The sequence below is a fragment of the Antechinus flavipes genome, chromosome 2 (assembly GCF_016432865.1).
Source record: "Antechinus flavipes isolate AdamAnt ecotype Samford, QLD, Australia chromosome 2, AdamAnt_v2, whole genome shotgun sequence".
NCBI lineage: Eukaryota > Metazoa > Chordata > Mammalia > Dasyuromorphia > Dasyuridae > Antechinus > Antechinus flavipes.
Window position 1 is genome coordinate 368,123,480 of NC_067399.1, and position 144,179 is coordinate 368,267,658.

Here is a 144,179-nt window from a genome sequence, read left to right on the forward strand (position 1 = left end):
TTGATGTCTAAGGAAATTGATTTAGAGCTGGAGGGAAAGTTTGAAAAAACTGAGACCTGGAAGGGTTAAATGACTCTCTCATGCTGGTGATGAGCAACAAAGCCAGGATTCAAACAAAGATGCTCTGATTCTAAACTCAGTGTTCTTAATTTGTTTTCCTTTACCCTTTAAAAAAAAATACCTATAGATACTTATTGGGTATGTTAGGGCTGCAAGGGTCCTTAGAGATCATTGAGTCCAGTTCCCTCATTTTGTAGAGGAGAAAACTGAAGTTCAGAAAGGAATTGACTCCCAGGGTCTCACACTTAGCTAACATTAGAACTGAGAGCTAGAATTGCACAAAATAGTGTCATTTTCCATTGTTTTTGTTTTTTCTTTTTTCCCCCTTAAAATGTGCCTTTGTATGCTTGTTGAAAGAAGGGACTGTCTCAGTTTGTCTTATATCCTTAGTACTTTACACAGTGTTTTTTCATAGTGGGTACTTAGTAAATGTTTGTTGATTTTTTGGCTTGTTCTGTTTTTATTGCATGAGAAAGCAAACTATCTATCTTTATGATTCAGAAAAGGTCGTGTGGAAAATCTCAGAGAAGTATGTTCTACAGAAGAGTTAGAATGACAATCGAGTATGGTTTTTTGGTGCTGAGACTAGATTAAAATTACATTGAACCTTTGTATTTAATGATTTTGTTCACTGGCAATTATTGTACATATAGAAATATATGTATATTTCTTTCTCAACATATATATGATTATTACTAAGAATAATAATTTATATTTTTATTGTGCTTTAAGGTTTCAAAGCACTTTCTTGCAACAATTTCGTGAGACAGATAAGAGGTGCATACTTTAACTGCAAGGAAATTGAGGCACCAGTAGAGGAAATCATTTGCCCATGGTCATACAGTTAATTAGGAAGAACCCAGATCTTTTAATTGCATTTTGCCTGCTTTTTTGAGATTCTGGGAGGCCCATGGTCACACACACACAAGGTCCTTTGACTTGCAGGTCTTGCCTCATTCCATTGGATACGTTTGTTCCTTCTCATCCTAAGTTGCAAAAGTCTAAATTTTTGTGTTTATATAATTTTGGCTTCCAAACAACTTTTAAATTACCATGGAATTTGATACCTGAAGGCTTAAATAAATATTATAAAAATACAGAAAATATTTTTTTTTATTTTTTCCATAATCTTTTCAATTTAGTCTTATCAGTAACAGAATAGCTACTATGGTCTTGGGGGAACAGAAGACTATTGTCTATAATTGTGCTTCTCAGGACTGAAGTTCCTTCTCTGTTCAAAACAGCTGAATCATAGACTCTCTTGATTTTCCAACACCAACCCACTTAACTGAAAAACACAAAATAACAAATAGTTATTGGAGCAAACAAAAGACACAAAAAATTTATTTCAAACATGCTATAATTTTTACATTTCACTAAAAAACAACACAAATGGGAGAAAAATTGAGAACAAGTAATATTTTAATACCACTAAGGAAGGACAGGGAATGGAAATGGGGAAAGAGTTAGAAAGGGAGTATAAAGGGGAATCTGTGGGAAAAGTTTGTGACACCAAAGGAAACTGCCAACTTCATAATTTGTCTATCTTTCTCTCGTTATCAAATTAACTGGATTCTTTTTTTTATTTAATTTTTTATTAAAGCTTTTTATGGATTCCTTTTTTAGTCTGACAAGTTTGAGGCATAAGGGCAGTAATAATAGTGAACTCTTATGTAGTACATTAAGGTTTTTTCAGATTTATTCCACAGTCTTTAAACTGATTGAGATGATGTTCTCCTGATTAAGGTATCAGAGGCTGGCATATTATTACTTTCTTAGGTGAGGTGAGACAACTGATTCTTTTAAGGTCACTGCTACTATTTCTGGACCTCATCCTGGGAGTTCTGTAAGTTTTCAGTGCTTCCAAAGTGGTATGATTCAAGGAAAAATGTGGTCATTGTTCTGATCCGTGCTCTGGTCTTTTCCAAGGAAGAATCCCTGCTTCCCCTGCTCCCCTGCAGCTGCAAGTGTTAATGTTCCTCTTGGCCCTGGAACATTAACAGATCCTTTGCATCCCTGCAGCTCAAAGTGTGACTGCTCCACTTAGCCCTGGAAGTGCAACCCAGAATCTCATATGTATAATACAACAGGGTCCTGCACCCATTACTGACAAAGGATCCCCTCTAATCTCTTTCTGACCAGAAGTTCTGAAGCTGCTGCTGCTGCCTCCATTGTAACCACTTCTTAAAGTCCTACTCCTGGTTTTGTGATGTAGTGTTGCCCATGTTGTGCTCTGGGCCAATCATGGCAACCTCCTAAGTTGTCTTGGGCTAGAAATTGTCTGGACCTTTTGTTGGCTCTGCCATGTCAGCATTTGATTTTTACAGTTGTTTGGAGGGGCATTTAAAAAACATTTATTTTTCACGATATCTCCCACCTCCATGACCATGAGTTGCTGCTTATGCTCCCTGGTCTTGGTTCTATAGTCAAATAATCCTGAAAGGAATTGCTTGGATTGAAGGGGATGGGGCTGGAATGGAAGGAAGAAGAGAGGGGAGTGGAGGAAGAAAATGTCCGATATTTAGCTTAAGTCTCCTCCCCATATTCCCTCATTCTTGATCTGAGAATTTGTATTTTTCATTGACATCCTAACAGCATCCCCGATAGAAAAGCAGCTGGCAGTAGTGTACATCAAGAGACAAGAAGAGACTGGATACAATGAGCAAATGAAGGTTCAGGGCTCTACAAGGAATCCTCTGACTCCAAATTCAGCATTCCTTCCCAAGCACTTTCTTGCTTCCCAAAGTCCTTTCCAATTGAGATTCAATGAAATATCAAGTCATTGCTTATTCTGGGTCCTGGATCTGATACTTAATAGCTTTATGACTTGGGCAAGCTACTTCCTCTTTCTCAGCCTCTGCAAATTGGGGACTATGACACTTGAAGCCCTCCCTTTCTCACTGGGCTGTGAAGAAAGTAATTGGTAACCTACAGTATTCCTTAACTGTGACCTGTCTTAACCACTGGAACAGTATCATCTATGAAGTTATTTATCCAGTTACATAGATACTAAATGTGGCTGCCAGGGTTCAAACGTGGGCATTCTGCTTGCAAAATCACTGTCTTTTCACTGTTGCTTTTAAAATATAAATTAATTGCTCCTTTCTACATTCCACTATAGTTAATGATGTGACCTGAGTTCAAATCCAGCCTTAGACATTTTGTTGTGTGATCCTAAGCAAATCATTTAATCATGTTTGCCTCAGTATTCTGATCTGTAAAATGAGCTGGAGAAGGAAATGACAAATTACTCTCATATCTTGCCAAGAAAACCCCAAAATGGGGTCAGCAAGAGTTGGGAATGAAACCCACCTGCTACACCGATGTGATTCTCCACAAATCTGATGTAATTCTGAGCCTTGGGAGGAAGGTCTTCCCATTTTCTGGCCCCAGTTGTATCTGTCTTCCATCCAGGCATTGTTTCATACTCCACTTCCACCTTCTGAAGTATTTCCTGATTAGCTAGGGGAAAACACACGGATTCATAGCATCTTATTAGTCCAACTTCCCATCCAATGAAGGAATCCCTTCTACATCCTCTTTCAGAATGGAGTTATTCAGTCTTTCCTTTTACAACTTCAGAGACATGCAAGAAGTATTCTTCCAACCCTGACAAAAGTCACAGTCTAGTAAGGAATAGGACATCGATGTTGATTCTTCCATGTAATGAGAAGCACCATGATTTAGTGATTGGCGATCCTGCTTTGGAGTAGGGAAGTTCTGGGTTCAAGTACTGCTTCTGACATGTATTGGTTGTATGACCTTGGATAAGTCTTTTATTTCTATTTTTAAAATTTAATTTCTTTTTTTTGTCAAGGCAATTGGAGTTAAGTGTCAATACAATGAAATCAGAGGTCTAGTACATGTGATGAGCACACACACAATTGGTAAGTAGAGAGGTGCAAACAAAGCACTATATGAGGTCTGAGGGTGAAAGTCCTAGATGATGGGGGATGTGGGATGGTTATGAAAAGAAGAAAGGGAAGATTTCAAAGAGAAATTAGCATTTGAGCTATGCATTAGAAGGAATGCATATGCAGTGGAAGGCAAAGATGGGATAAAAGACACATTGGTGGAATGTCAAAGTTAAGTTCTGCTGTCAGTGAATGATGGCCATAAATTCTCTGGAGAAGAAAATGAAAGATAAGGCTGGAAGTCAGCACGGTCTAAGACTGTGGAGGGTTTGAATGCCCTGCAAATAAGCTTTAACATTAAAGTGAGCAATAGAGAACCATGGACAGTGGAAATCTATCTTTCTGGGGATAGACAAAGCTCTATGTCTGAATCTGCTGAGATGTTATTGTTATGATGACCAGATATATGAATAAGAAAGATTATTTTGGCTCTAAAAATTTTTGATCCTATCCCCCCCGTCTCCTTTTGGAGAGCTCAAAGGCTGTCCTATTAGATTTCCAGAAACAATATTCAGACAACCTTTAGGATCAATTCTCATCACTCATCACGCGATCCTTTATTTGGGTGTTGTGTTCCAGGGTTACCTGGTTGCAAACTTGTCCTGTTTGATTTCTCTCTGTATGAAGGAGTCAAAGGATCCTAAGCCCTGCCACTCTGGGGTTCAGTTTCCTCATCTATCAAATGATAGGTGTGTTATCTGCCTTACAGGAATGTTGTAAGGAAAGCACTATATCAAATTTTAAGTGCTCTCTAGGAAAATGTGAATTACTTTTATTACTATGTGACCATGAACAATTCATCTGATTTCTCTGGTCTCAATTTATTAATTTATTAAATATGGATAGTAATAGCTGTATAGCTTGCTGTTACCCAGGGCTGTTATGAGGAAAGTGTTTGTGTGAACTATAAAATGCTTTAGAAATGTAAGATATTATTATGATACCATTTTTTTAATGCAGTGTAGCCAAGTAAAAGGAGCACTGGGTGTGCAAGAAGGCAAACTTAATTTAAACCTCACCTTTGATAATAGTTGGATTAGTGGCTATTGGCGTAGGGAACTACCCACTCATAGACCAGTTGTGATCAGCATTCACATATTCTGGGACCATCTTTGATCACCCTCTTTTACTGCTTCCTCATTCCTCCAAGAGGCAATGGGGGTTAAAGATAATAATCAGCTTGTCCTTTGTTTCCAAGAAAGCCCAAGGAGCATCCATCCACTCAAAAGCCCAAGGCAACTCAGGTTACAGAGCCAGTGGGCTCAGACAATGAACAAAAATACAGATGAGGCTAAAGGTGGGGTTGGGGGCAGGGAACAGTATAGGGTCTCTCTCTCTAAATACAGTCTGCTCTGAGCACAGCAGCAAAGGATGCTCAGCTGGCGGAAGAAAGCTAGACAAAAGATATAGCATATAAGGGAGACAAGCAAAAATAGAATAATGAGAAACAAGTAGTTACATGGTAAAATTTAGATATGGGATTTTAGAGATTTAGTCCAACCTCTTCATTGTACAGAGAGGGAAATTGTGGCCGAGGGAGAGGAAGTGACTTGTCCAAGATGAAGAATGGGACTCTCATCTCTCAGGTCAGAGAGCTTTCCACATCCTGCTTTTTTGGTCTATAAATCAAGGACAACTGTATGCCTTAAAAAAATAATGGAACCCTCCATTTTGGTAAAATCAAAAGATTTTAAGTTATCCACTGAAGAAGCTCCTTAATATATTATTTATAATAGTGCTTTCCTTTCCAAAGGATATTCACATTTCTTTTAGTACTTTTTGCAATTTCAACATGTACTTAACAAATCTTGAATGAATGACTGATGAATGAATGAGGTAGGAAGGAACAAAGGCATGGTTACCCCGTTATGGGCCAGAACTCTGAACTTGAAACAAAGGATGCTTACAAGGTACTAAGTGGAATTGAGGAGACAGTGGTTAAATCTAGTTTAGCATTGATTTACTCCTACAATAAATAATGGTTTCTTAGTGATATAATGATTGGTTTGTACTCAGTGTGGAGCATATAAGCTAGAAGCCTCAGCCAGGGAAATTCAGAGACATTCAGAGAGAAGGCAAATGACTAGCGGCAGGAGCTTAAGCTCTCAGAACCAAGGGTAGAAATTCCATTTGATCTTTGATCTTCCTGGTGGCTGGCCTGGACTCCTGCACTTCCCCATTAAGATCAAGGCCAGACTGAAAGGCTCTCCAAAAAACTGCCCAGCCCCAGGAAGGAGATAATAAACGATCTGGACTATACAAAAGCTAACCAGGCCCCAGGAAAGAAGATGACTTGAAAAGAGACAATAAAGGATTTGGACTTTAATTCCTGGCTGCACTTGTGATTACTGAACTGAAAGAAATGCTGCTCCCAGAGACCCCAAGGAAACCAAAACAGAGAACATTACATTTTAGAGAGAACATTACAACCCCCTACATCAAATGTTTCGAAAGGAACTATCCAGTGCCACACAGCTAGAAAGCAGAAAGAGTTAGAAATAGAAAGTGGTATCTTGCCATTCAGTCCCAGACGTCTGTCATACTATTTCTAGTTGAAAATAATCACAGAAAGAAACAATATGGAGTAATGGGTAGAAAGTTTTTTCAGGAATAGGAAAAACTGGGTTCATATTGGCATATAACCTCCCAGTGACATAAGCATTGGTAAAAGGAATTCCTATAAATTATAGGTTCAATTAAAAAAATCATAGCATCTCAGAGTTGGACAAGCCATCCAGGATGATCTTGTAAAATCTTTACCTAAACAAAAATCCCCTTGGCAAAACCCTGGTAAATGGTTCTGCTTCCCCAGAAAGATTTTAAGTTGACTTAGAATCCAGCAATTCCCTAGCAATCCATTCTGCTTTTAGACAGCTTTAATTGCTATGCCCTCCTTCACATTGAGCCTAAATCTGCCTTGCTGCAGATGTCTTACAAGTTCTGCCCTGTGGGGCCAAGCAAAACAAGTTTAATCATTCTTCTCCACAACAACCTTTCAAATCCTCAGAATAGCAATCATCTCCATGTTGAGTCTTCTCTCTTCCAGACTAAAGAGTTCTAGTTCCTTCAAATGACCTTTGGAAAGCATGTTCTGTGGTCCCCTCCTTCTCCTCTCTGATTCATCATTGTCCCTCCTAAAATTGACCCCGTGGATTACCAATCATTTTATATATACCTCATTATTTAATCTTCCTACCAAGCAAATATTATGATTTCCAGAGGAAAAAACAGTCTCATGGAAATTTCAAGAGAACACAGTGAGGAAATTGCATAGCAAGACTTTGAACTCTGAACTCTGATTTCTGGGTCAGTGTACTTTCCATTATATTCTGTTACCTAAATTACTGTACTGTGGATGTAGGCAGAACTATTTCATCATGGTCCTATTCGTGATTTTGCATGGCAATGTGTCACTGCCCTGGTGTGTCTCAGTGGCGCATTATCAGATTATAATATTCAAAATTCTTGAATCAAAATTTAGAGGAAAGAATGGAAAAGATGCAGCTCTAAAGAACCTTTAATGAAGACCTGCCCCAGAGCCATCAGAGAAGGTGGTATGCATCATTTAGGAAGGAGAGCTGATTAGAAAGGCAATATAGTGTATTCTAACTTACCTGGAAAGTATGGAATTCTTTTTCCATTCAATTTGTATGAAACACCAATTTTAATTTCATCTAGGGCATCGAGGATATCCAGTTTTGTTAATGCCAGCCTATTCAAAACCAAAATATTTCAGAAAATGATATAAAATTAAAATTACAATTATAATAGATCACATAATACTTTGAAGTTGACAAAGCAATTTCTCCATGATAACCCTAAGGTAGATCTTTAAAGTAAATGGATCCTAATTTTACAAATTAAGAAAATAAGGCCCAGAAAGATACACCTCTGTTGTCATATTTTCCAATTTCTTTTTTCATACATGTAAAGATTGTTTTCCCAGCTGGGTTATGACCATCACCTGGGGGTCAGGGATAATGTCTTCTCCTTCAGTCATCTCCTCCATTGTGCCTAGCACTGTGCTGTACTCAGAGCAATGCTAGTAAAATCTAAACTCAATTGGCCACTAAAAATTGGGAGGTTTAAATCTATATATTCTGGTTAAAAGGGGAATTTAGAGAAATTATGGTGGAAAATGTGGGAAATTAGGCTAAATGTTAAAAAACTTCTACTTTATGTATTTTTCATACATGTAGTATTATACTAACAATATAAATATTTCCTTCACATAAGAATATTATATACACATATGATATAACTAGCATTTAACATTTTAGAGAGGAATATAGAGCTAATGTTGAAAATGTTAATTTTTTTGCCCAGCCCTATTTATTCTATTATTCTATTAGAATAAACATTAATATTTATTAATATTATTTTATATCAATCAATTATATTATTATTAATAAATATTTTAATAGAATATTATTCTATTATATCTATTATTCTATAGAGCACTTTTTGAAAATGCTGTTGGAGATAGTTTAGCAAATTAAAGAAGTGAACCCCATCCTAGTGCTTATCTTTCTATCCAGAGAATATCATCTTCAGAAAATAATTCTGTGAGAGAGCACAATGTATGGAAAAAGCACTGCCCTACAGAGTCAGAACACTCCCTCACCTCTATTACTTATGAAATATACAACCTTGGACAAATTATTTTTCTCTCAGGCTCAATTTCATCATATGTAAAATGGGAATAATCATAATAATACATGAACTAGCTACCTTACAGGTGTATTGTGAAGAAATTACCTTATAAACTTTAATGTGTTAATAGACATATGAGATTATTATTATTAAATTTTTCCAGAGGTAGTAATTATTTGCTCCAATGCATGTGAGTGGGGACACAAATAGAACAGTGAACAATTTCAAAAAGAGAACAATTATATTTGATTTTGTAATAAATTGCATGCTTGTTTTTTTTTTTTGCCTCAGATTAATCTTTCTAATTATGTTTGACTTAACCTAAGAATTACTTTGTATTAGTTAAAATTTGAGTATTGTAGGTGGCAGGGGCAAAGACAGGCTTTGAATTTAAAACGAATCTTAAATAATCTACATTTGAGGGAAGGAAAGAGAATTAAGCTCTTAAAATATACTAAACACTTTACCATTTAATGGTAAGTGAGTTAATACTCATTTGATCCTCACAACCCTGGGAAGTAGATGCTTTTATTATCCCTATTTTTACAGTTGAGGAAACTGAGGCAGACATGATTAAGTGGCTTACTCAGAATTACACAGTTAGGAAGTGTTTGAGGCTAGATTTGAACTCAAATCTTCCTGACTATAGCTCCAGTGCTATAGCCTCTGTACCTCCTAGTTCCATAACTGAGTGCTCACTATTTTTGCAAAATGGAATAAACCTAAATTCCAATCTCACTTATATTGTTTTGACTTCTTCACTGTTTCATGGTTGAGTATTGCTTTTTTCTCCTGCATGCCTATGACCTCCAGAATCAAATAGAAAATTTTTACAACCTGCCTCTTCTTATCTTTCTAGTTAATATTCTTATACTTAAATTACTCCCATACACGTAATTCAGCTATAGTGGCCTACTTGCTTGTTCTTTGCACAAGATATTCCATCTCCTGACTGAGCCTTTTTCCTGGCTCATGTTTGCCAATTTCCTTTCTATCCTCCAATTTCCTGGCTATCCTCCCCATTTAGAATAATCTTTCTCCTTGCTTTCTTCAAAGTTTATCAGGGATGCTACCTGCTGAGAGGGGCTTCCAGGGTCCCCCTAGCTGCTAATGTCTTCCCTCTGAAATTAACTTCTATTTTCATTTATTTATATATCTATGCATATATACATGTATGTATGTATACACATGCATAGGCATATGTCCTGTATTTACAATTTTTTAATATGCTGACTTTCTCATTAAAGTGTGAGCTCCTTTTTTTTTGTATCCCTAGCCCTTAGCAGAGTGCCAAACGCATACTAAGTGCAGTCACTGACTGACTGACTGACTGACTGATTTCCCTGTATCTCAGATTATGAAATTTTCCAGGGACAGAGTCTAGGGTTGTTCTTGCTCAGTCTTCTGCCCAATGTGACCAATTACCATATTGAACAAAGACTAGATGCTTATCAGAGGAACGATTGCTTACGCAGTAAATCCATTGATCATGTGTGCGTATCTCAAAATCATAAGGTCTAACCAGCCACAGCGCCGCTTTCTGCCCGTGGTCACTCCCCACTCATGGCCTCGGTTCTGTAAGAGGTCTCCAATTTCCTGCATAAAAAAAACCCAGAGGTGTAAAACCATGCTGATTTATGCCTTTGCTCTTTCCTCCCTGCCTAGAATCCTTCAAAACTCAGCTTAATTCTCACCTTTTCCGTGAAGACACTTGATTATTCCAACACAACTTTCTCTCTTTATTTTCCAGCTTTCCAGTAGGACCTCCGTAACATGAACACTTAATTCACAAAACCCTTGAAAACCAGTTCTGGAAAGAATTTTCAAGGTGGTTTATTCCAATGCCCAAGCAGAGGGGAACTACTACACTCAATACCCACGGTCAATTAAGTTCAGTTTTAGGAATTACGTATATGCAGCTCAAAGAAGAAAAGACTTAGGAAGAAACAATATCAATCTTAAAATAATACACCGAAAAGGAATTTCATTTGTTCTGTTTGCCAGAAGTCCATTTCAGCTTTATATGAAAGAAAAACTTTGAACAATTGGAACTGTCCAAGTGAATTGGAGTGGGTGCTTTGTGAGATTCTAAGTTTGGCAACAGTGAAATTTCATTCACTTGAATGTGGAAGCTGGAGGTCCACTTGTGTGGGACGTCATGCAAGGGATTTTTGCTGAAATAGGGGTTGGACCCCTACTTGTTCTGAGATTCTATAATTCTAAAAGCCAAGACCAAGTTCCTAGGAGAGCTGGGGATTCCCTTCAAAGCCCCAAGTTCTTCCCACAACACTATAATTATACCCTTTTTTATAGTATTAACTCTTTTACATTTACATTTATAATTAAAATTATGAGATCCCTGAGGGCAGGGATGACATGTTGTCCCCTAGGTTCCCCAGTGATTGCCTGTATAAAATACCTGCTGCCCATGTTCCCTCTCCCAGATGTGGAACTGGTTAGAGTCCCAAGGAGTCTAACAGGCTTGGAATCCATTCTAATAACAATAGCTGACATTTCTGCAGCTCTTTATAATTTCCTTCCCTATTGCCCTGGGAAACAAGTGGTACACCTATTAGTACCTTCATTTTATAGAGGAAGAAACAGATTAAAAGGATATGACTCATCTGTAAGTCTTGCACTTTTGGTAAGTGACAGACCCCAGATCCTTTCTACTGCTTTATAATGCTTCCCCTTGACTATTTTACAATATCCTACACCAGAGAGAAGGCAGTTAATGATATAGTAAAAATAGTGCTAGACCTAGAACTGGGAAGATTCATCTTTCTGAGTTCAAATCAGACACTTAGTAGCTATATGAGTTACTTAACCCTGCTTGCCTCAGTTTCCTTATTTGTAAAATGAGCTTAAGCAGGAAATGGCAAGCTGTTCTATTATCTGTGTCATAAAAACCTCCAAAGCGGTCACAAAGGATCAGATGAGACTGCATAACAAATTATGTGTGATGGAGTGTGCTAATTGCTTTATAGCTATTTGGAATTCAGAACAACCTTTGGAACTAGGTGCTATTATTATCCCCATTTTACAAATGAGGAAACTGAGGCAAACAGTGGTTATATGACTTGCCCAAAGTCACACTAGGCTCATTAGTGCTTGAGGCTGGATTTGAACTCGGGTCTGTCTTGATTCCAGACTCAGTATTCTTTCCATGGCTCATGACTCTTGGAAATTCTAACTCAGCCAAAGACTTGTCCACCATCAAGCAGGGGTTTCTGGGTTTTGTCCCAGTTCAGCCCCATGGATTTAAAATCAAAGAATGTTTGGTCTGGAAGGGACCTTGATGATCATCTAGCCTGACTCTCTCATTTTCCCATTGAAGAGAAGGAGATGCTGAGAGGTTGAGGAAGTCTTTCCCAAGAGTACTCGGATAAGTAGCAGAGGTTGGCCTTGGGTCTCCTGACCCTAAATCTTGGGCTTTTTGTATTCTGTTTCTCTTTTTTTCTGGTTTTGATATTCTTTGGAACATGAAAGTCAAGTCAGATCCTGGGAGGACTGGGACTGTTTCTGAGATTTCTTATGAGTAACAAAAATGTGAATAACCTAAAAAGTCCCTCCTTTTCTCTTGGGTTCTTAAAACAGCCTGTGAAAGAGGCAAAATTCCACTTTGTAGATGAAAAAACTGAGGCCTACTAAGAAAAAGTGCTATCTAAGGAATACTGGCTTTATTATGTGCTACTTGTCTGATTTAAGGAAATTTCTTTGAATCTCAGTGTTTTTCATCTATAGCAAAACTTCTTCAACTGTGGGTCATGACTCCATATGGGGTTATATAACTGAATGTGGGGGCTGTGAAAAATTTGGCAACAGTAAAAAGTATCAAATATTCTGCCAAGATTTAATTCTTTATGTAAAAAAAACAAGCACATCTATCTCATTAGTATATAATTTGTTTTTATCTTTAATAAATGGTAAAAGTATATGTATACCAGAGTTATTTTAAAATATATTTCTTTATGTCTTATTATCAGTAAATATTTGATTTGTATATCTATTTTATGTACCTATCTATCTGGGGCTGCCTAAAAATTTCTCAGATAAAAAATGATTCCGTGTGGAAAATTAAGGACCCTGATCTATAGAATGCCATTGTTGTTGTTGAATTGTGTCTGACTCTTTGTGATTCTCAATTTGGGGTTTTCTTTAGAAAGATACTGGAGTGGTTAACCATTTCCTTTTCTAGCTCATTTACAGATGAAGAAACTGAAATAAACAGGTTAAGTGACTTACCCAGAGTAAATGTCTGAGGCCACATTTGAACTCAGGGCCCAGAATTCTATCCATCTCACCACCTAGCTGTCACAGCACTAAAGGATATCTAAGAAGGTTCCTTCTATCCAGCTCCACATAGTATGATGTCATGGTATTCTATAATCAGATGGTTTAAAAGGCAGACTTACGTTGATTTGTTCAGTAGGAAAGGCACCAATTCCCACGCGGGTGGTATAAGCCTTAACCACACCAAACACCTCTCCCACATTCTGTGGCGGGATCCCCAAACCTGTACACACTCCCCCCACAGTGCAGTTAGATGAGGTCACAAAGGGGTAGGTACCTGGAAGAAATAAGAGATTTCAACCAATGACATTTGCTGTGATTCTATTATTCTCATCTGATTAAAAGATGCTTACTCCTTGGATGGAAAGCTATCCAATGCAGACAGCATATTAAGAAGCAGAGACATCACTTTGCTGACCAAGATCCACATGGTCAAAGCTATGATTTTTCCAGTAAAAATGACAAGGCAGGCTGAGCTTGGCTGAATCATTGCTTTCAAAGCTTGGTTTCCGAGTTTCTTAGACAGCAAGGAAATCAAGTCAGTCAATAAAAGAAATTAATTCAGACTATTCACTTGGAGGTCAAATACAAAAGCTGAAGCTTAAATACTTTAGCCATATAATAAGGCAAGGACTCATTAGAAAAGACCATGATGTTGGGAAAGGTTGAAGGCAAAAGGAGAAGGAGATGGCAGAGGCTGAGATGGATAGATAGTCATGGCAACAACAAACATGAGCTTGGACAGTCTTTAAGAAATAATGGAGGATAGAAAGGTACTGTGGGGTCACAAAAAGCAAGACACAACTGAACAATAAAACAAGTTAGTACAAGACAACTTAGAGAGAACCATCATGCATAGCAATATATTAAAAGTACATTAGATAATTATAAAACTTATTGCAATGTGAGGTCTGAGGGTTATATGTGAGGCCTTAACCACGCCAAACACCTCTCCCACATTCTGTGGCGGGATCCCCAAACCAAGGGTGATTAAGAAAAGTTTTGTGGAGAAAATGCCATTTTGATGTAACTTTTAAAGTATGGGAAAAGGTGAGAAAGGATGCTCCATGCATTAAAACACAATATTTAACTAATTGCATTAAAGAGGTATAAAGAAAATGCTCAGTAATGATGGGAAGGGGGGCAGGTGATTTATTGACAATTTAGAGAATTAAAAGTGCCAATCAAATCAAAGTATTATTCAACCCAATCCTCTTATTCTGTTACTATAGTAACATCACAATCAGTGAACATTCCAGCATTTGCTTGGCTACCTCTGTCCTGAGATCCTCCATCCTTAAGAAAACTTCACAGAGCATTCCTCAGCTCTAGAGCTACCCTATCATCAACTCTGAATTGCACATCAAAGAAACAGGTCCACTTTATCCTACCTGTCCAAAGCCTTATCAAATCAGCATCTACCTATCCATGCCTGAATGTGATCTCGGCCGTTTATCTAGTCTAGAATTCTTTAAATCATGTCAGATGATTATAACTTACTGTTCACTAGATACCAGCCATTATTTTGGGCCTGAGCCGTGTCTACTGGACTCCTAACTTACCAAAGTCAATATCAAGGAGGGCTGCATTGGCGCCTTCCACAAGAATTTTCTTCGGGGGCCCATGAAGAGCTTCATATATAAAATATACTCCATCTCGTACCATGGGTCTGATTCTTTCAGCAAAGACCTGCAAGCATCAGTAGAAATGAAGATGATGAGAAGCTGGAAGGAAAGGCTCTCTCCCGTCCCTCACTCCTCCACCTTACCATACAGTGATGGCCTTCAAAACCCAGAACCACTTTCTTCCAAGACAAATGTAGAAAAACCCTAACTCTAGAGCTTACTGGGAGGGATCCATGTGTTACCACGTTCACTTTTCGAGTATAGAATTGGAGTTAGAAGGGACTTGGAGAGACCACCTAATTCAAACTCATTTTTAGAGCAGAGAATAGAAGTCAATGGGTAAGAAATATTCAAGATTATATGAGAAATGTTGAGTCAGTATCTTGATCAGGTTTTCTGATATTAAATCCAGTGTATTTGCTCTTAAACAATTACTGTGTACAGTGTTCTCCTAGTTCTGCTCATTTCACTCTTCATTATTTTGTACAAGTCTTTCCATATTTTTATAATTTTATTGGGCTTATCATTTCTTATAGCACATTATGTGACTGTGGTTAAGTCACTTCTGCTTTCTGGGATTTAAAATGATGAGATTAGATTAAATCAGGAGTTCTAAATTTTTTTTGTGTGTTTGTGTTATGGACTTCTTTGGCAGCCTGGTGATACCTATTGATATTTTTTTTTCCAGAATGTTATTCTAAATGCATAAAATAAAATACATAAGATTACAAAGGAAACTAATTTTATTGGGATATAGTTATCAAAAGATTTTTATTTGTATGGAAAATTTTATTTATTTATTTTTAGTAAAGCTTTTTATTTTCAAAATATATATGGATAATTTTTGACATTTACCCCTACAAAATCCTGTGTTCTAATTTTTTTCCCTTTCCCCACTTACTCTCCCAGTTGGCAAGTGATCTAATATGTATTAAACATGTGCAATTCCTCTATATATATTTTCATAATTATCATGCTGCACAAGAAAAATCAGATCAAGAAAGGAAAAAAATTGAGAAAAAATAAAATGGAAGCAAACAACAACAAAAAGAAGTGAAAATGCTATATTGTGATCCACACTCAGTTCCCATAGTTCTCTCTCTGGGTGCAGATGGCTTTCTTTATCACAAGACCATTGGAACTGATCTGAATCATCTCATTGTTAATGAGATCCATGTCCATCAGAATTTATCATTATATAATCTTGCTGTTGCTGTGTATAATGATCTCCTGATTCTGCTCATTTCACTTAGCATCATTTCATGTAAGTCTCTCCAGGCCTTTCTGAAGTCATCCTGTTGGTTCTTTCTTATAGGACAATAATATTCCATAGCATTCATATAGCAAAACTTATCAAAATATTATAAAAAACAAGTTCATAGAGATCAGCTTTGGAAAACACTTTGCCTTTGGAAACAGGCCCAAAGGATTATAAAACTGTGCGTGCTCTTTGATCCAGCATGTCACTATTGGATCTGTATCTCAAAGAGATCATAAAAGAGGGGGAAGGATTCACAAGTGCAAAAATATTTCTAACAGCTCTTTTTGTAGTGGGAAGGAACTGGAAATCGAGTGGATGCCCATCAGTTGGAGAATGGCTGAATAAGTTATGGTATATGAATGTAATGAAACAATATATTATTTTTCTACAAGAAATGATGAGGAGGCTGATTTCAGAAAAACATGGAAAGACTTATATGTACTGGTGATTAAAGTGAAGTGAGCAGAATCAGGAGAACATTGTACATAGTAACAGCACTGTGTGATGATTCAGCTATGATAGACTTAACTCTTCTCAGCAATGCAGTGATCTAGGACAATTCCAATAAACTTGGGATGGAAAATACTATCCATATTCAAAGGGAGAATATGGAGATTAAATATAGAGTGAAGCATATTATTTCCACCTTTTTTGTGTTTGCTTTTTCTTTGTCTTGGTTGTTCCTTTTTGTTCTGATTTTTCTTTCACAGCATGACTAATGTGGAAATATGTTTAAAATGATTATATATATGTAATACATCAGTTTTGGATAGGGGTGAGTTAAGGAAGTTAAGGAAGGAGAAAAAAACTGGAATTCAAAATTTTGTAAAAATGAATTTTGAAACTATCTTTACATGTAATTGGAAAAATAAAATACTATGGGGGAGGGAAGGGAAAAAACCCAATAACATGTAGGTCCCAGGCCAAGAACCACTGATTAGGTAGCTTTGACTTTTATATCCTACATTGTTATCTCTAAACAGTCCAAACACAGCATGTGTACCTTGAGTTTTTTGAGCTGTCCTTCTGTATCCACTTCCAAAGTAGGAAACATTGATTGGTACTGATAGGCCAGGTTTTTGAACCTATAAAACAGCAGACAAATTGGTCTTTTCTCAGGTAGAATTCCAGATATATCCAGATGTTTTGAGAGGCAACCTTTGAACCCTCATAGCCTGACTGTTAGAGGAGCTAACAAGGGGACGATAGCTGCTAATAAGTGTATACATTCTTTCTCCAGTTTCTTAGTTTTGGGGTATGCTTAGGGGCAAACACCATTCTCATTTTCCATCTCTCTTAGAAGCAAATGAAAGATTAAAGCTCTTGCCCATACCTTGCAGAAAACTCATCAAAGTCTGAAAGAAGATCACAGATGCGGAGTCCAGTCCTGGCAGCTTTGGAAGAATACGTTGGTCCAATTCCTTTCTTTGTGGTACCAATACTGAAACAAAGAGGGGTCTAGTTAAGATCTGGCAGAGTCCAAAACTGTTTGAGTGACTATAAACTGGAATATTGCTCCCTCTCTCCTACCAAGTGAGTCTCTTTTCCTGTATCTTTCTCAAACCTTTGGTCCCCAATTAATCAACCCATCCTTACCTCCTGGCATGCTATTCAATATAAAAGGTACATTTTTAAATGTTATATGTTTTTGAACAAGTTAAAAGGAGGTTGGCCTAAATGAACTCTAAGGGTTCTTCTAACTTATAAGATGCTAGATTTCTGTGAAATACATTTCAGAAAAATCCACTTAATGGAACAATTGGATAAATTAAAAATTTGTATCCTATCTTATTTTAGGATTTAGTTATCTGAAGCTGATTATCCAGTTGGTGATTTATCCAATATAACCTATCAATGAATAAACAAATAAAACAGGGTGTCCAACCCGGGGCTCAGTTGCCCCTACCTTGTGATTTGAGGAGAAATGGAAAAGAAATGGATCTGAATTGGCAAATTTATGGGCTTGTTAGGGTATGAGGAGAATACATGAATATTATTTAAATTACATAAAATGATTTAAATAACCACATAAAATAGCATATACTAACTTCCAAATAACTAACAATTGTAGGAACTGAAGGGAGAGGGGATGTTTCTGGATGGGGGTGGTCAGGGAGGACCTTCTGAAGGAGACAGGATTTAAGATTGAGCTTGAAAAATGACTTATAATTGTAATCCATAGGGATATAATTTATCCCCCTTATTTTACAGATGAGGAAATTGAGGCTGGGAAATGAAGTGATTCAACTAATCCTAGTTGGGATTAGAATGGGAACTTGAAGTTCCTGTGTCCAACTCTTTCCAGAACCTCATAGCAGAAAGAAACTATGTGAGTAAAGTGTCAGTGGTCTATCTGGAGTAGGGATCCCTTCTTGTTCTTTAGGTGGGCCTTGGCTTGTCTTGAGGCTGTAGCAGAATCACCAGACCAGAGACTTTTTTCAGGAAAAAATGGCTGGGTTGGGAGAGGAGATGAGCCCCATCTTGCCCCATCAAGGTAAAAGATCAAGGAGCTGTACAAGGACAGACCCAGATAAAAGGGAGTATTTGGAACATGGGCAGGAGTCATGTCAAAATTGGTCAGAATGCAACCATGGAAGAAAGGGGGAAATTCATCAAGGAAGGGGACAAGATTAGGGTAGCTTTGGTGAGATTTGGAAGTGATTTGTGAATCAGAGCCAATGAATATCTTTGAATTGATTGGGAAAAACATTATGTGAAGAAAAGTCCTTTTTTAGGGATAGCAACTGAACCTGTAATTTCATTACTATAAGAGTATTTTAGTGAGCCCCCATCCATTGCTAGTGAAAATCCCGTCTTATACTACTGCCAAAATTTGGGCAGAGTGAGTGAGTTAACATATTGCTAAGTAACAGGTCATCAGAGGGCATTTTGACTATTTAGTGAACTGAGTATTGTGGAATGGACCAATGAACTAGGTGCAGAGAACCCAGATGGGAAAATCCTAGTAGGAGTATGTATGCTGGAAGTGAATGACATTCTCATTTTTATGTAGGCTGCTAGATTTGGCTGCCTGGGGAATCGCAATAAGCTTAATAAAGGCCTGGGCAACTTCAATTAAGGGTTATATGTGAGAAGATGTAACTTGCAGGGGTCCTCAAACTATGGCCCGCGGGCTAGATGCAGCAGCTGAGGACAATTATCCCCCTCACTCAGGACTATGAAGTTTCTTTATTTAAAGGCCCACAAAACAAAGTTTTTGTTTTTACTATAGTCCGGCCCTCCAACAATCTGAAGGACAGTGAACTGGCCCCCTATTTAAAAAGTTTGAGACCCCTGAATTGTAAGGGATAGTAAACTGACAAAGTAAATAGAAGGCTAGACCTGGAGGCAGGAAAATTTGAGTTCAAATTCAGCCTCAGATACCTATTAGTTGTGTGATCCTGGGCAAGTCACTTAAATCTGTTTGTCTTAGTTTCCTCATCTGTGAAATGAACTAGAGAAGGAAATGGCAAATCATTCCAGTACCTTTGCCAAGAAAACTCCAAAAGTGATCACAAAGAGTCACATAACTGAATAATAAAGGATTTAAAAGTTATTCAGCCTGAGACTAGGGAGCTTTTTAGTTTCTGTGGGCTATTATTTCTGAATTTAAATATTCTCTATTTCCTGATTAAATCCTGGAAAGTACTCTTGTAGATTCTGAAATATGCAGAGATAAAGGGGAGAAGGAAAATAAGTGAGGCCAGAACATTGGAGAGAGTGACAGTGACAGGAAGAGAAGAAAAGGTAATTAGGATCTAGATATGATATAGACCATTTTTTTTTACTTGATAGGTGATTTAATTGACTAATCAATTAATATAAGAAACTTCTGGAGAGGAAATTCCAATCTATCAATGCAAATCAGCAACTTCTCTATAATTTATAATCTTAAAAATGACTTGGAGGATTAAGAGATGAATTCATTAGCAGGTGGTCCCATAGCCAGTAAGTGTCAGAGATAGGATGTGAAGCCAGGGCTTCCTGACTCTGAGGCCAATGAATACCACTCGGCCTCTCATATGTATCACAGCTTCATATATTTAGAGCTTCAAGAGACCTTAGTATTTAGTGTACCTAGCTCTCATAAAACAAGAATTGAGGGAATGGAGACCAAGAGAGTTTAAATAACTTATCTAAGACAACTGGAATTCAAGCTCAAGGTCTCAGATCTCAAATCGAGTGTTCTTGATCTCTGAGCCAATGAGGCTGAGGAGTCAAGAAGGTGGGAGAATCTGGGTCTCGAGTTAATATTCAAAAATTAGGGCAGATTAACAGAAGTAGCTTGGAATAGTGGGAAACAGTAGACTTGCTATCAAAAGATCTGAGTTCCTATCCCTAACTTTGTTACCCTATGAACCTTAAATCAAAGAGGTATCAATTTTCTGGTTTTTAAAATGAGGAGATTGGATCGGGTGATATCTAATGTTTTTCTGCCTAAATTATGTGAAACGATCTTCAGTGACTTGATGAAGAGACCTATTATGGACTAAGGAAGGTGCAAAAGGAGAAAACACTTTGTCAGAAGGTGAGACTCATCTCTTGACCTGGGACTAAGAAAAGGAACTGGAACTTCAAGAAGGCTCAGGGCCATATACTTCACAGAACATCACTTATTTTCCCTTTTCCTAACCCTACAGGATCATAAGGCTTACAAATTGAGGTTGAATTTGAACTCAGTTCCTCTTGACTCCAGGTTTCTTGCCTTTACATTTGGTACTCTATCTACAACACCACTTAGCTGCATGAAATTCTTCTCTTATTTCTTCATTCTTCTCAATCTAGTTTCCTCTTTTTATATACAAATTCTTCCTCCCATGGTTCACTTGAATTCAAATCTAGTCTCATATACTTTTTTAAGCTGTGTGAACTTGGGCAAGTCATTTAAGTCTGTCTAGCTCAGTTTCCTCAACTGTAAAATGGGAGCAATAATAGCAACCTACCTGGAAGGGTTGTTGTGAGGATCAGATGAGGAAATATTTGTAAAATGTTTAGCACAGTGTCTGGCATATAGTTGGTGCCTAATAAATGCTTCTTCCCTTCCCCCCTTCCCTTTTCTCTCCCCTCTTACAAGATGGGGGAGGGGCACAGTTTTCAGCAGGAACAATATTGGTTAGGGGAGTCCTTGCTAGGCAATGATTGGCTGGTGATCAGAACAGTGACAATTCAGGATCTTGCTCAAAGTTCATTATTTTTTTCCCCTAGAACAAAAACAAAAGGAAACTTAACTATGTAATTATAGTGACCAAGCTTGGCCCTGGAGAAGAGTAGAGAAAATTTAAATTTTCTCCCTTCTGCAGAAATGGAAGATAATGGAAGTATAATACTGCATATATTGTCAGATATGGTTTATGTGTTGGTTAGTTTTGCTGAACCACCTTTTCTTTTTACATCTTTGTTACAAGATGGCTTTCTGAGTATTTTTAGAAATGAAGGGAATATTCAAAAATGAAAGATGTCAGTAAAAATAGTGTTAAAACAAACTCTTTGTGATTCCTGAGAGAAGTTCTAGACCAGTGGTTCTCAAACTTTTGTTTTCAGTATCTTTATCCTATTAAAAATTATTGAGGATCTCTCCAAAGAGTTTTTGTTTATCTGGATTATATTTATAGACATTTACCATATTGGAAATAAAAACTATTTTTGAATTTGTAGACCCTCTAAAAGGGTTTCAGAGATCCCCAAGATTCTCTAGGCTATACTTTGAGAACCACTGTTCTAGACCATCCTGATCAGTGTTTCCCAAACTTATTTGGATATGGTTCACTTTGGCGCTTAAAATATAAGTTGACTCATGATCCTCAGATGAAGAGACTAGATTGTTGAAAGATCCCAGAAGATAAGGGAAGGGAATCTTTGGAGCAAAATAGAGGTAGGTGTAACAGCTAACTCAAAGGATATTTACATAAGACTCTCCTCTTTGGTTGAGAATCAGTTAATGTTCCATATCTTTGTGAGGGATGGAGTTATAAGAGCTTAAAAGAGAAAAGATCCTGATTTCTAAGAGAGAGAGAGAGAGAGAGAGAGAGAGAGAGAGAGAGAGAGAGAGAGAGAGAGAGAAACAGAGAGAGAGAGACAGAGAGACAGACAGAGACAAAGAGAAGACATGTGATTCTAGATTCTCTTTAGCTCCCTGAAAACAGAAAAAGACTCTGGGAAGAAGCTGTATGTAAAAGGATCTGGTGACCTCAATCATGTCCTTACCCCCAGCTTACCACCCTGGGAATTTTGGCTGCAAGGGAGGCAGGAATAGCTATCTCTAGAGTCTCCTCTCTTCCTTCTCCAAAGAAGACTGATTCCTGCCAGGAGGAGAAGCAGGAGGTTGGGGTCAGATGATCCCATTTTGCTCTCTTCAAAGAGAGGAGTGACTGGGCTATAATTTTATCTATCTGCTCTCTTAAATATAGCTAGAGTAAGAGAAATAATTTTAAAGTTCAAACTGTGCTGCTGATGGCTATCCCTTAATGGGAAAGAGTGCCCCAAGCTATATGTTCAAGGCTTGACTCCTTTCACAATGAACACATGTAGTAAATAGCAAACAGACCCATTTATCCCATTCAACAGCAAAACAGAAATCAGAGAAAGTATACATAGGAAAATATGTATTAGATAGCACACAGAGCAAATGATGCCTTCTATTGGGAATAAGATAACTCAGCTCGACCAAGAGAAAGTCTTAGATCTCCTTCCTGGTGTCTCTAATACAGCAAGCTAAGAAAATAGATATGATTGAGGTCATCAGCTCCTTTACATATTGACTTCTTGCCAAAAATCTTTCTCTTCTTTCAGAGACCCAAAGAGAATTCATAATAAAGTCTCTACTCCTTTGAAGCTGGCAGCCTGATGATCCTGATCTCTACCTCATCCCCAAACTTTCCCCAACTCTGCCCCGTCCTAAAAGCATAGAGCATTGAGTGATAAATCTCCACCAATGAGAAAATTTTACTCAAGTCACTTTTGAGGCAGCCATTAGAGAAAATGAAGCCTGTTTTTCATGTGGATTGTTAGGCATAATCATTTTTCAAACATACACATATATACACATAATTTGATATTTAATATTAAGAGGGGGAAAATTGCTAATAGCAGAATTTCCTCACAGAATATGTTAGCATAATTAGGGAAGAAGGAAAAGGAAAAGAATATGCATTTGTAAAGTGCCTATTATGTGCCAATCACTGTGCTAAGTGCTTTTTAAAAAATTAAGTAATTTGCTTATGATCACATAACTAGTAAAATCTGATCCTTACAATAATCCTTTGTTATTATTATTCTCATTTTACAGTTGAGGAAACTGAGGCAAAAAGAAATTAAATAATTTGCTTATGATCACACAGCTAGTAAAATTTGATCCTTACGATAATCCTTTGCTATTATTGCTCCTATATTATAATTGAGGAAATTGAGGCAAACAGAAATTAAGTAATTTGCCTATGATCACATAGCTAGTAATAATAGTCTGAAGATTAGATTTGAACTCCAGACTCAGCACTCTATGCACTATGGCACCTCTTAGATGCCCTGGACTATTGTACAAAGCCTCCTAATTGTTTTCTCTATCTTAGCCTCTCCATCCTGAATGTACAACCTGAGTAATCTTCCTAATGTGTCTCTTCTACTCTAAAGTCATTCCTAGCTTCCCAGCACCTACCAGAGTACATAAACTCCCTAACCCTACATCTGAGGCTCTCTCCAATCTGGTTATTCCTCCATTAACAAATACTTGATTGGCTGTAGTCCACCCTGGCACCTCCTTCCCATTCCAAGTAAAAAAGAATGATTATAGAACTTTCCAAGACCTCTCTTTTGTACTTATCTCACTCTTTTTTATATCATAGATTTTAGTATTGTTTCTCTATTTGAAATATGGGGAAAAATTTCCCCTTTACAATGTAAATGTTTTGAAAGTAGGTCCTGAGTTGTAGAATAATAATAATAGCTTTTATAGAGTGCTAAGGTTTACAAAGTGTTTTAAAGATATAATTTGATTTTATCCTTAGGAAAAACCCTAGGAGGTAAAAACAAACAAACAAAAATTATTAAGCACCTACTATCTGCCAGGTACTACTCTAAATGCTTTACAAATATTTTATTTTATTCCTAGGACAACTCTCTGAGGTGAGTATTTATTATTCTCAATTTACCAACTAAAGCAGGCAGAGGTTAAATAATTTCTTCAAAATCACAAAGATACTAAGCATCTGAGGCTAAATTTAAATTCAGTTTTGTCCTGATTCTATCCACCATCTAGCTAAGTCTTATCTCTCTTTGTACCTCTCATAATAAATAGTGCCAAGTAGTAACTTATCAAGCAAAACATAAGGATTCCATAGGATATTAAATGAAAAATACTAGAGAATTAAAGGGAAAATCCTGCCTAGGAATGAGTGAGCTAGAGAATGCAATTAGAGCAGGCCTTATGATGATTCATACTTCAAATGGAATGGAATTCCTCAAATTATTGAAGATTTTGGGTCACATCATCCAGCCATATATCCCAACCATGTCCACAGTCAAAATTAGAGATGAACAGTTGGAAGAGATAGAGTCCATGAGACTGTGAGTTCCTTGAGAGTAAAGTCTTTTTTCTGCCTTTTTTGGTTTTGCTAGTATTGAGAATAATGCTTAGCAAATTGTAAGTGCTTAATAATTGTTTGCCAATTGACTGAATGCCTGAATGAAGGGACCTTATAGGTCACTAAATGGTCTCCTCTCCCCCATTTTACAGATGAGGAAACTGGAGCCTTGAAATTTTAAATGACCCACCCAGAATCTCACGGGTTACCTTTCCCCACATGCACCAACTTGCCAGACTGAAGAATCATAACAGAAGAAGTGTTGAGATATAATTACTTTTTCCCCTCTTGAGCCTGACGTTGCATTTCCTGAAGTCCATCAACTGCTTGGTGAAAATCGAATACTGTTAAGGGAAAAGGAGATTGGAGAAGAAGAGAAGCTGTTAGAAGGGGGACACCAGCAGGATCACTGTCAACATTAGAAAAGAAATGGGAGAAGTTTGGAAGTGGGAGGCCTTTTGATGAAGCAAAAAGAACATTTCTGGGGGAGAAGGGAGTGTCAGGGGTCTGAGTTTTCATTCTAGCTCCACTGCTCCCCTACGATATTACCTAAAGCAAACAACTTGACGTCTCTGGGTTTCAGTTTCTTCCCCTGTAAAGTGGAGAATAACAATCCTTCCCTGGCTGATTTTATGGGGCCAATGGGGAATCCTATGAAATAATGCATGGTAAAGAGAGTTGGAAACAATAAAAGCTCTATATACAACATGAAAAAATGGGCATTGCTGAACTCTGCCCAGCACAGAAAAGGATGGTGACAAAAGTCATTGCCTTTTGGAGTAGAACGAGCTAATTATGGAACTGACAGATCAGGAATTTTTTCCCTTTGACTAATAAATTGAGGAGAAAGGTTATACTATGGGACTGGGAAAGGAAGTGCTTACTCTTCTCATTTATTTGATTTTCAGGGCAGTGTAGTCCACTGGAAAAAGCACTAGTACTAGTAGTCTTGGTTCTTCTACATGTTAGTTAACGTGACTTTGAGCAAATCAGTTCCCTGAGTCTCAGAGCTACTCACTATAAAACAGAAATAAAACTTGTACAATTTACATTCTAGAAATATTATGAGAAAAGTATCATATAAACCTTAAAGCTCAGTAGAGATGGGAAGGAACTATTTCTATTTGTCTTTGGAAAGGGGGTACTCACCAATGTGGGCTCTGTCTGAAATGATGAGTCTTTTTTCCCAGTCTTTCAGACCTGCCAAAGACAGAACCCATAGCTGAGACTTTGTGATATCTTAATTATGGTGAAAGGATAGAAGAAAATGGCTTTCTTTTTTGTTAGATCTCTCTGATCTTTCTACCTCTCCTGGTAACATATGTGCCTTTGTGTAGCATGATCTAAAACATCACTGATAAATTATTTTCGTGCTGGCATATACTGTAATTCTGGGGTTTTTTCCCTTTTTTTTGGCTGAGGCAATTGGGGTTAAGTGACTTGCCAGGGTCACACAGGCTAGGAAGGGTTAAGTGTCTGAGGTCACATTTGAACTCAGGTTCTCCTGAGTTTAGGGCTGGTGCTCTATCCACTGCGCCACCCAGCTGCACCATATACTGTAATTCTGTCATGAATTCATTATGGCCTCAACGTATCTTGACTATATCAATGCTTCTCAAACTTTTGGGATTCAGGACCTCATGACACTTTTTTAAATTTTGAGGATCCCAAAGAGCTTTGGTTTACATGGAATATATCTATCAATGTTTGGTAAAACTGGTAAATTTTAAAAGTATTTATTAATTCATTTAAAAATAACAATATATAGTGTAAGATTATAATAACATTATATTGCTCTATTCCTGGAAATACAATGATCAAAGACAAAATTCCAAAGAACTCATCATGAAAAATTCTATCTTCACAGAAAGAACTGATAAGAGTCTAATGCAGAAGAAAGCATACTGTTTTTTCACTTTGGTTTTTTTTTTCATTTTTTGTTTTCAACATGACTGACAGAAATGTTTTATATGATTTCATATTTATAACCTATATCAAATCATTACATCTCAGGGAGAGAATTTGAAACTAAAATTTTAAAAAAATGAATGTTAAATATATAGGACTGCTTGCCATCTAGGGGAGGGGGTGGACGGAGGGAGGGGAAAAATCAGAAGAGAAACGAGTGCAAGGGATAATGTTGAATTATCCAGGCATGGATTCTGTCAATATAAAGTTATTATTAAATAAAATAAAATAAAATATTAATAAAAAATGAATGTTAAAAATTGTTTTTATGTATAATTGGGAAAAATAAAATATATTTTAAAAATAACAACAATAAACTCATTACAAATGAACACAAATGGTGTATTTTAACAAAACTTTCCAAAACAAAGAAATTTAATGAGAAGAATGATATCATTTTGCATATTTTTGCACTTCTTTTTAATGTGTAGCTTAATAGATGACAGCTGGATTTTCATATTTGCTCTGCATCCAATCTGTTGGGATATGTTGTTTTGATTGACATATATGAAAAAAGTACTATATTACAGATATGTAGTTGGAAAAGGGAATAGTATTTTAGGAGGCAAACTACATCTTAATATTATTTAAAAAATAATTTTAACTTTGCAAAACCTCAGTAAGGACCTCAGAACTTCTAGAGATCGGCAGATGACACTTTGAGAACTGTTGGTCTATACTTTCTGTCCTCAAATATGGATTTTGCTTACACTGTGAGGATGTCATAGAGTAAGAATCCTTTAAAGACAGGAAGCGATGAGGTTGAGAAGGACTTTATATTTGATTCTGGAAGTAATAGGGAGCCCCTAGTGTTTATTGAGTAGGAGGAGGAGAAGTGACATCAAACTTAAGAAAATTGGCAGCTGAGTGGAGGATGGATTGGAGTACAGAGAGATTTGAGGCAAGGAGATCAATTAGAAGGCTGCTATAATAGACCAGGTGAAGAAAAGTGATGAGAGTCTGCACCAGGATAGTGGTAAAGTGAAAAGAAAGAAGGGAATATGAGTGAGAAATGATGTGAACCTAGAAATCAAAAGATTTGACAACAGAGTAGATACATGGAGTGAATGAGAATGAGGAGTTGAGGATGCTATTTTGGATTGTGAAGCAAGGGGATTTGGTAGATGGTAGTGCCTTTGGCAGTAATAGTAAATTTGGGAAGAAGGGAGGATTTGGAGGAAAAGATAAGAAGCTCCTTTTTGAATATGTAGAGTTTGTGATGACTTTGAAGCATCCAATTTGAGATATCCAAAAATCACTTGGTTATATGGCGCTGAAACTCAGGAAAAAACTAAGGAGATATATATTTTTTGTATGGATCTATAGAGATGGTAAATAAATCCTCACAGGCTAATGAAATCACCAGGTCAAATAGTATAGAGGGAGAAAAGAAGAGATACCTGAACAAAGCTTTATGGGATACCCACATTTAGTGGGTATAACATAGATTAAGTTCTGGAATAGGAGAGATCAGATAGGTGGCAGGAGAATAAAAAAAGAATAATATAATAAAAACAGGGTTGAGGTTTGGCAAGGTATGATCAAAGACAGACAAGGAATTACTGAGCAAAGAATAGTATAGAGTTGAATTGGTTCACCAAGGAGTTAAGCTGGGGAAAGAAGGAAAGCATTGCTAGTGAAAGAGTAATAATCTGGAGGAAAACTGAGGGATGAAGGGATTAGGGATCATAAGTATGAAGAACAGGTTTAGAAGTTATAAGGCATGGAAAAGATGGAATGACAAGCTATTATAATCTGATGAAGGGATTTGGATCCTCTCAACAATTCTAAAATGTGATACCCTAAACTGCACTCAGTACCCCATGAGTGATTTGAACAGGGCAAAGGACAATAAGACCATCAGTTCTCTCATTTAAACATAATCCTTTTGGCAAGGTCAATTCAGATCCTTTTAGCTTCTCGGGGCTGCCATATCACTTTTGAATTACATTAAGCATTGCAAAAGAGGCTTTTAAAAATAAAAAGCCTATGTCTTTTTTCAAAATCTATTGTCTAAAGATATCTTCTACAATTACTTGGACAATGATTTTTTTAGAAATTCAAGCAGAAGATCTTGTTAGATTTGGTCCGGTGTTCTAGCCTCTCAAGATCTTTCTGGGTAGCAACTCTGCCAACAATTCTGTGGTCATATGTCTTCACTTGGTTTTTAAATCAAAATACTCTTAACTTATCTAATAGGTTCAGTGTATAAGTGAAAGATAAAGGGGATAATTGGTAACAATTAGATAACTGTAGATTGTGGAGATATTTAGTACTAGTGTCCATTTGAATGGTTTTAGGAAGATTCTAAAGATCACCAAAGTAGGATAAAAAACCAGACACTGGTATTCTCAAACTAAACTGCCAACCATTCAAACTCCACTGCAGAGAGTGCAACTCCATTGGTCTGGCTACTTTTTTTGAATGCCAAACATATGCTTGCCAAAAAGATTATTTTATGGAGGGCAAATGCTCACATAGTGGTCAGAAAAAGTGATACAAAGACATTCTCAGAGTCTCTTTTAAGAACTTTGAAACTGATTCTGTGACATGGGAGACACAGGACTCCCCAGAATGGTAAGCCCTTATCAGAAAAGGTGCTACGCTCTAGGAACAAAGCAGAACTGAAGTAGTTCAAAATAAATGCAAGAAGCTAAAATTTAGAGATTCCACCCCTAATGTTCACAAGGACTCTTTGCATCTGATGTGTGATAGAGATTTTGAGCTCATATTGGCCTGATCAGCCTCAGTCAGACTTTAATATAGTGATATTATTTTGGTTCTCTTCAAGAACAAAGGACAACCACCATTGATCTGAGCCATGTATCCATATAAGTTTTATACTTGGATCTTACTCTATAAGACTTAAGTAAATCAGATAATCAATGTGATCAGCTGGGCAACCCAAATGAAAACACTCCTATACTTTTGCCGGAATAATCTGGTGACTTGAGCTATTGAAGTGGTCCCAAATTCTCAAATATTTGAAGAGAACTAACTTAGAGAGGAGTTAGTCCATGAAATACTTTCTCAGGACCTAAGGCCATGGGAAGAGTGGATGTGATTTTCAGAGTAAAGGAAGCAAAGATATGCTAGACTTACCTTTCTTTTCATTTTTTTCTGCTTCTTCAAATAGGCCAGGTAAATGGATGACCACACCATTGCCTGAGAGACACACATGAAAGAGAGGTTTATTGCTTAAATATAGGAACTGAAAAAAGTTTGCCTCCTTATGGGGGATTTTCTCCATTTAAAAAAAATATTCCTGAAGTATTTTTGATCATCTCAGAAAATGCTTCTCCCTGGGGCATCCCAATATGATTTTAAGTAAAAGAACTATTTGTGTGTGCCCTTGGTCTCTGAATGACCCATTGTAGAGTCATGACCAGGACAAATACTTTATTCTCCTTCCTGCCAGTCTTTCCAATTTTCCCTCCTTGTTGTTCTTTACACACTCTCTATCCTCTATCTTTATATTCTTCTCTATGCCTGTAGTCCTTTTTTTCCTTCAAGACTCCACAGAAGTACCATTTTCCATACCACGCTTTTTCAGATTTCTCGCATTACTAATCAGTTTCTCTTTCTCTCTCTCTCTCTCTCTCTCTCTCTCTCTCTCTCTCTCTCTCTCTCTCTCTCTCTCTCTCACACACACACACACACACACACACACACACATCCTATTAAATCTCATTTTAAATGACTTCATATTCTAGCAGTAGGAATGAAAGTTGACTCTCTGGGTTCCAGTTCTAGCTCTGTCATTTTTTCACTAAATAAACTTGTTCATGTAAATTGATGAAGTCATGGTTGAGAACTGGAAGGAATCTTAGAGGTGACCTAGACCAAGAGGTTTATTTTACTTCATTTATTTTGGTTTCATTTATTTTATTCTGTATCAGTTAGTATTCATGGCTCATTAGAAGATAATAATATTCCATTACATTCATATACCAGTGGTTCCCCAGGTGACAGATATTCTTTTTATTGGACTTAGTTTTGATTTCTGAATTTTTGAGGGATATGACTGGTAATGGGATTGTTAGGTCGAAGGTTATGAACAATTCAATCACTTTCCTTGTATAATTTCATTCACAATTCTACCAACAGTGAGTGGTATTGGAATGTCTATATTCTCACCTTTGCCACTAAGGGCAAAATATTGTAAGTGATTTAATTATATTTTCAAATATCATTTAATTTGCCATTCTTTTTTAGAAAACTTCATTTCTTTGACCAGTTATCTATTGGAGAATGGGTCCCAGTGTTATTTATATATATATATTATATGTGTATTAGTTCTCTATATATCTTGAATATCAACTTTTTCCTAGTTGACAGATTCTGTTTTTTAAATTAAAATTTTTCCTTTTCTTCTTTCCACCTTCTTTCCTTATTGAGAAAAAAGAAAAAACTCTATCAAAATTTGTAGTCAAGCAAAACAAATTTCCACATTAGTTATATTCAAAAATTATTTCTCAGGCTTTCATCTCTCTATCAGATGGTTAAATAACACATTTCCTTATGTCTCATCTGGAATCATGATTAGTTGTTGCTTTGATCAGATTTCATTTTTAAAGTATTTTTTATTAAAACTTTTGATTTTCAAAACATATGCATGGATAATTTTTCAACATTAACCATTGCAAAACCTTATATTCCAAATTTTTCTCTCCTTTCTCCCCACCCCGCCCCCAGGATGGCAACTAATCCAATATATATGTTAAACATGTTAAAAATATATGTTAAATCCAATATATGTATACATATTTATACAATTATCATGCTGCACAAGAAAAATCAGATTTGATCAGACTTCTTAAACTTTCAAAATTGTTTATCCTTAAAATATTGTTATTATGCAAATTGTTCCATTGGTTCTTTTCACTTCACTCCATATGAGTCCTGAAACTCTACTCTTTATCAATTGTTATAGGTACAATATTCTATTACATTCATACACTTGGTTTATTTAGCCATCTTCCAATTGATAGATACTTCCTCAATTTTCAATTCTTTACTACCTTAAAAGGAACTGAAATGAATTTTAAAAATATATTTGGTTCCTTTTCCTCTTTCTTTGGTCTCTTGAGGATAAAAGTAAATATAATGGCTGGATCAAAGCATATACATATTTTAATAGCTTTTGAGGCATAAGACCAAATTGCATTTCAGAATGGCTAGAACTGCACCAAGTGCAGTACTACCAACAAATGCAATAAATGCAAATTTGTAATTTCCCCTTTTATTGTGAACTTTGCCAATCTGATTGGTGTGAGAAAGAATGCTAGAGTTCTTTTAATATTAATTTCTCTAATTATTAGTGATCTAAAGAATTTTTCCATATGGTTATTAATTGAATTTCTTTCTCTGAAAAGTATCTGTTCATCTTTTTGGACCATTTATTGACTGGGAAATGGCTCTTACTCTTATAAATTTGACTCAGTTCTCTATATATCTCAGAAATGAGAACTTCATCATAGAAACTTTCTTCAAAGTTTTTTTCTTCTTATTTACTTCTCTTCTAATCTCAGCTCCATTGGTTTTGCTTATGCAAAACTTTAAAATTTTGTGTTAAAATTTCCATTTTACTTTCTGTCATCCTTTATGTCTAAGTCATATGCCCATTTATAGCTTATTTTAGTATGTGGTGTAAGATGTTGGTGTAGGTCTAGTTAATGCCAAATTGCTTTCCATTATTCTCAAAAGTTTTTTTTCAAATGATGATTTATTATTCCAAAAACTGAGACCTTGGGGTTTATTAAATACTAGGCTTCTATGCTCATTTTCCTTTGTATATTGTGTATATAATCTGTTCCATTGGTCAACCTTTCTATTTCTTACTCAGTTCCAAATGTTTTGATCATTACTGTTTTGTTTCTTTCTTATTTTTTCATCATTTTCCTATAGATTCTTGAAATTTGTTCCTCCAGAAAATTTTAATTTTTCTAACTTTATAAATTAATTTTATTGGTACTGATATGGTACTAGAAAGTAAATTAATTTAGGTAGATAGTATTGACAGAGTCTCTTCTAATCATTCACATTTAGACTTTTGAATTTTATTTAATCAAATTGTCAGTGTTGTCTTTTATGATCTCTATCCCTTGTTTGTTTAAGAATGTAACCTGAGAAAATCTTGAGTTGTCCTTAACTCCCCTCACTTGAGGGGTATCTCAGGGTATATGTGTGTATGTGGGGAAGGGAGAACAGGGGGATAAGAATCTTATTATTCACTTGTTTTATTAAAAAATTAACAAATGAAGTAGGTAGGTGGCACAGTGGATAGAGCACAAGCTTGAAGTCACAAGGACATGAGTTCAAATTTGACCTCAGACACTTAAGACTTCCTAGCTGTGTGACCCTGGGCAAGTCACTTAACCCCAATTGCCTCAGCAAAATAAAAATAAAAAAAAAAATTATAAATAAATTCCATAAAGGTTGGATACTATGTACTAAAGATATGGAACAGTTCAAGAAGACCTAGGTGGGATAATAGATGCTTTCTGCTTCTCCTTAGTTTTAGAAAGAAAGATTTATCTTTCTGAACAGAGCTTCCAAGCCCTCTTCCCCAGTGAGACAATTTCTGTTGTTCCTGAGAAGAGGTGGTTTGGGATTTCAGAAATGCCTGGAAATACTTACATGAAGAGATGCAAAGTGAAGTGAGCAGGACCAGGAGAACATTCTATACAGTAACAGCAACATTGTGTGGTGATCAGCTATGAACAATTAGCTCTTTTCAGCATACAATAATCCAAGACCATTCTAAAGGACTCCTGATGCAAAATACTATGCACATCCAGAGAAAGAACGATGGAGTCTGAATGCAGACTGAAGCATGGTCTTGTTGCTTTCTTTATTTTTTTTTAGTAGTTCTTTTCTTTTGGCCTGTTCTTCTTTCATAACATGATTCATATGAAATGTGTTTTTACATGATGGCACATTCGTGGCCTATATTAAATTGTTTACCATTATAGGGAGGGGAATTGAAGGAGATAATTTGGAAAATTCAAAAAAAATATTAAAAATTTTTACATGTAATTGGAAAAAATGTCATTTAAAAAAAGAAAAAAAAAGAGGTAGTCTGATGGAAGAAACTGGGGACCAGGAATCCTGATAAGTTCAAGTCTTTGTTATGTCATTAATTCCCTGAACAACTCCCAGCAAGTCATTTTCCCTCTTTTTTTCTCCTCTGTAAAATGGGACTGGAGGTAGAATGAGATAACCTCTTAAATTTTTTTCTAGCACTAATATTCTGTGATTCTACCAGAATTTCACAAGTCTCTGTTTCAAAACTTCATTGGTCAGGTCAGGGCTGCACCTACTGAGACACTAAGCCATGAATATTCTAAGGGTACTGATGACCCTAGGAAAGTATCAACATTTTCTCCCTTAGGATGGTGGTAGCGCTTAAACTGAGTGATGTTAATGAGGAGAGAGATGGCACAGTGAATAGAGTACTGAGCCAGAAATTAGAAAGACTTGGGTTCAAAACTAACCTCAGACACTTATTAGCTATGAGACTCTGGGCAAGTCACTCAGTTTCCTCAACTGTAAAGAGGGGATAATAATAGCAACTACTCCTAGGGTTGTTGTGGAGTGTCAGAAAAGATATTTATTAAGAGCTTAGCAAAAAACTTGACACAGAGAAGGCTATTAATAAATCCTTGTTTCTTTGCCTCTAAAGTAGTGATTAGGAACAAATAACAGTGGAAACTTTCTTTAGAAGAAAAGTTGTAGTGAAAGTTATGATTAGAAAGGGAACAGAAAGCCTGTTGTGGTCAAAACAGAGTTCATCGGTTAACCAAATCCCAAGGGCTAGAGTAGACAGAAAAATGCAACTGGTAAACAGCCTAGCAAGTCAGTATAGAGAACAGACACAAAATGAGGGACTGTAGGGTCCCTTTTGGCAGCTGGATGGTGCGGTGGATAGGATGCTGGGTCAGGAGGACCATAGATCAAAGCTGATCTCAGATACTTACTAGTTATGTATACGTGAGCAAGTCACTTAACCCTGTTTGCCTCAGTTTTCTCATCCGTAAAATGAGCTGGAGAAGGAAATGGCAAACCACTCCAATATCTTTGCCAAGAAAACCCTAAAAGGACTCATCAAGAGTCGGACATAACTAAATCAACAATTTCTCCCAAATCTTACTTATTTGGTATGCATCAGCCCTCCCTACTGTCTCCTTCCATTAGACTATGATGCTGGTTTTTCAACTTGTATCTTTCCTAGTGCTGAGCTGTGAGATCCTGGATAAGTAATTTAACCCCTGCCTGCCTCAGTTTCCTCAATATTAAATTTTATATCCTGCACATGACCAGAATGTAATAAAAGTGGAAGGGATGAGGGAAGTGATCTGTTTGTTTAACTTATCCTCTGGGTCAAATTTCACTTTACCCCACTGCCTCTCTGATGACCTATTGCCACCCACTCCTTCCCTTAGAATTTGTGGTTGGTTGTTGTTTGGTATCAAAGAACACCATGATGTCAGGGAGGTGATGTCATGACATGCAAGAGAATTGGACTGAAGTGACAGAGACTTGTGCAAAGGCATCAGCTTCACTTTCCCCTCCAGAGCCAACTGGGTCCAGTGGTCAGATCAGGACGACTGGAGATGCCCTGGATGCAGGGACAGACCAGACACAGAGAAGGCAAATGCCTTTCTGACATGTGTTCTCAAACACAGGAGATTTGTCTCCAGTGGGATTAGACAGAGATGAGTGACTCTGTCATGCAGAGGAGCAACAGGGTATAAGTTACATTATGGGAGTGACTCAAAGCCTTTGGACACGGCTCAGGAACCAAAGGTCATTCAAATGCCAATGGACTCTGTAAGTAATAATTGAAATAAATGGCATAAATGGAAATAGTGGGTCCTAGGACCCAGGTTTAAGTCCTGAATTTGCTATTTGTGAAGTGTGTGACTGTAGACAAGTCATTTTCCACTTCCAGATCTCATTTTTCTTCTTTGTAAATTGAAAGGGTGAGAACAGATGATTCCCAGAGGCTCTTTTCAGCTCCTATTCCCATATGAATATCTAAAGACCGCCTCCTGGCATGTTTCCTAGGATGAGAGGCAACAGCTGCTGCTGGGTCAGGACATTCTGCCTCTTGGTGGGAGAGCACTGAGAACCCTGTGTCCTCCTTGAGTCCAGGGCCGGTGGACTCTCTGCAGGAATTACCTGGCCACTTCCTCAGTATCAGCTACAGATCCAGTAGGCTTTGTTCTAGCTCACCTGAAAAAGTGACACATTCATAGAATCATCTCTTTAGAGTTAGAAAAGACCCTAGTCAATTATTCTCATTTTATAGATGAGCAAACTGAAGCTGAGAGACATTCAACGACTTGCTCAAAGTCACAGTTAAGATTTGGACCTACATGCTAATTCCAAATCCATTCCACTTTTCACTATCTGTCAAGTTTACCTTTGGCTGCAGAGTTTCATGATGACTCTTTGCTAGTAATATCTGGAAGATGCTCAACTGGGAGGGAGGCTTAGAACAGGAGAAAAAGATCTATGACCATGGGTTCTAGATTTAAGGTTCTAGATGTGTTTACTGATCTAGAGCCTAAAGTTGAATTTTTAGACTAGGAAGAGACCCTGAAAGTCAGTCACTACATCCCTCTTCTTCACAAATGGGCAAACTAAGGCACAGGAAGGGAAATAAAGGACTTGTTCAAAGAAGGGAAAAATAAAAGAGCTAGAATTGGAATCCAGGTTCTCTGCCTCCAACTCCAGAGCTATTTCCATTTCATCATCCTGTCTTTGCAAGAACTATAGCATCTCAATAATGTGGTGATTCAAGGCAATTCCAATGGACAGGATGGAAAATGCCATCCACATCCAGAGAGAGAACTATGGAGACTGAATGTGCATCAAAGCATAGTATTTTCATTTTTTTAGTTGTTATTTGTTTAATTGTTTTTCCCTCGTTTTTTTTCTTTCATGTTTTGATCTGATTTTTTGTGTGCAGCGTCATGAACATGAAAATATGTTTTGAGGATTGCAAAAAACAAAAACAAAATTAAAACTAAAGAATCTAAAAACTAAAAAACTAAAAACTAAAGACCTGCTTGTTGCAACTTAGGATAATAAAATTTGAGCCAAAGATCATTTAGTCTAGGTTGTCAAAAAAAAAAAAACTACAATAAAAAACCAATCAACATCCCTAAACAAGAGCAAAATTGAATAGTTTCTGACATTCCTTCCAGTCAAATGTGCATTAGGGCCAACTCATTCAGGCTAGAAAGAGCCAATTGTTAAATTTTCAGTGTGAGCATTTTACTGAGAACACAAAAACTGGCAAATACTACAAATTTGGACTTGATATTTATTGTTTTGTTGATTTTCTAGACTTAAGAATGTGATGGAGGAAAAATGTTAGCAATGTGTGTTAAACTTTTTTTTTACTCTTTTAGATTTATTTAAGTACTTGCTAGAATTACAGTGGTAACTTTGCCCCCAAAATTTTAAATTACAATTTATACAATGTAATTATAAAATTTTGTTCTATTAATGAAAATTGTGACTATTTCATATCTTTATAGAGTTTTAATTTTATAATGGGATATTTTATAAGAATTAAAAGGAATAATCCAGCAAGATCTTGTATGCTTTATATTACCTGGAAGATATAATTTTAAATTTTTTCATTTTATAAAATTTTAAAATTAAAATAACATTTTATTTTATTTTTTTCAGTTAAATATATGTAATACTTTTAAATATATTTCCATATTTGTCATGCTGTGCAAGAAAGATCAGATTATAAGGGGAAAAAACCACAAGAAAGAAAAAAAATTGCATCTTAAACTTAAAAGTTTGTTGTGCATATAGTTTCCCCCCAAGAGAACTGATTGCTAAATATTTATCAGCACACCTCTGCTCCCAACTCTAAATCTATGAACTTATCAACCTGACACTCAGAGATGAGAAGTGATTTTTTTAAGGTCATATAGTTAGTGAATAGTCATTGCTCCAAAACAAAAATAATTCACTTCCATAGTGCAGCCTTGAAATACTTGGAGACAAGAATCATATTTTCTCCATGTCTTTTCTTTTTTGGTAAGCACAGATTATATAGGTTCCTAAGTATTTGTTACCCTCCTCTGGAAACCCTCTAGCTTGTTAAAAATGTTTTTCCTAAAACATATTGACCCAAACAACACAACAATCCAGATATGTTCGGGGCCATGGTAGAACACAGGAGAACTAACCTTTTGCTCTTTCTGGACACTGACAGCTTGAATGTTGAATAAGATCATTTTAATTAACAAGCACTCATTAAATACCTACTATTTACCAGGCATTGTGCAGAGTACAGTTAAGGGGACCTATGGGAAAAATCATCCTAGTTTGTCTTCTGTGTCATTCTTTTGACTCATTCTGAGTTTTCCAGCCAAGTCACCCACCTCCCTTTCTCCCTGCTTTGATATAAATTGTTGTTTATTCATGCCTTTCCCTCCTGTATTTATAAAGTTAATTCCTAGGAGTCAAGGATGACTAAACTTGTCTACATTAAATTCTGTAATATTAGATTTGATCCACCTTTCCAACCTAAGAAGCAGAATATGAATGTTACGGGGATTTGGAATATGTCCACCCATGAAGATAGCAGGGATATTCCACTTGTGCCAGGAAGACCAGTACAAGTGGGGACATTCTGTATGGGTCTATTATGTGTTTGGGGACAGCTTCTTTCCAGCTGGAACTGTCTGGGTCTTTAAATTGACCTAACAAGCGCAATTACTCCAATGATGACAGACTCATTTACTCCTGGCAGATGTCACCAGGAACTAGGGAAAGACCTGTGGTCCACTTGCCCTACCCTTAGGCTATATGGCCCCAGAAATCAGTTTAGGTTTTTTGGTGGGTTTTTTTTTTTTTGGAGGGGAGGGAGCTCTTTGGACTTAAATTTTGGCAAGGTTAATGCTATACAAGGACTGAGTGAAGCTGTGAACCTAATTTCCCCTTACCTCCTGAGACTGAAGTGGTAATGGGTGAGAGAATCTGCACCCTCAGATGTTGGGGGAAATGTTCCTATATATGCTTTTGTTATAGCTTTTAAAAAAGTTTCTTGGTAAAAGCCAATCATACTGACAAATGGCTAAATGGAAGTGTAGGACCTGAACTTCTAATATTGAGAGGACATAATTAATGAAGGTTCTAGCCAATGGTAAAGGAGAGAGACAATTTCCTCAATTTTCTAAAAGTACTGAAGAAGTATGGGGAAGGAATGAAATATAACAGACTTCTCCCAGGTGGGAGAAGGGCAGACTGCACACTAGAAAAAAAGAGCTGGATTTGGAATAAGAGGCTCTGAGTTTGAATTGTGACTGTACCACTTGCTAATTCTCTTGACTTCTTTCAGTAAACTATTAAATAAAATAGTTGGATGTGTTTAGTTTCTAGTTCTAAAACCCATGATCCAAATGAGATCATTTTGGATCTAGTCTGTTATCCAACATGTCACCTATTCCAATTTCATTTCATCTACCAATTTGAAAACTCTGTCTTCTTTGCAAGTTAAGAAATAAAAATGTTGAGAAACCACAAGTTGAAGTGAATGGATTCAGGGTCTACTCCTCTACAGATTTTCCTTCAATTGGTATTACATCACAAATAACCTTTCGATCTGATTATTCAACCTGTTCCAAATCCACCAAATCATACTATTATTTACTTGAGCCTCTCCTATTCACAAGGATAATGAAGTGTCAAGCCCAGGAGTTTGAATAATTTGCTGAATTCCAAGTGTCTTGTTTTATCTGTGGTGTTCCTTTGATTTGTCATTTTGGTTATACTGTCTAGAAAGGAAATGAAGTTAGCCCAGCATGACCTCTTTTTGATGAAATGTTAATTGAAGGAAGCCAGGAGAAAGAGATGAAGAGGGAGAGTATTTCAGGAATGGGGGGACAGCCAGGGAAAATGCTCTGAGAGATAGAATGTTATTAGGCTGGTGTCACTGGATCACAAAACATATGGTGGGAAAGGAGTGAAAGGTATAAGGAAACTGGAAAGTTTTTGCTTTTTTTTGGGGGGGGGGTTAGTACTGAAGGATTTTAAATGTCAAACAGGATTTTATTTTATTAGCTACTGCAATTGGGGTTAAGTGTTAAGTGTTTGAGGACAGATTTGAATTCAGGTTCTCCTGACTTCAGGGCTGGTGGTCTATCCACTGGGCTATCTAGCTACCTGGGTTTTATATTTTAATCCTAGAAGTGATAGGGAGACACTGAGTTATTGGGTGTGTGTATGTGGTACTTTAGGAAGATATCTGTGACAACTAAGGATGATCTGAAGTGGAAAAAGACATGAGGCAGAGAGAAGATTATTGCAATAATTTAGGTATGAAACTGATAGACTCCAGCTTCTGGGATAAGAACTCACTACTTGACAAAAATTACTGGGAAAACTGGAAAATAACATAGCAGAAATTAGGCATAGACCAACATCTCACACCCTATACCAAGATAAGGTATTTAGATTCATAATTTAGACATACAGGGTGATACTCTAAGCAAATTAGTAGAGCAGGGGGTAGTTTACCTGTCAGATCTTTACAGGTGGGAGGAATTTGTGGCCAAAGAAGAACCAGAGAACATTATGAAATGAAAATTGGATAATTTTGACCACATTAAATTAAACTGGTTTTGCACAAACAAAATCAATGCAATCAAGATTCTAAGGGAAGCAGAAAGCTGAGAAACAATTTTGACAGGCAGTGCTTCTAATAAAGGCCTCATTTCTAGAATATGTAGAGAATTGAGTCAAATTTTTAAGAATAAAAGTCATTCTCCAGTTGATAAATGGTCAAAGGATATGAACAAACAATTTTCAGATAAAGAAATTAAAGCTACCTATAGTCATACAGTAATGCTCTAAATCACTATTGATTAGAGAAATGCAAATTGAAACAGCTCTGAAGTATCATCTCACATTTATCAGATTGGAGAATAATTTGGAACTATACCCAAAGGGCTATAAAACTGCATACCCTTTAATCTAGCGGTCACTACTGGCTCTCAAAGAGATTATAAAAAAGGGAAAAGGACCCACATATACAAAAATGTTTCTAGCAGTTCTTTTTATGGTGACAAGGAGCTGGAAATTGAATAGATTGGAGAATGGCTGAATAAGTTACAGTATATGAATATAATGGAATATTATTGTTCTATAAGAACATATAAGAAATGACAAGCAGGCTGACTTGTAATGGGCCAGGATTCTGGAAAAATGTACTTGAAACAAGGATTCTTACAACAAGGTATTAACTCAGTGGAATTGATGAAATCTAGTTAAGTATAGTGATGAATAGTTCTAGTTCAGTATGATTGATTTAATCTTACAACAAATAATGGTTTCCTAGTGATATAATGATTGGTTTATACTCAGTGTAGTGTAATGATGTAATTGTAATAGAGTATATAAACTGGGGACAAACTCAGCCAGAGACAGAGAAGACTTGGCCAACCTCTTGGTGGCTCTCCTGCCCTTTACACTGACTGAAGAAAAATCTGGAAATATTTACATGAACTGATGTTGAGTGATGTTGCTCCCTTCAGGGAGCAGAATCCGGAGACCCTTATACACAGTAGCAGCAAGGTTATGTGATAATCAGCTATGATAGACTAATATGGTGATCCAAGACAATTCCAATAGACTTCCAAGTGAACCTATGGAACTAGAGGACAGCATTAATTATTTGGAGGTTTCTCTGGACATCAAGACAAAATTTGGCTCTTTGCAACTTCCAACTATTGTTCCTACTTCTGACATTCTGACTAACCTACTTCTATATGGAAGTCTTACAGATACCTAATGATCATTATCAGATCTCCCCTTGAGTCTTCTTTTGTTAGCATCCCCAGTTTCTTCAGTCAATCCTTATGCAGCATGGATTTAAGGCAATTTTGATTGCCACCCTCTCTGCACATTGTTCATTTTATCACTATTCTTTCTAAAATGTGGTATATTGAATTCACTTCTCCAAATGTGATCTGATAGAGCAGAGGAAAACAAGACTATGACAGCCATATTACTAGAAGCCAGGCCTCCCTGAATGCAGCTCAAGTTTTTTTTTATTCTTTCTCTGAATGTTTTGAAATTTCATTTTCTCAAAATCCAGAGTGCACATAACACTACTTAGATATCTTTGGATATTGTTTACTGTGAATTAATGGTTCTCTGTGCTGATATTCTTCCTAGAGCCTATCTACTTTAGTGTATATCTATATTTATATGTATATATTTTTAAATGAATGTTAATATTTTTTATATATCATTGGAGGAAATGAAACTTTAAAGTTTTAAAAAGAAAATAAGGATGTAGAAAGAGCAGGAGGGTTTTTGAAGTATATTGAAACAGTTATTTTGATAATCAACAACCATGAAAAATTTAAGTGTTCTATTTTGTCTACAACTGGGTGCACATGTATTATTGAAATGTGAGTCCTAAAATGAGAAGCAATTTGTAAAAATGGACTGAAACGAGTGCTACTGAAAAATAAAAGTATAGATAAATGAAATCTTCCACTTTTCATATAAAAGAAAACTATAAACGCTTATTTTCTGTCTAAATAAATGGTCCATCATTTTAAAGATACTTTTAAAAGGCATTTTTTCTAATATTTAATCTTTCTAAGGCATGAATTTGTATAACACAAACTTCCTTCATTCACTATAGCTAGTTTGACTTCCAAATGTCATGTATAATAAATGCTCCTACCATAGGGTTCATTCACTGCAATCTTGCAGGTTTGTGTATTTGGAATGTTTTAAAAAGGTCAAGGCAGGAAATGTGAATGATATCAGGAAGAGAAATAGGGAAAAGGAAAGAATGTGGCTGAAACAGAAAGAGGGGACTTGGCTAAAAGTGTAATTGATTTAAACTCAAGCATCATTTGAATTTATTTCATAGAAATATCTGGTAGAATCTCATGATAAGGCATTCAACAACTTTTAACTCTACCATGACTATACCTAAAATATAGCTGTTTAGTTAGGACAGGCTGATAGTTCCGTGTGTGGGCTTGGAAATTTATTGTATGTCCCTCATTTGAAAACCAGACTAGTTAATTTAAGATAGACCTCTCATCACCAGACTAGCTGTAAAATAATGAATTTTTTCCAGTTTCAATAGCACTAGAAGACTGAAATCCAAGGACTTGTGATTGTCACAAGGGAGAGAAGAAATAAGCATTTATGATTATATGCCAAGTATAATATATGTTATATACATATATTCATGTGTATATGTATGTATGTGTATGCACACACACACACATATATATATAGATACTTTTTTTTAGTGAGGCAATTGAGGTAAGTGACTTGCCTAAGAACACATACTATTAAGTATCTGAAGCCATATTGTACCATGTATATTCTTTACAAACATTATTTCTTTGATCTTCATAACTCTGTGAGATATATGCTATTGCTATCTCCTTACAGATAAGGAAGCTGAGGCAAACAGAGATTAAATAACTTGCCCAGAATTACATAGCTAGTATATGGCTGAGGCAGAATTTGGTCCTATCTGCTATACAACTTATTGGTGGAGAAATACTTGCTCTGGCAGAATTGTAGATCCTTAAAATAATCATCATAGAGGATCTATAAACAAATTTGTAATTGGTGTAAGAGTTTTTTGGGGGAAAGGAGAAAAACACTATTTAGCAATAATAATTTTAACAATTGACATTTATATAGAAATTTAATTATAAGGCACTTTATTCATTCTCTTATTTAAACTTCACAAAAATCCTGTGAGAAAGATAGTAGTAGGAGTAACGATGACAACGATGATGATGGTGATGTTAGTACTATAAGTATTATTATTCCAGTTTTACACATCAGAAAACTGAGGCTGTGAGGTTTGGTGATTTGTCTACAGTCCCTCAAAGAGCAGGTATCAAAGGTAGAATCTGACCCCCTGTTTTTTCTGACTCGGAATCTGGTAGAGCACTATATTACTTCTCCAGGGAACCTTATTCAAATCACTCAGAATACCTGCTTCTTATTTCTTATGTAAATCTTGTCCCAGTCCTATAAATCTTCCTTAAGTGGAAGCACTATAGTGGATATCAGTGCTTGTGTTCAAATCCTGATTCTGCCACTTAAATCTTGGGCAAGTCAGTTCAGCTACTGCAGTCTCAGATTCCCCATCTATAAAACAAGATGACTGGACTAGGTCATCTCTGCAATTCCTTTCAGTTCTAATTGCTATTTAGAGGCTCCAAAGTCTCTTCCCATTTCTGATCTTTATGTTGTCCATCAATAAAATTAAGAAGAGAAACTAGATCACAAAATGATAGATTTAGAGCTGTATGAGTCTTTGGAAGTCACCTAACCTAATCCCCTCATTTTAAAGATGAGAAAATTGATGCTGACAAGGTTAATTTACTTGCTTAAATTTACATGGGTAGTAAGAATTGGACCTAGGCCCTCTCACTCCAAATCTAGCTCTCTTTCCACAGCACCACGTAGTCTCCTCTGTGTCCATTATGTTAAGTTCTGATGGTTTGTGTTTTTTTCCAACTCTGACATTTTATGGTTCTGTAATTCTAATTTATTTATTTATAATTTATTCTAATTTATCTTTCTTGAAAGTATTTTCTTGTATTAGCTAGTGAGAAAAAGGGAGTTGGAGTTACCATGAACTCTCTGATATCTGAAATATGAATAGGGTGAAATCACCCATAAAATGTAAGAACATAGCAGAATGGATTAGAAAGTAGAACTTTACAGTATGTTATTTACTAGAAGCACATTTGAAACATAAAAATTCTCATGAGTTAAAATAAGAAACTGGAATAAAATCTGTTATATTTCATTTAGCTGAAGTAAAGGCTTAAAAGCTCTGATCATTATTGACTAACCATACAGAGACCTAAACATAAAACATACTATCCACTTCCCAACAGAGAGGTAATGGATTCAGAATAAAACATACATTTTTGGACACTGCCAAAATTTTTCTAGTTAACAGAGGGCAAAAGTGTCCATAAAAAAAAAAAAAAACTTGAAAAAAAAAAGTGATCACTTCACCCTAGTATTTGTGAAAATGAAAGTTGGGCCTGGTTTAACATGTACCCTATATTTTGGGAAAGCAGATTTTAAAGGTTCAAAGAAAGGATAAGGAAGTCAGATTGTCCTAATATCCCCCAGAGAAGTCAATTCCCAAGCTGTCAGAAGCCCCCACCCAGGGATGAAATTATGAAGGTATAAAGAGAAATTAGGAGAAGGAATAATAATAATGTAAAGCATCAGTTTATTCATGGGTAAAACTGGGATAATGATACTGGTAGTAGTATTAGTTATTATTATTATTACTACTACTATTTGACTCTCAAGGTTATTGTAAGTTCAAACAAGATGATGAATGGAAAATGTTTTGTAAACCTTAAATTGTCACATATGTGGTCTCCTAACTTTTTTAATCACATATTTCTATCAATTAAAAAAAAAAAAACTTAGAGTACTTGACATATACATATATATTTGCTTTTTTATAAATTATATACATGTACTATTGCACTGATAATTATGTACATTAAAATCCACAAAAATAAACATTATAAATGATGAGAATACAATGTAATAATATCTTCAAAATAATACTTATTTATTAATGGTTTGGGGTTTTCTTGGCAAAGATATTGGAGTAGTTTGTCATTTGCTTCTCCAGCTCATTTTACAACTAAGGAAACTAAGGGCAAATGGGGTTGTGACTTGCCCAGGATCTCACAGTTAGTAAATATCTAAAGCTAGATTTGAATTCAGGAAGATGAGTCTTCTTGACTTCAGGCCTGGCTCTATCCACTGAGTCAATTAGCTGCCAACTATTAATGGTACAAAACTTTTTTTGCTCTAAGATATTACTAATAATGACATTTTAAATGAGAATGAGATAGAATATGATGCATTATTTTTTAAATTTCTTTTTTTATTAAAGCTTTTTATTTTTTAAAACATATGCATGGATAATTCTTCAACATTAACTGTTGTAAAACCTTATGTTCCAATTCCCCCCCCCTTTCCTTATCCCCTCCCCTACATGGCAAGTAGTCCAATATATGTTAAATATGGTAGAAATGTAAATTAAATCCAATATATGATGCATTATTTATTTAATTGTTTTTCTGAGGCAATTGGGATTAAGTGACTTGCCCAGGTTCACACAGCTAGGAAGTGTTAAGTGTCTGAGGTAGGATTTGAGCTCAAGTTCTCCTGACTTCAGGGCTGGTGCTCTAGCCACTTCACCATCTAGCTGCCCTGATGTATTATTTTTAAATAATTTTCTATAACAGTAAATTTAAGGGCTAGTTTTTACTTTATTTTCATTTTATTTCAATTTATGAGCTCTAACTAAAAAGATACTTCACAAGGATATACTGACTCCATGAAAGAAATACATCATTGTGTAGTTTGCTAAGTTGTTATTTTCACTTTTTGATAGCATCTACCAATTATTCACAGATTTTTAAAAATTAAATTTAACTGGTAAATTTCCATCTTCTTTAAAAATCAATCAATTGTTCTTGCAAATTAATTGGAAAATGCTGTATTATGAATGTGTGTGTATATGTGTTCAAAACCCAAAGGAATAAATGCAATCAATAGTCATTATCTTAGAGCACAATGTCTTGGGGATCTGTACTTGGACCTTTTCTGTTTGACATTTTTATCTGTGACTTAGATACTGATCAAATTTGCACATGACAGAAAGCTGATAGGGATAGCTAAAATGTTTGGATTTTTAAAAATCTGTATTAGATCTCAATAAACTAGAATATTTGTCCTTATCTACTCACAGAAGATTTAGTATGGATAAAAAAATTATCTTCCCAAGTACAGGGTGTGAGAAGTTTGTTTAAATAGGAATTCATGTCAAAGATATCTGTGCTTTTAATGAATGGCTGAAAACTTACAGGATCAACAATGCTACACTAATCTCAACAAAGGCTAATTTAGTTTTGGCTATATTAAAAGAGTGATGGAGATGATTGTCCCATTATGGTCTGTGCTGATTATATTATGCCTGGAGCATTGTGTTCAGTTTGGGGCATCATATTTAAGGAAGGGCATTGATAAGTTAGAAAGTGTTCAGAAGAGAGTGAGCTGGATAGTAAAAGGTCCTGAAGACTGAAATATATGAGTATCAGTCAAAGGAAACTGGAGCTGTTTGTCTAGAAAAGGGATGAGATATATGATCGTTATCATTAGGTGTAACAGACTGTCTCAGAAGCTGTCTACCTTCTTTCTTTTTCTGCTTTCCTTTTTATTTGCACAGACATAGGAGAGGGAGACAGAATATGGCAATGGTTGGAAAAGACTGCATTTTTCATAAGTCCCCAGTTTCAAGAGCATGGTACTGATTGGAGGAGGGCAAGGATTAATTTTCTAAGAAGCCAGGCAACCTGGAGGTTAGCACTAGCTGGTGGGGAGAAAAAAAGGAGATTTCTGAACCTGAGCAGGATCCAAAGTAGATGGAGGAGAAAACAATGATGGTATCCAAGAACACAAGAGGGATGTTGTAACTTTATCTTCCAGGCCACCTATAGAGAGTTAATGAGATAGGTAGAGCAGAGAGAGAAGACATTCTGGGTTTTATAAACCACAGAGCTCAGCAGGACCAGAGAGGAGGAATAGAGAGATATCCAGAAAATATATTCAATGAAGTCTGCAGCTTTTTATTTCAGTTGTAGAAATCATGGACGTTGTCTAGACTATATGCTTTTGGAAAGCATTAAGAGCCTGGAATAGGGAAAGAATCAAGAGGGGGAAAATAAGGCTTGAGTCCTAAGGAGGATGGGGAGTGACTACTTTCTATCCTGAGTAAATGGTACATATTTCCAAACTTAGCAGTGGTCTTTCCAGCAAGCATGGACCTAATAGCTTAGAGACAAGTTACTGTGCCAGAAATTCCCAGAGGCATTTGGGTAAAAGGGTTATTAGTTAATGAGAAGCCTCCAAGATAGAACCTTGGGTGTCTGTAGTTCAGAGTGAACTTAGGCCCTAGGCTTCACAGATGCTTGATGTATAGGGATTTAAATTGTTTTATTTGGTCCCAGAGGGCCAAACTGAGGAGGCAGATTTAACTTGGATAACAGGGAAAAGCTTCCTAACAATGAGAGTTGATCTAAAGCAGAATGGTTTGCCTCTAGAGGAAGGAATGCATTTCCCATCCCTGAAAGTCCTTAATTGAATAACAACAATAATAATAGTAGCTAACAGCCATATTTAAATGGCAATTTAAAGTTTGCAAAATACATATGTTAACTTGTTTGACTCAAGAACACACCACTACCTTTTCGTAATAGGGTAGGGAAGAATTCTTGAATAGGTACAGGTTGAAAAAGATCCTTTCAACTGTCAGATTCTGGGATTCTGTGAAGGTGAGAGGGTAAAAGTGATCTGACCAAGGTTGGTCAGCCAGTAAACTAAGGGGTAGCAAATATTTATGAAGACAAAAACCTTTGAAAGACTTAAGAACTCTGATTATTTCAATGACCAATGATGATTCCAGAGGACTTATGATCTCTGTCTGCATGTGTGTGTGTCTGTATGTCTGTTTCTGCTCTTTCTTGCTCTCATTGTCTTTCTTGCTGTATCTCTCTCTGTCTCTCTCTGTGTCTCTCTCTCTGTCTCTCTCTCTCCTCTTCTCTCTCTCTCTCTCTCTGTCTCTCACTCTCGCTGTCTTTTTCTCTCTGTGTCTCGCTCTGTCTCTATCTCTCTCTGTTTCTCTGTCTCTCGGTCCCTGTCTCTGTCTCTCTCTCTCTGTGCCTCGTTCTGTCTCTATCTCTATTTCTCTGTCTCTCTGTCTCTATCTCTGTCTCTCTTTATCTCTCTCTGTCTCTCTCTCTGTGTCTCTGTCTCTCTGTATCTGTCTCTGTCTCTCTCTCTGTATCTCTGTCTCTGTCTCTCTCTCTCTGTATCTCTGTCTCTGTTTTTCTCTCTCTCTGTCTCTCTTTGTGTCTCTCTCTGTATCTCTGTTTCTCTGTCTCTCTGTCTCTGTCTCTGTCTCTGTCTCTCTCTGTCTCTCTTTGTGTCTTGCTCTGTCTCTGTCTCTCTGTTTCTCTGTCTGTCTCTCTTTGTCTCTCTCTGTCTCTGTCTGTCTCTGTCTCTCTCTGTCTCTGTCTTTTTCTCTCTGTGTCTCTCTCTGTCTCTGTCTCTCTGTTTCTCTGTCTCTCGGTCTCTGTCTCTCTCTGTCTTGTTCTGTCTCTATTTCTCTGTTTCTCTGTCTCTCGGTCTTTGTCTCTGTCTCTCTTTATCTCTCTTTGTCTCTCTGTGTCTCTGTCTCTATCTTTCTCTCTCTCTCTGTCTGTCTGTCTGTCTCTCTATCTCTCTTTGTGTCTCACTCTGTATCTCTCTGTTTCTCTGTCTCTCGGTCTCTCTCTCTCTCTCTCTCTGTCTCTCTATCTCTCTTTGTGTCTCGCTCTATCTCTATCTCTCTGTTTCTCTGTCTCTGTCTCTATCTCTCTGTCTCTCTTTGTCTCTCTCTGTCTCTGCCTGTGTCTCTGTCTGTCTCTGTCTGTCTCTGTCTCTCTCTCTCTCTCTCTCTCTCTGTCTCTCTATCTCTCTTTGTGTCTCGCTCTCTCTCTATCTCTCTGTTTCTCTGTCTCTCGGTCTCTGTCTCTCTCTCTCTGTCTCGTTCTGTCTCTCTGTTTCCCTGTCTCTGTCTCTGTCTTTGTCTCTCTCTGTCTCTGTGTCTCTGTCTGTTTCTGTCTCTCTGTTTCTCTGTCTCTCGGTCTCTGTCTCTGTCTTGTTCTGTCTCTATTTCTCTGTTTCTCTGTCTCTCGGTCTTTGTCTCTGTCTCTCTTTATCTCTCTCTGTCTCTCTGGGTCTCTGTCTCTGTCTCTCTCTGTGTCTCTGTCTCTATCTTTCTCTCTCTCTCTGTCTGTCTGTCTGTCTCTCTATCTCTCTTTGTGTCTCACTCTGTATCTCTCTGTTTCTCTGTCTCTCGGTCTCTCTCTCTCTCTCTCTCTCTCTCTCTCTCTCTCTGTCTCTCTTTGTGTCTCGCTCTATCTCTATCTCTCTGTTTCTCTGTCTCTGTCTCTATCTCTCTGTCTCTCTTTGTCTCTCTCTGTCTCTGTCTGTGTCTCTGTCTGTCTCTGTCTCTCTGTCTCTCTGTCTCTCTCTGTCTCTCTCTCTGTCTCTCTATCTCTCTTTGTGTCTCGCTCTCTCTCTATCTCTCTGTTTCTCTGTCTCTCGGTCTCTGTCTCTCTCTCTCTGTCTCGTTCTGTCTCTCTGTTTCCCTGTCTCTGTCTCTGTCTTTGTCTCTCTCTGTCTCTGTGTCTCTGTCTTTCTCTGTCTCTCTCTCCCCCTTTGACATGGACAATAGAGAATTTTAAATTTGATTATGCATCTTTGTTTCCCTTCCCTGTGGAAGAAGGGGAAAAAGTGGCAAGGAAAAAAACTGATTTTGGTTAAGTGAAAAAAGTAAATCTTTTGAAAGCATAAGAGATGAAGATAGCATAAGGTGGTCTGCTTACCAATGAAGGATACAGCCTTGGTGTTGATGATACCACTGGGCAGTAGGTGGAAATCAAACTCTTTACCATCAACCACCACAGTGTGTCCAGCATTATTTCCTCCCTAGAAAAGGAAAAAAAAATTCATCAGAGGATAAAGGGGCTAGGACAGATTTGGCTAACCCCCTAATCCCAGGGTTAAACCCACATGCTCTCATTCCTCAGTCTCATCTGATCTTGGCCTGGCTGAAAAGGCATAGTAAAAATGGCATTTTGGGGGCCACTGAACTCAGTACTTAGGGAGTCAGTTACTACAGGGCTAGTTAGCTGTGCAAAGACTCCTAGCCTCAGGTTAAACCTTAACCCTGGCTCCAGAGAATGACAACCCTAGTCCCATCCTGAATCCTGACCCTGTCCTCAGAATGAACCTTGACCCTAGCTCTGGTCAGCCCAGTCCTGGAAACAACAAATGGCAGCCCACTTTGTCTTATCCTATTGTGTCCTACAGACAGCTTCCTAAGAACATGTGACTATTTAGTTATTGGGATTTTTTTTTGGGGGGGGGTCAGAGAGGGGTATTGATAGAGCACATAAATAATCACGATCCCTCATATCCATTTTCATTTTGTGTGCCTTCCTGAGTCTTTCTGGCAATCTATATAATATCATTCTTCAAAGAATAAAGGGAAAAAAACACAACCCTCACAGTCCAACTTCTCAGGTGCAGGATATGATTAAATCTGGCCACAATTTAGTTGGTTTTTATCTTTTTTTTTCCCCTCTGGCTAAAGCCATTTATAGAAGAAAAACTCTTGAACCAGAGGTCAGAACAGCTGGGTTATAGTGCAAACCCTGTCACTAACTGTGATTTTAGGCAAATCACTTGCCCTTTTTGATCCTTAATATCCTAATCTGCATAAATCCTTGCCCTGCCAGTTTCTCAGGGCTGCTGAGAGGCCCAAAAGAGACAACAGATGGGTGCTTTGTATGCTCTAAATTGGTCTATGAATGTGAGGGAGTATTATTTAGAATAGATTGTCAGAACTAGAAAGAACCTTAGATCAGAGGACAAAAAAGATCCGAATTAGGGGGGAGGGGGAAGATAAGTTAGCTCAACCCTTTCATATTTCAGATGAAAAAAACAAGCCAAGACTGAGGAAAGGAGAAAGAAGGCATTAAAAGGTCACAGTAAAGACAAAATTAGTACTAGAATCCAGTTTCTCTGGATCTATTCTTTCTACTGCACAAAAGTATTTGCTTCCTGAGGGCTCAATTTCAGTGAGCAGCAGGGAAAGTGAGGATGGGGAAATTGAAAGGATATTTTATAATATACTACAGATAAAGTACAAAATGGTCAATTGAATTATTGACTACAATTATTGGCAAAATCTATTGGAAGGACATTGGGATAGGATTAATAGGCTTGAGCTTGAGTTCCTTCTCTGTATTTCATTTGCTATTTAACCTTGAAGAAGTATATTCAATTCTCCAGGTCTCAATTTCTCTAGCTGTCAAGTTTTTGTGGGTTAATAGTTTCAATCTTATCTGACTCTTTGTGATCTCATTTGAGCAAATATATTGGAACAGTTTGCCATTTCCTTCTATCACTCAGTTTTGAGTTGAGGAACTGAGACAAACAGGGTTAAATGAGTTGCACAGCTAATAAGTCTGAGACTGTTTTTGAATTTGTCTTACTGACTCTGGGCTCAGCACTCCATTAGCTTCTTTTAATAAGTTGTAATAACTTCTTCCCAGCTTCCTTCAAAAAAAGTTGTTGTGAAGTTCAAATAAGATAGTACATATAAAAATATTTGAAAAGTTAGAATGCTATATTTATGTTGGGAATTATTACCAAAACCTTCTTGTTTGCTTAATGGAGATGTCCTGTTACACAGGTCTTGAGAATTGGACCTTCCATGGCTGTGCTGACTTAGACCTACCAGATTCAACCATAAAAGCTTAGGCAAGGACACAGCTAGATAGATACACAAGTAATGTAAAATATTCCTGTGCTCATTTTTGGCAATTAACACTGAAGTCCTCACAGATGTGTGGCATATGGCCAGCCACATCACCCACAATCTGCTTGCCCCTCAGGAGCCAGGTGCAAAAAGGCCATTTTTGGAAGGAAAAATATTCCAAGGCTCCCTAATCCATCTGTTGGTCCTTGAAGCTGGACAGCATTATACACAAATTGAGTGTCTGGAAACTCGAGGGATTCTGGATTCAGTCATTGAAAAGGTCTCCAAAGTGAAGACAATAGCAACATGATGTGTATTTGGAATCAATCCTGGCTCTGTTCTCTGATGGTGAGACTTAATGAAAGTCCCTTTTCTTTCAGATGCAGTTTTTCCCATGGTGACAAGGGAGATAATAACCCCTGTCCTCAGGGTGAGGATCAAATAAAATAATGAAGGGAAGGAAATAAGCATTTATATAGAATCTACCATGTGCCAGACACTGTGCTAAGAATTTTACAACTATTATCTCATTTGATCCACACAATAACCCTGCCACATAGGTACCATTGTTATCCTCATTTTAACACTTAAGGAAACCAAGGCAAACGGAATATAAGTGACTTGCCCAGAGTCACAAAGCTAATAAGTGTTGAAAGCTACATTTTAACTCAAGTTTACCCTGACTTCAGGCCTGGTGCTCTATGTACTATGACTTCAGTTGCTTCAAAATAAGTATTTTAAAAAATACAAAAAATGATAGATATAAGATGCTTTTCTAATTCCCTAATGTGTCTATATTATGTCCTTATGATATTTTTATCATTAGACAATGCAGTATAGTGGTTAAGTACTGGATCTGGAGTCACTTAACATTGGGCAAGTCATCTCACCTCTATCATGCATAAAATAAAAATATTAATTACTAATATTATTATAGCTCATCCCTACAACCTCAGGGAAATCTAGCTTTTTTTCCACACCTCCCTCCTGGACTCTGCTCATAGCTTAAGCATTCTCTCTGGCCTCCTTATTTTAAAAATAGCTTTTTTATTTTCAAAATACATGCAAAAATAGTTTTCAACAATCATTCTTGTAAAACCTTGTGTTCCAAATTTTTCTCCCTCCCTTCCTTCCACTCCCTCATCTAGACAGCAAATAATCAATATATGTTAAACATGTGCAATTCTTCTATACATATTTCCAGTTATTGTGCTGCACAAGAAAAATCAGATCAAAAAGGAAAAATAAATGAGAAAGAAGACAAAAAGAAAGGAAACAACAAAAAAAGGTGAAAATATTATGTTGTGATCCATATTCAGTTCCTACAGTTCTTTTTCTGGATGCAAATGGCTCTCTCTATCATAAGTCTATTGGAATTTGGCCTCCTTGTTTTTTTGAGACAATTGGAATTAAGCAGCTTGCTTAGAGTCACACAGCTACTAAGTATCTGAGGTTAGATTCGATTCTAGAGCTCCCCTGCACCACCTAGCTGCCCCCACCTACACACAACACCTCCCTGGCTTTCATCCTTCACAACCCTTTTATCTGTGTGCAGGAGAGTCAGATTTCCTGTATGGCTTAGAGCTCATTGAGAGTAGGATGTGACTCAATATAAGGAAACATTTCTCAATCGCAGCTGTTCCAGACTGAATTGTCATGATCGGTAGTGAGTTTCCACTTCTAGCAGAAACACCTGTTAAAGCCATTGTAGCAGGGATTCCTGTCCAGACGCTGGCTGAGATGACATCTGAGGTTCCTTCCTTCTGAGACTGAAATTTTGTGATTCTGGAGTCAGCAGGGCTTTCTGCAGGCTGTCTTCAGGACCTCCTTGAATCAAGATTACTGAGACTTGGAATGATTTCCTTGGACGGAGATCCCCCTAAGCATCCTAATGATCCTAAAGCTCAGTTCCCTATCAATACCAATTTTCTGTATATGTATATGTGTGTGTGTGTATATATATACATATATATTACATATACATATGTGTTATATATATATATTCATTCATTAGGTTCATATGTGTGTATGTGAATACACACACACACACTCACAGTTAGATAGCTCAATGGATAGAGTACTTGACCTAGAGTCAAGAAGACCTGAATTCAAAGCCAGCTTCAGACACTTACTAGCTGTGTGACACTGGACAAGTCATTTACTCTCTGTTTCCCTTAATCCATTGGAGAAGTGTTGGAATCTTTACAAACTGCTAACTCATTAGAGTTGATGTTTTGGGCCAGAACCTGAAACAAGGTACTAAGTAGAACTAATTGATACAATGCTTGTGTTTACACCTTTACTCATTGGAATTCACAAGTATGAGAGATTCGCAAAGTTACCTGTGTAACTTTGTGAATTCACACCTCCCTTGAAGCTCTTAGGGCCAGAGAGCACTCTGGGAGGAAACCCATAATCCCGCTCTCTGATATATAAGAAGAAAGCAGAGGCCCAATTAGAGAGAGATTCATTCCATTTTCCACTTGGCTGGCTGGTGGCAGAAGAGAGTTCAGCTGAATTTAGATTGAGAGGGGAGCATCAAGTGAGTTCAGCCAGAAGCCCTTTCTAAGTGAGGAGTTTTACTTCGGAACATTGACTGGGGTCGGAGAGGAGCACTCTGGGAGATTGAGAGCTAGAAGCCCTCTCTCAGAGGCAAGACAGGTTCAACTTGGTGCTGGCTCTGGAGCTGGAGAAAGCAGAGGCAGAAGCAAAGGACAAAGTTGCAAGAGCTCTTAGAACCAAGGCAAGAGAGAGGCCTCTAAGAAAAGCTAACCGGGCTATATTGGAGATTGAGAGCCAGAAGTCCTCTCTCCGAGGCAAGAGAGATCCATTCCATTTTCCACTTGGCTGACTGGAGGCTGAAGGACTAACCTTTGGATTTGGCGACATTCAGAGGGAGCTCTTGGAACCAAGCAGAGAGATAGACCTCTAAGCTAACCGGGCTATATTGGAGACAATAAAAGATCTGAACTTTTATCACCTGGCTACATTTGGGGTAATTATTGATATGAACTGATACTAAGGTGGCAAATCACTCCCGTATCTTTACCAAGAAAACTCCAAGGATGGTATTGATATGTTATTTGTTTGGTTTTTTTGTTTGTTTGTTTTTTTTTTTTTGGTCCATAGTATCACGGAGAGCGGATATAACTGAATGATTGAACAACAATATATAAATATACAAATATAGGCAAATGTCTTAGTTTTAGGTTTTTAAAGTTGGAAGGTACATTAAAAACTGTCTAGCTCTACTGTCTCATCATATAGAGGTGGGAGCCAAGATCCAGAGCTAGAAGAAGGTACTTGTCCATGGTCATGCAGCTAGCAAGGAGACAGCTATTGAAACCTAAGTTTAATGACTCATAGAACACAGAATGGCAGAACTGGAATTGGACTTTAGAAATTATCTAATGCAATCTTATCATTTTACAAAGGAAGAAATCAAGGCACAGAAAAGAGAAGTGATTTTCCAAGATCACACAACAATTTAGTGGAAATGCAAGGACTAAAATCAGAGAATAATACAGCATGTATTTAAGTACATACTTCCATGCTAGGGGCTAATTTAATGAATGGGAGCTTTTGTGCTCTCATTGTAGATTCCCTATGCAACTTTTCTCTCTCTTCATTATATTTCTGATTGAATGGGTTTCCTATGTGAATTAAGTGAGTTTTCAAGGGAACTGAAAACTGTGAGGAGTGACTTCAACTTTGGACTATGATAGTGGAAAATAAGAGGAAGGATTCCTAAAGTACCTAGAGGTTGTAATTGTGAAAAAACTTCAAGGATTCTTTAATGATATGCACTAGTAAAATGGAAAATTCATCATCATATCTGCAAAGACTTTTAATACTAAACTGGTCTGAAGATCTGGAGCAGAGTTCTTTATCTGATATCTGTGAACTTGGTTTTAATTCATACATACATACATATCATCTATATCTATATCCATAAACACAGATATATGTGTATATATTCATACATGCACATATATATGTGTGTGTATAAATATATAGATATGAATAACTATAGATATCTGTATATAGATACAGATAAAAAGAGATAGATTAGGTATTGATAGATTAGATAGAGATAGAGATAGATGTACAAAGATATAGATAGATACAGGTATAGATAGATACAGAGAAATATATAATTATAGATAGAGATATGGAAAGCTATAGATAGAGATATATAGATATACATAGGTATAGATAGATATAGGTTATACATATAGATAGAGATATACATAAGTATAGATATGGATAAATATAGAGGTAGAAATATCCATAGACATAGATAGACATATAGGTGCAAATATAGATCGGTATAGATAGATGTAGTTATGCATAGATATAGACAGAGATATATAGATAGGGATATGCCTAGGTATAAATAGACATATAGATAGTTATACATATATAGATTCAGATAAATATAGCTAGATAAATATAGCTAGACAGATATAAATAGATATGGCTAGATAGAGATAGAGATATACATAAGTACAGATATAGATGTTGTATGTCTATATATAATAAAATATGATTATATATTTTATACATACATATGCATACATGTGTAAAATATAGAATTAAATTCCAAATAATTAAATATATAATTAAATTTCAATTTTGTAATTTTCTTTTGTTTCTTTTGTAATTCCATATGCTTTTTTCCATATATACCGTCACTCTAAGTCTTAGTTTCTTTATCTACAAGATGGGATTAATAATATACCCTTCCTCATGCTCTCTGCTCCAGTGACATTGTCCTCCCTGCTTTTCCTCATACTCTGTCTCCTGACTCCGCCTCATCCCTGGAATGTTCCCCTTCCTCATCTTCACCTTTTATCTTTCCTGATTCAAGTCTCAGCTAAGAACCCACCTTCTTCAAAAAGCCTTTGCTGATCCCCCTCAGAACCTTTCCTCTGGGGATTATCTTTCATTTATCCTGTCTGTTCATGATTTTTTATGTATCGTCTCTTCCCTCAGAATGTGAGCTCCTTGAGATCAGGAACTGGTTTTTGCCTTTCTTTGCATCCCTGCTGCTTAGCACAGTGTCTGGTACATGCTGTTCAACTGTTGAGACATATCTGATTCTTCACAACCCTGTGGTCATATCAATGCTATCCATGAGATTTTCCTGGCAAAGACACTGGAGTAGTTTGTCATTCTCTTTTCCAATAGATTAAGGGAAGCAGAGGTTGGGTGACTTGTTCAGGGTCATACAGTTAATAAATGTTTGAGGTCAGATTCTTTTAAATTATTACAATTTTTCAGATCTTCCCAGCTCTAGGCCCGGTGCTCTAATCACTAAGCCATCTAGTTGTCTTTTAAATACTTATTGACTAACTGAAATTTAAAAAATATTATTCAGAGAAAATATTATTCTGGGCTTCACCAGACAGCCATAAAGATCCAAGACATGCACAAAAAGTTAAGAATCTCTGGACTAAAACTCTGCCAGTTTCTGAAGGAAGCTTCAAAGGAGATAGGAGATTTCTGTTCAAAATCTATGATTTTGGTGAAGATCTATGTTGTGTATAAGTAGGAGTATTGGGATTCTATAAGGAGCTAGACAAAGCCTGGATCTTAGAGGTCAGGGCCCCCTCTCCCTATGAGCCAATCAATCAGTTATTCTGAATCTCAGTTTCTTCTTCTGTGAGATTAACATAGCTGTAGTGACTACATCATGGGAGATCAAATGAGAAAAAAACCTAAAAGTACTATTAAATTGTCTGCTATTATCATTCTCTTATGTTGTACAACTAGATTGTGAGTTTCCTAAGGGGGGTCCTGTGTCTTTTACTTTGCTTCCCCTTTTCTCACAAATATATGCACATCCTTACTCTCTACCTGCCTCTGCAGCCTAGGTTAGAGCCGTGTACATTGTGGCTACTAACAAACATAATTTGTTCTTCTGTATTTTCAATGGTTTAAGTCTCAGGTGGTGATTGAACCTTTCCAAGACTGCCCCTACAAACTTAATTATATACTAGTAGTAGTCCCATTCTAGCACATTTGTACCATCTAGCACAGCAGAGGAAGAAGGAAAAGATGGCATATGGGAAAGATGAAGTTAGAGAGAAACAATGCAGATCATTCTCTCAGGTCTCCCTGGAACTTTCTTCAGGATACATAGAGAAGGTAAAGATTTAAGATCTCTGCTCCTGGATCTCCATGCACTGTCCTGCTGGGTGCTTGTGTCTATAGGAGCATTGGGATTCCATAGCCACAAGGAGTCAGACAAGATCAGAGGTCAGAGGACCCTTTCCTCTACTAGTCAATCAATCAGTGAGCCCTCCATGATCTATTCAAATAGGGAAGAAAATCTGAGCTCTTCTCTTGGAGAGCTCAAAGTCTGGGGAGGAAAAAAAGGAGGAATACCTGCCCTCAGTGAGCTCATAGTTTTTGAGGAAAAGAAAGCAGAATAGATACAGCTAATTCTTTATCCTTAAATAGCTCCCAATTTGGTAACTATGGGACTCACATGCATAAAAGAGTCAGAACAAGATTAGATAGAGGTCTAATGTTCTGCTCAGAATTTAAGCTTTGCTTTGCTTTGGATTCGATGAGGAAATCTGCAAGGGGGAACACAAAGGAGAGAATTTCATGTAGGGGACACCATATGAGTAAGGACAAATTAATAAGGTATTGATTCAATAATAAGAAGATTGTTCTAGTTGGAACAGAAAGGGAATTTTTAAAGATTCCCTAGTTCAGACCAAAGATGATGAGAACCTTAAACCTTAAACTAGATTCAGGCCTTGATTATGAAGAAGTGAAACTGGGATACATTTTTAAAAAGAAGAAAAACAAGATTCAGTAAATAGACTTGACATTGGGAAGAAAGGAGAAGAAAGAGTTAAGAGTGACAAAGGTTTCTTGCTCGTAAATACTTTATCACAGACTCTTGTATCTTCCTTTATTCTCTCTTGGTGGTTTTGCCTGCTTTAAAAAGTCTCCCCACTTCAGCTCATGCTTCATTCAGCCATTAAAATGATTTTTCTAAAGTGCCAATCTAACCATGTCCCCTGCTCTATAAACTCCAGCAGCTCCCCACTGCCTCCAGATCAGATACAAAATCTTCTGTTTGGTATTCAAAACCCATTATACCTAGTCTCTCCCTATCTTTTCAATTTTCTCATACCTTATTCCCTGTCACACTCTTCAAAGGTCTCTAGGCAATGAGACTTGCCCAGGATCACATATCTAGTATCTGAAACTAAGATTTGAACTCAGGTCCTCCTGGCTCTAGGGCCTGTGCTCTCTCCATTGTACCACCCACCTGTGCCTAACAGAAAAACACTGGAAATAAAGTAAGCTCACTGACTGGAAAAATGACTAAATAAATCATGGAATGTGAATATTATCAACACTACTCTGCTCTAAGAAAAGATCAATATGAAAAATCCAAAATAACATGGGAAGTCTTATATGAACTAATGCAGAACAAAGTGAAACCAGTAAGGCAAGAATGCCTTTGTAGACATGAATAACAACAAAACTAAATGCTATGTATTTATAATGATTTAGTTTGGACCCAGGAATGAGTGTTTTTCTCTCTCTTCAATGCAGAGTTCAAGATCGGTGGGGAGAAGCAGAGAACTAGGGGAGAAAGAGTATTGCTCATTGTCCCCACATAATTGATAATCTGCTTTTCTCGTTTGTTTTGATGAACTGTTTTTTTCTCTTCTTTCTTTTAAATTCTTTGTTGCTGGGGAAGACCCCATAGGTAAGGGGGTGAGAAGGGATATATTCAGGAATGGATATAATAGAAAAAAAGAAAAAAAATATCACTTTAAAAGGGTAGCTAGTGGGGCAATGGATAGAATGCTGGCTCTGGAATCAGGAAGACCTGAATTCAAATCTAGCCTCAGATACTTATTAGTGTATGACTCTGGACAAGTAACTTAATGTTTATCTCATTTTCTTCATTTAGAAAATGAGCTGGAGAAGGAAATGGCAAACCACTGTGGTATCTGTCATGAACAATCCAAATGAGGTCATGAAGAGTTGGACATAACTCAGTAACATTACTTAACAAATCACATAGACACAGAGTAAAATCTTAAGAAGGCATTCCTCTATAAGAAAGAAAAAAGAAAAAGATTTGAGAATGATCATTGTCTTCAAGTATCTGAAGGATTGTCATGTAGAAGAGTGACTGAACCCACTGAGACAGAACTACAAGGAAAAGGTTGGAAGTAGCAAAGAAGCAAAATTTATCCCAAATATTAGAAATTATTTCCTAACATTAAGAGTTGTCCCTAAATGCAATGAATCCCTCTTGTGGTAAAGGATGGACCAATGAGTCCACAATCCTTAGAGTGGGGGTTCTTAACCTTTTTTTGGGGGGATGGATACTTTGACAGACTGCTATAATCTATAGATCCCTTTCCAGAAAAAAATATTTTTAGTTGCATAAAATAAGGTTACACAGGAAACTGATTATTCTGAAATGTAGTTATCAAAATATGTCTATTTTAAAAAATACACTCCTAAATTCCAGGTTAAGAACCCCTGGTCTAGAAGGACAAGTGATATTCTTAAATAAAAACAGGAATAGCTGAGGACCCCAGGTTAAGAATTGTTTCTTTTGAACAGCATGGATTCAGACCACATAGTAGCCTGGATGGAGAGATAAGACAATCTGGGTCAGTACCTATTTTCCCCTCTTTCCATCTCTGAGGGATAGAATAGTTCTTGTCTAACTCACTACTAACCAGGGAAGGTTCTTTGGTTCATTTGAGCCTTTGGTATACGCAATTACAAATTATACAATTACAAAGCTTTCCCATCACCATTCAATAAGCTGACAGAAAACAGTCAAAGGATGCCCAGACATGTCATGAATCACAGGCTGAGTCCCTCCTTTACACACCATCACCCATTTGCAGAAGTAGGTTCAAAAAACATTTTCATGGGATAATGCCAAGTAGAACACATTACTCACACTCTAAGGACTGTGCCCTCATTGGCTAGTTCTCCCTCCTCCCCATCCTCCTATCCCCACTGCTCCTTACACTCCGACAGGTAGTGAACTCTCTTATCACTGGGGTACAGTCAGGGAAGATGACTTGTCAGGGATTTTGTGGAGAAGATTTCTACGATGAGGGGAAATTGTACTAGGGAGCTCTCCTATCACTCTCAGGGTTATCTAATGCTGACAACACAGAGATTAAACTCGGTCCTGAAACACACAGCACAGCAAAACATACACTGACTGCCTTTGTTTTGGGGAAACACAGAATCCAAGGTTGCCATGGTAGGGACAGAGTCAGTAGGCATCAGGTGACTGAAAGGTCAGTGCTGGCCTTTAGTGGTCTGTTTACTTATGTTTTGGGTACTCTGTCGACAGTCTCCCTTGGCACGTAGGCACAGAGCCCAGGAATTAGGCTTGGGGCCAGGCCAGCTCTTGGCTCCCTGTCTAGGGAGACTGATGATGTCTCCCCATTAAAGTGGAGCTGTCCTCCCAGCTCAGAGAATGAAGGAAGCTCCTGTGAGAAACAAGATAAGTCTGAGTGCTTCCCTATATGCTCACTAAATTGTGATCCTGGGCATTTGCAAACCTTAAAACATTGCAGAAAGGGAAATTATTAAATTCATAATGAATTTTGTGAAGTTACAAAGAAAAAATATGGCTCCTAAGAAGAGAGATGAGAACTGCCGCCAAAACCCTTAAAGAGAAGAGTGTGTATGTGTGTGTGTGTGTGTGTGCGCGCGCATGTATGTCAGAACATCCAAGAGTGGAGAATATTTTACCTATTAGTTGTTTTTGGATATATTGATTAATTTTGTGGATATTTTTTTTCATTTAAAAAAATTCTTTGTGTTATGGAAGGGAGAAAAGAGGAGGGATATGAAAGAAAATTTGTTGTTGCTGTTGCTGAGTTGTTTAGTCATGTTTGACTCTGTGACCCCATAAATCACAGCACACCCAGCCCTTCTGTCCTCCACTATCTTCTAATGTCTGTCCAAATATATATTTTCTGTTTCCATAGAAGTATTTATCCATCTCATTCATTATCTGCCATCCAATTTTCCTGTTGCCTTCAATCTTTCCCCAAATCAGGGTCTTTTCTAATGAATGCTGTCTTCTCATTATGTAGTCACATTATTTTAGTTTCAGCTACAGTAGTTTTCCTTCCAATGTAGTCTGAACTAATTTCTTTAAATATTGATTGATTTAATATTCTTGATGTCCAAGGGATTCTTAAAAGTCTTTGAAAGCATGGATTCAGCATTCCTTATAAAATTTCACAGCTATATATCACTACTGGAAAAAATCATCGTTTTGACCCTGTGGACATTTGTTGACAAGGTAATGTCTCTCTTTTTCAGGATACTCTTCAGAGTTGCCATGGCTTTCCTTCCAAAGAGAAAGTGTCTTAATTTCCTGGCTACAATCATCATATACAATAATCTTTTAATTCAAGACGATATAATCTGATATTGCTTCCATTTCTTCTTCCTCTGTTTGCTAGGAACTGATGAGACCAATTGCTATAATTTGTTTTTTTTTTTTTATGTTAAGCTTCAAGCTAGCTTTTATATTCTCCTTTTTCATCCTCATCAAGAGGCTTCTTAATTTTCCCTTTTCTACCACAAGAGTGATAGCATTGTTGCTGTTTTTCCTGATAACTTTAATCCAGCTTTTGACTCATCTAGCTTGGCATTTCATATTATATATTTTGTTTATAAGTTTAATAAATAAGTTAACAGTAACAGCTTTGTCATATTCTTTTTACAATCTTAAACCAATTAGTTGTTCCATGTTTGATTTTAACTGTTGCTTTTTGACCCACATACAGGTTCCTCAGGAGACCAGTTAGAAGATCTGGTACTCCCATCTCTTTGAGGATTTGCCACATTTTGTTGTTACTCTGCCTCTTCTAAAACCGGTCTGCTCTTCTTCAGTTCTTCATAATCTTCAGTTCACATATTGCTGAAACCTAACTTGCAGAACCTTAAGTAGAACCTTGATGGAATGTTGGATAACAGATGATTAATTATTTGGCCACAAAAACTCATGAAATTTTAAAAAAACTGGGAAAATCAAATTATCTCTCAGTCTGGTATGGACTCCTTCCACTTGGAGTACTATTTGTGTCCAAGTAGCAATAAAGAGATACAAAGGTACAAAGAATCATATTTTTTAAATCTAGAAACATTAAATTAATTGTTGGTACTTTTAATGTAATATCATTTTCTTTGAGTTGATAAGCTATTAAAGAAACTGAACCAAATCAATATTGGCATTTTTTTCTATTAATAAAATTAGAAGATAAAAGGAACTTGAAGCTAAATAAGAGAAAGGAAAAAAATCAGACTTTACTAAATACTGTGCACCTTTTGACCTAGCTGAGTCACTGCTAGAACTAGGCACAAAAGAAATCTTCTTTGACTTCTTTAATTTAGTTCTTTATGTACAAAAATATTTGTAGCATAATATTTGTGTGGTGGCAAAAAACCCCGGAAACCAAGAGGATGTCCAACAACTGAGTAATGTTTGCACAAATTGTGGCATATAACATGATGAAGTACTATTGTGCTCTAAGAGATGAGCAAATAGATGATTTAAGAAAGACATGGAAAGACTTACATGATTAAAAGAGCGAAGAAAGCTTCTGTGAGAAATAAGATAGGTCTGAGTATGCTCACTAAATTAAAGTAAGCGCCAGGAGAATAAATTATACCATAAAGTTATTATTTTTTAAAAATGAACAATTTTGAGAACTTCTATAAACTAATGAAGAATGAAATGAGAAGACCCAGGAGAACAATTTTTATAGTGACAACTTTGAAAGCTGTAAGCACTAGAATTGGGATACTGATGACCCATGCTTTCAGAGGACCAGTAATGACACATGTTATCCATCTCCTGAGAGGAAGTTGATAGATTTAAGGTGGGAAATGAGACATATATATTTTTTTGCATGCAGCCACTGGGGGGTTTTGTTTTGTTTGCGTATATTTGTTATAAGAAATATGCTTTTTTTCTTTGTTTTTCTTCAGTAGGAGAGGGAGTAGGAAGAAGGTGATATAATGGACTGAGCACTGGGCTTGGAGTCAAGAATAATTGAGCCTAAATTTGACCTCAAACTAAAAAAAAAAAAATACTAAGTTACTCAACCTTTATTTATCTTGGCTTCTTCATCAATAGCATCCCAGGATTGTTGTGAAGATGGAATGAAATAATAATTTTAAGCACTTGGCACATTGCCTGGCACACATCAAAAGAACTATATAAATGTTAGTTATTATTATTGTTAATTTTAAAAATTAGAGAAGTTGAGGAGAAGCTTTAGCATTACTTAATTGTTTAACTTTGTTACAAGAAATTTCTCATAGAGTGAGAATAATCTGTAAATGTAATGTAAAAACAACAAGATGAAAGAGTAAAAATTTTTTAAAAATTAAAATAAGGTTGATTCCCTTTTGCTATGACAAATAAGGGAATTGGTGGAGTTGTTTGTAGCATGCTTCCAAAGGCATTTCATGGGAAAGATCTTCTGACCTTTGCAATATTTAGGATGAGCATAAGCAATGAGACCATTCTGAGGATAACTGGAGCTTATATATTAATATTAATATTTGTTACAAAGGATGAAAAAGAGAAATTTTATGAAGAATTGGCAAAGATTTTTGAAACAATGTGCAAAAATACTTGTTGATTTCAATGTGAAAGCAGATATACTAGAGAAAGATGAAAAAAGTCTTGATTTCACATTAAGAGTTTAAAAAAAAAGGTGAAAGGCTTTATTTAGGCTATATAGGTTCTCACATCTATATGTCATTAATATTTCCTTCTATAAGAAAGTTGGAAAATTCTGGCCAAGGGTGACAGTAAACATCACACACACACATCCACACACACACATCCACACCGAAAGAGAGAGAGAGAGAAAGAGAGAGAGAGAGAAAGAGAGGAGAAAGAGAGAAAGAGAACCTGTCTACATTTTAACAAATAGGAAATGATTGATTACCAGTGTGAGAGTCGTTTCTAAATCAGCAGTTTGTGAACAGCAAGGCTATTAAATAGTTAGAGCAAAAGTAAATATCAACACCATAGTAGAAGAAAAAATATATGAGAACATACTATGGACAATTACAATACCTGGACTTCGTGACACAAACTGTTTTAAAAATGGGAAATGAATAAAGTACAAGACATTGATTCTGATTATAATTATTTTCTCCAGAAGTTTATCTGAGATATAAAATAATTAAAAGCAAAGTCTATAGTGAGAGTCCAAAATAGTCCAGAAATAGCCTTGGTCAACAAATACTTAATCTTCTTGGACAATGCTCCCAGACTTCATCATGCTCATTAGAAACTCATTATCCTGAAATATCATATCAACTTTGAATTTCATACTTCCAGTGTCTCCTGCCCCTCAGGCCCTTCCCTCCCTCTGACTGGAGGGGGTAGAGATTGACAGCTTCTCCTAGATTCTCTATATAAGTAGGGAAACCATTCTATCATTTCTCACCCAGACTTTATCATGTGCCTGCATCTGGTTCTTCCTACCCTTTCCACCCTTTCCTTCAGCTTCTTTTTATTTATAATTCCCTCCCCCCAATAGAATGTGAGCTCCTTGAGGGTAGGGATTATCTTTTGTCTTTGTTTTCCCAGTAATTGCCACAGTGTGACTGGTACATTAATTAACTGATGCTCAATAAGGTTTATTGATTGACTGGCTGATTGACTCCTTCCAAGCAGAAAGATACAACTGTTAAAGACAAAACCAGTTTGATATATAAACATTTCCAAGGAAGATTTAGGATGGAAAAGAAGGATGGAAGATTATAAGCAGTCATGCTTCACAAAGTAGCAAAGTATGCTGGAGAGGAAATGAATCTGATGAATGCTTGATTTAACACCTGACTAAGCCAGATCATCCCAAAAAAGCATTTCTAGATGAACCTGTAAGGAAAATAAAGAGACAAAAAATGAAACAGATCTGTGAAGGTTTATTAAAAATAATATATTTTCTTCCTCATTGTCAAAAGAGCTTTACAACGGATATTTAGACTCAACATTTCAGATCCCTTGTGCTAGGTATAGAGAAGTAGAAATGGAACTTTAAAGTTGGAAAGAATATCTGGTCCATAAGGAGTAGAATATACACAGAATCAATCTATTTTCAAGGTAGCACTATTTTCAAAGCATTGAGTGTTGATTCTCAAGATATCTGAAAGAGAATAAGATACCAAATGATGGTAAGAACCTCCAGATGTTACTCTCTGTAGATTATATAGCATTGATTGTAACAATTTTCTCCCCCCTCCCTGAATAATATAGAATTGCCTCAGTAAGATGCATAATAATTCAATGGCCATGTTAGCTATTGTTAAATAAGTAAATCAATATTTATTACATTAAATTGAACTGAAATGAATGAACTAAGCTAATTGTTAAAACACTTTTTTCTGAGTAAAATGATTCAATTACTTTTGGTTAAAAACATCACTACATTAGATGTTAAAGTGCTTTGTAAATTTTAAAATTCTAAATAAATATTACTATCATTGTTAATGATTTATTATTTAAGAGAAGATATAATTGGAGGCTACATATTACAAAGTGATTGTTGTGTCAAAACAAAATATATCAATAAAAAAGAGATTAGATAAATAATCTACACTGGAAAAACTGAAGAGATATCCATTATTCAGACTATGACATGCCAATTGGGATTAAGTGAATCTTTCAATACATATCTCTTGGAAGTCATTATGGATAAATAATAAATCTTCCATGAAATGACTGCTGATTCCCCTATTATTTAGGGCTCTGTCCTTCTCCAAACTTTCCTAAAGCAAGCACATTGTCAGATCTGTCCTTCATCCTCCTAATTCCCTAACCTTTCATCATGCAGGCACATTTTATTCCCCTAGTAAAATATAAGTTCCTTGGAACTTGTTATTTTTGTTTTTCAGGTTCTTGATAAATATTTATTACATTGAATTGAATTTGAAATGAAATGAACTAAACTCAAAATTGATCAGGAAAGAGAAAGGACAAAATCCTGTTTGGGAAACTGCCTAATACTCTCAGGAAGCCTAAGCTGTTTTTGGTTGCAAAAACCTAATTTTTTTTAACTTTAAATTTCTTCTGGTGATGCTACCTGGCTATAAATCCTAGAGCACCACAATCTTTGAAAAGTAAAAACACCAGGGATAAAGGAGAACTGTTTGGACAGCAAACATCAGTAGATGGCAGCATATGACACACACTCAAGAAGTGGTGTAGAGCTCAGGAAAAAAAGATTGCAAAAGGAGTTTAATTATATGTGAAAATGAGGGACTATCACTTCGGTGTTGTGCTTATTGCTATGTAATGTTAAAAACGGTAATCTTTAATGTGTTGGATTGATGCTCTTTGGCTATGTTTTGCAAAGTATGGTTTAGTCAATCAAGGTGCAACTATTTTCATAATACTATTAAGAGGTTTCAATTTTGAATATAGAAAATTTTGGTAGATACACCCACATAAAAAAGATCTTAAGTTCTTAATAACTTCCAATTATAATTCCTCCCTCTTCGGCTTACAGAACTCCCAAACTTTCAATTTGGGAAGCTTCAAGATAGACATCATCACTTAATTGTCAAGAGGAAAGTACACATTAGAATTTCTTTATATGAAACTCATAAAGGAGCATTCCAGTGCTTAAACCATGGGTTCATTTTTCTGTGGAAGAATTATGGCGTTTTTTGGTTTGTTTTTCAGACTGATCCTGGCTCCAAACTGAGTCTGACCCTGACTATAGATTTTTCCCTGACTCAAATCTCTAAAACATTAAAATCCACTGATATGAGGGGAGATAAAGAGGAGACATCTTCTCAGGAAAGAGGAGAACTGAGGACAACTGACTGACAGCTCCATAAGGGAGATAGGGAAGGGATTAGTATAGGTTACCACAGAATTCCACAGATGGCTCTAACTAAAGACATCAGAAGAACTACAAGTTATTTCTAAGAGAAGCAGAGGAGAGGTACTGCATGCAGAGATTTGGACTTGGGTCCCTAAAGAAGAAGCCTGGGCAAAACTGAAGTTCTTCCAATGGACTCATGGGAAAGCATATGGCTCTGGGGAGAACAGGGAGCCACTTAACATTAGATATGGCAGTGTCCAAAGACGGCAGTAGAACTACATGGTGTTCCTGGGCCAGGCCAAGCTGGGAGCTGCTGGAACATGAACTGACAGAAGAGTAGTGTCAGTGACAGATTGATGGAAGAATTCTGAGACCAAGAAGGAGCTGAAGCCAAGGAGCAGCAAGAGGCAGTCATGATATGGAGGAGCCAACATCAATTTCGTTTTTCACTGGTACTAGTTATGTGAACGGTACATGCAGGAGACAAGGTTGATTCCTCAGCAATCCCAAGTACTTTCTGCTTTGAAGAGTTGACTCAAGCAGGGTAGTACTCTAAGGTTGAAACACTGTATCAGAGAAGATGAAATTTATCAAAAGAAAGGGCTATTTGATACTGTAGCAAACCTTGAGTACTTTATATCTCATTAAAGTGGGAAATGGGGATGGGAAGGACCAGGGCTCGGCAAGGTAGTAGCAGAACTTTGGAGGTGACTATATAGGAGGCAGTGCTCACTAGAAAGAAGGGCCAACTTTTATGGACGATAGTGATTTTGCTCTGTGAAAGAGAGGGAGAACTTTCTATCCTGGGATAGTCATAGAGACCAGAGGCTCACCATGGGGGAAGGAAGGTTTTATTTCTAGGCTTGGGGTGTGTGTGTGTGTTTTCTGTATGTTGTTAACCGGAATGCTTTCATAGAGGCTGAGCTTTTTACCTTTTCTGTACAGACTTACCTACAAATGGAATGAATTCTGATGCTGATGCTCCCTAAAGAAACAATGAGTGGGCACTCCAGTGAAAAAGAATTATCTTCTCCCCTTTCCACAACTTGAATATAAACCAGCAGCTGTGGTTCTGGGCTACTGATTATATTAGTATCAACATAGTGTCTTGACCTGTTTTTTTCCCAGCCATGTCAATCAGCTCTAGCCTGGATCTATAAAGCATAGTCTGTTTTCCAGGCTGGGTAGGATAAGAGATAGATTTGTTCAGAGAGAGGATCAAGAAAATCAGGCCTGAGATTTGCACCTGAGTAGGACAGCAGTAGCTCTGGTAACCTGACCCCTGACCTTCTCCTTCTGTATTTATAATCCTGGGTGACCTCACACTCTGTCCACCAAGAGAGAACTGGCTCTCAAAATAGCTGTGTCACAATGTCTCCCCTCAATCACCCGGACAGGTCAAGTCCCAACCTTAGCTGAGGGAAAAGCCAGGTGGGTTGGGAACTGAAACCTATAAGAAGATGGCTCAGCAACTTCAAAATGACAGAAATGAGGCACCCTGCTGAGGTTTGGAGGCAAAGAATACACAGACTCTTCCAGGAAGCTCTCTCAAAATCAGGGTGAAAGTCAGAACTATCTGAATACCCTGCCACAAAGAGAATGACTTCTATTAGTTCAGTCTGGCCAAAAAATATAACCCAACCATCTCGAAAGAAAGGAAAGGAGGAAGGGAGAGGATGTAATCATTATCTTGGAGTACTTGAATGTTTACCCTATTAAAGATTTTGTTGGATTAATAAATTATTTTTGTTCTGCTTGATTTTAAAAGAAGAAGATTTAGGAGCAACAGTAAGAAACTGCCAAGACAAATTTTGACTCAATTCAAAGAAATATTAACTACTAGTAATATAACTAACAAACATAACCATTATATCTTATTATATAATTATATGTAATGAATACTGATACTATATAATATGTTATCACATTATAATAAATATTAACTAATAATAAGAACTGTGCCAAAAGCAAATAATCTATTTTGCAAAGCTGTTATATCTTCTCATTGAGAAAGAATCTCTTCATTCTTCTCTTTACATGGAACCTGTTTAACTAAAGTCAGACAATCTAAGAGTGGAAAGGTATGGCCTTAGGGGCAGCTAGATGGTGCAGTGGACAGAGGAGGACCTGAGTTCAAAGCCGGTCTCAGACACTTAATACTTCCTAGCTGTGTAACCCTGGGCAAGTCACAAACCCCAATTGCCTTGGCATATTTAAAAAAAAAAAAAAGTATGGGCTTGTTTTATTTACCTGAATTTAGTATGACTATGATCAAGAATTGCTTCTATAACACTGTTCATCAATGGTCATATATATATGTTTTTATTCATTCATTTATTTATTTATTTTACCATGCTTTGTTCCCAGGAGCAAGGAAAGGCTGGAAGAAAACAAAGTAAAATACAATGCCCAAGTCCCTTCAGTTTGGGTTTGGATGGTCAGGCATACATCTTTCTATGCCATCTATACCGTCTTGGTACCACCTTGCTCAGGTACTGGCGAGGAGAAGGTCATGGTCGCTCAGAAAATTGAAAACAGATTTTATGCTGTAGGTATGTGGGGAGATGGAGGGAAACGAGACAGAAAGATAATAGAAATCAAAGGGAGAGAAAATGAAGATAAAAGGGAAGAAAGGAGAGAAAATAGAGAAAATGAACAAAAAGGAAAAAGACTAGAGAAAGAAAGTAAAGAGGAAAGAAAATAGAGGAGAAAAGGAGTGGGTATAGAGAGGATGAAGAAAAAAGAAAAAGGGAAAAGATGGAGAAAGAAGGGACTAAAGACTATTACAGTAATTATATAATTAAGAAGAAGCATAGTAGTAGCTGTAGAAAAGAACAGGAAACAGAATAGAATGCCCATTAGTTTTTCAATCAAGGAACAAGGTTTCAAGTCATATAATGTTTATTGCCTGTGTTTCAGTAGGCAACTCATTTAAACTGTCTAGGCCTCAGCTGCTGCTGCTTCTTGTTCTTGTTCTTCTTTTTCTTTTTCCTCCTCCTCCTCCTCCTCTTCCTCCTCTTCCTCCTCCTCCTCTTCTTTTTTCTCCTCCTCCTCCTCCTCCTCCTTCTCCTCCTCCTTCTTCTCTTCCTCGTCCTCCTCCTCCTACTCTTCCTTCTTCTTCTTCTTCTTCTTCTCTTCTTCTTCTTCTTCTTCTTCTTCTTCTTCTTCTTCTTCTTCTTCTTCTTCCTCTTTCTCCTCCTCCTCCTTTTCTCCTTCTTCTTTCTTTTTCTCCTCCTCCTCCTTTCTTCTTGTTCTTCTTCTCCTCCTCCTCCTCCTTCTCCTTCTCCTCTACTTCCTCCTCCTCTTTCTTTTTCTTCTTTTTATAAAATAGAAGATTGAACTTGATGGTCTCTGGGGTACTTTCCATCTCTAGATTTCTTATAATAATAATATTTCCCTCTTCTAATGGTGCTTTAAGATTTACAAAATACTTTCCTCACAATAATTATATTGCTATTACTATTATAATTATACAATAAATAATGTTCTCATTAAAATTGATGTTAATTATTATTAGGCTATTATAATCCCTATTTTATAGATGAAGAAACAGATGCAAAATAGTAAAATTATTTGCTCAAAGTTACATAGCAAGTTGACCCAGGCTTCCTGATTCCTGTTCTATCACCCAGAATGATATAATGGAAAAAACTTTGCCTAGAAAGTGGGAGACTGGTTTCAGTTTGAGCCATGGCACTTAGTAGCTATATAATTGATTTCTCAGATCCCGAAAGTCTAAGTTCTATGTTAAAAGGTCTAGTAAAGCTTTGTCATTCTATGTACAAAGGTCCTACCTTTAATAATTCTGTGTCATTGCAGAACTTAAAAACTGGAAGAAATTTCAGAGATCAACTAAATTTATGCATAGATGAAGTACAGATTCCCCCCTAAAATAGCCCCAATGAGTGGACCTTGGACTCTTTTAGAGACCTTTATTGTTAGGAAACTCATATCTTACTGTAGACTTTTTACATTCCACTTTTTAAATAGTAATTTTTCCCACATTTTATCCATTGCTCCTAATTCTGTCCCCTAAAACCAAGCAAAACATATATAATCCTTCTTTCACATGACAGTCTTATTAATGCTTGAAGAGACACAGAACTTTCCTCCACCCCACACCCAAACTCTCTTTTATTCATTAAATATTTCTAGTTCTTTCCCTTTCCTTTAAGGGGCTCAATTCTTTCTCCTAGATCAAGAACTTTGTCAGTGTCACTTCAAAATTATGGTACCTCAAAAAGAATACTATTCTAGATGTAATCTGACTATGGAACAATATAGAAAGACTATCACTTCTTTTCCTCTGAACATATTATATCTCTATTAATTCAACTTAAGATTAATACTTTTGACTGTCATGTTATGCTGTTGACTCATGCTAAGTTTGTAGTCCCTCCACTAAAATCCCCACTTGCTAGGTCTTTTTCCTCCGGACTATTGTTTAGCTGAACCTCCCCAATCTAGTTCTTTGAATCCAAGTGTAGGACTTTACATTTATTTCTATAACATTTCTTCTTCTTAAATTCAGTCCATGATTCTAATCTCAGTTTAAATTCCAACTTCTTCAGGAAGCTTTTTTCCCCAATCTCTCAATTCTAATGTCTTTCCTTTGTTATTTACTATTATCTGATTTCCCCTTTTTATTCTGTATAGAACTCATTTATACTTATATTTAACCTTATTGTCTTCCCCATTAGACTGTGGGCAGATTAGGGACTGTCTTTTGCCTTTCTTTTTATCCCAAGTACTTAACACAGTGCCTGACATATAGTAAATGTTTAATAAATGGATGAAATAAATGGACAAGCCTGATGAAATAGTTATGTATCCTTCTCAGCTTTGTTTCACTTGATGTGATAAACATGTCTTCACCCAAGTCTTTGATTAAATCATTAAACGCTACACAGAAGACCTATTCAATTAAAAACTTTCTTCCAGATAATACAAAGGAGGGTATTCAAGGTATTCATGAATTAATTAATCACTTCTTTTGGAGTGCCGGCAACTGGCTCCGAATCGATTTATATCATATACCTACATCTCTTATCCACAAGGATATTTTAAGAGACTGACAGATTCCTTACCAAAATCCAAGTATGTTGTGGCAGCCATTGATTTTATTAGTTTATTAATTGTCCAAAAAATGGCATTAGTCTGCCAGGATTTTTTTTCCCTCAAATAATCTGTGCTGACTTAGAGTAATTATCTTATTTTATTTTAAATGTTCACACACCATATCTCAAGTAATTTGTCCAGAATTTTGTCAGGAATGAAATCAAGCTGACTGCCAGGGTTATAAATCTGAATTTATCCTTCTTTTTTGAAATGCCTATTTCTATTCTTGTAGCAGCTCTCCCATTTACTACAGATTTTCACAGATTCTCAACAAGGCCTCAGTATTCACAACTGTCCCTTTCCTAATTTGAGATATAGTTGCTACAAGCTTTTGTGACCTAAAATGATTGAGGATAGCTCTGGCAGCTCTGAACCCCATCTCCTTCACTTTTCTTAGATTTTATTTCCTTATTAACCATTGACTCCTCTTACCCCCAATCCTGCATACTTCTGAGTCTTGAAGATCATTCTGTGATGAAGCAGAGAAATATTTGAAAGACTCCTAAAGATTGAAGGAAAAAAAGGAGAAGTGGGGGGCAGAAGATGAAATGGATAGATAGTATCATGGAAATCACAAACTTGAAGTTGGACAGATTTTGAGAGATAGCGGAGGATAGAAGGGGCTGATGTGCTGTGAAACTTAGGGTCAAGAAGAATTGGACATGATTGAACAACTCAACAACAATTACATGTGGAAATCTTCTCTTTTTCAAGTTTCAAGCCTTTTAACCCTCCTCTTAATAGGCTACAGTTGATCACCATAGCATGTGTCATTTGGGCCATGGCCTCTGAGAATATGAAAATCTAAATTCAATATTAAAAGTACATCTTTGACATTCTATGTACTAAGATTCTTTCTTTAATGATTTTATGTCTTCGTAGGCCTAGGTACAATTTTGATTGTACAAATTTGACTAAATTACTCTGATTTATAATCCCAAGCAGAGAAACTATACATAAATTCTAGATTCTCATCAATAAGGAAAACTACTTCCTGGAATTATAATGATGAGAATTTTGTTGGAGAGGGATAACTCCATCTTAGATTTTGTGATAAAGTCAGGAAAAGCCTGGGTTGGAAAAAAAAAAAAACAGGCATAATCTGACATATACTCTAAATTTTTGGAGAGTCAATTTTTAAGGGTACAGAGAAAGGATACATTCTACAGAGGAAGTCAGCATAGGAGATATAATAACAATACAGGAGATATAATAACAGCTAGCACTTATTTAGTACTTTAACATTTGCAAGATAATCTGTATCTCATCTGGTCCTCACAGCAACCTTATGAGGTAGGCTATTATCCCTGTTTTATAGATAAGAAAACTGAGGCTCAGTGAGATTAAGTGTCTTGCCTACTGTCACACAGATCAATATCAGATGCAAGTTTGAACACAAAATCTTCCTAGTTTTAAGTGCAAAGCTCTTTCCACTGTGTCACATCAATAATGATTTTTTGATGATTTGAAGACACAAAGGGGAAAAATTAGAACGAGGCAGAAAAAGGACTAATTGTCTAAAGAGAATGATTTGGATGCATAGAGAACTTACTAACGAACTTAAAGTTTTCATTTCCTTACTGATGAGAATCTAGAATTTAATTTCCTCTCACTGGTCTTTTTGAAGGCATTAGAACATTAGAACAAATCAAAATACTTTGACACAGACAGAGAGTTCCATTAAATATCTAGTCTGAAGTCCTTTAGAGCAGAGAGATAGTTGAATGCAATTGATAGTCATCTTCAGACCTGGGAACATCTTAGTTCAATTTCTGCCTTTGACATCCACTGGCTTTATGAGCCTGGATAAATCATTTAACTTTCAGACCTTCATCGATAGAGGAAATTCCTTCATTCTCATGTTCCTTTTAATAATAAAATCCCAAGACTGGTCCCTATCTCTGCCACTAGTCTATCAAGTCTTCAAATCAGATCTCTAAGCCTTTCTAAAAACCCTCATCTAATGCTTCCTTTGGTCCAAGTGGTCTGTAGTATATTCCCACAAAAATATTGCTTCTATTTTTGCCTTCACTGACCTTCAGCCAAATTATTTTCATATGCTTCTCTTCTCTAATTCTTGGTTTTCTTCATGTTACTCTCACCCTTTCTGTTTCTCTGTCTCTGTTTCTCTCTACCTTAGTATATAATTACAGTATACATATATTTGCATATTTGTAAATAAGTGGGTGTGCATAATACCATTCTATCTTTCCTTTTGCATAACCTATTTCTTTTGAGTAAAGCATACCCTTCTAGAGCCATACTTAAGTCATAGGAGTTATCCTATCCATTCTGATATAAAGGAAGGGAAAGATACTTGCCCAAATTTTCATGGAAATTTAATGGCAAAGTTGGGACTGGAACTCCATTCTCTTGACTCTCATATCAGGGTTTTTTGTAGAAATTTACTAGTTCTTCAACTTGGACTCACTATTCCATCTTGGGGCAGGAAGGTGCTGTCAGATAGGATTGGTCCTGTTCCTGCTAATTACTACAAAGTACAGGGACTGGATTCCCAAATGTGCTGCCCAGTCTTCTTCAGTCCACTGATCCTCTCCTCACCCTAAAAATTTGGCAGTTTGCCAATAGTCTTCTGATGGTTTCCAGATAGGTCTCTATCTGTTCTTTTTTTATAACATTTCTCCTCCTATTGTATCCAAGCCCGTTTCACACCCAAGACCTAACATAATACATTAAGATTTTAGAAGATGTTACCTATGCATGTACCAAGTGAACACAAATACTCAAAGTTAGTTTTCTTTTAGGTATGGACATTGAATTAGAAGCATACTTTGTAAAGTATTTTATCTTTTCTAATCTAATAGTAGAGTACAGAAGGAATACACAACATAATGCCTTGAATATAGGCACTTGATAAATATGGAACTGTTTTATCATGGGCAAATTATTTCCCCTCTCTGAGTCTCAGTTTCCTCTTCGTAAAATGGGAATAATGATAATTGTCTTATCTACCTTATAAGGTTATAGTGGGAAAACCACTTTGGAAATAATTTTTTAGTTTGGATTTTTGGTGATTTCATTAACATGAAGAACTCTACGCTCCATATAGATCAACAACTGAGGCTTCAGAGAGTTGCCTGGAGTCCTTTGAAGTTAAATGACTAGTTCTTGGTCATACAACCAGGACTTGAACCAGGCTTTCCTGACACCAAGACCGTGACTCAAGATCCCCTACCCCAATAGTTCTACAGCTTTCTGGTCGCAAAATACGTTTGACCTCTTGTAAATTATTTTAAAAAATCGGGAGGAAGCAATTGAGGTTAAGTGACACAGCTAGTAAGTATCTGAGGCCAAATTTGAACTTGGGACTTCCTAATTCTATCCATTGTACCATTTAACTTCCCACCTCTTATAAATTATTTAGGACCCCTCCCTGCAATGAACTTTTATTTATCTGAGTTATAGCTATCAGAATTTACTGTATTAAAACATTTTAGAATGATCATAAACATAATTTTGACCTTGAGGACCCCATGAAAGAGTCCATACTTTTAAATGCTGCTATAATAGATCATGCTGCCTCTCTTGTAAATGTTAAAGTATTTATTATTATTATTATTATTACTAATTAGTCCTGGCTCTGAAAGTCACTTCTCATTTTCTGGCTTGTGGATTATCCAAGATAATCCTAGATTTTAAAGCCCATGCTATTCTTAAGGTATCTTTAATGATTCTGAAGTACTAGACAGGAAAGAGAAGAGTGTGGAACTTAAATATTATTATTATCTCTTCTCCCAGTTCAAGGTGGGGACATTGAAGGAGAGAGGAGGATGTAGGGAGAAAGCAAGTCAAAAAACTTTACTAAGTGCTGAGGATACAAAGAAAGGTAGTTCAAGCTATCAATGCACTCACGTTTTAATGAAGGACACAACAGGCAAACAACTATATAAATTTGTATAAATAGGAGGTCATCTCAGAGGAAAGAAATTAGGAGGAAGAGTTAAAAGAGAGGAGGGAACAAAATGCTAGGAAAGGCTTCTTGGGGAAGATGGGTTTTTTAACCAAGTCTTGACAGAAACCTGGAGGCCAGGAGACAGAGATAAGAGGAGGAAACATTCCCATATAGAAGGGGAAGCAGCAGTTAAAAGTCATGAATGGAGCAAGAAAAAGGCAGCCAGCCAGGAGGTATATTGAATAGACAGTTGGGCCTGGAGTCAGAAAGACCCGAATTCAAATGCAGCCTCAAACATTTACTAATTGTATGACCCTATGTAAGATACTTAGTCTCTGCCTATCTCAATTTTTTCAATTGTAAAATAGGGATAATAACAGCTTACTCCCTTTCCCTGTCCTTCATAAATTCTAGATGTTTTGATAAATGTGAGAAACAGCAAAGAGCCCAGCATCCCTGGATCATATAATGATCTGAGAGTGTAATGAATGGAAAGATAGGAAGATACCAGTTTGTGAAGGCTTTAAAATCCCAAAAGAATTTTATATTTGATCCTGGTGGCTATAGAAAACATTGAAGTTTATTGATTTGGGGATGACATAATCAGATCTATTGTTTCTTTCTTTCTTTTCTTTTCTTTTTTTTTTTTTTTTTTACTGAGGCAATTGGGGTTAAGTGACTTGCCCAGGGTCACACAGCTAAGCTCTATTCTTTAGGAAGTGGTCTTCCTCATCAAAGTGGTCTTTGATAGTTGAGTAGAAGGATGAACTGGACAGGGGAGTGACTCTATCAGGGAGATCACCCTATTGCAATAGCTTGGAAGAGAACTGAGAAAAGGATACTAGACTTGACAATGGAAAAATTATTGGTAGCTTTGGAGAAAGAAAATTTTAGTTGAATAATTAGGTTAGAAGTCAAGCTGAAAAGAATTTAGAAAGCAATGAGAGGGCAAGTGGAGGAATTTATAGGAATTTAGTCAAGAAAGGAAGGAACCATATAGAGGAAGAGTATGAGAAATTTTTTTAAGGATAAGAGAGATGTTTGTAAGTAATAGAAAAACAACTAAGAATGGATAATTATTGAAAGTAGGGATGATGCCCAAAGAGATCATAAAAAATGGACAAAAGGATAACCCACATGTGCAAAAATGTTTGTAGCAGCCCTTTTTGTATTAGTAAGGAACTGGAAACTGAGTGGATGCCCATCAGTTGGAGAATGGCTGAATAAGTTATGGCATACGAATGCAATGGAATATTATTGTTGTGTATCGAGCACCAGCCCTGAAGTCAGGAGGACCTGAATTCAAATCTGGCCTCAGACACTTAACACTTCCTAGCTGTGTGACTCTGAACAAGCCACTTAACCCCAATTGCTTCAGCAAAAGAAAGAAAGAAAGAAAGGAAAGAAGGAAGGAAGAAAGAAAAAAAGAAAAAGAAAGAAAGGAAGGAAGGAAGAAAAGAAGGAAGAAAGAAAGAAAGAAAGAAAGAAAGAAAGAAAGAAAGAAAGAAAGAAAGAAAGAAAAAAGAAAAGAAAGGAAAGGAAGAAAGAATGAAAGAAAGAAAGAAAGAAAGGAAGGAAGGAAGGAAGGAAGAAAGAAAGAAGGAAGGAAGGAAGGAAGGAAGGAAGGAAGAAAGAAAAGAAAGAAGGAAGAAACAAAGAAACAAAGAAAGGAAGGAAGGAAGGAGGGAAAAAATGAAGGGAGAAAAGAAGGAAAAAAGGAAGAAAGGAAACAAGAAAGGAAGGAAGAAAGAAAGGAAGGAAGGAAGGAAAGAAGGAAGAAAGAAAGAAAGACAGACAGAAAGAATCATCTGTCAGAATTTCAGAAAGGCCTGGAGACACTTATATGAACTGATGCAAAGTGAAGGGAGTAGAAGCAAAAAAACAAAACAAAACAAAACATTGTATACTGCAGCAACAATATTATATTGTGATCAACTGTGAAGGACATGGCTCTTTTCAACAATGAAATGTTTCAGACTTATTCCAATAGACTTGTAATGGAGAGAGCCATTTGCATTCATTAAGAAATATGGGGACTGAACATGGATCACAATATAGCATTTTTACCTTTTTTATTGTTTATTTGCTTTTTCTTTTTCTTTTTTGATTTGATTTTTCTTGTTCAGCATGAAAAATGTAGAAATGTGTTTAGAAGAACTGCACATGTTGAAGCTATATTAAGTTACTTGGTGTCTAGGGGAGGGGGGAGATGAAGAAAGAGGGAGAAAAATATGGAACACAAGGTTTTGCAAGAGTGAATGTTGAAAACTATCATGTATTTTGAAAAATAAAAAACTATTACAAAAATAAAAGAAAGTGGAGATGATGGATGGAGTAATTTATTAGAGACAATGGGGTGGAATGGATGGTATCAAGAGTGCATAAAAAGAGTTCTTTGAAAGGAGAAAAGGGTCAAATGTTCATATAAAAAGGGGTGAAGGAGGAGAAAAATGGGAGAAGACATATGAGTAATGAGAGATAATGAGGAAAGGGGAACTCTTGGTGAGTAGCTTTCATTTTTTCAGTGAAATATCAAGCAAGGTCTCAGTGAAGAAAGTGAAGGCAGAGGCTATTATATAAGGTTTGAAGATGAAGAGATGAAAATATTTGAAAGGACCATTATGATGAATAGATTAGTGATTCAGTTAGGGATGTGTAAAAGGATTACCTTTTTCCAGAGAGGGAGAATTGAAATTATATAACATAATTTCAGTGCATACACTGAGCATAGTTTTGTGACTGTTCAGCAGCATAGGAAAAGGAGTGGAGACAGTAAGTGGTTGGAGTAATACAAAGTTGAGGCATAGTAGGTCAAGACTGATGATAGGATAAGGGGGAAAGGCACTTGAGAGTATAGTGGACTTAATAACCAAGAAGTCAAAATAGGAACTGCATGAAAAGGAATGGCTTGGGAAGAAATTGAGAGGTGGAGAGATTGAAAATCATGATGGAGACAAAGAATAACTTGAAAAGAAGGAAATATTTTAAGGAGATAATGGAATTTCATGGTTCATTAAGTAGAACACCTGTGGATGATAGCAAGCTTAAAAGTATGATCATTTCTGTATAGAGCTGAGGTAGGATGAAGGTCATGGGATATAATTAAATTGAAAAAATGAGAAAGGAGTGTGTTAATATAATTTTGAAGTCCACTAATAATGAGGGCAGGAATTGAGGTGAAGAGAAAGGCTATAAACCAAGCACTAAACTCAGTGAGGAAGGAAGGAGAGTGTAGATAATACCTACTAGATAAGCAATATCTACTAAGAAATTTTATTGGGTGATAAATGAGGATTGAACGAATCTCAAAAGAGGAGTAGTTACTGAATGATCGAAAGTGGCAATGGGGATCAAGGAGTACTATGACTTTTGTACCATGACTATACCTCCATAAGTCATGAGTGAAAGTTCAACTGGTATTGTACAGGATGGTCAGAGAGGCTGTGTCACTGAGGAGAGCCAATGAGAGCAAGAAGATGGAAACAGTGAGAAGGGAGAAGACTTAAGAGGAAATCAAATTTGTTACCTATAGAACAGGTGTTCTAGAGAGCTTAGTTTAAGCATCTGGAGTGGGACATTTCAGGAGTTACGAGGAAGATATTAGGGGTATGGAAGACGGGAACTCAATGTGAGTTGGGAAGGGGGTTTGTATGTAGGTCAGAATGAGGGATGGGGAAAATATGAGAGTGGGTGTATGCAAACACTTGAGGAATGAGTCCTACTGACTACAGAAATGGTGTTAGAGAATATAGTTATGTTTTCAGAGCCATGGTTTCTAATATTGATCCAATGGGTTTCTATTAATGAATGACTCACATAGGAACCAGAAAGAAAGTTTAACAGGATACTCCTGCCCAAAGAGGTATAAAACTGCATAATCTTTGATCTAGCAATACCTCTATTAGGTCTGTATCCCAAAGAAATCATAAAAGAGGGGAAGGGACTCACATTGCAAAAATGTTTGTAGAAGTTCTTTCTGTGGTGGCTGAAATGATGAGCAGGCTGATTTCAGAAAAGCCTGGAAAGACTTACATGTACTGACATTAAATGAAGTGAGCAGAACCAGGAGAACATTATACATAGCAAAAGCAAGATTGTGTGATGATCAACTATGATAGATTTAGCTTTTCTCGCCAATACAGTGATCCAATACAATACAGTGATCCAATACAATAGATGGAAAATGCTATCTTTATCCAGAGAAACAATTATGGAGATTGAATGCAGATTGAAGCACAGTATTTTCTCCTTTTTTGTTTTATTTGTCTTTTCTTTCTTGTGTTTTTTTTTTTGCTTTTGTTCTGTTTTTCCCCAATATAACTTATATGGAAATATGTTAAAATGATTGTACATATATTGGATTACTTGCCATCTAAGGAAGGAAGTGGAAGGAAGGGAGGGAGAAAAAAATTGTTTTTTTTTTTTTTTGCAAGGATGAATGTTGAAAACTATGTGTATATTTTGAAAGTAAAAAGCTTTAATTAAAAAAAAATGTACTGGGATAATCTATAGCAGATTGCTTGTTGTCTTGTGGAAGGGGGAGATAAGGGAGGAAGAGAAAAAAAAATTTTGGAACTCAATATCTTATAAAAATGAATGTTGAAAATCATCTTTATATGTAATTTAAAAATATACTATTAATATAAATGTTTTAAAAGAATAAAATAAAGAAACATTGAGTTCAAATCCTGGTTGCTACCTGCTAACTTAAATTTGGCCAAGTCACTTTCTTTCTCTGGACCTCAGTTTCTTCATCTATAAAATGAAGATAGTAGTAGGAATGCTAACTACCTTCACAGAAATATTTCAGGGAAAGTACTCTGTAAATCTTAAAGTTCTATAGAAATGTGAATTGTTACTGCTTTAATGAATAGAATGTAGTAACAAACTAGACTTAAGATTTTAATATAAGGAAATAAACAGGAGGTTACATCTGTGTTACTTTGGATAAATCTTTTCTTCACTTGGAAAGCATGCCAGACATAAAATCAGGAAGACCTGAATTTAAATTCTATGATAGTCCAGAAACTTGCTAGCTTTGATGTGACATCAAGAAAATCACTTATTCTTTCTTAGACTCAGTTTCTTCATCTATAAAATGAAGATAATAAGAGTGCCTATCTCACAAGATAGGCAGGCTCAAATGAGATAATGTGTGAATAGTCTTTTGAAAATCTTAAAGTGCTATGTCATTTTACTATTACTATTATTCAATATTTTAGGGTTCCTTCAATTTCTGACATTCTATGATTTCAAAATTTTGTGAATCACAGACTTGATGGAATAGAATAGAAGGTTAAAATCCAGAAATGAAAAGTGTGTCTGAAGGAGAAGCATGCATATAGAGGGATATTAGCTTTATCAGGGAAGATAATATGTTGTATTTTACTTTGTATCCTCAATAGTGTGGATACCAAGCCCCCTGTTCATGCTGGTCCCCAACCCAAAAACCTTCAGTGACTCATTGTTGTTCAATTATTTCAGTCATTTCTGACTTTGAATAACTCCATTTGGGATTTTCTTGGCAAAGATACCGAAATGGCTTGCCATTTCCTTCTTGGCTCATTTTGCAGATGAGGAAACTGAGGCAAACAGGATTAAATGACTTACCTAGGGTCACACAGCTGGTAAGGGTCTGAGGCCAGATTTGAATTCAGGAAAATAAAGTTTCCTGACCTGAGGTCTGGTGCTCTATCCACTGACCCACCTAGCTGCCAACTCTCCACTGCCTATCAGATAAAGTACAAACTGGCATTCAGTATTTTCCAATCTGTCTGAGATCCTATTAAGACTGGTAGATTATTCTTCCTCTTTCCCATCTTTCTGAATTGATTCAACCCATGCTTCATGGATACCTGCTCTACCTCATTTGTAAGACTGTAAGCTTCTCAAGAGCAGGAACTGTCTTTTATCTCTTTTTGTATCCCCAGCCTTAGTACAGGCAATAGTAGGTACTTAATAAATGCTTACTGACTAACTACTTCACTGTATTTCATCACTCCTTCCTAATTAGATCCTGCCTCAAGACTCTTTCTCCCCTCTCCCCTTACAATTGCACCCATGATATTCCTAAAGCACAGTCTGAACAAGTCACTCCTTTGTCCCAATGTGTTTAATGTTTTCCCATTGCCTCCAGGATCAAATACAAACTCTGTTTAGCATTTAAATTACTTCACATACTTACTCCAGCATAGTTTTCTGTACTTTCTATAAAAACACATCTATGCATTCTATATTCCAAAGAAATTGACCCTATTCCAAACAGGACATTCCATCTCCAGTTTCTATGTCTCTGTACCTTTTACACAGGCTCTCCCCCATACTTGGAATGTACATCTTTCTCACCTCCATTTCTTGGAAACTCTAATATCCTTCAAAACTCCATTCACTTCACCTCTTACATTATCCTTTTTTGATTTCCCCAACTGTTGGTGCTTCTACCTACTAACTTATTTTGTGTTTGCTTCTATTTTATATAGACCCAGGAATGTGGGTTCAAGGACTATTTTTGACCATATTGGTTGTGTGATCTTAGGTGGGTCACACAACTTCTTGATACACTGGGCAACTCCAAGACTATAAATTGCATCAGTTTATTGGTAGGGGTGTCCACATGGGGGACATCTCTGTAAAATCATAAGTCCAGAACTTATCCCTATATATCTTATATTTACTTTTTTTCCATGTGTTTCCCTCCATATAAAGTAAGCTCCCTGAGGACAGGGAAAGTTTTGTTTTTTTCATTATATCCCTATTGTCCAGCATGGTATCTAGAACATAGGAGAGATTTAGTAAAATGCATATTTAGTTGATTTGTTGAAATCTCTTATGAGTTCTTTGAGGGCAGGGATTGTCTTTTACCTCTGTATCCCTAGTTGCTAGCACCAGTGCCTGGCACATAGTAGGTGCTTAATGGTTTTTGACCGACAGTTCCAGGTCCACTCAATTCAAATGCCATTAGCTCTGTGAAGTCTACTCTAAAGTCCCCAAGTGAGAAAAAGTGATAACTCCATTTTCAGATTTCAGATTTCTCATAGCTCTTAGCCTTATCATTCATTTGTGTTCATGAGGTCGTTCATTTAGAGCTGGAAAAGACCTTAGAATTCTTTTGAGCCCAAACCCCTCATTTTACATATGAAGAAACAAAGGAACAGAGAGATTAAATAACTTCCTCTAGGTCACACATCATCCTAAGATATTAAAGTCAACTAGGCTGGAGTGCAATTCAGGTCTTCTTGTCTTCAGATCCAGTGCTTCATTCACTATACCATCTATTTATTTCATTTTTCTTTGCAAGACAGTTTTTTGTGTGGGGATAAGAAACTCCAGAGAAAAGTCATGTCACATTACCAAGCACTTAGCACAAGGATGTGCTTAATGAATAATATTATGATGAATAATAAAATATTCCATTTTGCAGCTAAGGAAACTGAGGCACCACAGCTTTAGAGCTGGATCTTAAGGATCATTTAATAAAACCTCCTTGTTTCAGATGAAGACACTGAGGTGAGAGAGATGAAGTTCACACAGGTAAGAATTAAGCCTAGATTCAAGCTAGGTTCTCTCACTCCAAATCCAGTGGGTAGAGAAGGAAGAGAAGGGAAGGCAGATACCTGACACTAGGCACAGTCCCAGCCCCCTCTCCTCCTCCACCTCCCCCCACCTCAGGATCTGGTGTCCACAGCTGAGTAGCTTGTGTGGCTTTTGTTTATTTATAGCCCAGCCTTGTACCCCACCCCCTCAGTCTTGTCCCTCTCCTTTACTTCCAAGGGAGAAGGAGGCTATTTGGGAGCAGGGCCATTCTTGGGGGGCACTCCTACAGGGCAACAACCATCTTGGTTCATCCCTATCCCCCCCTCCCCCAGAGGGTTGCCCTGAGAAAAGGAGTTGGGGACATTCTTTCCGCAATGCTCTTCTCAGCTCTAAAAGTCTATAAGGGAATGGAGTAGGGGCGTTAGCAGAATTAATTAGAGATAAGAGGAATCCTGGAGAAGAGAGAAGTGTGTGTGGGGACCTGTGAAGGTGGTGCTCCTGACTTGGGAGTAGTTGATGTTTGAGAGAGGGGGAGTAGTCCATTCCCAGGGGTCTCTGAAAGCCAGAAAAAAGACTTGAAGGGGTTTTGAGGAAAGATAAAACCCCAAATTCCAAGGCATGGTTGAGGGCCTCTAGGGAGGGAGAAGGAGCTGTCAGGGTAGGGGATGACAGAGGGGTGAGGGAGAATGGGGTGGGAGGGAGGAAGATAAAGGTCCTGGAGTGGTTAGGGGCCCGGGACTTGTGGTCGGGTTGGAAAGGGGTCTGGGAACTGTCGGAGTCGAGGAGCTGGTCTCAAGGAGTTAGAGGCCATCGAGAGGAGCGCTGCCCGTACCCCCTCCCCATACCCTTCCCGCCCCAGAGTCCCTGCGTCCCGGTCTCTGGGGAAGTCTCGCCCCTCAGCCCTCTCGCGTGCACGCACCTGGCAGCGGCAAATGACGTCGGCGTCGGTGGCCAGCAGGTCCACCACCTTGCCTTTGCCCTCGTCCCCCCACTGTGCGCCCAGCACCACGGTCACCCGGGAGCCCACGGCTGCTGTCTCCTGCTGCAGCCTCCCGCGCTTCACGCCCCCAGGGCCCGCTGGCCGCTCATTGGGGACCCGGGGCCCGGACATCTTCCCGCTGGTTCTGCTGGGCTCCTCCGTGGAACTCTGCTCGGCTGCAGCTGCCTGGGTGCTGTCCCCGCGCCCTGAGATCCCAGCGTCCCGACCATTAAATGGAGCCGGGGACTCCGGGAGGGGGTGGTGACGTCATGTCTCTAACCTCGGGCGGGGCGGGGGTGGGGGGAGCCCTTTGGCTGGGCCTGGGCGCTCTGACGGCAAGGCAGCGGGGACCATTGAGAGCGGACACCCGGCATCGCGGATCTGTGCGAAACTCCTCTCATGGGCAGCCAAATGAATCGCAAAGGGAAACTCGGCTCGAATCCCGACTTTGCCGCTGTGACCTTGGGCACGTATCTTGCCCTCTCCAGTGCGCATTTCTTCCTCACTTTGTAGAAGGGTTTGGAATACATTATCCACCAGTGCGCTCTCAACCGCGAGCCGCACGTAGGAGGCTGAGAACTGATTAATCTCGGTTACTTACTCCATGTGTGACCTCAGACAAAACTCTTGTCTGAATGTGTTGCCTCCTCTGTACAATGAAGGGGTTGGACCCCAAAATCGCTTCCAGTTCTAACACCCCCAAATCCTTTGAAGCTGGGATGTCCCTCTCGCCAAGGAAGAGGCACTCCGGGTGCGGATTGGGGATTGGGAGAACAGGACAGAAGGGTTCTTCTCAGGCCCTTGGAATTCTGTGAGTCTGCAAAAGGCAACACTTAATCTCCTTTTGCTTCGACTTCCTTTACATAATTTTTGCTTCTTATACCCAATGGTTGCTACACAGGCAACCACTCACAGCATGAACTGTTCTATAGTCAGGATTCTGTTCTGGATCCCGAGGATTCAAAGATCCAATCCAACAAAGCCTGTGTGCACCGTGCAAGGTTTTGTGAAACTGGGGATATAAAGATAAAGCCAACATAGCCCTTAGTCCTAACCTCAAAGAGTTTACAATCTAATGTGGGTGGGGTAGGAAGAGAAATCCAAAATACATACAACTAATTAAATGCAAAATATATGCAAATTTTCCAAGTCATTTCAAGACAGAGAGTGCTAATTATTGGAGTGTAGGGATCAAAGAAGAACGGCACTTGTTCTTGTGGAGCTTATAGTTTAAGAGAGATAGGTAACACAAGGAAGAATGTGATTGGGCAAGGATCACTTTCAGCTGACAGAATCAAGGAAGGTGTCATATTGGAGAAGGCATGGAGTGGAAGACCTTAAAAGAAGGAAGGAAGTTCAGTGGAACAAAGGCAGTAAGATGGGAGGGAGTTTACAGCTCAAAGATTCCTTTTTGAATGCATAGAGCCTAGTTTGACTGGAGTATAGTGTATATGAAGGGGGAGTCACTTGAGCCCTTGGGAGCCATAAAAAGTTTTTGAGTATAGGAGTAATGTGGGAGCAGAACATTAAGAATATAATTCAAGTAACATGTAGATTATTAATTGGAGAAAGTGAGATTGGAGGCTAGAACACCAATTAGAAAGCTGTTAACAGTCTTAGTGAGAGACTTTGAAGGAAGCTCTATACTGGGGTGGCTACAATGAGAGGAAGGGAAGGGAGAGATGTATAAAATAATGATGTGGAGGAAGAATCCAGAGGATTTGCTTATTGATTGTGTGTATGTGTGAGGAACCAAAGATAATTCTAGCTTGGATGCTGGAAAGGATTGTGGTGCCTTCAAAAAGAAGAATTGGGAGAAAAGGGGCAGTTTTGGAGAAGGAAGATTAGTTTTTGACTTTTTGAATTTGATACCAGTGGGAATCTGAGGTGGTCATGAGGAAATGAGACTGGAGATAAAGATTTGGGAATTGAGATCATCAAGGGAGAGAGTATAGAGACAAAAAAAGACTAAGGATAGAACCTGGAAAGACACAGCAAAAACGAGAGAAAGAAATTGAGCCAACTCAAACTGGTTCAGGAGAGCTGGTTATTAAATTTTCAGAGTGAACATTTATACCTCAAAAATTGGCAAAAATTAGTGGATGGATTTAATGGATTGTCTAGATTTAAGAAAACTTATCTAAAAAATCTGAGATTGTCTAACAAAGCAATGTAGAAAATTCACATTAAACTTAAAAATGTATTTTACATTTATATATCTATATGTAATTTTTTTTCAAAGCAAATTGTTAAGCATTTACCTGCACACAACTGAGAATGATGAATGTGCAGCAACATGTAAGCCAAGATATAATGCTGATGGTGAAAGCTCATGTATGTATAGCATTTTAATGTTTACAAAGTACTTTACCTCTCAACAATCCTATGAAAGGGATAATGGAAGGATTATCTCCATTTTACAAATGAGGAGACTGAAAGAGGAAGGGATTCACTCAGGATCACATTAAGTGCCTTCAAGCCACGGTTGCTGACTCTTAGTCCAGTGCTTTTTATATATAACCAAGTGGTCCAACTCCTTTATGCCTTCCTTCAGTTCATAGAATGACAAACTCTCAGGTTTACAGCAGAACAACTCGACTACACCAACCCCTTCTTTTACAGGTTAGGAAACTGAGGCCCACAGAACTCAGAGTAGTAATCAGTAGAGCTAGTGTTTGAACCTAGTTGCTATGGTTTTCAAATCTAGCTCTCTTTCTCATGCCATCCGGGTCTCCTAAATTTTAAGAGCTAATTGCAACCTTTAATTCAATTCATCAATGGAGTGAGCTAGGTATTATGCTAAAAACTGGGAATTTAAAAAATAGAGACGATCTGGGGAGTTCCCTGATCAACCTAATTAATTTATAAGATGATGAACTTTTATTTGGGACCTGGATTTTCTCCCATGAAATGGGGATGAATCAGTTGGATTGTGTGAGTCAGAGCCATTGCTATGTGCAAATCCTTTATAAAGGATCTTCCATTGAAGAGTTGGCAATTTCCCCCCTTTTAAAAAACTAATAATAGATTTTAGGAGAAAAATGAGAGTGGATTTTGGTCTTAAAGACTCTCCCTTCTCACCTACTGAGATGAGGCTCTCACACAAGAGATGGTGGCAACTGTGGTAATGTTAAGTTCCTAGAGAGTTTTGGGATCCAGCCTTCAGGAATGAAAACAGAAGATTCCTAAGCAGCACTAGCATTTTGTGGAAAGGATAATACACATGGCCCTGCAGCTGGGAAAGCAACAGGGGGTTGAGCCATGATGACACAAGGAAGTAAAGGATCTAAACTTTACCCTCCGATAACTCCTGTAAGTCACCCAGACAGTGTAGATCCTAGGGGAAGTACTTTTAATAGCAACCCTGGCTTTGTCTTCCTTTAGGGAGGAGATAAAATCTTTAGGATATCATGCAAGGGTGAAACTAGGATTTAACCAGTTGTGGGGTTGCCTATCTAGCACCATCAAGATCTTCATTCAAGGAGTTTCCAAACCACTGGGGAGTATTAAAAGTCTGAGAGACTATACAGGGTTCAAGGTGAGAAGTCAGGGGAAAGGCAGGACTTAACAGACACAGAAGAGAATTATACCGATTGTTTATGGGCTACTATGAGTCCTAATTGTGACACTCTGATCCTTTTTTATACATTTCTGGAGATCAAGACGTGATCTAGATGTGTATGTGTGTGTACATTACATATATATGCATTATACACACTTTATATAATATATATCTGTGTATATTATATATATATACATATTATACACATATAATATATCGAGTATAAATGTATGCATATATGTATATGTACTTGGAAATTTCTTGGAGGCTGTAGATGCCAAAGAGTGATTTGGGGGAAAACTCCTAATAGTTAACCAAATTTATGAAAATGCAGAGTTTAGAATATCTGGGGCACTGGGCTACAATATGCACAGGCAGAAGAAGTCCCTACTCTTAAGGAGCTTATATTTTGCTGGGACATACAATCTGTACATAGATATGTAAATGAAAATTAATTTGAGAAAGGAAAAAAAAAATGGGGCAGCTATGTGGCGCAGTGGATAGAGCACCAGCCCTGAAGTCAGGAAGATCTGAGTTCAAATGTGATCTCAGACACTTAACACTTCCTAGCTGTGTGACCCTGGGCAAGTCACTTAACCCCAATTGCCTCAGCAAAAAAAAAGAAAAAGAAAAAGAAAGAAAGAAAGAAAAAAAGAAAGGAGAAAACATTAGCAACTGAGCTGAACTTTGAACAAAACTAGGAATTCTTGTAGAGGTGAAAAGAAAGTACAGTACAGCATGAAGAACACTGTAAAAGAGTGGAGGCAGGAGATAGAATGCTGAGTTGAGGAACCAATAAACATATTTAGCTAAAATATAGATTACATACAAGGGAATAATATAAAATGAGTCTGAAAGATCAGTGGGAGCCAGATTATAAAAGGCTCTTAAAAAAATGTTTTATGTTTAATTCTAGAGGCAATAGGGAGCTATTGAAGGCTTCTGAGCAGAGAAGTATGCTCAAATTGTGTTTTCATATATGCATATATACACAAACAAGCATACATATATACATGGTATATTACATAAGTATAAGTAATGTGTATATATATATATAATATGCAGAGATGTATATCATATAAGATGTGTAGAGTACACATATATGATATACCTATACACATACATGTTATATATACGCATATTATATATATATATATACATATATATATATAACACATATATCCCAATTTTATTGTTTTTAGCATTCTTTTTCATTGGAAGGGAATTAGGGTTAAGTGACTTGCCCAGGATCACACAGTTAATAAGTGTCTCAGACTGCATTTGAATGCAGATCCTCCTGATTCCAAAATTCTATTTACTGTATCACCTAGTGGCTCCTTGGCAGTCATTTTCATAGAGATTGAACCTTAGGAAAGTAATGAAATCCATAAGAGAGAAAGTATAAAGATAGAAAGAGATAGGGACACTAAGATTTATGGGTGAAAGATCAAAGGTGAGACACCAAAGGAAGTTGAAGAGAAGCCATATAAGTAGGAAAAGAACCAAGAAAGAATAAAATCATGGAAACCAGGGGAAGAGAGAATATATAGGGAGACAGAGCAATCAGTAGTGTACGAAGCCGCAAAGAGCTCACTTGATTAAATTCAATTAAATATTAATGAAGCACTTAGTAGGTGCAATGCCAAAGATTAAATAAATACACATAAGTTACAATCTCTGCCTTTAAGGAACTTAATATCTAATAGTGGCCATATGACATAAACAGATATATATAATTAAAAGTAGAAAGGGCAAAAGGAGAGACCCAAAGAGCTCTAGGAAAATTAGAAGGAGAGATCATTTTCAATTGAGAGGATCAGGAAAAATTTCATAAAGGAGTTAACAACTGAGATGGGTCTTGAAAGGAGAGGGGGATTTCAGTAGGCAGAGATACAGTGTATTCTAAGCATGGGGCAAAGGCATTTAAGAAAATAACAATAGGCAGCTAATAGTATAGTGGATAGAGCATTGGCTCTGCTGTTAGGAAGATCTGAGTTCAGATTCTGCCTCAGACATTTGACATTTACTATCTGTGTGACCCTGAACAAGACCCTTAACCCCAATTTCCTCAAAGGAAAAAAAAGCATCAAGATAGAAAGATAGGTGAGATCAGGGAAGAATAAGCAATTATGCCTTATTAGAACACTGAATTGAGTAGAGTGAAATGTCTGCAAAGGTAGGCTGGAACTCGATGGCAAAGGGCTTTGAATGACAGGATAAGGAGTATGTTTTTAAGCTTAAAAGTAATGTATTGGTTAGAAATTTCTTCATGTTGAGTTCATCTGATCCCTTGAAACTTCCACCTACTATCCCTAGTCCTGTTTTCTAGAGCCAAGCAGCTCCAAGCAGGACAAATTTAATCCCCCTCTCTTACAAGATAATGCTATAAATACTTGAAGAGAACACAAGCTGTCTTCTTCTTTCTCTCCTTTTCCTGTCATCCACCAATGACCAAGTGTTCTTTTTCCCTGTGGTACATTTCCAATTCCTTCAATTAATTTTTCTATATTTTAATAATAATAATAGCAAAAATAATAACTAGCACTTTAATGTTTGCAGAGTTTTTTATAATGATTTCATTTGATCCTCACAACAATGCTGTAAGGTGGGTGCTATTATTACCCTCAGTTGATTGAGGAGGAAACTGAGGCTGATAGTTTGTGATTTCCCTAAGCCAGTAGGTATCTGAGGTAAAATTTGAACTCAGATCTTCTTATCAAGTACTAAGCTCTAATCATTCTGACACCTAGTTTCTGTCTCTTTACTAACCTAGTGACTTTCTCCAGATATCCTTTTATTTGATGGTATTCTTTCAAAAAGGGGGTCTATGGAGGCTGGATGGTGCAGTGGAAAGAGCACTGGCCCTAGAATCAGGACCCAAGTTCAAAGGCAGTCTCAGATATTTACTAGCTGTGTGACCCTGGGCAAGACATTTAATGCAGATGGCCTCCAAAAGTAAATGTAGCCCTGTAACTGAACTCAAGATTTCATATGGCTTATCAAGGCTATGTCTAGAACTAGACACAATGATAAAATGATTCTAGGAGACAAGAGAGCCATAGGTCTTCAATTAAGCCATTAACCTCATCACAGATACTTCCTTGGTCACAAGAGGGACTATCTCTTTGCTTTTGCATAAGACTGAGAAACTTAAACATTGATCCTGTATAATTTTCTTATTGGTCCTGTTTATAATTAATCAATTTTGTCCTGTAACTGCTTAAGTTATTGCTATTTATCTCTGAACTATTTCATAATTTCAACTGACCTGTAACAAATTGAAAGGAGCAGATGCATTTTATATTCCATTCTGTTATTTCTATTCTGTATTTTATATGTTATTCCACTCCGTAAGTGATGCCATTTTATAAATATATTATATATTCCATGTAACAAACTTAATCCTTTTTTTTTTTTTTTGGTCTTAAATCTTAAATTAAAATAGCTTCCAAGTTCAAAACCTCAATCACCTTCTCTGAGGTTGGATGTATAAGCTGTAACTCTCCCATGAACACTGCTAATTAAAGAGAATTTCTCATGGGAAACGTTATCTTAGACATACCTGAAAATCAAGCCTGCCAAGAGAAGTTTGTTGACTTAACTTTAGTCTGTGAGAAGTTGAATGATGTCTGTGTGCCATCCTAAGGACTAGAATAAGTTGACTTTGTCCCACCCTAAGCCCCAGGCCTTGTTAATTTCAGGGGGCTTTATCTTAAACCCAGGGGCCTTTGACACTGGTCTTCCTGTTCAGTATCTCTGACCTCAAGATGTAGCTGGACCCCACAAATTCACAAAAGTAGTCCTTAAATAGAGAGAGGTAAGCCTGATTTCCCACATATGCTTGTGCCCTCTCTTTAATGTAAACATAATTTCCTAAATATATGATATTACCAATCCTATAACCAATGATAATATTTTTTGTTCTGTTCTTGGTTCTATGCTTATCAAAGTGTGACACCTCCAACTTGAGGTTTTTTGGCTGCTTGAAGGGTCAAGAGATCTGCTTTTTTTGATGGGAGTGCTGTCATTAATAAAATATAACTTGCTCAAAGAAAGTCTCCTTTGATTTATCCTTTTATTCCAACTGAAACCAGGCATTGTCCATATCTTTAAAGTACTTCTTTTTATATTTATCTTTCAGATTCCCTTCCTTTTGAACTCCACTCAGGTAGTATTTCCTATGTGAAGCCTTCTCTTGACCATAGCCATGCTCCCATGCAAGTATTCTTTTCCTTCTCACTTCAAATGTTCCTAGAGTTCATTGTTTAATCTTTCCTTTACCCCTTTGACTATGCTACCTTGTAAAAAATATATAGATACAGATATATAAAACATATAATATCTATCTATATATATACTATCTATATACACATATTGATACATATACACACATATATGTATATGTGATATACATCTATTTATCCTATTGTGTTTTTTTTGTGCTTAGGTAATTGAGGCTAAGTGACTTGCCCAAGGTCACACAGCTAGGAAGTGTTAAGTGTCTGAGATCACATTTGAACTCAGGTCCTCCTGACTTCAGGGCTGGTGCTCTACCCACTGCACTACCCTATTTATCCTATTGTTGATACTCTTTCCCTACAGAATATAAAGTAGAATGTAAACTCAGGATTTATTTTCTTTCTGTGTGTCTCTCTCTGCCTCTGCCTCTCTCTCTCTTATTTAATGATAATTTCTAAGCAGATAAGTCAAAAAAAAAAATATATATATACATACACATATATATGTATATACATACATGTATGTATCCAGTTCCTACTCTCACCTGAACTCCAGTATCCTCACCAACTGTCCACACTACAGTCTCTCTGTTCTTTACCCACAGCATCCCATTTCTGACCATCTCCTATATTTAGAATGCATTTCCTTCTCATCTCTCCTTTAAATAAGACCTCACTTCAAGATAACACTCAAACATTATCTCCTCTGTATTTATACATGAAGAAACTGAGGCATTTTCAGAAGTATAGAACATTTTGGGAGATAAGAGCTGAGAAAGACAGATAACATTAGGGAAATTATGGATGATTAAGATATATGAGATATTAGGGAAGATAAGGATATTAGAAGAAGCACAGGAAGGGGAGCACAGGGTATGAGGGATTCATCTGTCATTAAAGAAAGGCATTTGTCAATTCAGCATGAGGTAAAGTACAAGGTTGTAATGTTCTCTTTTGGGTTTTCTTGGAAGTCTATGGGAATAGCCTTCATTTCAGTTCAATAATCTCCACATGAGTAGCCAGGGGTTAAAGTCCAAATCCTTTATTGTCTCCTTCAAAGTCTTGTCTCCTTTCCTCCGGTTAGCTTTCTTAGAGGCCTATCTCTCTCCTTGGTTCCGAGAGCTTGCACTCCTGCCTGCCTTCTCTGGCCTCTGAATCTCTTCGAATCCAAAGCTTTGTGCTTCAGCCTGCAGCAGCCACAAAGGTGGATGATGGAACAGACCTGTCTCAGCCTCTGAGAGCTTCTAGTGGGCTTGCCCTCTCTGGCTCTGAGAGATTCTAGCTTATATGCTCCACACTGAGTATACCCCAATCATATCACTAGGAAACCATTATTTGTTGCAAGATTAAATCAATACTAAACTAGATTTACCCATTGTCTCAATTCCATTTAGTGCCTTGTTTCAAGTTCTGGCCCATAACATCTCCTTGTGGGATTAAATCAATCATACTGAACCCCGCTAAATTAGATAACTATTGTCTCTATCAATTTCACTGACTTAATACCTTGTAAGAATCTTTCCTTTCAAGTTCAGAGTTTTGGCCCATAACACAAGGTGTTAGGGAAACACGGAGGAGGAATTCACAAAACATGACAGGATATAAGAGAAATCATAAAGGACAAAGAATAATCTATGGATGGTTAGGGACATTAGCATGTGGCATTAGAGAAGGTGTAGAATATTTTGGTAAACTTGGATTGCTAGAGGAAGCACAAGGCATCATGGGAGGAACAGGTAATTGGTAAAAATCATCAGGTCATAGATTTAGGGTTAAAGTCTTCTAGTCTAATTCCTCTTATTCTACAGCTAAAGAAATTGAGGTTAAGGAATTAGATGACAGATTGAATTCACCTTTCTACATCCCGTACTCTTTCTTCAATGCTGCCCAAAGGGCTCCAGGAAAGATCTGGAACAGTAAGGGAGACATGGGGTGCTTGTGGAGACACAAGGTATTAGGGGAGACAGTGTATTAGGGGAGCCCATTGGTTGTTAGAGGAGCAGAGAGTATGAGGGGAAGCAGAGGACTGGAAACTAGATTATAAGTTCCTCAAGGACACATGATCTTTATATTTTTGTCTTATGATCCCCAGCATCTAGAACAAAATTTTTGCATACAGTAGATTTTTAACAAGCATTTCTTGCCTACATAAATTAGGGAAAGCCTAAGAAGTTTGGGAAAGCAGATGATAGAAGAGGTATGGAGTAATTGGGGAAACAAAAAAATGAGGGACCATAATTAAATTTAATTCTACAAATATTTATTAAGCTTTTATTATGTACAAGACACTGTGCTAAAGGCAAACAATCCCTGTCCTCAAGAAAATTATATTCAACTGGGGGACACAACATTTACATAGATAAATAATTTGAGGAGGAAGGAAACACTATCACCTGGGGGAAGGATGGTATTAAGGGGTTACTAGAGAAAGTGGGACTGCAGTTGAATTGGATGGAATTCTTTCAGGCTAAGGTGAAGGGGGATAGAGTGGAGAGGGGAGAATTCTAAAGACAAAAAAGTGAAAAAAAAAATGGAGATAGAGGAAAATGTTTAATACTGGATACTCATTACAGTATGTGATGGGGGGAAATGCCAAATGAGCCAGAAAAAGAAGGGAGGAGTATGATTGTGGGGGTGTGGGTGTTGCCTGAAGAATTCTTATTTTATTTTGGGGGCAATGAGGAACCACGGAAATTTTTAACAAGGAATTTTTAAACAAAATTTAACAATTTTTTTTAAACATAGTCTCATATATGCTTTATTTAGGAAGATCATTTTGGCAGTTATATGGAGGATATTTTAGGGAGGGGGAAAATTAGAAATTGGGAAATCAATTATAATAGACTATAAATAGTAAAGGCCTGAAATGGGGTAGATCTTCTAAGGAAAGAGAACTAGATGGACATAGCTACTTTTGGACTTGGGGATCATGGATCTTCTAAAGGAAGAAAACTGAATGGACATAGCTACTTTTGGACATGGGGATCATGGAAGCAGGAAGAGTCAAGGATGACTCTGAGGTGGCAAACCTGGGTAATTGGAAGGACTGGGGTGCCCTCAACAGAAATCAGGAAATTTGGGTTTGATGGTGGTATGCTGAATTTGTGTTGGGGTACCTCATAGATGCTGGCAAAGCTGGACTAGAGTTCTAAACTAGGGGATAGTTTTGGATGAGACACATGGACTTGAGAGATAATTGGACCTGGAAGGCAGATAAGCTTATCAAGGAGAAGAGTTTAAAGGGACAAAGGATGACATGGGCAGAATATTTTTCTTGGATCTTTGCAAGTATTTCTCCTATTTTATAGCCAAAACCACAAGTTCCATAGATATTAAATGACTTGTCCAAGATCATATGGATAATATAATATATATATATATACACACATATATACATATACATATATACATACATATCAGAGGTAGGCTTTGAATCCAGGTCTCTGGGTCTGACACCCTACCCACTACACTGCCCAAGGCAATATGGAAGACAAAAGGCTGAGTGGAGTCAAGATGTCAGAAGTAGCCTAGAACATAAGTGGAGGCTCAAAGTACTTGAAGAGACAGGGTGTGTGTATGGGAGAGGGGGAGGATGGAAGTTAGAGGAGTTAAGGGTGGCCCAGGACATGAGGGATAAACAGGGTATAACAGAAGGCACAATGTCAGGGAGAAATAATAGAGTTTTGTGGGAAGCACAGGTAAGCAGGTAAGGAAGACAGTCCTAAAAAGGGCTTAAAAGTTGGTTCACTAGAAGGTCTGCCATGGGAAGCAGGAGACAGTTGATGAAGCAGTTAATATTATAGGAAGCACAAGTTGTAGGGTAGCAGCACGCGTTAGGAAAGACAATGTGTTCTAGGAGGTACAAAACATTTGTGAAGACATCAGAGAATAACATGATAATGACCTAGTGCCAGTGCAGACCATCAGCAAAGTCACAACAAAGACTTTATTTAAACACAAAAAGCTAGAGGTAAAAAGAGGAGCTATAGGGTACCCAAGGCATACACAAAAACAGAATTCAGAACAAAGGGCAAATGCATAAATAAACCTTGTAGCTCAAATCTGGGGCCAAAAGGGCCTGGGGCTAGGCCATCAAGGTCCAATCCTCTGCTTCAGGCAGACTTAGGGTACCATAGCATAGTCTCAAATAGCTGACAGGCTGAGCCAATGAGGAGGAAGGAGCTTTTCTAAAAATGGCCAAGCCGGGCCCAGCAGCTGGGGCTCAGGCTGTCACATGCAGGTCTAGAATTAGAATCACCCTCCTCTCTCCAGCAGACCCATAATCTGAGCAGAAGTGAAGGCAATATTGGGGATACATGAATTTGCCTCTATAGGTAGCCTTAAACCCAAAAGAGAAATTGGAGATGTTAATAAAATTCTCAACTCCCCTTTTTGCCATTTGTAACATAGGTGACCTTGCAAACCTAACTTCTCTTTCCTGTTTCCTCAAATGTAAAACGAGGGGAATGAAAAATGGGAGTAAAAAGGGACCAGATGGTCCTGTCCAGTTCTATGTAAGGGTCCAGATAGCACAGAGGTAGGCACTCACAGGGAGCAGTGAATACTAGAAAGAGCCCTGATTTTAAATGTCAGGGACTTAGGTCCCCAGATGCTATTTTTGTAACTGGGTCTCCGATTACTCATCTGTAGACTGGAGGTAATTCCCATTTCCTCCCTTAGAAGACTGTAGAAGAAAGTACTTGATGAGCTACAAAGCACCATAGAAAAGGGAACCCCAATCCTTCACCCCCATTTGCCCTTGTAGCATTTGGGTATCTCTTCCAATCATCTTCTAAGATAATTTTGACAAATTTACTGTGTGGCCTTGTGGCCTAGAAGATCCTGTCTCTAGGCCTAAGTTTTTTCATTCCCTTATTTCTAAGATCCTATCTAGTTTTGACACTGAGTTTACGAAGATACAATTAGAAAGTTCTCTCTTGGAACACTACAGAGTAACAAGATTTGTGTGATGATCAACTGCAATGTACTTGTCTTTTTTATTTTTAACAATGAGGCGATTCAGACCAATTCCAATAAACTTGAGATGGAAAGTGCAGGATGCCATTGCAGTAGAGTGCATTTCCTGAGAGAAAACTATGGAAACTGAATGTGGATCAAAGCATAGCATTCCCTCCCCCTTTTTTGGTGGTGTTTGATGTAAAGGGCTGAAACAGTGTACTTGAATCTGAGACCTCAAAGCAGTTAAAGGCCAATTACCATTGGATGTGAGATAATGATTCTATATACATATATTTAGATGAGAGGGTGATGCGATGGCTCTCCTCACCATTAGTGCTTGCTGAATGTGTGGTGGTGGGGGGGGGGGGGGGGGGGGGAGGAGTAGAGGAGGACTCCTAGGCAAGGATTGAAGTGTAAATTAAGAGGGATGAGTTCATTCTGTGATTTATTTACAGCACTCTCCCTGCCTGAGGGACCTCCAGAGTGAGGAGTCCCTCCGCGGATGCAAGTCTCTATTTGGTCTGCTTCTTAAACTGTGTTTTCTTATCCTGTATGGGGTGTCTTATAAGTAAATGTGGGGATTGCAGAAATTATGATTTATCAGCAAGCATTTGATCTGTATACTTATTTTATACATCTATATGCCTGAGGCCACATAAAATTTTCTTCCGCAAAAAGGGATCGTGAGTGGAAAAAGTTTTAAGAAGCACCAAAAGGGTCACACACACATACCCACACCCACTCAGGGTCATACAGCCATGTTCCGGCCTTCCACACAGCCAGGTCTTCCTGGATCCAAAGTTGGCTCTCCATGGGCTTTGCCACAATGCCAGAGAGACAGAAAGACAACGCCACCAACCAAAGAGACAAAGACAACTAGGTCCTTGTCTGTGCTTTCAAAAAAACCCCAGAAAACAAAAATCAAAAACAGCAAATCAGGCCAGACACACTTTGATATCTCTAAAGAATCAGAATTTAGCATTAGAAGGAAGTTCTGAAACACAAACCAGCAAAGAATGGTGGATAGCTGTTACGTGGTCCTGGGCAAATCCATTTTTATTGGGGTTGGGGAGGAGCATCAGCTTCAGTGCCTGACCCATGCAGTGCAGCTGTTTTGGGGGAGGAGACAGCTGGGCTCACTCAAGCCCATGAGTTATCTGGAACTCCACAGTGATAACAGATCTATCCTCTACCCCCCACTAGTTAGGCCTCTGTGATAAGAACTTCCATAGGTAAGAAGGATCAGTCTTCAGGGAGAGGGGAATCTGCCTATTACTTTCAGGAACACCTCTCCTCCGGATAAGGATCTTCAGACATCCCCACAGAAGCAGGATATGTAAAGGAGTTCGACTTTTCTCTTGGAGGAAGAAAAGGTGCATGACAGAGATTTTTTAAGCCATCAGCCTCCACAGTCAAGGCCATGAGATACACGCCTCCCCCTTCTTCATCATCTGCAGGTGTCCCCTGCACCAAGGGAGGATGGTGGGCTGCTAGGAAAGGGAGGGAGGCGTCCCAGGAAGCCAGACGGACAGGCTTACTTTGCCTTAGTGAGATTTGACACTTATTCCAATGAATAAAGGAAGCTATAAACATTTTATTTCTTAAAATAATTTTGGAAGATTGTGTGGCCAGCCTGGTTTCTCAGACTGTTTCCCCTGCTGGCCTCTTCCAACCGACTCATCCCCATATAAACTGGATGTAGGCTTTCCTGTGGCTGGCTTCCATCCACCCCTATGAACTAAGAAGCCAGTTCTTTTGAGTAAAAAAAAAAAATGAAGTTTGCTGGGTGCTGATGTGGAGAGATCAAAACCTTAGTTCTGAAGGATTAGATGGAACTCAACAAGAATGGAGTACAGAAGGCAGTGGAGGGAGCAGGGGGGGGGGGGAGATGGCACGCTTTGCCCTCTGATTCCATCTCCTTACCCCTTCAGCTTCCCCACCTCACCCCATTGTTTTTTAATCATACAATTAAAAAGAACAATGGCCATCAGACTTAGGTGGCACCCAGGTCAGTCAATGATCCAAGATGATGGAGAGAATCAACTCCCTATCAAAATCCACCTCTCAGTTAGCATAGTCTTCAACAAGTCAAATACTGTCTGAGCTCAATTTCTTCATCTTACAAATGGGAATAATACTTGCACTAAACTCTTCATAAGGTGTTGTGAAAAGTGCTCTGTAAACTGTAATGCACTATAAACAAGGGAGTTGTGTTATTTTTATTCCAAAGGAATGATTATTTACAAAGTGATACATGCCGGGGGGTAAAAGCTAGGATAGTAAACCAGGAAGAACAGAAACTGATAAATTTTTTAACTGCCCCATTGCTGATGCACTGGGAAATTCACTGGAAGCTCATCACCACCAAATATCAACAACGCTCTTCCCATCAATCCCCAAAGCCTTTGCCCCCAGGGGTACTTTAAGAAAAAAAAGAGCTATAGGGAAGGGATGGGGAAGGATGAGGCTTTGGTCTGGGGGTGTGGCTGGGCTTGCTAGTTTAACTGAGCAGTAGGTCTGAGACTGGGCCAAACAAGGTGGAGGCTAGAGCTTTCCTCTCTTGCTGCATTCCAAATGGGAAAGAAGTTGCCAGGAGTCATCCTGTGGATGCAAAACAAGTTCTGTCCACTGCCTTCTATCCCAAGCCTGGATGTCACTGTTCAGCAAGCTCAGCAGATGCCACTGCAGGGTCCCATTGACGTAAGGCACTGAGTTCTAGGGGCTCTAGTTCCCAGTCCAGAACTCCGAAGGAATAGGAGTATCTGTCCCTGAAATTCTCCCTGTGCTCTCCCACCCCTCTCCCTTTGTGGTAAAAGTGTCCTCAGTCCCAGGATGCCATTGCAGTAGAGTGCATGATGAATCAGCCTTTGTCCCCAACCTTCCTTATTTGGCTATAGTCTTGGGCCTGATACCTGTAGAGAAGAAGAAAGAAGAAAGAGTTTTGTTAAAAGGGACCGTTCTCTTTTTTCCATCCTCATCATGCTGCCAGCTTCCTAGAAGGGGCACAGCACAGACTGCAGTGGGGAAAGATCCCCTTGTTAGTGGGGAGGTTAGCCGAGGAGACGGGTACACGAGGACGCTGCAATTCTGACTCTGCTTTAGCCTGAACAAATGGCTTCACAATTTTCCAGCAAAAATCTGAGTGTAATTTCAGTCAGTCTTAGATCATTTTACTTCCTATTCTTAGAATGATAGGAAAAGAACTTAGCGATGCTTCCATATTTTACTGAGGAGAAGGAAACTTTCCCAATGGCACAGCTAGTATCAGAATTGAGATTCAAACCCAGATTTTTAGTAGACAGTGGAACAGACCCCTGGGATTGGATTTTAGAGGCTCTAGATTCAAATTTTAGCCTAGCTACTTACTGATTCTGTGACCCTAAGCAAATCATGACCCCTTAGGGCCTCAGTTTCCACTTAGTGAATCCATTCAATAAAGCTTAGCAGTGATAGGCCCGGACAGAAAGAACTGCCTTTTGGTAGACCTAGAATTGTATTTCAATCAGTGCAGGAGAGGAACAGTCAGCAGAAGAGAGACCAGTGGTTACCTTAACATGGAAATGTTGGCATTTTAAAATAACCAGCAATCTTTCCTCATCTAGGGAATGAGAGAAAGGAGAAGACGAGGAAGGAGGGAGACGAGAGGAAGTAGAGTCCAATGGGCTACCAAGAGCACACATTTGGCACCCATAGAGAAGCCTGACACCTTCGAGGGAGAAGCACCACATTAGCAGAGAGTCATCAACACAGGACTGGGGAGAGCACGTCCCACCATCGCCACCCAGGTTAGTCTACAAGAAGAAGCGTCCTTGTCCATTTACCTACCTCACTGGACCACACAATGCCATTTTGTTTTATCATCTCCAGAATCAGACTCAACCTCTGCTTTTGAATAAAAGACACATGAAATAGCTTGTCACACAGAGCCAAAAAAAAAGAAAAGAAAAGAAAAAACCCACAACAGAACAAAAAAAGGATATCCACAGTTCTGTCTGAGAAGATGAACTCCTTGGGGACAGGAAAAACGAGGGAGAAAAAGCAGAGCTCTCTATCAATGATGTCTAATTTAAAAAGGAATGGGGCCACTGATTCAGACATATCCTGGCCACATATTGAGTTAACTTTCATTTGTAATGTTGTTTGTTTTACTTTATTTTAATTTATTACTTATTGCCCAGTTACATTTTAATCTGGCTTTGGCCACATTGGAAGTGCTCTACACTATTCAATAATAATTCAATAATTAATAACTTCTGTTTGTAGAGCCTAATTCTTGGTCCAGTGGACGGCTCAAGTATTTTTCCATGCTAGGTCTGGAGAGCAATAAGTATAGAGATTGGTGAGTGAATGAGTATTGAATATATCCTGAGATTTGTAAAGGCACCTTACCTGTCACCTGAACCTTTTAACAATCCTATGGATGAAGCAGTGAATTAAGTGCACTGTCATTCCCATTTTACAGATGAGGAAACTGAGACTGAGATTTTTAGTGTCTTGTTCCAGGATAAGTAGAGCTAGCTAAGTGCTTGAGATGGGTTAGAACTCAAGGGGTTCCTGGCTCCAAGTCCATTTCTTCTATCCACTATGTGTGACTGCCACACTAAAAGAAGGTGTGTGTGTGTGTGTGTTGTGTGTGTGTGTGTGTGTGTGTGTGTGTGTATGTGTAACCCTTTCTCATCCATGGTGAAATACGAGAGAGTTTTAGCCATAAATCCCTGTCTGAAAGACAGCAGGAAAGTGAATGAAAGTTTAATTAGTATTAGACATGGCGTCTTTCACATATGAAAATGAAATGAAATGAAGTTGGCACATTTTAATAGCACATTAAGGCTTGAAAAACACTTTATAAGGTTATCTGTGTAATATATATTATACTGGGATGTAGATGTTATAATTAGTCCCATTTTGCAGCTGAGGAAACTGAGGCTGAGAAAGGTTAATGACTTGCCCAGGATCATGCTGCTAGTGTGTGAGGTAGGACAAGGATAGCTTAGTGCGACCTCACTGGGGGAGGAATCGTACTCTCTAAAGTCAGGCCTCCCTAGTGACCAAAGATGTGTATTTACAAGAGGGCTGGCCGAGGTCTGGGCTCAGTGTAGAATTGGGGGTTCTGAGAAATGAGTTCTAGCTGGTATCCCCAGAAACTCCAGGAAGAGCGGGTACCACCTGACCTTGCAAGAAACACCATCAGCTGCTCTGACTTAGCGTACAGGGCCTGGGAATGGACAAAGGAAGTTACCTTCGTGGCTCCTGGGATGCCGCTTCTTCCTGCGCTTCCCAGATCCTTTCTTGGTCCGCTCCTGGGATCGAGGGAGAGTCCCAGAACCTGAGGAATCTGTGATGGCCCCTTCAGAGAAAGACCTGTCCAGAGACGTGTCTAGCACGGAGTCTGGTGCTGTGTCCTCCTCCTCCTCTTCCTCCAGCTCGGGAGGAGTTGGCTCTGCGTCCTCTGACCTCTGACAGCCATCCTTGGGTCCCTGGGCCGTTCTGCCAGCCCGGTGGTCTGCGCTTTGATCCTCTGCCCCGACGGCATCAACCTCGCTGCCCACATCTGTGCCCCAAGGGGGAGGGCCACTGGAAAACTTGGGGGGATTCAGAGACGTGGAGTCATCAAGCCGCACCAGATGAGGGTCCTCAGAAAAGCTGGGCTCGGGGGTGGAAGCTCTGTTGCCCTCTGAGCTTGGGCGGCTATGGCCACTGACTCCTTTGGTGACCCTGACAGATCCAGGGCCACCTGGACTGTCCTGGTGCCAGGTCTCTTCTACGGTGGCAGCAGCAAGGTCAAAGCCTTGCCCCGGCTTGGGGCCGCTGCCCGCTTCCTTTATGGCTGCTGAGAATAAACACAGGATGTCAGCAAGGTATAACCACTCTGGAGGGGGCCGTGGTTTGCCTCTCACTTGGTTTTATTCTGGAGAGCCACATCCACCCCACCACATCAGATCATTACTTGTATATCGGCCTTCGCGCGTGTCATGGCTGTGTCCTGGACGTCTCGTCCCCTTGCCCCCTCCACCCCATAAGACCTAACCTGAACGCCGCTTTCTCCAGGAAACCCACTTTGACTCCCTCCCATCCTCACTAAACTCTCCCTTCAGGGAGCTCCTATTAGCCCTTAAGTCTGAGTCACACAGTCTTACAGTGACCTCATTTTATATGTGTCATGGTTCCCAACTAGGAGAACTTCCCCAGATCAGGAATTGTTTGTATTTAGACAGAAACAGGCAAGGGCACTCCGAGCATCTCATAAAAAAATAAGCCATTAGGAGCTATGTTAGTTCTTAACTCAGGAGTCTCCATGAAGCACACAATCACTAGCATCAGAATATCCTCTGCCTATAGAAGTCTATATAGAAATCAGGAGAGGATTATAAATGGACCTTCAAGATCATCCAGTTGATAAGTATGAATGCCAAAAGAGATTTGGAAGAAACAAAAAATAAAAAGGAAAATGACCTCTATGGGCAAAAAATTTCATAGCAGCTTTCTAGAGCAAAAATATTAGAATGTGAGGGGATGCTCATCAGTTGGGGAATGGCTCAATAAACTGTGGCATGTGTTTGTGATGGAATATTATTGTTCTCTGGGAAATGATGAGCAAGATGTTTTCAGGAAAAAAAAACGGGAAAGTGGACAAAATGAAATGTAAATAAAGTAATAGCAATGTTGATACATTGTTGGGGAATTGTGAATACATCCAGCCATTCTGGAAAGCGATTTGGAACTATGCTCAAAAAGTTATCAAACTGTGCATACCCTTTGATCCATCAGTGTTACTCATGGGTCTATATCCCAAAGAGATCTTAAAGGAGGGAAAGAGATCCACATGTGCAAAAATGTTTGTGGCAGCTCTTTTTGTAGTGGCCAGAAACTGGAAACTGCCCGTTAGTGACAGAAATAGGATCCAAATCAATTGGAGAATGGCTGAATAAATTGTGGTATATGGATGTTATGGAATATTATTGATCTGTAAGAAATGACCAGCAAGATGGTTTCAGAGAGGCCTGGAGAAACTTACATGAACTGATGCTGAGTGAAATGAGCAGGACCAGGAGATCATTATATACCTCAACAACAATATGAGGACCAATTCTGATGGACGTGGCCATCTCCAGCAACGAAATGAACCAAATCAGTTCCAATAGAGCAGTAATGAATTGAACCAGCTACACCTAACGAAAGAACTCTGGGAGATGACTATGAATCATTACATAGAATTCCCAATCCCTCTATTTTTGTCTGCCTGCATTTTTTATGTCCTTCACAGGCTAATAGTATAGTATTTCAAAGTCCGATTCTTTTTGTACAGCAAAATAACTGTTTGGACATGTATACATATATTGTATTTAACATATACTTTAACATATTTAACATGTATTGGTCAACCTGTCATCTGAGGGAAGGGGTGGGGGGGAAGGAGGGAAAAAATTGGAACAAAATGTTTTGCAACTGTCAATGCTGAAAAATTACCCATGCATGTATCCTTGTAAATAAAAAGCTATAATAAAAAATTAATAAATAAATTAAAAAAAAAGTAATAGCAATGTTCTGAGATGACCATCTGTAAATGACTTTGCTATTCTCAGTAGTATAATTATTCACAATTACTCTGAAGAATTTAAGATGAAAATCCTATCCATACCTAGAAAAGGAACTAATTTTGTCTCAATATAGATTGAAGCACTCACTCTATTACTTCATCTCTTTCTTTTTAACTTAATTTTTCTTGAGGATTTTTATTTTTATTAGAGTGAGAAATCTATGTTTTCTTTCACAACTTGACTTTTATGGAAATGTTTTGCTTAATTTTACATGTGGTTTCTTTATTGTGGATGGAGAACCAAGAAGAGAACCTAAAACTCAAAAACCTCAAACACAAATGTAGAAAAAATTGTTTTGATGTAACTGGTGGAAAATGTTAAATAAAACACGATCACCCAGTTGAATCCCTCCAGTTTACAGCTGAAAATATTAAGGTTCCAAAAGACTAGATAATTTGTCCCACATCAGACAAGCAAGTTAGTGGCAGAAACAGGATCCAAATCCTAAATCCATAATTCTTTCCACTATGCCACATGAACCAAAGCTAATTTTCAGAGAGTTTGCAGTTAGAAAAAATATGCATATATGTAAAATCATTCATACATACTTCTATTTATTTATTATAATTTATTAATTTATTTAATAAATAATATTTTAATAAATAAATAATTTATTTAATATAGAGTGTCTTCCTTCATAATTCTTTTGTAATTAATATGAGTAGGACATTAAAATAATGACAATGATATAACATTTATGCAGCTTTAGAGTTTACAAAATGCTTTACATGTTATTTCATTTGATCCTCATGAGGTAGATGTTATTATTATCTGTTTTTACAGCTAAGGAAACTAAGGCAGAGTTTAAGCAATTTGACCAGGATCACACAGTCTCTGAGGTAGGATTTTTACCCAGGTCATCCTAATTCCAAATCCAAAACTTTCTCCATTCTACTATCCGGCTGCCCATATTAGTGGACTAAAAATAACTGATAGATCCAGGGTCAGTTGTCAGGCAAGCCCCTGTTTCATGAAAAGCTAAGAATCCAAGGTTATGGTTACAGTGGCACATATACCAGTCTGGAGTGGTCTGTTGGAAATTAATTATGTCACCCAGGGGTAATTATGGACAAAATTTCAGCGACATCATGAGCAGGCTGCTGACACCTGTGAGCTTGGCAGATCTGTAGAGACAGAATGCAGGTGAGATCATCCTTCTGGTGCTGTAAAAGGGAAATGAGTTGGACCCCGCCAAGGACCTGGGTTTCAGATCAAAGGGGTTCCATTCCCTACTTGCTTTTCTGAGTGAACTGTCTGGTTCCTCAAAGACTCAGAAGCCTACAGGGATGAATCCCATCTGGCCATACTTAACAGAGAGCTGGGAAACTTGGGAATCCCCAAGCCTGATGGAGGCTCCCCATAATGCTTGTCCTCCTGGCTGTAAGTTGGGAAAAAGAGAATGTGCTAGGATTTGATTCACTGGAGTGTTGCCTTTGATGATATCCTTATCTCAGGTATGAATTTGAAATCACGGCTTGTTAAAACTGAATTGAGATATTTTCCTATCTCCTGGTGAAATTAGTTAAAATAATAGGGAATAAGAGATCTGGGGCAGGTATGACTTCTTTCTTGTTTACTCTCTCTCTATGCTCCCTTCCTCATAGTGAAAGGGCAACCCCAAAGAGAATATACTCTCTGAGCATATTCATATACTTAAAATACACTGTGTGACCCCTACTCTGTCTTATAAAAGTGCAGAAAAGGAGATGACCAAGGTTGGGTATAAGCAGGGAAGACTTCATGGAGGAGGTGAGATTTCAGCCCTGGAGGATGGGTAGGTATAGAAGAGGAGGGCCATCAAGAGAATAAGGGAGTCATATCTTACCAGCCTCTTTTTCCTTGCAGGTTTCAGTCGATACCCCTTTTAGGCCATTCTCTGAATCCCCTTTGCCCTTGGCAGTCTTCCTCAGCTGGAAACCTTTCCTGATATCAGCCAGGAGGGCATCAATGACACACACTTCCTCCTGTTTCACGGTTCCCTTCCGAACTACAGAAATAAGAGTCCCCCAGTCACTCTACAGATAGAAGCTGCACAGTCCTATGTTCTCTGGGACCAAAAGAGTAGAAGACACAGCTTCTGCTCTAGATCTGAAGGGGAGGAAGAAGCTATAACCTCTGCCCTTCAAGAACCCCCAAGGGGAGGAAGGAAATCTAAAAAGGATGTAAGGGTATTTAGAAAGAAAATAATTTCCAGAGGCTAAAGTTGTATAGGATTAAGAGGCTGGCTGCTGGAATCTCTGGCAGAATTAACCAGGGAGGGCCTTCTGTGGTAGGTTGGTGCAAGGAATGGCTTGGGAAACCTTGCATCTAGGTTTTGGGTTGGAAAAACTGGGCTTGGGATTGAAAAGTAGGTGGAGGAAAGGATTCCTCCCTATCCAGTAGCCTAAATTGCTCATTTAGGTACCCTCTGGCTTTAGTCTCCCAGTGCTTACTGATCTTTCCATCTTCCCCACGGGGCCTTTTGGCTTCTTCAGCCTCCAGCTGCTTCTTCCTTTTCTCTGCCTTCACAGCCTGCTCCTTCCAGTCTTTGTTCTCCTAATAAGAGAGAGACAGAGAGAGAGGGAGGGAGAGAGCACATGTTGTGAGTCTAGAACAGACTTCCTTACTCCCAGTCCTACTTTTTTCTCAATTATTTTATGTTTCTGTTCAGGTGTCTCTATGTCTGTGACTGAACACATATGTGTGAATGCTCCTCTGGGATGAGGAACTCCCTGAGGGCAGGAATCATCTATTCATGGTTCTCCTGTGTCAGTGTGACACAGTTAAGTGCCTAATAATTACTGAGATGGAAAAGGATTTCATTTACAGATTTATCTGTCAGATGGCGATCTCTCCAAACACAGGGCAGAGACCTGTTTAATCCTTCTGTCTGTCTGTCCAAGATGGGCAAGGAACTTGTTTTCATAATTGTCTGACTGACTCAGGCAAGGGAGTGGGGCTGAGAATTGGGGAGTCCCCCCAGTATGAGATAAGCAGGCACTATGTCTGAATAGCTCTTTCCAATGTGCCCAGACTGACATCTCAGATTATAGCTAAAATGTCCTGATGATGAGTACCCTAACTTCCTGGGTGCAGAAAAGTAGCTGGGTGATACTACTCAAGGCAATCAAGGGAAAAAGTTAGATGCAAATTGTCAGACTAAGTAAAGAATTCACTGAAACCTCACAGGTATTCACTTTTATTATCACAAGTACCCCAGGAATCTAGGGTTCCCTAGATGACAGCTTTGGATTGTAATGGGAAAGATTTTCTTGGTGTAGGAAATTCCAAGTATGGAGTCTCCCTCTACTGACGAAGACGGGGAATTCATCTGTAAGTCAGCCTTGGAAGGTTATCCGAGCCTTAGAGGGTTGTCCATAGACACTGAGAGGTTAAGGAAGATTTGCCCACAGATAGAATTTGTTGGAGGCAACACTTAAATCTATTATCTTTTAGACTCTGGGGCCAGCCCTCTATCTGTTATGTCACAGGGCCATTCAAAAATTAGATTCCATTTCTATAATAAATGAACAGCTATTCACATTCCATGGTGCTTTATGGTTAAGAAATTTTTTCCTTCACAATCTCATGAGGCAGGCTGTATAACATTACTCCCATTTTGCAGAAAAGCCTTTGAGAGGGGAAATGATTTTCCCAAGCTAACGTGACTAGTGAGTGAGTATCAACCAGGATTCCAACCAAAATCCTTGTACACAATGCAAGCTTCTGGACTAATTCTGCCACTAGCTCCCTGCGAAACTAAGCTGTCCCTTTGTGTGTCTCAGTATCTTCAGCTGTAAACATGGGATTCAGAATTTCTTCTTTCACAACAGGGAAGCTGTGAAGCTGAAATGGTAAAAGAGATATGAAAGAGCTTGAGGAAGTTACAAGTAGCCTGTAGGTGCCAGGGATCTTTACTATGGTGTGTCTCACTTGTTTCTGTATCCTCAGCACTTAGCACAGTGTTACTGTTGTTCAGTCACATAAGACCCTTTTGACTCCATTTGGAGTTTTCTTAGTGATTTGCTATTTCCTTCTCCATTCATTTTACAGATGAGAAAACTGAAGCAAGCAGGGTTAAGTAACATGCCCAGGGTCATATAACTAGTGTCGAGGCCACATTTGAACTCAGGAAGATAAATGCATACAGTCATTGCTTAATCGATGCTTGGTTTATCTAAACTAATTTTATTGGAAGTGGAGGGTTTCAAATGTGTCCAATAAATGTTCTTTGTACCCAGTAAGTACCAAGTGGATATCTGTGCAATCTGAATTTGTATTTGTAGCACTGAATGAAAGTGTTCCCTTGTTCACAGGCCACTTACCTTCAAGGCTCGGATGAAAAGTTCTCGAAATGTCTTCATGGTGCTGAAGGTGTCCTCCAGGGAGAGCTTGTGGGCATCCTCACAGAGATAATCAGCCAGCTCCACTTTCTTCCTCTCAATGACCTTAAACTCCTCCTCTAACTCCCTGGAGGCTGAGATGCTATCCTGGGGAGAATCATCCATTCAGTCTAGCTGTATGTGAGCGCTGCTCAGACATCCCATGCATGAATCACAGAACCTCTGGTGGATCTGCTATTTTCAGTACTAGGGAAAGTTTTTTCCCACATTGGCCCCAAATTAATCTTTCTGCAATTTATGAACCCATACATGTACTGGAGGTGGCTTGACCCAGCTTGAGAGAGGGGATAATTAAATTTCCACTGTGAACATCTGATAAGTGCTACAAATTAGAAATTGATTTATTATTTTATTAATTGTCTACAGATTTAATAAGGTGACAAACAAAATGCTAATAATAAAGAATAAACTTAAAAGTATGTTTTCTATGAATTTTTTCCCCTTTGGAGAGTCAGTTGTTAAACATTTACAAATATATCACTAGGTAGAAAATTCAGGTTGGAGAAGGTCTTAGAAGGCATCTGGTATTCTCTCTCCCCAACACAAGAATCTTTTTGACGGTATCCCCAACAATTCAGCTTGAATACTTCCCATGATGAGAAGCCTGCAGATTCCCAAAACTGCCTAGTCTGTTTTTGTATAGCTCTGAATGTAAAGAAAATTCTGCCTAACAGGTCTTTCTGCAATTTCTCTCTCGTGCCTGGTTCTTTCTTCTGGGATCAAGCATAGAAAGGATCCAGATGTAGTCAACGATGCTTATTTATTTACTCAAGAAGCCGCTTCTAAGAACAAATAGTTTAAAAAAGTCCTCTCCTAGGATAGCAGCTGATGTGAAAACCTATTCCCTACTTGGTAAACACAGATTAAAAGCCACCATCAAAGGCCAGAGAAGTGGGGCTGAGAAGAGAGCTCACTGGCCTTCTATCCACTGGCGGAACAACTCCCTAAGGGTCTGGTTCTTCTCCACTTTCAATCTGCTCAGTCTCACTTTGGGGACCTTGGTTCTGCTGCGGACAGGCCCAGGTCTGCTTCCTTTGTCTCCCACACACTGTGAGTTCCCTTAAGCAGGGCCCAGGCCTGTCTCTCCCAGGTCCAGTCCCCACAGTGGGGCTGAGCACTGGCCTGGGTACACAGGAGAACGGAAGCATTGGTTGGGGGGAGTTCAGGAAAAACCTGCTGAATAACCTGAGTGTCTTCGCACTCAGAACCCCTTTTCTTTTTGCGTCACTCAGTTTCTCTCTCTTTATGTTTCTGTTTTTCCACATTCCTCCTCAGTTTCCATCCACCTCTGGTCTTCTCCAGAAGCTGCTTCCCCAGTACAATACACACTGGCTTCTGCCTCAATCTGACTGTGACCCATGAGTTTACACCCATCTCCCCCATTCAACCTGGAGCTTCAGCTGGTGGTCACTTGCCTGGAGGGGCTTTTCATACTGCTCCTGAACTTCAGGAATTCCTGAAGATACCTTCCGTTCCATCTCCAGCAATTGCTTCAGGTTGGTACTGGCTTCCGAGTGGATGATGTCAATATTGATCCTGAGAGTTAGTGAAGAGGGTGGGGTGGAAGAAGGACCTCACTGTGAGATCAGAGATCACCTGGTATCAACACTAGAAATGCCTATTTCCTCTCTCCTGATGTCCCTACTCCCTCTCCTCCTCTCATATTACAAATGAAGAAACTGAAGGCCAGAGAGAGCTGTGATAAGAATCACAAAATGTAATAGCTAAAGATCATTAATTATTATATTATATATATTATTATCATATACTGCAATTTCCCCCTCATTGTCAATGGTACATGTAATGTAATAATAATAAATAAAAATAATAATATAATGCGTGCATGAAAGTAGAAAGTGACATCCTTAGACAAAATGTCAGATGATCTTAGGAAATTTAGTTTAACCCACTCATTTTAAAGAGGAGAAAACTGAGGACTACAAAAGAAGAGGCTTGTTCAATCAAAGCCACATAGTTGGTCATTAGCAGCACCAAGATTAGAATCCAGGTCTTCTGTCGAGGGGTAGGGGTGGGGAAAAGGGAGGGAAAAAAATTTGGAACACAAGGTTTTGCAAGGGTGAATGTTGAAAATTATCTATCCATATGTTTTGAAGATAAGAAGCCTTAATAAATTTTAAAAAAGACTCTAAGTCTTCCAACTCTCATTAGCAGGATCTTTCTAAAGCTGCATGCTCTCTCATTTGTGAAGATTCTAATTCCATTAAAGCCACTTCCCAAGGTCTAAAGAGAAATCATTTGTTTATGACTCAAATGTAGGATCAATAGATGAGTTAAAAATGCATCTCTTCTCCCTGATACTCAGATACCCATGTTCTCTTCCTCTCAGATACTGAGCCACAGCAATGACCTGGAAAGTTTCTTACCCTGCTGCCTGGGAGATGTGCTCTAGGTCACTGGGGAGCTGAAGGAGATCAGGGTAATTTTTCTCCACTTCCTGGAAAAGAACAGGAACATTTCAGCTTTCAATGAAGGTGAGGACGGTATGTTCTCTATAGCAAAAATCGTCCCCAGCATCCAATACAGTGCTCTACCTATAATAAACATCTAACATCCCTCTCCTTTCTTCTCTCTCTTTCCTTCCTTCCTTTCTTCCTTCCTCCCCCCGCCCTCTCTCTCTCTGTCTCTCTCCCTCCTTCCCTCCCTCTCTCTCCCTCTTTCCCTCCTTCTCTCTCTCTCTCTCTCTCTCTGTCTCTCTCTCTCTCTCTCTCCCTATTTCCCTCCTTCCCTCCCTCCCTCTCTCTCTCTCTCTCCTTCTCCCTCTTCCCCTCTCTCTCTCCTCCCCTTTTTCCCTCCCTCTCTCTCTCCCTCTCCTGCCCTCCCCCCCTCAATGGGTAGCAGTTGTGAATGTGGAGAAGGAGGTTCCCACTAGAGCCAAGGAATGGTTGGCACAGGCCTCACTACCTCCAGGATGTGATGCAGTAGGGTCACACGGCTCTGGTTGGCCTTAGTTTCTGTGAGTTTGAGTAGGGTACTAATCTTAAAACCATCAGCATCTCCTGTATGACTCCCCTGGAAGAGAGCAGGAAAACCATTACTAAGACTCCCAGAGGCAGGGAGGAGAGGGGACAATCCCTGTAGGCTGTAGTGAGCTAGCAGGCAACTTACATAGTTGAGGAAATTTCCAATTTTGAGAATCAGCTGGCAGAAAACTGGCAAACGCTGACTGGTGAGGAGACCTACAAAGCAAGGAATGTTTTTAATAATTCAGTTCTGTGAACAAATCTGGTTTCCAGGTACCCACAAAAGTCATTAAGGGTCTGCTCAGGATCTCTGCCAGCATAAGCTGGGGGAGGACATAGTTGACCTCATGGGTCAGAGACATTCCCTAAATAACCAATATCTTTTAATAGCTTCTTACTGCTCTGTTATTAAGAGTCTATTGAAACCCTTCTAGAATTGGCTGATATTCCTATTGTGATAGAATCATAGCACATAGAGATGGGAGGGATTTTAAGATCAGTTTAGTTTATAGATGTCAGAAACTCAAAGTTAGAGAGACTGAATGAAAGCACATAGGTGGCTCAGTGTATCCCAATTGCTGGGCCTGAAGTCAGGAAGACCTGAATTCAAAAGCAGCCTCAGACTCTGACCAAACCACTTAACCTATATTTGCCTCCATCCACTGGAGATTTTGCCTCAGTTCCCCTTCTGTAAAATGGGCATACATTAGAAGAAGTAATGGCAAATCATTCCAGCATCTTTACCCAGAAAACCCCATGGAAAAAAGTCCATGGGGATCACAAAGAGTTGTAAATGACTTCCTTCCTTCCAATCATCCCTCCCTCCTTCCTGCTTTCTTTCTTCCTTTCTCTCTTTTCTTCCTTTCTTTTTTTCTTCCTCTCTACCTCCTTACCTTCCTTTCCCTCTACCTTTCTTATTCCCTCCTTCCCTGCCTCCCTCCCTTCTTCCTTTCTTTTGGAAGAATAGAACAGAAGTCTTGTGAATCCAAAACCAGTGCTTTTTCACTAAAGTATCAAAAGAAAAAAAAAGAGAAAGAATAGACAGCCCAAACCCTATCATTGGGGGTTAACATGCTAGCTAGTTCATGTTTCCTCCTGGAGTGGGCCTTTATGTGAAATAGAATGTTATGTTCTCTCATTTGCCCTCAAAGTATTTATTTTAAATCTTGACATTTCCTATGTAATGTTGGGCAAATATCTTAATCTCTCTGGGGCTTAGTTCCCTCAGTTATAAAATGAGGTGGGGTTGAAATAGAAGACCTTTGAGGTTCTTTTCAATTTTAAATCTATGGTATTATGGGAAAAGGAAAATGGAAAAGAGATTTCTGAGTTTTAGTAATCATATATATTATACTACATATATACACACATATATAATATGATATACAACCATACATTACATAATAATCATAAACAGTAATTACATCATATTGTACTACACATATTATACGATTTAGTTTTAGTAATCATATATATTATACTACATATATACACACATATATAATATGATATACAACCATACATTACATAATAATCATAAACAGTAATTACATCATATTGTACTACACATATTATACGATTTCTTGATCTTTTTTCTTATAGATTTTACTTCTGTTCTCTATTTCTATTTTTCAGACTGAAGAAGTAATAGCTTTTGAGCTTGTAGCCATATAGTCCCACCCCCTGAGGCCCCTGTGATGCTACTTACTCTCACAGGCCTTACGGATGACCTCAGCTTTGGGTCGGATCATGTCCAGCATGATGACTGTCTCTTCATAGAGAAGCATGCACTCAATTCGCAGCTGGTAGCTAAAATGAGGAATTAGTGGGGAAACAGGTCACAGGTCCATATAGGAAATAGGTATTTGGTTCCCCATAATGGGCTCAGATCCATTGGGAGTCACAGAATCTCAGAGCTAGAAAAGATGATCTTAGAAATCATATAGTCTAATCTACCCTTGAACAAGAACCCCCACAATTTCTTTGTGATCATTTAGCCTTTTCTTGAAAGATCTTTAGTGATGAAGAATTCACCATTTCCAAGAGAGATCATTTCACTCTAGCATAGTTCTGATTGTTAAAAAGGTTTTGTTTTTTTTTAAACATTAAACCAAATTCATACTTTCTGCAACACTTTCCCTCCCTTCTCTCCTTTCTATTGCTTTGGATTTTTCCTCTGGGGCCAAGAAAAACAAATCTAACTCCTTTTCCAAATGACAGACTTTTGAATATTTTAAGATAGTGAGATTATCACTCCGGAAGTCGTTTCTTTTCTTGTCTCCCTTGGGGTATACTCATCACCTACCTAGTTTGTGTTCTGACAGTCACTTATGTGTCAAGTAGATTTCCAGCCTTTTTGTATATATTTTGTACTTCTTTGATAGGAGGAAGATATAAGTCAACTTAAGTATTTTGACGTACTAATCTTAGTTTCCCACAGCTTTCCCACAGCTCTCCCAGTATCATAGAAGACATTCAGATTGGCTAAAAGTAAGGCTGGGATTAGGAGAATGAACCAATATACACAGTCCAGACAATATATTACAGGTGGATGAATTTCATATTTAGCTGGGGATGAGACCATTTTAGTCTGGGACTATGAAGGGAACAGACATCTAGATAGTTCCAGGCCAAGGAAGAATCAAGGCTAGTCTAGAAAACTTTATTTAAGGATTACGCTAGAAATGATAATACCATTTAATCTCAAACTAGGGAATTTTATTGGATATCCACATCTAATGACTTTCCCCTCATGTATTATTTCTGAATCTGTGTATTATTTTGTCCTTTGTGAATAAGCTCTAGAAAATTTACTTGTGATGTCTAGAATATGTGAGAAAGGAGAAAAAGGGAGAAGCAGAGGGTAGAAAGAGCCATCCAAAGGTAGTAGCAACAATATATGAAAAGGGAAGGTAATCAGAATTTGGATGCCACTAATTTCAGAGTCCACAGGATCAAGCTGGCTCAAGGTCTTGGAGTCAAGAATCTGAACTCTCTGATGACAGATAGGTTCAAAAATTGTGAAAGGCTGAAGATAAAGTCCTCTGGATCTGCTCTGAGAGAACCATGTGGTCAGCAAATCCTAAGGTCAGCCTAGGCCCAAATTTGACTAATTTGTTAACAGCTAAATGTATCGCACACAATTATAGAATCTTAAGAGTGTCAGAGCTGGAAGAGACCTGACAATAAAGTAAAAAGGCCATTATAAATCACTATGGAGGAATAAATAGAGGCTCAAACAGGAAAGGTGGTTTAGTCAAGGTCCTAGAGCAAAGGAATTAAAATCCAGGTGTTTCTACCTACCTACCTGTCTAGGGTGCTGTACACCACACTCTGAAGTAGGGAGTGATGGGAAATTCCAGAATTCCTCAGCATCAGTTAGCTTGATGGCTAACCCTATACAAGTCTCAAGACTACTTCTGTTATTACATTAAGCTAAAATCATCCTTTTGACAATTCTTTCCCTCCCTTCCCTTTTTATTGCTTTGTGTTTTGCCCTCTGAGGCCAAGAAAAACAAATCTAACTCGTTCCCCAAATGATAGGCCTTTGAATATTTTAAGATAGTGAGACTATCACTCCCAAATAACTTCTGTTCCCTCTTTCCCTTTGGGAGAGTTATGGTACTTTAGAAATGGATCTAACTTAATATAATAACAATGTTCTTGGAAAAAAGAGTATAAAACATTTAAAAAATCAAATTATAAATATAAGAGGAGTTATTTTAAGCCTGTGGAAAATTCCATTCCCGACCAGCAGGATGAATACAGAGAGGCTTGGAGAGACCTACATGGACTGATACTAAGTGAGATGAGCAGAACCAGGAGATCATTATACACTTCGACAACGATATTGTATGAGGATGTATTCTGATGGAAGTGGATTTCTATGACAAAGAGACTTAACTGAGTTTCAATGGATAAATGATGGACAGAAACAGCTACACCCAAAGGAGGAATACTGGGAAATGAATGTGAACTATTTGCATTTTTGATTTTCTTCCCGAGTTATTTTTACCTTCTGAATCCAATTCTCCCTGTGCAGCGGGAGAACTGTTCGGTTCTGCAAATATGTATTGTATCTAGGATATACTGCAACATATTTAACATATATAGGACTGCTTGCCATCTTGGGGGGGGGGGTGGAGGGAGGGAGGGGAAAAAACGAAACATAAGCGATTGCAAGGGATAATGTTGTATAAAAATTATCCTGGCATGGATTCTGTCAATACAAAGTTATTATTAAATAAAATAAAATTTAAAAAAAAAAAAAAAAAAAGAAAATTCCATTCCCTTATTTTATCTGCCTTGCAAATTTGGATTTTCACACTGCTTTTTCTCAAATAAGTTTACCATGAATACCAGACCACAATTAAAGAAATAATGAATGTTTTCTTGACCAGGATCATGAACCATAATCCTTCTCCTCTCTGGGTCTTCATGTCACTGTTCTCCCTTAGTTCTCCTCCTCTCTACTTGTTCTTTTTGTTGTCTCTGAAGGATCATCATCTATAATGGAACTGTGGATATCCCTCAAGGTTCTTAGACCCTCTTGTCTTCTTCTACAATACATTCTCTCTAAGTGATCTCTTCAGTTCTCAAAGATTTGTTATCTCTAGGAAGATGACTCCCAGTTGTAAACTGCCTTGAAGATAAAATCCACTAGATATGCTGTAGACATTTTAAAGGCAATATGTCCTAAAGATAACTTAATATCTTTCCTTCTGATCTAACTCAGTTTCAATTGATCAATGATGGACAGAAGCAGCTACACCCAAAGAAAGAACACTGGGAAATGAATGTGAACTGTTCGCATTTTTGTTTTTCTTCTCGGGTTATTTTTACCTTCTGAATCCAATTCTCCCTGTGCAACAAGAGAACTGTTCGGTTCTGCAAACATGTATTGTATTTAGGATATACTGCAACATACCTAACATATATAGGACTGCTTGCCATCTAGGGGAGGGGGTGGAGGGAAGGAGGGGAAAAATCGAAACAGAAGTGAGTGCAAAGCATAATGTAAAAAATTACCCAGGCATGGGTTCTGTCAATAAAAAGTTATTTTAAAAAATCTTTCCTTCTCAGCCCCCTCCCCACTCCTACTTTTCTAACTTTCCTCTTTTTATGGAGGGCACATTTTAAAACCTCAGTTATCCATGACTCTTTACCATCCTTCACCTCTCAAAACAGAATCAGTAGCCAATTCTTTATTTTTGACTTTCCAACATTTCTTTCATATATACTCATCCACCATGGATCAGGGCCTCCTAACTATTCTTCTCATCTCGAGTTTCTTCAATTCATTCTTCACACAGCTGCCAAGGCATATATTCCTAAAGCAAAGCTCTGACCATTGCTCAGAAGCTCCAGTAGCTTCCAATTCCTCTAGGATCAAATACCAACTCTTCTATTTAGCATTTAACGCCCTTTATCATCTGGCTTCAGCTCTTTTTTTCTGGGTGTATCACATATTACTCTCTTCCCACATATTGTTTATATTTCAGCCAATGGGATCTCATTTCCAGGTCCTAGCATACAACATTCCATCTTTGCAGAGTCAGTCTTTCATATGCTCAACTCTGACTCTTGAAATCTTTAGCTCTCTGCTAAGCTCCAGAATGCCATCCTCCTATGGGAGGATTTTTGCTGATCACATCCTCCCACCCACCAGGACATCTCTGAAGTTATTTGGGACCTTCCTCATATATAAAAATATATCACATGTATTTTTAGAATACAGGATGCCTGAGAACAATGATCCTTTTCTCTATATCTTTCTCTTCCTAGTACAGAACAGGGGCTTAAAAAATGCTGGTTGATCCCCATTCTGAATCTTTCTCCTTCTGGGAGTCAGGACCCACAAGCTCTGTGCTACTGTGTTATCAGAGGGACAAGCATATAGAACAAAGGGGGCATGGCTTAGTACCTTGAAGTACTTACCTGGGAACATCGAGGAGGAGGAGATAGAACTGGTCAGCACTGGCTAACTTGGCTTTCTCTTCTTGGAATGATTTCAGATTTTCTATCTGGAAAGAACAGAAATCACAAAGGGATGAAGGCTCTTCACCCAATGCCCAATAGCCTGCTTCCCCATAGCATCTCTGTACTTCAAGCTTGCTCTAGGAAGTGTCCCCTAGACCTCTCCCCAACCTTGCTCTGACTCCTACAACTCTCTGAATCACATTTTGCCCTTTTAATGACTGGTCTCTATGTGCATCTCATTTCTCTCTTAGATTGTAAGCTCCCTGAAGGCAGAGCTCCTTTGTCTCCTTCTGACCATGAAGCCTTAGCTCTTGACCAGGGTCTCTTCCTTCTTGTTTGCCCCCATTAGGCTGTCAAGCATAGGACTGAATGGAGGATTTGATAATTTTATTAGGCATCTTCTTATTGAAAAGATAAAGTCAATAGCACAACTTACTTCATGCTTCTCGGGGAGCAGTTTGAGAAGCTGCTTCAGAACTTCCACATCAAACCTTGTCCTATCCCCTCTTCGGATCATGTCTGTGATCTCCTCATTGGAGCTGAAGAAAGGGCAGTTAGGTGTGAGCTCAACACTCCATTCAACAAAATCAGGACTGTCCCCTCACATGCCTCACTACGAAGGAAATAGTCAAGGCAGAGAATATCTCATAGTCACAGAGAGACAGTCATAGCCTCTAAGTTGGAGGAGACCTCAGAATCCATCTGGACCATAGATTATCCTCTCCCCTCAAATCCCTTGCCCTCTTGTCCCATGCCCCTTCAAACCCTGTCTACCAAATGAGTTCCTACATCAAAGCTCCCATTGCTCCTAAGGCCACATCATTATATACTGCTGTTGTGGAAAGTAATTTGGATTTGTGACCCCAAACTTGCTAAATTTTGCATATCTTTGGATGCAAATATACTTCAATTAGGCCTATACCCTGAAGAGATCAAAGGAAGAGGGAAAAGATCTATAGGTACACAAATTTTATACTATTACTTTGTGTGTGTGTGTGTGTGTGTGTGTGTGTGTGTGTGTGTGTGATGGCAAAGAACTTGAAATTATGGGGATTCCTATCAATTGGGGATCAATAAATTATGGTCCATATAGTTGTGCTATAAGAAATAATGAAGGGGATGATTTCAGAGAAACTTGGGAAGACTTACATGAATTGATATAAAATGAAGTGAGTAGAATCAGGAAAACAATTTACTGAAAGTCTTAACAACTATGATTTCTACCATAACCAAGCAAATTCCAGAGGACTCATAATAAAACATGCTACTCATAGCCTAAAAGAGAAGTGATAAATTCTGGAAATGGATTGAGACATATATTTTGTGGACATGGCCAATCTGGGAATTTGTTTTGCTTGATTATGTATGTTTATTACAATGATTCTTCTTTTCTTTTTTATGTTGGGGAATGGGGAGAGAAATGTTTTTTATTTATCAGAAAAAATAGATTAAATTTTTTAAAAACATCATATACCACTAGATGAAATTACAGAACTGTCTCTCTTTTCTCTCAGCAGATGTCCTTTCTTCATATTTAATTGAGAAAACCTGAGGCCATCTGCTATGAACTCTTTCCTTCCCTATTCCCCTCCTCAAACCCTCATTTTCATTTTCCTCATTTTCTCTTCCTTAAATCTGGTCTCTAAGAAAGTTATCAAAAACTCATAGGATCATAGATTTTTGATTTGAAAGGGACTTTAGAGTTGATTTAGTCCAACATTCCTCATTTTACATAGAAGAAATTGAGGCAAAAAGAGGTCATATCAAGTATCTGAAACTCAGGTGCAGTGATAGTCAGTGCTATGGTGGAGACTTTCCACATAGATGCTTTCTGTAACAAAATTTGTCCTGCCCTTCTTATTTCAATACTTACCATTTGAATTGCTTCAGAAAAATGTTCAGATTGAGACTTTTCTTGCCATCTAGAAATGTAATCTGGAAAAAGAAAACAAAGTCCAACCCCCAAAGGAAGGATCTCAATGAGAAGCAGCATGAGGTGGTGGAAAAAGTCCTGGTCTGTAAAATCATAGGCAAAGTCCCTTCCCTCTTCTGACCCTCAATTTTTTCTTCTGTAAAATGGGAATAATAACCTATTATTGAAGAACTATTGAAAAAGAATCATTCTGTAAACCCTGACATGCTTTCTATCCCCAGGTAGTACATCCTCAGCCAATGCACCCAGCCAGACTACCTCTTTTGGTTCCTTCTTGGCTGGGGCTGTGATCTTCTCCTTGGCCTTTGTAGTTGGGAAACAGAAGAGCTGTTCAATGCTGGTATAATCAGGCTCCAAGCCCTCGCTGCTCAGACTTACTGATGCCCACATTGAATGACTGTCTGGAAGATATGAGAGGAAGCAGAGTATCAATTCAAAACAGTAGTGCGAGGTGTGGGGAAGCAGGAGAGGAGTCCTCCCTCAAAGTTTTAACAACATTAACATTTGTTTTATATGTAACTGGGAAAAATAAAATATCAAATAAAAACAAAGCAAGCTACATGTAGGATAAATAGAGAATAATTAAAAGAAAATAAGTGTTGGGAAAAGAAGGGATTTTGGAATGCTTTATTCAATTTTGAATAAAACATTTAATGAAGTGAAAGAGAAATAGTCTTCACCTAACATTTGGTAGAATTAATATGTGGGCCATATAATTTCAGAGATTAAAAATGGCTATCTAGTTCAACTCATTAATTTAAAAAAAGCTCACCAATATAGCTAAAAATTAAGTATCTAGATTTGAATTCCTCTAGTGGACAGAAGCAATGATGTGCTTGAAACAGCTAGAACAGCACTTAAATTTTCAGTGCTCAATTATGACTTGGAAATTTGCAAACTCTACAAACCAAGGCTTTATTTATGTTTTATGGTCTGTCTAGACTTAAGAAATTGATGAAAAAATGTTAATAAAGCAGATTAAATTTAAGAGTGTGTCCTACACACATTACCACCCTTCCTTGGAGAATTGCTAGTTAAACATTTATCAGCACATGAAGCAGCTTATTTCCAGTGCCCTCCCTGTTAATTAGTTGTGTTTTATCCTGTATATAGCTTGCTCGTCTATTATTTGTTTGCATGTTGTTTTCCCCATTAGACTGTAAGCTCCTTAAGGGCAGGGACTGTCTTTTGCTCCTTTTTATATTCCCGATGCTTAGCACAGGGCTGGCACATAATAGATCTTAATTCTTCCTCTCTCTCTTCCTTATTTTCTTCATTAGTTCTAACAAAGATCTAGTTCTAAAAAATTCCAAGCTGGATCCTTTACAGTAGTGATGAAGAAAGGGAGTATATAAGGATCCCTGTAGTTTGCAAACTGATTTACTTTTTAAAAGTACCATTATCTCTTATATTCGATTTCTATTTATTGTGTCAATTTTTTTTTTTTTTGTTTTATTACATTTTTAATCTAGTTCAGGCCATACTCGGGGAATGTTGTGGGCTGCATAATTACAAGAAAGTCTATCAGAATGAGTTAGTTGTTCCAGGAAGCTGGTGCTGGAGCCAGGTTAGTGCATTGTAGGACTGGGTTCCTTGAATTCTGTAACTCAATAATCTCAAACTCATGGTTTGCTCTGTTTAATCTCCTGGTTCCCTAAACTCTGGTAAAAATCTCATGTAAGCTAAGACAAAAGAAAGGTATTGTAGATGCTTAGGCTAGGCACAGATAGGGGACATACTGATCCATACAGCAGAAAGACAGACCCTTAGAGAGCCCTCAAATACTGGAGAGGAAAGGCTGAGTTAGCAAAAAAAGTCAGAAAGCAAACAAGTAAGCCTGGCTCTAGATATCCTTTCAGCCTAGGGTCTCATGTCCTCACATGTGGTAGTTAGTCATGGAGCTAAAATTTCTGGACTGACCTATCAGGGAGCCATGCAATGGAGGGGAAATTTGCATGTTCCAAAAGGATGGATGGATGGAGGAGTAAACTGCATAAAGCTAGAAGTGGAAGGGCAGAAAGTTACAGAAACGCCCAGTCTATGAGGGTTATGCTGAATAATGGGGACAATTCTGGTGTTAGAGTCATACTGTAATCACAATCGCTGTGTGACTATGGACAAGTCATTCTTCTTTTTTGAGGTTGTTTCCTCTATAAAGACTTGTACCTTACTTTCCAATCACCAAGGGGACAGTGGTTGCCATGGCGAAAATGCATGTCTCACCTACAACTCAGGACATTTCCAGCTGCTGGCCCAGGAAGTATGGCTATAGATACCTCCTAAACAAGATGAGGGGTCAATAACACTGATACAGAAAATGCATAGGCAGACAGGGCTTCTGGGCAAGTTGGAAAGTGAGAGAATGGGGCACATCAAGCCAAATGGTCCAAATTGGAGGTCTGCTGGATCTGAAAGGCTGCCTTTGCAACATAAAGACAGAGGCCTGGCCTGGGAAACTGGAAAAAAAACTGATTGGTTTTAGTTTAATAAAATAATGGGAGAGGTTTGGGACTAACCAGTATGAACCTGCGTGGTTTTCTTTAATCTCTATCTCTAATGACATTCCTACAGTTTGTTATTGCTATATCTCTTTTCTCTTGTCAATAAACCCTAGAAGTATGGAAGTATGTGGCTTGGAAGTATATGGAAAAGGAAAGATGGAGAAACTATTAAATGAGGGTGTCTATCATTAAAGTGTTGAGGGAAGGGAAAAAGATTACTGGGGAATAGAACTGAGTATCTTTAAATCCAGGATATCAAGCAAGCAGGCTAAGGGGCCAACAGAATCAGGGAGTTTCAGGACTGCCTTGGAATGATGGTTGGAAAAAAAACTTGAAAAAAAAAAGATGAAAAGGTGAAAATTCTAGGGTGAAAGACTAAGGACCTCTAGATGAGTTCAAAGGAAAAAGTAAGTCTTAGGAAGTTGATGTGAGCCATTTGAGGCCAGGAAACCATCCCAACTATCCAAGGCAGTCCCTTTAGTCAAATCTTCAAAGAAAGTTTCAATACCTCTGAAGGAAAAAAAATCAATTAATGAAACCTGCATTGGGTATAGGACCTTAAAAAAAGATAGCCTGGCCCTACATGCTACAGCCCTAGCAAATATTGCTTCTAACACAGGTGCAGTGCACAGATTTTTTTTTTTAACCAATTCTTTGCATGACATAAATTGTTCATTAAGTCCAGACTCTCAAGAATATAATCCTTCTGTAACGTTTGTTGGAAAAATCTCAATTTGCCATTATAAAGCTTTCCATTTGCACAAACAAATTCATGTTTCAGTCATTTGTTGGTTGAATTCATGCATGTATTTGCAGGGGTCTTTTTATTCTATTCTGGGATCTTAACCATGTCACAGGCAACCATCTTGAAGTAAACTACTTTTAGTTACATTCAATTAATTTATTGGTAGGTACCTGTTATCAGCTTTTCCTTTTGTTTGATCAAGCAATTCCTATGGGTCTCAAAAACATTTCTGAAGGCTTATGATCTGGTTGTTATATGCTCTAAGAATGTCTATAAGTCTCACTTCTCTTTTTTGTCAAGGGAGCCTCTTTAGAACAATGAGCTTTGAGTTTCATTAATGGGGTTTTGGGTTAGTATATTTGCCAAATCTCTTGTGGACAATTTTACTGGAGACTGAGAACAGGATTTAGAGTCAGAAAATCCAGAAAATCTTACCCTCTGTGTGAATGGGAGCAAATCATTTCCTCTCTTTTCAGTTTTTATTTCCTGATCTCTAAGGACAATAAAACCTCTAGTACTTATCCCACAGAGTTGTTGTGAAGCTTTAATAAGATTGTTCACATCTTTGCAAACCTTTATATCTTTGCACACCTTAAGGTGCTGTGTAAATGTCAGCTAATACTCACCATAATAACAGTAATAATTTGTGCACCATTAATATAATGAACTTACTCAGTGGAAGTTGCCAAAGTTGCTAGTAAATTCATGGGCCACTGAGAAGTTCTTTATTACAGTTTTTATCTGGCCCTTCTGCTTTCCAGTTCAGCAGAGAATCAACAATTATCTTCCCCAATGTAACAGTCCTTTTGCTCATTAAATATAAGCTTGTTCAGTCACACAGTAACTGTACAGAGTGGGATCTGAACCCAGACCTTCTTGCTTCCAAATCCAATAGCCAATCCAGTGGGTCTCATTACCACTCCAGATTACTATGAATCATGTAGTTTGGCAACATGCTGTGTGGCCTTGTCCAAGAACAAGCCTTAGGGCAGAAAGATCCATCTCCAGGGATTGGTTTGAGAGGAGAAATTTTTTTAATCATAATTCACTCATGAAGTCATTTGCTACTGTTAAATCAAGAGTTCTTAACCTAAGATTCATGAACTTTTTAAAAAAAGTATTTTGTTAACTACTTCAATAAGGAGTTTCCCTTGCAATCTTATGTGTTAGAAAGGAATCCACAGGTTTTATTAGATTGCCAAAGGGACTCATGGAACAGGAAAGGTTAAGAATCCCAGGACTAAAGGATAGTGGGTTCCAGATCAGTGTGGGTGAAAGGAGGACTCATATTAACGAAAACAATAGATCTTAAATGTGAAGTAAGTGTTGCAAATTAAAAAGGCTCTTGGGTAAATCCTTCCCTGGGGAGGATGAATGGTTGCAATCTGAGGAAGCAGGTGCAACCTTACAGAGATGTGACTGGAATGGTAGCCTGCTTCCCAGCAGCTGTTGTGACAACCCTGAAATCAAGGATCCCGGGGAGAAGACAAAGAAGGGGCTTTTCTATGTCCAAAGAAAATTTTATGCTATAAAATTGTGCGTGCCTTTTGATCTAGCAGTGTTTCTCCTGGGTCTGTATCCAGGAGATCATAAAAGAGGAAAAAAGATTCACATGGGCAAAAATGTTTGTAGCAGTTCTATTCCTAGTGACAAAGAATTGGAAATAGACTGAATAGCCCATCAGCTGGGGAGCAGGTGAATATTTATGGCATATGAATATAATGGGAATATTATAATTCTATAAGAAATGATGAGCAGGCTGATTTCAAAAAAGCTTGGAAAGACTTACATGAACTAATGCCAAATGAAGGGACCAGAACCAAAAAAACATTGTACACAGTAATAATAAAATTATGTGATAGACTTGGGACTTTTCAACAATGAAGTGATTCAAGGCAATTCTAATAGACTTGTAATGGAAAGTCTATCCAGAGAAAGAACTAAGAAGATGGAATGTAGATCAAAGCATAGTATTTTCACCTTTTTTGTTGTTTGTTTGCTTGCTTTCCCCCCTTCTAAATCTAATTTTTTTTGGCCAGTATGACAAATATGGAAATATGTTTAGAAGAATTGTACATGTTTAACCTGTATTGGATTGTTTGCTGTCTTGGAGAAGGAGGACAAAAAATTTGGAACACAAGGTTTTGGAAAGGTGAATGTTGAAAACGATTTTTGCATGTACTACTAAAATAATACTTAAACAAAGAGAACAATTCAGAAGGGGTTTTTCATCTCCATCTCTAACTTCTGCAGCTAATGGGAACTGGCTAGGGTCAGATCAAATCATGCTGAAGAAAAAAGGGGAAAATTATCGATGAGATGGATCTGTGCAGTATCTTTTCTCTCTTCCATCCCCCCTGCCTGAATATAGGTGCACAGGATGTAAGAGTCAAAAAAGATCTAAAATGGGGAAACTGAGGCCCAGGTCAGAGGGAGGATTCTCCAGGCCTTCTGACTTTCCCATAGACTGCAGTGCATCTTTGCAACATCTGGTTTCTTTCATGACTTGCTCCTATTACCTAGAAAGAAACTGCCCCAGGACTAGACATACCTCTTACCACATTGGAAGGAAGCTTCTGCCAGTTCAGCTTTTTCATCCTCAGAGTAGGAGGGTTCACTTTCCTGTGGTTTGGAACTCTTGCAAAACCCAGACCATGGTCCACTTGAGCAACCACTATTTCTTCAATGCCATTCATTGGAGGGGGAGGGGGAGGGATGCCACTCAAGCCAGGCAGAGGGGGAGGGGGAGGGGGAGGGATGCCACTCAAGCCAGGCAGAGGGGGAGGGGGAGGAATGCTACCCAGACTAGGCAGAGGGGGAGGGGGAGGGATGCCACTTAAACTAGGTAGAGGGGGAGGGGGTGGGATGTCACCCAATCTAGGCAGAGGGGGAGGGGGAGGGGGAGGAGGAGGAGGAGGAGGGACACAGGCTTTACTGAACATAGGAGTAGCTGGAGGTGGGGCCCATGCAAAGCTAGGCAGAGGAGGAGGGGGAGGGGGTGGGGGAAGGTTGGCTGGAGCAGGGGCTGGGGCGAGGGGCTCAGAGGCGGCAGAGGCTGCCTGAAGGCAAACGGCTTTAACAATCTCTGTGCTGTCACTGGCTGCCGATGGGCCAGAGGCATTTTTCTTCGGGCTGCCCTTTGGGGAGGGTTCCACTATGTCCAGGCTGGTTTGGATACACTTGTGGGCTGTCTTGACCAGGCTATGGATCTTGGGGCTCTGCTGAGGACGCATCTTCATGGATAAGAGTCTCTCTACTATTTCTTCAATGCTGCTCTCGTGGACTGCAAAGAAGGGACAAAGATATTCTAAAGTTAGGGAGATAAATGTGATGAGAGAGTGAGGGCTGAATGGAGAGAAGCACAAGGAGTCTCAGAAAGCATGGACAAGAGCTGGACTGGGGAGGCAACGAGCAAGTGGTGTCTTTTTGCAAACAGGAATCAAAGAGGAATAAAATTCTGAAGTCTATTAACATAGAAAAGGAAAGACCTACAGGCTCATAAATATAGAACTAGATAGTATTTCACCTTTTTTGTTGTTAGCTTGTGTTTTTTCTTTCTCTTGTTTTTCCCCTTTTGATTTGATTTTTCTTGCACAGCATGATGAATGTGGAAATATGTTTAGAAGAATTGTACATGTTTAACCTATATCGGAATGCTTGCTGTCTTAGGAAGGGGGAAGCTGGGGAAAGAGGGAGAAAAATTTGGAACACAAGGTTTTTGCAAAGGTCAGTGTTAGAAGCTATCTTTGCATGTATTTGGAAAAATAAAATATTAAAAATAAATTTAGAACTGAGAGAAATAATAAGAGCATATTTAGTTCAGACTCCCTCATTTTGAGAGATGAAGGAAACTTGAAGTACAGGCTACACAGTTAAGAAATGGCAGAGCTGGGATGTGAATCCAAGTCTTTTGATTCCAGATTCAGAACTCTTTTCACTAAACCATGATTAAAAACCCTTCCCTAGGGGCAGCTAGGTGGGGCAGTGCATAGAGCACCAGCCCTGAAGTCAGGAGTTCAAATCTAGCCTCAGACACTTAACACTTCCTGGCTGTGTGACCCTGGACAAGTCACTTAACCCCAAACTGCAGCAAAAATAAACACTCCCCTCACCCCCCCAAAGCAACCCTTCCCTTTATCACCTGTAATTATTATCTAAGTACGAAAGGACTGTCATATAGGTGGGCTTAGATTTTCCCTATGTGTCCCAAAAATCAGAACTAAGAATTGAAATTAAACTTTGGAAAAAATTTTCTAACAAAACTTCTTAATTGATTAGAACTATAAAAAGTATAATTCCCCTTCACTGGAAGGGTACAAGCAGGAATCAGGGAGATTGTAAAGGGATTCTTGATGTGAGTAGGTAGGGTTGAATAGTTCGACTAGAAATTTCTGAAGTTTTTTCCAAATCTGAGATTCTGATTCTGTTTAAATGAAGTGGAAGGGAGACTAGAAATGGACAGAGAAGCTGAGTAGAAAAATGGGATTTCACTGAAAAAAAAAAAAGGGCCCCTCCATCCTAGACTGAGGCAAGGCTAAGATTAAAGTCTCTAAGCCCAAATAAGGATAGAATTAGGGGAAATCAAAGTGAACACTATTAGAGAATCAGTGTGGCTGAGTAAGGCTATGGGAATTAGTCAAAAGAGGATGTGAGTCCAATTTGACCACTTGCTACCCTTTTGACTTAGGTGTATTCCTTCTTCTCCCTTTCTAGACCTCAAATTTCTTCTGTAAAATGATGGGTCAAGAAAGATTTAAAAAATAGGAAAAGGTCCATCTGTACTAAAATATTTATAGCACTCTGTCTTGGCAAAGAACTAAGGAAATATCCATCAATTGGGGCCTGTCTTAACAAATTATGAGATCTTCTCCAGTTGATTTTATTGATTATTAATTATTGATCCCTAACTACCCTAAGAAGGCATATACTTCTATATTGGATGATAATTGAGGGAAAAGGAGGGAAGGGTTATTAAAACCTGGTGTAGTGGAAAGAATACAGAAAGAATACAGTTAACATATGTTGTAATATCGAAAGTATTAAATAGAAAATAGAAAATAGAAAGACCTGGATTCAAATCCCAGCTCTGCCAGTTCTTAACTGTGTGACCTTGAACAAATCATATCACCTCTGTATTTCAAGTGCCTTCATCTGTAAAATGAGGAGGTGTGGACTAAATACTCTTATGATCCCTCTCAGCTTTAAGTTCTAAATAAGAGAGGAAGAGCAACAAGCATTTATGAAATGCTTACTAGGTACCAAATGCTAAGCTAAATATTTTTCAAACATCACCTTACTTGATAAGATAAAAGGGACTGTTTCAAAAGAACAGAGGAGAGATTGCTACGAATTAATGCAGAATGAAGTGAGCAGAAGCTGCTCGATTTATTCAGAAATAACACTATCAAGATAAAGAACTATGAAAGACTCGAGAATACCAATTAATGCAACGACCAAGTGCAATTCTAGCACGCAGAGCACAGCTCAGAAAAGCCTAGCTTCTGAGACACAGGTGACCTGCTCAAGCTACAGAATAAGATATACATTTTCAGATGTAGTTAATATAGGAATTTGCTTTGCTTGATTATGCAAGGGCTGTGTTTATCCTTTTTTTCTTTTTTTTCCTAAAGAGTGGGAGAAAATAAATGTATGTTAATTGAAATAAATGTAACTTTAAGACTAGGACTAGCTGATCAGCTCTAAAATCCTATGACCCCGGTTGTGTATTCTGTCTGCACATTCTCAAGGCTTCCTAAGCTTCTGTCAGCAGGGAGCTCCATACCCTTTGGCCCATGAGTCTTCCCAGCTGGGAGTGCCTTAAGACTCTGGATTTTAGAAGCCTGAATCATCAGAATGGAATGTTCTAGAATGGATACTCGACTCCAAAGGGCTGGCCTAGGACTCTGGGGGAGTCCCTTTCCTCCTTTGACACTCATCTCTCTTTGTAATGTGAGCTAGTTGGACCAGATGGTCTCTAAGAACCCATAAAATTTTATGTTCTTATCTACTGGTTTTGACTTCTGTTCTTACAGCGCCTGGATATCCTCAATTTTCTAGGAGCCTCATCTTTAAGGTTCTGGTCTTTTCCAGCTCTAAATACTGTTTTTTTTAAAGGCAGACTCATCCACTAAATCCTGGAAAACAGAACAAAGTGTCATCCTGTCTCATCTAGCAAGAACTAAATCTCAGGGACTGATTTCCCAAGTTAAGATCAAAAAGTGGGTCTGTGGTTGGCAAAAATAAGTAGGACCAGGATGGGAGTTTGGGGATCTTCACCTGGCTTTCTTCCTCCATTCTTTCCCAAAGGAATTATTTAAAGGCTGGACTCTAGCTGATATAACATGTCACTGATATGTGACCCTGTAAGCTTTAGTTCTGACTCTGAGATTTGGAAATCTGTCTAGAATCCTGGCTTTCTGATTTACTAGGTAGGTGGCTGGGCAAATCCTGCCTCTCTGAGTCTCAGTTTCCCTTATCCATACAATAAAGGATGGAAACTGCATCAGGTTTCCTTTCAACTTTAAAAAACTCAGCTCTATAGGTACCAAGTGACCTAGTGAGACAGATGGGGCAAGGACTTTGTCATTTACTGGATGAACAACTTGTTCTCTTAAGGGTTTGACACAGTATTTTAATCTTTTTTGTTGTCATTGTTTATTTGCATGTTTTTTTTTCCTTTGTTGATCTGATTTTTCTTGACAGCATGATGAATATGGAAATATGTTTAAAAAAAATGCACGTTTAACCCGTATTGGATTGTTTGCTGTCTAGGGGACTTGGGGGAAGAAAATTTGGAACACAAGGTTTTACAAAGGTGAATGATGAAAACTATCTTTGTATGTATTTGGAAAAAATAAAAAGCTACTATAAAAATAATAAATCATAAAGAAATTTTAAAAATAAGGGCTTGGAACCATAAAATCTCTTGGAATGCTACATGTGGACATGTACTCTGCCAATCCCTTTAATCCAGAACCAATAAATCTGTGGGGAGGGTCCTAGATAGCAACAAGGCAGGCTAGCAAGGGTGAGAGAACTCTGTAAATATTTCAAACCATGCCTTATTCCAAAGGTCATTTTTGTCATTCTCCCAAAGACCTGAACTCTCAAAGGGCAAGGACCATGTTTTCCTCACTTAAATAGATTATAAATAATAAATAAGTAGATTTATCAAAAAAAGTTTTTGACTCAGTCCAAAAAGCCAACTCTACAAGTACACTGTGTAGGAGGCACAGAATACCTGTTAAAAAGAGCTGGAGGTTTTAGTGAACTGCAAGCTCTATGACTCAACACTATACCAACAATACACAGGAATTTAGGCTTGTATTAAGTGAGGAAGTGTATCTAATTAGAAAAGAGTCATCAATTTATGTCCTCCAGCTCCGGTCAGGGCACATATGGAGGCCTGTGTTCAGGTAGGTGGTGCAGTGTACACAGTGCTGGCCCGGAGTCAGGAAGACCTGAGTGAAAAATGTAATCTCAGAGCAGCTAGATGATACAGTGCCTAGAGTGCTGGCCCTCAAGTTGGACCTGAGTTCAAATCCAGCCTCAGACACTTAACACTTTCTTGCTGTGTGACCCTGGGCAAGTCATTTAACCCCAATTGCCTCCTCAGCCAAAAAAAAAAAGTGACTCAGACACTTACTAGCTGTGAGGCCCTGGACAAGTCCCTTTACCCTATCTGTTTCAGTTTCCTCATCTGTAAAATGAGCTGGAAAAGGAAATCGCAGACTACTTCAATATCTCTGCCAAGAAAACTCCAAATAAGGAGTCAGGACTAAAAATGACTGAAGATCTCTGTCTCTTCCACTCACTTCTTTATTCAGTTCCTGTGTCCCATCCTCCTATGTCCACAGGAGGGCAACTGGGAGAATAAGGCGACTGGAGGATATACCAGTAGGGTCAGAAATTGAGAATGTTTAGCCTGGAGCTTAGGAAGGATCACAGCCACTGCCTCCCTCCGAGCAGTAGCAGACAGAGGACTGAACAGGTTTTGCTTGACCCAAGAAAGCAGAAGTTGCTGGAAGTTGCCAAAAGACAGATTCCAGATCAGTCTAGGTAAAAAGTTCCTAGAGGAGTGGGCTACCTCAGGAAAATGTGATGACTAGGGGACCAATTCTGGGGGATACTGAAGATAGGATTTCTGTTCTGGTCTGGGCTGGACTAGAAACTCCCTGAATAAGCTCAGGACTCTTACAAGTTTGGGAGCCATGAGTAGGGGGTGGGATAGTAACAGGAAAGCCTTAGGGCTGAGATCTCTCCTCTCCTTCCTTGGACCCAGAATGAGATTAGAATGAGTTAGAAGAAAAGCTTAGAGATCAGTTTATTTCACCCCATTCCCTCAGCCTCTCCTGTGAGCTTTCCTTTTCCTCTCAGAAACATTACAATACGTGCCTCGATAACTCCTAGAGACAGGTCAGAACCTCAAGAGAGTACTCATGGGCTAGTGAGTGTTATGAATGGGGTGCTAAGGAGGAGTAAGTACTGGGATAAAGGACTGGCTTTATAGGAAGTCAGAGTAGTGAAAGAACATCAAAGCTGGAAAGGGATAATAAAGTAATAAGGATATGGAATTGGAAAAATATTTGTGATTGTGTCTCACATCTGCCACTTATCAGCCTTACAATTCTGGGAAAGTCACTCTCACAATTATCAGTTTCCTCAATTATAAAATAGAAGTAATATATGGATTCTCTAATCTCACAGAGTTGTTGTGAGGAAAGTACTTTCTAACCCTACAAAAGGAGTCAGATAGGACCAAAAATGACTGAAAATCTCTCTAACACTCCTTTGTTCAGTTCCTGTGCCACATCTTCCTATGCCCACAGGAAGGCAACTGAGAGAATGAGGGGAATGAAGAATATGCTCTGAGGGTCAGATGAAGAAACTGAAAATGTTCAGCCTGGAGAATATAAGGGATGGGGTACAATCCAAGCAGTAGTAGACAGAGGACTGGACATGTTTTGCTTGACCCGAGAAAGCAGAAGTGACTGGAAATTGTATGTGTATACACATAAATACATATATAAACATACACACATACAGATATGTATAAGTTATTGCTATTATTTTCATAAGTAAATACCAGGAAGATGGCTTGCCCTGGGTCAGAGAGAAAGTTAGTGCCAGAATGGGATTTAAGTCCAGATAGCTTCAAGACTTGTCCTATATAAATATAGGTTGCCTATCATCAGACTGTCCCAGTGTCAAAGCGTTCTCTCCTACTTACCTGGAAAAATGAATGAAACTGTACCATTAGAATCTCCTCTAGAGAATCACAGAAGCTCAGGGGTTGGCAATGATCTTGGAAGTCATTTTTCCTATGGGTTTAGAATTGCCCTCTCAACCTGTTCCCTTCAGGGCAATTTCCTGGAGTAAACATTTGCCAGTCATTATATTTTAGTGTACCTGAAATGATCAGATCTCTTCTGAAACAGAGTTTAAAACAGTCAGTATTTGAGTTAGAAGAGGACTAGACAAGGTTTAGAGCAGGCCTGGCTGTCTGTGTCCCTGGCAGTTCCTCAAAAAGGGAGAAGGTGGGAGGAAAGCTCCTTTGTACAATGTTATCTGAGACAGAACATGGAGGATGGAGATAGCAAGCTGGGCTCAATCCTTACCATCACTGGCTAAAAGCACAGCTCTATTCACCAGAATTTCCAGAGCTTCCCATAGCAGTAGGCTCGACTGTTGAGTGGGTTCCAGGTGCAGGAGACCTTGTAGGACAGAGAGTAATTGGACTGAGATGGGGGAGCAGCTGACCTAGAAGAGAAGGAGCCATGGTCAGAATCATTCCCCTTCCTCCTTCTCATGATTTCTCCTCCCCTCTCCACAGTGAGAAGAAGGAGACTTCTGCTCCAGCCTAGGTCAACCAGGTCCATTCCTTAGACTATGTCCAAGGCTAATAGTTCAAGGTTCAGATAACTATGTTCTACCTTTGTCCCAGTGTCTCCCCAATTTAAGTCCTTGCTGAGGCCAGAGAATCCCCAAATCTTAAAGCTAAAGGGGATCTTATTCAACCTCTCCCCTAAGAGTGTTTCTGAAAGGATCACTTTATTTCTACTTCCCCATGACAAAAAAGTCATTACCTCACTAAACAGTCTCAACATCTATAAATATAAGAAAGATTTCCCTGTCATACTGAGCTTAATTCTTTTCTTTTAATTTCCTCATTTACTTCTAGGTCTGCCTTCTAAGGCTGACTAAAACAAGTTTACTTTTTCTTGCAGATGCCAGTCCTTCAAATCTGAAGGCCTTTCTTTGTATCCCTAGCATTTAGCAAAGAGACTAGAATATAGTAGATATTTATCAAATGTTTATTGAATAATTTTGATTAACAATGTGGTTTAGTAGAACATTTGCTGTATTAAGTAACTGAAGGAGAGTTGAATTTGATTCCCAGACCTGCCATTAAATGAAGTAGTTGGTCTAAAAACTTTTAGAAATTATTTTTATTTATTTCATTAAATATTTCTCAAATACATGTAAAACATATTTTAATTTAAATTCTTTCCTTTCTCTCATACCTCCCTTATATTTGAAAAAATAAGGACTTGAATTTTGATTATACAAGTGAGGGAATATCAAATATATTTCCGCATTAGGCTAAATAATCTTTAAGGCCCCTCTTAAGTCTTAACATTTATCCCATGTTCAATGCATCTTTCATCTCCCAAAAGCCTTATTTCCCAGGCTCCATATCCCTAGCTGATTATCTTTTGCCTTCGTATTTTCTCTCTTTCCACAGTAGCTGTTTTCCTGTAAGACACATTTGTCTGAGGCCTTCTTAAAATGTACTAACCACAACTGGTTACCATTTACACATAGTGCCCATTCCCAGATATGGCCTGATCAAAACAGAAGGCATTGGGAATTATCTCTATATCTGAACCAATTCAGTCTTTTTCCACATTTTTACCATCAACTCATTCAAAGACTATTCTCTTGTAACTCATCAACATTTAGAGTTAGAAGGGACTTTAGATTATTTCATTGTCTTCATTTCCCCTCTCTTCCCCACTTCCAGCTTTATAAATGAGGTTGTCACAGCTCAGAGAGAATGAATGATCTGCCCAAAGCCACACAAACATCAGAGTTAGTATTTGAATAGTAATCCTCTAATTTGGGGGTACTAAGGTCTGGTAGTAGATATAGTACCAAGAAAAGGCTACTCTTCCTGAGTTCAATTCTGACCCCAGGTACTTAGTAGCTGTGTGATTCTGGGCAAATTACATATCTCTATTTGCCTCAGTTTACTCATCTGTAAAATGAACTGGGGAAGGAAATGGCAAACCCCTCTAGTATCTCTGCCAAGAAAATCCCAAATGGAGTCAAGAAGCAATGGACATGACTGCAAGATGACTGAATCTCTAATTCTATAGAAAGTGTTTTTTCCCTTTACCCTACACTAATTCCCCTTTATCCTAAAGGCTACTTCCTTTTCTTCCACCCTTGGATTCCCCAAACCCAGAGTCCATCCACTGTAGCCCTGACCTTATTAAACAGCGTGGAGAAGACCTCCTGATGATTGCTCATGTCAATCCCATCGAAGATTCTGAGCAGCTCTTCATCATCCTCAGACTTGGCTTCCTCAAAAGTGTCGCACTGGATCAGGAGGTCGGCATCTTCAATGTCTCTGCAGCAGGATGGAGAGTGGGAAGCAGAACTGAGAGAAGAACAGGTGGCAGGAAAGGGGGAAGAGCAAGGGGAGAGATCTCTGCTCTAACCCACCCACTCAGTGACAGGATCTTCCTTCCCAGTGACCAAGAAGGTCCAGTAATTCCACACAAGTATCATACAGAGGGAGGAAAAAGTCCAGGCTTCTCCTGGGCTGCTCCAGGACAGCCTGCTACCAACTTACTGCTGCCTTGGCACTCAGCAGTCACTGAAAATAATCAATTCTCATATACAGGCGCTCAGGGAATGGAGCTCTAGAAACAAGGTCACATAGAACCTCAAAGTCCATAAAAATCCACGTTTGATATCTAGGTCCTCTTAGGGTTGCAGGACATTTGTATGGGTGCTTGTGTCCATTGTCTCCATGTTGGGGATTTATACATTCCTACTTTTTGAATTCCCAGAGCTATACGTGGAGGAGGAGGGGCTTATATGAATGTTTGTTTTTAATCAAATTGTATTCCTATTATATTTCCAGCAGAGGTCAAACTCTGGAGGGCTAAATCTGTGTGTGTTCCAGTCTCTTTCCTTTGCTTCTTGACCTTTGCATAAAGCAGGCCACATAGGAAATGTTCAAGAAACAACTGACTGGCCTCTGGGATTGTTTTGGGTTGGATTGCTATCTTTTTCAAACACATTAGCCAACATGGGTTTATCAAGCACAGGTTATATCAGAGTAATCTCACTGACTTTTCTGACTTGATTACTAGACTGATAGACTAGAGAACACTCTAGGTATCTCTGTATCTTGGCAAGGCCATTTGCTAAAATCTCTCATCCTAAGGAAACAAAATTAAGAGATATCAACTAGATGATAATATATTCATATGGATCTGAACCTGATTGATCAACAAGAGTCAATGAGTTATTATTAATAATATGACATTAAGCTGAAAAGGTGTCAGGAAGGCAGTCAGCACAGTCTCTTGGTCCTGTGTTATGTGATGCTGTTATTAGTTTCCTGGATCTAAGACATTCTCCAATTACACAAAGGAGGGAGAGAGATTTCTAACATGTTGAATGATAGCATCAAACCATAAAGCTATAATGAAAGGTCAACTCTATTAAGATTATTTTTACTAAGGAAAAATGTCAATTAATTCCTATACCTGGATTTAAAAAATCAGTAGTAATAATAGTACAAATAATACATATTTGGATAAAAATAGTACAAATAATATATATTTGTATGAAAAAAAGATGACAGGACTGCAAGCTTAACATTTTGACATATTTATTTTAGTCTGTGTGAATAGCAAAACAGTGCATCCAAAATAAGAGAGTTGAGGTTTTTTTTGCCATACCCTAATCTTATCATACATACCTGGACTCCTGAGTTTAATCAAAATAAAGACAAATTAAAGTGGGTAGATCAGAATGAAGGTGACCGGGAAAAGGAAGAAAATGATGACCCAAACAGACTGGGGAAGAGAAGACCCAAACAGGACAGGAGAGCTGTCTTTAAGTGCCTCAAAGGTTAGCTAGTCTGACTGACACCAGAGGGCACAACTAAGAAATTACAGACAAAAGCTGCACTGGGAAGCAAGTTTTAGTTTGATAGAAGGAAAAATGTCCTATGAGTAAGAGCCATCCAAAAGAGAATGCCTTGGGCTATAAACTTAAGTTTCAAGGAGTAGCTGGATCATAGGATTAAAGATTCAGAGCTGTGAAGGACCCTAAGGAAAGGAGTCCAATTTCTTCAATTATAAATGAGGAAACTAAGGCTCAGAGATATTAAATGACTTGCCCAGTGTTGCACCTGAGGCAGGCTTCTAACTCTTTTTTTTTTTTTTAATACTGATTCCTTCCCTCTAGTGATAACCCCCAACTTAACCTGTTTGCATCTTGTTTGTACATACTAATTTGTATGCTGTCTTTCTCATTAATCTGTGAGCTCCCTGAGGGCAGGGAGCATTCTCCCCTTTCTTTGTACCCTCAGAGTTTAGCACAGTTCTGGGAACATAATAGGTATTTATGGCTTGCCTACCTTCCTTCAGGTCAGTCCACCATGGCACTCTGCCTTGTGATCTGTCCCCTTCCCCCATGCCACAGGGTAGCTCCCCTAGCTCCACTCTGCTTCCCAACCCCACTTCTTCTCCTTACAGCTAACTCTTCTGGGGTGCTGAGTCCCTTTCACAATTTAATCTGCTGGCCAGGGGGCTTGCCCCAACCTCATGGGGTGCTCCCTTTCTACTGAGTAATTGTGAGTAAATGTCTTTCATATGCTCTCCCAACTCTAATTCATATTCACCATTCCCATTGTCTACTATATCCCTTCATTTTGTCCTTAACTCTTCCCTAAATAAATCTATCTTTTGCCAAAGGGAAAAAAATAAGGCTCTATCTATTGTACCACTTAGCAGCCTAGGAAAACATGGGTAATTAAGGGGCACTGTTAAATCTGAATATGACCTAGAAATCACTAGAACCTCTTCTATCCTTAAGAGGAGTGCTAATTTTCTTTCCTTTTATTTGTGACTACTTGTAGGCAGAAGTCAATTCTAAATGGCTCAAAAGACCCAACTGTTAAGTTATCGGTTTGAGCATTTACAGCTCGGAAACTGGCAAACGTTATAAATCAGGGTTTTGATTTATTGTTTTGTTGATTGTCTAGACATAAAAAAGTGATGGTTAAATTGTTACTAATACAGATTAAGCTTCAAAAATGTGCCGTAAGATACAGGCCCAGTAGAGACACTGCTGGGTCAAAGGGCATGCACAGTTTTATAACCCTTTGGGCATAGTTCCAGATTGCTTTCTAGAATAGTTGGATCATTTCACAGCTCCAACAATATATTAGTGTCACAGTTTTCCCACATTCCCTCCAACATTTATCGTTATCTTTTCCCATTATCTTAGCTAATCTGACAGGCATGAGGTAGTATCTTAGAGTTGTTTTGATTTGCATTTCTCTAATCAATAGTGATTTAGAGCATTTTTTAATATGACTATAGATGGCTTTAATTTCATCTGAAAATTATCTGTTCATATTCTTTGACAATTTATCAGTTGGGGAATAACTTGTATTCTTATAAATTTGACATAGTTCTTTACAAATGAGACCTTATCAGAAACTCTGGCTGTAAAGATTTTTTTTTTTCCCAGCTTTGCACTTCCCCTTTAATTTTGTTTCTCTTGGTTTTGTTTATGCAAAAACTTTTAAATGTAATATAATCAAAGTTGTTCATCTTGCCCTTTATATTGTTCTTTAGTTGTTCTTTGGACATAAATTTCTCCCTTCTCCAAAGATCTGATAGGTAAATTATCCCTTGTTCTCTTAATTGGTTTATAGGCATAAAGGATGCCTTTATGCCGAAATCATATACCCAAATTGATTTTTTTTTTGATATAGCATGTGAGATGTAGGTTTATGTCGAGTTTCTAGACATATTATTTTCCAGCAATTTTTGTCAAATAGTGAGTTCTTATTCCAGAAACAGGAATTTGGGGATTTATCAAATACTAATTACTATAGGCTTTGATTTCTGTGTCATGAGTGTCTAATCTATTCCACCGATCCACCACTCTATTTCTTAGCTAGTATCAAATGGTTCTGATGACTGCTGCTTTATAAGTTTTAGGTTTAACTTAACTTAGATTAAGTACATTCCCTCTTCTGCCTAAGTTGAGTAGTTAAATATTTACTACCACACTTTTCTTAAAGAGCACAATGTAGATGGATTTCATGAGATGGCAAAGAAATTTCTGAAGCTACTTCTAAGAGATTCTGACTCCACTCCAATGAAGTTGAGTGAGGGGTAATTTATAATTAGGTGACCTAATATGGTATGACTAATTCAAACAATACCTCAATTCAGATGGGGAGTCTGCACTGTCATGACATTGAGACTGATTCATCACTAAGTTTATTGGCAGAAGATGGACAGGCATGGATGGGTTGTGAACCCACATGGCTGGAGGGAACATTCATGATGATGAAATCACAGATCCTTCTGAGATGACATTTAGTCTTCCAATCCTCATGCCAGTGAGTTTAACAAATAAAAATGGGCTTGAGTTACAGTACAAACAGGGATTTTGAAGACTGCTCCGATCAAGTCTTAGAGCCAACTCTTAAATGTTAAGTATGGGCATTTGTACCTTGGAAATAAGCAAATATTATAAATCAGTATTTGATTTCTCAAGGCAGCTAGGTAGACAGTGAATAAAGTTCTGGGCCCAAAACCTAAGTTTGAATCTAGCCTCAGATCCTTACAAGCCAGGTGTCTTTGGGCTAGTCATTTTTACTGCTTTTTGCCTTAATTTCTTTAACTGTAAAATGTAGATAATAATAGCAACTTTGTATTAAGGATCAAATAAAGTAATATTTATAAAGTGCTTACACAATGACTGGCATGTAATAAATGTTATATAAATGTTAGTTTTTCTTATTTTTGTTGTTTGTTGATGAGCACTGGACTTTACAGTCTGAGGACCTGGGTTTAAATCCAAGTTCTGTTACTTATTAGCATATGTATTACCTCACTTTCTTCTCTAGATCCTCATTTGTAAAATAAGGAAGTTGGATTTAATCTTTAAGATCCTTTTCTTCATATTTCAGTTCTAAATTTGTGATGCTATTATTCCTGATGGGACACATGGCACAGAGTGCCAGGATATCCCCTGCTGGAGAGGCAAGGAAGAGCTGTCCAAAGACTGCTCTGTAGCCAATCTATCTCATGGAAATTTTGCAGGTGTTTTGGAAGGGTATCAGTGAGAAAGGGATGGGGCAGGAAGGAAGCCTGAAGGCGATTTGGGGACAGATTCTTACATGGAAAGTGAATTGGGTTGAAGTCAGGAAGAAGGGTGAAAGATCAGGAAAACAGGAACTTACCTTAGTTTGGATAAAATATCCAACAATTGGAGACCTGGGGAAATCAAACCAAAAGCAATTATTATATTTGTTACCTGAGATAGATCAGTGACTACCACTAGTTAAGGAGTATATTATCTTGCCTTGACAGAGCAACAGCAATAGATGCATACTGCTCTATCTTCATTTAATTGCTAGGAGAAGGTTTTGACAGATGAGGAAAATGCTACCCAAAGAAGGGAAGGAATTGTAGAAAGCTAAGAACAAAGACCAGACCTGAACCTGGTCACACATGTGTATGTATGTATATGTATATACACCCACACTTATTTGTGTCCATTGGTGACCATCTCTAGGGCAGAGTGAAAGGAGGGAATTTTAAAAAAGGAAAAAGAATTTACTTGATAATTTTGCTGTATATTTGAAAAGAATAGCAAATTGTGCATAATATGGCAGCTTCACGTGCAATCGCCTTTTTATTTTGCTATTGTTATGGAAATGTTTGTTTTATTCCATAAATTAAAAATAAAATAAATTTTAAAAAATCAATGGGTCCAAAGAACTGAGTGCAAGCCAGGATGAATCACTGGCTAGCTATGTGGGCTTGGGCAAATCTCTTTCCTTCACTGGCCCCCTATTTCCTCATCTGTAAAATATCTGTACTTCCTTTTTTCCCTTCCAGAGCTGTTATGGTTCAAGTGCTTTGTAGACTTTGGGGGACTAGAGAAATGGGGATGTATTTTTTTATCATTGGGTAAACGCCTAATTTCTCACTGAAGTCGGGTCAAGGCTTCTTTCCTGCCTTTCCTCAGGAAGGGACGGGAAGGAGCAGAGCTGGTTACCGATGAACTCATTCCGGAGCTGAGTTCGGGCTCTGAGCTCCTCCGTGCCCAAGATGATGGCATTGATGACACTCAACAGCGTGATGATGTAGGGAACGTTGTCTGTGTTGGAGAGCTCATTCATGATTACACTGAAGCGGTACTGCTGACTCTTGACCATCTAGGTATGAAGGACATAAGGGAGATAAGAGAGGGAGATCAAAGGGTTTGGCTGAGACCCATTCCCTCCCATGCCCAGATAGCCTATTGGATGTGGCTTGATGGAGTGACAGCCGCTGTTCCTTAGGGTTTGGCCAAGGCTTCCAGTTCTAAGCCTTGCAGTAAGATGGCCTTATACTGACTCCACTGTAAGAGAGCTACAAACCTAGGCTCCAACCTCAAGGAGTTTCTATAGAAGACTCTATTGACATTGTTAGGGGATCTTAAATTACGTCCCCCCCATCTTTTCCCTTAGCTGTGTCTCCCTCTCATATTAGGACAGAGGTCTGACTCTTCTCAGATTCTCCAATGGAAGGATGTAGCTTCTTTTTCTCTGTCTCTTGCCCTCTTCCTCTCCCCCTCTTTTCCCCCCTCGTTCTGGGCTCTGTACATAAGGCTGCCCAGCAGTGGGATGTGTTTGTGAGTGACTGGGGATGATGTCTTTTCCTGTTAGCACAGAATTCTAGGGAAGAGGTTCCCTGGCCTCTCGGTTCCTATATGTTCACCAGAATTCCTCTGGGAATTTTGTCTCAATTTTACCTTATAGTGGTCCAGGGCATCCAGAGTTTGCTTGTGACCTTCGGGGGAGTAGATAGAAAGAGCAGCTAACAGTTCAAACACTTGCTTTTTGACCATCACATTAGAAGTGTCCAGAGCTGCAAAGAGAAAGGAAATGAGAATGTGAAAGGTATTTTTCCTTCCCCAGATGCCACTGTCCCTCCAAACAATGAAACTTTCCTAGACTACCCTAATCAACAATGACCTTTGACTGGGACTTTTATAACATCTATAGTTATACAGAATCTCAGAAGGCTGTGGTTGGAGAGACTTTTAGAGATCACTGAGTATGATGTCTTATATAATAGATGAGGAACCACAGTCCAAGAAAAGGGTAGTGATTGACCCAGTTCACCATATAAGCCACATGATACTCTGTATTGCTTTCTAATTCTCTTCCGTGTTTTCTCTTCCTAAACCTCAAGTTCTTTGAGGATAGGGCTGGGTTGGGCGGGGGGAGAGCTTGCTCTTCCTGTCTTTGAACTCTGAGTTTCCTGACCGTGGGGCCTAGGTTTGTTTCTCCAGTTCCTCTCCCACAATTGGGTTGACACAAAGTTGTTCTCACTGCAAGGCTTAGAACTGAAAGCTTTGGGCTTGGATTGGATCTTCAGGTCTGTCTATTCTGTGCTCCTTCTTGAGGAACCAGCTTGGTCTGGGCACAAGCACTCTTACTGTTCCAGAGCTTTAAATCCCAGTCATCCAAGAGGCTTGATTCCAGAAGTCATAGTGCAGTTCTGGGGACTTAGCACCTTCACCCTCAGCCTGTTAGCTCAGGTTCCCTGGCTGTCAATACCAAGCCCACTCTAAGGATTTTTCTGTGAAAATTTTTCTCTTTCGGCTGGCACATGTAAATATGTCTGGTTTTTTTTCCCTTCAAACTCAGCACCAACTGTTATTTTGATAGATGCAGGCTAGATACCCGGTTTTGTCTTCCCCCATCCCCATTGGTTGTAGGCACTTCAAATGTATGTGGGACTTTTTTCCCCCACCTGACCTGCTTTCTGAAACTCTTAGGTGGAAAGAACAAGGCCTGAATAGAAGTTAACAGAGCCAGGATACACCCACAGGCACTTGGGGTGCTTCTGTGTCACTTGCTAGATATCTTCCAACTTAGAGGAAGGCATTCAGGGCCTTGGGGGAGGCCATCCAGAATGGGACCCTCTTTCCTTCAAGCCCCCCTAAAACAGTGCTAGGGACTCAAATTTCATCAACATTCTGCATCTTTGATCTAGCTGTGAAAACTAATACGACTCCAATGGGTGAGAAGCCTCCCTGAGTCTCGGTTTTCCTTATCTATAAAATGATGGAATTGGACTGAATAATTCCCAAGGTCTGAAATTTTACATTTCTACTGTTTTTTTTTTCTGACTAATATGCTATATTATATGTCCTAAGATTCTTCCTTTTCTCAGCAGCAGCTAGGAGACACAGTGGGTATAATGCTGGATCTGGAGTTGGGAAGAGCTGATTTGAGTCCAGCTTCGGAAACTTATTAGCTATATGACCCTTGGCAAATCACATAACCCCTGTTTCCTAAACTGTCAAATGGGGATAATAATAGCACCTACCTCTCAGAGTTGTTGGGAAGCTAATAAGATAATCACTGCAAAGCATTTAGCACAGTGCCTGGCACATAGCAAACAATATATAAATGTTTGCTATTATTATTATCACCAGATGTGGAATTGGAACACATCTGAATTCAAATCTGGTCCCAGATACTTGGTTATGTGTTCTAGGGCAAATTATGCTGTTCCTGTTTGCTTTGGTTTTCTCATCTGAAAAATGGGAATGATAATAATACCCTTCTCCCAGGACAGCTGTGAGAATAAGATGACAAAGTATTTTGCAAAACTTAAAGACCTATATAAATGTTAATATTATACAACCCAAGCCTGCTCTCCAGATATTTAAATTCTTGTGAGGAAAAAGAATAAAATTGTGAAGCAGTTTGTAAACCTTAAAGCATCTAGATAAATTCTAGCTATTAGTACTTTCT

General features: G+C 38.3%; 2 protein-coding genes across 5 annotated transcripts in view; both read right to left on the bottom strand.

Annotated features, from left to right (window-relative positions):
• Window positions 1-1,155: 1,155 nt before the first annotated feature.
• On the bottom strand, window positions 1,156-85,459 carry ADSS1 (adenylosuccinate synthase 1). The gene is made up of 13 exons (XM_051978266.1): window positions 85,159-85,459; window positions 49,852-49,954; window positions 29,453-29,515; window positions 25,532-25,582; window positions 24,660-24,726; window positions 17,140-17,247; window positions 16,810-16,891; window positions 14,483-14,609; window positions 13,043-13,197; window positions 10,099-10,223; window positions 7,589-7,686; window positions 3,373-3,522; window positions 1,156-1,348 (listed from the first exon to the last, which is right to left on the bottom strand). The coding sequence occupies exons 1-13, from the start codon at window positions 85,348-85,350 to the stop codon at window positions 1,296-1,298; spliced, it is 1,374 nt and encodes a 457-aa protein (XP_051834226.1). The 5' UTR covers window positions 85,351-85,459; the 3' UTR covers window positions 1,156-1,295.
• A 14,707-nt stretch (window positions 85,460-100,166) lies between these two features.
• Window positions 100,167-144,179, bottom strand: part of INF2 (inverted formin 2) — an 80,076-nt gene continuing 36,063 nt past the window's right edge. The window contains exons 3-23 of one of the 4 annotated variants that reach the window (XM_051978269.1): window positions 142,163-142,278; window positions 141,425-141,584; window positions 140,604-140,637; window positions 135,587-135,728; window positions 133,714-133,855; window positions 126,648-127,379; window positions 121,109-121,251; window positions 120,791-120,852; window positions 119,354-119,456; window positions 118,876-118,961; window positions 114,647-114,747; window positions 113,084-113,154; window positions 112,880-112,987; window positions 112,342-112,412; window positions 111,373-111,493; window positions 109,880-110,044; window positions 108,008-108,110; window positions 107,401-107,562; window positions 103,217-103,804; window positions 101,803-101,862; window positions 100,167-100,889 (exon numbers count right to left, since the gene is read on the bottom strand). In XM_051978269.1, the coding sequence (XP_051834229.1) occupies window positions 101,804-101,862; window positions 103,217-103,804; window positions 107,401-107,562; window positions 108,008-108,110; window positions 109,880-110,044; window positions 111,373-111,493; window positions 112,342-112,412; window positions 112,880-112,987; window positions 113,084-113,154; window positions 114,647-114,747; window positions 118,876-118,961; window positions 119,354-119,456; window positions 120,791-120,852; window positions 121,109-121,251; window positions 126,648-127,379; window positions 133,714-133,855; window positions 135,587-135,728; window positions 140,604-140,637; window positions 141,425-141,584; window positions 142,163-142,278 (3,269 nt within the window). In that variant the 3' untranslated portion in view covers window positions 100,167-100,889; window position 101,803. Of the gene's footprint in view, window positions 100,890-101,802; window positions 101,863-103,216; window positions 103,808-107,400; window positions 107,563-108,007; window positions 108,111-109,879; window positions 110,045-111,372; window positions 111,494-112,341; window positions 112,413-112,879; window positions 112,988-113,083; window positions 113,155-114,646; window positions 114,748-118,875; window positions 118,962-119,353; window positions 119,457-120,790; window positions 120,853-121,108; window positions 121,252-126,647; window positions 127,380-133,713; window positions 133,856-135,586; window positions 135,729-140,603; window positions 140,638-141,424; window positions 141,585-142,162; window positions 142,279-144,179 lie in introns of all 4 variants that reach the window. The other 3 variants (XM_051978267.1, XM_051978268.1, XM_051978270.1) reach the window with 3 other exon arrangements.

Excerpts from the sequence above, each read along its gene's own strand:
- ADSS1 (XM_051978266.1), bottom strand. The coding sequence starts at position 85,350 with ATGTCCGGGCCCCGGGTCCCCAATGAGCGGCCAGCGGGCCCTGGGGGC. Across the intron at positions 49,955-85,158 it reads ACGTCATTTGCCGCTGCCAG|GGAGGAAATAATGCTGGACA; the intron begins GTGCGTGCACGC and ends TTCCTTTTCTAG. Across the intron at positions 25,583-29,452 it reads AGAAAAAAATGAAAAGAAAG|GTCTGAAAGACTGGGAAAAA; the intron begins GTAAGTCTAGCA and ends TGTCTTTGGCAG.